The following is a 113,324-nucleotide window of genomic DNA, read 5'->3' as shown; positions in this document are numbered from 1 at the left end:
TTGCGGTAGTCAACGGCAGGCTCTCGTCTTACCTTGACCCCGTGAATAAGCCCATTCATCAGGAACGTGTGCTGGGGAAAAGTCTGATGTAAAACCTGAAAGACAAAATGGAGTCATCGTAACTGACGTACGGTGGCCAGCATCGCTGGAGGCTTCGAGCGATGTGTGCCTTCAGATCCGGCTGCTGGCAAAAACACTGCAGTCGTTTAGGGCCACAGCCGCCCCCGGGCCACGCAATTCAAGTTGTGATATTCTTTTTGGAAAACATATTAGTCGCACAGCACCTTTAATCCTGTGTCTATGGCGAACCGTTCCACAGTTTACAATCGTTTCTGACAGCATTCCTCTTTAGGGCCGTAAAAATCTTAGAAACAAATCTGAGTAGGTGCATGTTAGGGGTCTACTACTAATATTATTATGTCCTGCTCGTTCAACCGAAGACAACAATGAGACAGTATACCCCTCAATAAATTCAGGGTATATACACAATGAAAATTTAATAACGTTTCAAAATTGCAGACAAAACTAATTTTGTCTACAAAAAAAATAATTTTGAAACGGCACCCGAGTTGAAAATTCAGACATTTTAGGGCATGCTGCTGGGAGCCAAGGTTAATTTTAGCAGTGAGGATTAATTTAATTTGAGTCTGACAAATTAGGCTGAGTGTTGGAGGAGACGGCCCGTTAATGAGGGCAGAGGAAGTCGCGGTGATGGAGTCTCATTAGCGCAGACGAAGCTCCGCGGAAATATCTGGTGTAATACGACATCATAAACACAGTGCCCTCGAAGACGAGCTCAATCCCACGCCTACAGGTGGGAGTGCAAGGTCAAAGGGAGCTTCGGGTCAAATTTGAGGCATGCAGCAACAAGTAAGTGAGCAATGCGCCAGAGAGAGAGGCGCTTTGGCTTCCATCAAACGAATGGAATCCACACTCACACAGAGGGGTGGAACGTCATCAGAACGACAAGAGTGTATGTACTCTGCTCACAATCACCTGCTGAAGGATCACACACACACACACACACACACATACACACAGATATATATATACACACACACACAGATATATATATATATATCCAAAATAATATAACACACACACACACACACACACACACACACACACACACACACACACACACACACACACACACACAGATATACAGTCCTGAGTAATTGCAACTCCTGAAGCATGTTAACAGTCAAACAACAGCGAGAATTAAGTCGGCATGTGACAGCCTGGCTCCTCTGGAACATCTGTCGGTCTCACAGCTGTGGAGGTCCTTCAGAAATGCCACGCGGCCCTAACTTCACTCAAAACCACACACAAGGCCCTCTGGCTCTCTCAGCTTCCCCACAACAGGCTCATGTCTGGGGTTCCCCTGCCTTGCTGATAGAGGCTGCAGCCTGCCATTTCACAGGGAGCCAGGGCTCCATGGGGAACCAGCCTTTTAAAGAACACAATCAGACACCTCCAATAAGGCCGTGTGACTGCTGTGTGTGCCTCAGCAGGACGGTGAGAAATGTCACGGGCTGCTGAGGACTCTGTTCCAGCTCAGGCAGCGCGGGGCGGGACGGGGGGGACGGGGGGGGACAGGGGGCGCTCCCGTCTGAGCCGCTACACACGCCCGCCCCGCAGCAGCCCCTCTCTCCAAACGAAGCGGTCACCAAAACCTCCAGCATCACCGCGTTACACATCGTTAACTCGCATAATCGTATTTATATTTGGGGAATTGAATCCGCATTAGGAATTTTCCAACGTTTGTTCAAAAAGGTTACCGCGCTGCACACACTGCACACGGTGAAAACGCAAAGCAACAGCAGGTCGGCAGTTCCACAGGGCTGGCCTAACACCTGGATGAGCTGAGGAATCTCCTGCAGACCAAACGTCTGCCTGGACAATGCTTGACCTGGACCTCTGCCACGTACACTAGGACAGTGGTTCCTAAACTTTTTCATTCAGGCCGCCCTTTTGTAATAGGACATTTTTTTGAAACCCCCCTGACTACTTTGGGTCCACTTGGTTATTTACTTTCTGGTGCACCTCCAGACTCAACCTTCAGAAGTAGAGAGGCAATAAACCAAAGTATACATTCAACTGTCTTAGGCAGGGGTGTATCTGAGTTCATATGTACATTCTATGGTACAAGCTCAGAACTCAACCAGAAGTAGAGATGAAAACAAGACCAGGTCAAAACCTAGTATATGGCTGGACCTAACACACCTCATCTGGCCGACCAATGGTGTAACTTCGTCACTCACTCAGTCACTCAGTCACAGACGTTCGCGTTTGTAGGGCTGGCCCCGCTGTTGCAGTCCAGCCAAAAATATACATTCAGCTGACTTGGGCAGGGGTGTATCTAAGTTCCTAAATATATTCTATGGTACAAGCTCAGAACTCAACCAGAAGAAGTAGGGGGGAGAAATATACATTCATCCATCTTGGGCAGGGATCAGTCTAACAAAATGATAATTATGAATAATTCAATGCAGGGCTTTGACTTTATTAGTCTAACTGTGGAGTCAGAGCCTTTGTGTGGGTGAAAGACCCGCTGCTCCTCATGAAGAGGGGCTTTGGGAGAGGCTGAGGCTCCAGATCCCCCCCCCAGGAGATAAGACACGGCCTAGACACAGCGTCCACGCACGCCGAAAACCCCCGCAGGAGCGCCAGGCAGAAGACAAAGAGCTCTCTCCCACAAGCCCTGTCAGACAGCGAAGGAGGGAGAGACGCTCACATCGAGAGGTGAGGTATATCTGTGCATTTACGAGGCACAGAGCCTTGCTTTGGGTATGATGTAGATGTCCACACAAAATATATGTTGCATATACACACAGGCAACACACAGCTTTAAAGGCTACTAGCCTTTCTCACTGGATCCATTGTCGGGTGCTGCCTCATAAACTGGCCTTATTATTATTATTTCTATTAAAGTGCTTCATGCTTTTACTTCATGAAAATACTCCAGGGCTGCCCAGCCCTGTTCCTGGAGATCTACCGTTCTCTAGGTTTTCAGTCCAACCGTAACAAAGCACACCTAATTCAACAGATAGAGAACTTGTTGAGCTGCTAATTAGTAGAATCAGCTGTGCCAAATTAGGGTTGAAATGAAAACCTACTGTACATTAGACCTCCAAAAACAGGAATGAGCAGGCCTACCATGCACTCATATGAAATCTGTGTTTAATATTATTTCACCTATCCTGCGCACCAGAGCATGTCCAGACGAAGGGGGCTTTGCTATGCAAAAGTTGTGTAAGTCGCTCTGGACAAGAGCGTCTGCTAAATGCCTGTAATGTAATGTAATGGTTCACAAACCGGCGCATGTGTCATCCTGTCCCTCTGTCTGATTAAGATTCATTTACTCATGTACTGGTGCTCCTCTCCTGGACAGGCGCTTCCAGAAGTGCTAAGAGCAGGAGAGCAGGAGGCTGGGGGACAACAGGGGCTCTCCTCTCCGGTACCGCGCGGCGCCGCTTACCGTGAGCATCGGCGTGGTGAGCAACCCCCAGGCGAAGAACTCCAGGAAGATGACCACCACCGCGTGATACACGCTGGGCTCGCCGATCCCCTGGGGCTGCGGGAGGAGAGACGGGCCGTTAGCGCAGAGGGAAACGGGACCGGGCGCTAACTGCAGCCGGCCTGGAGGTAGAGCCATTACACTGAGATGCTAACCCTGAACTTTCCTGCCTGCCGTCGAGCTGGTCTTCGCTACAGAAGGTAGCATTCTCAGCAGTGCTTCCCCCATCCCCTCCACGGTCATTAAAAAACTGTGTTTCTTTCTTCAAGCACTTAACCTGGATCGCCCTCACCTATCATTTACATACACTGCATTAAAAACAATAATGAATTTCAATATAGCCTAATGTTTTTCAAATTAGCAAGAAGCTTTACAGAGCACTGATAATAAAAGGCAGCCTAAACAAAAATCTAAACAAAACTGAATAAAATGAACAGTTCAATTTACAGGAAGCAGTGAAAACAAAATTAAATAAAAGCAGAAAAGTTTGGTTTTAAATGAGGACAATAAGCCATTATGTGGACCATCATCATCATGTGAGCTTCCAAAGTATTCAGGGGCGAGAATTTTCGAAATTCAAGCCACCGAGCAGATAAACTTCAGCCAAGGGTGTTTCTGGAACAGGTTCTGTTTACTCTCTAAAAACTAAAAGTCATTTGCACAGGGTCAACGGTTAAACCGCTTGCCCTCAAAAGCACAATTCACTCTGCTAAAGGGTAAGGCAGAATTTGAAATAAAAGAACGTGAATAAAGGATCTCTGATGATGGAGATGAAACCTTGGCAGCCTGGTGTAGGTCCTGAATGGTGACGGCCTGTCTAACATTGCCCAATTAGACAGGTGAAAGAACAGGGAATAGAATGAGCTTGAAATGTATCATCTCCAACCATGATGAACATTCCAGCTCAAAGAGAATAGTGCACAGTCGTTCTATTGCCCAACAGCAGGAAATTTAACAACAGTGCCCATGCTCAAAAATGCACAACTGCGATTTTAAAAAGTTAACTACAGTCTACATTTAATGTTGATGATAGTATAATATGTCCTGTGAACTAAGCCAATCAGGGTCGATTGACTGCAAATGAAAAGCTAAGAACAGGGCTGTAGTTTGCTGTATAGCTCAATGTGAAATTGTAATCCAGAATGCATAAATCAGGACAACAAAATAATAGCTTATATGTACTTAGCCATGGCAAATTTCAATCAATTTGTGGATTTGTTATCAGTCAGAAAAATAACTCCCAATGCAAAAACAAACTGACTGCAGGCTATTACATTTAATATGGAAAACAGTACTTAGGAACCATTTTACTTTACAAAGTCAAAAGTTGGGACTGTGGGAAACTTACCTGAATCAATCACAGAATTTACAATTTAAGCTATGAGAGGAAAGAACCTGTTAAGCACATGACTGTCATATGGCATAGATGTAAAAATGTTAAAAGAAAGGATGCTTATGTTTGGTTGATTTTTTCTAAGGAGCAGACCTTTTAGAGCCATAACAAGAGGAGCATAACTTAGGAAACCACTCGCATTACAGTAATCGCAGTAGAAGAATATAACCACATAAAATTCTCCTTATTTTTAACGCACTGTGTATCACCTGACTTTATCGTATAACCTGCCAAATAAAACGTTTGACAGTGGAGACAGACCAGTAATCGCATAATCATACACGTATGCTTTCTTTTTGATCTGATTACATTCACGGGAATTTGTAACAAGTTTTCTCTTTTTCTTATAAATCCACACGCCCCACGTCAACCGGAACAAAGATTTTAATGCAGGTAGCTACCCAATCTAAGGTAAACAAGACACCCTCTTGGCCCCTCTCTCAGTCCATCTGGACAACAAAACCAGTTACCATGATAATGTAACCAAGCACATTAGCAAGCTATGTTACTTCAGACTAATTCAAATTATTGCAGACAACCAGTGGGCTGGCAAGCTAGTTGACAGTTCAATTCCACCATTAACCAACTATAATGGTACTTAAATTGCTAGCAGGTAACGTGTGTTTTAAAATGTTTTGAAATGGGAAAAGTAAGCTAGCAGCCAGCTAGTTAGCCAACAAAACTGGGCCATTATTATATCAATTGCCCATAATGCAGGTTCACTTGACAAACACCACTAGCCATATGTTACCGTGTCTTAAATGCATAGTGCAATTCTAATAAACTAGGTATGAATAGAAAAATCGTAACTTGAAAGTTGACTTTAGTTTAGCCAGTTTAAGTGCACTGCTAGACAAATATCCAGCCAGCTACAACCATAGGTAAACTAGTCAGCTATCTACAAGCAATGCTAGCTTGCTGAAAAAACCAATAACGTCAAGACATGTTCTAAACGCCGTCATTCAAGTTATATTTACTACTAGTATCTAAACTTGGTTAGCCCGTTACCATTATGTTTCTGGTTAGCCTAGCTTGCAAGTACTGCCAACATATGGTTTAATGCAATCACCAGGCGCTAAGTTTGCCAGCTAGCTAGCTACTAGAAAAACAGCAAGCTAGGTAATGCTAGCTAACGTTAGAGAGCCTGTAAGCCAATTGTTTCCCAATTCTGGTTAGCTAACGAAGCAGATAGACTAACGCTAGCCAATATTATTCAATTCTATGCGCTAGTTAGCAAGTGAAACATATGGGATACCCAGCACAAGTCAACATAAACTATCCCCACCCTCTTCCACGTACATAGCTATTCAATAGGTTTGTTTAGCTAACGTTAAGCAAGTAACGGTATAGCTAGCTAGCATTCATCTGATGTAGCACTGGCTACTTTCCTTTTATATGCAGTAACCATTGCTCAGCTACCAAGACGGCTTCAATTGCCAATCTTCTAGGACAGAACAACACAGATGTCGCTTATAAGTTAGCTTGCTAGCTAAATAAAATATCGAGCAAACACACTGAGTAACATTAGCTATCATACGTTTTAATAATGTTAACGTTGGCTAGTCCACCAGAGAGAAATAAATATTTAACTCACACTGCCTCCATCTTTTATTATAATTTTCTTCGCCAAAAGAATGCTGCGGTTCAGCCGCTTTTTCTTCTTTTTTTCTCCAGTCATTGTTAACTTGTATCCATTCTTGTTGACAGAAAAGGAACATATATTTCAGGACTCCGAAAATGTAAAATGATTTCAATGATTTCCTATCTCCCCACCTCACTTAGCCCCATCTTCCTGAACAACCCAGAACCATCATCACTTACACAACACATGAACACGATTGGAAGTTGCGAAGGGCAAACATAACTGTATCCTAACGTGATTGGGTGGAAACTACGTTTGTCATCCAAGCCTAGAAATCTTATTTGCAGAAGTCATCTATTCATTTTTGTCCACGGTCTATGAGTGGGTCTGCCATCTTCGTTGGCCCCGCCCACTTTACGCCACCAACAAGTGTTTTTGAACGTGTTTCCGAAGATTGGGGACATTTCATGTACACGTTAGCAGGTTCATAGCGGAGTCCAGTGGTTCAGAATGGCACTGGACATTGAGTGAAAGCTTTCAAATAGAGACCAACGCATACTCTGACGTCGCGCTCCAATAATCCTTGATTATTGTGTGACACAGAAAGGGAGATTACACAAAATGTATAATAATGGCAGGCTATTCAGTCCAAATATTGAGGCGTGGCTAATATAGATGAGTGAGAAATAATAAGTTGCACATATAAAACGCTACAATGTTTACAATAAATAGGCTACCAGGAGAGATGCAATGGAAAGCTGTTACACTGAGTGATTAAAAATACAGCTGTCGATCACACAGTATTGCCTCAGAAGTATTGACTCAAAATGTGTCACTGCAATTATGGTATTTGCACCCATGACGGTGGGCCTAAACAAGCCAAGTCACACTTAGCATAATCGCCTCATCCGTTTCCTCATTTTCCCTCACGTGAGGGAATGAATCACTGTAATTGTCAGAATGGCATAATTACCTTCCATCTTGCAACACCATCTAAAACACATCTGTTCAGGCTTCAAATTTGTTCCCATAATGTAGACCTGTCCTATATATAGCAACCATTGCTTTAGTAAATGACACAGGGTAGCATAGCCCCTTTAATTCAGTTTGGTTACAATGTGTACAGCCATCTAATGTTGTTCTTATGGGCGGTGGTAATACAGGATAACTTCTCTATGATTTAAGGTAATTATGCTTTTACAGGTTATAATTAGGCTCCACTGTATGTTCAGATAAGTATGATGCATGTTGTTTTTAAGAATAATTGTCAGGCTTTGAAAGAATCGGCACAGTTCAATATTTGAAGGGTTAGGGCTTAGGTTTAGGCTTAGGGTTAGGGTGAGACATTCAACGGCTCCCCATCCAGTACAGGACTGCGTGTTGTCGGAGACCAGGCATGCACAGCCTAGCCTGATCGAGCACAACTCTCAGTCTTGGCTGTAATCCCGGATGAAGGTTTGCTAATTTAACGGGAGTATGTTCTGGGGAGTAATGAGGAGTCTTTCGCAGTGGGATTGCGCTGGCTACTTTCCATTGTCCTTGGACAATATACTCAACCAGTCCACCTCCATGCTACCATGTAGGCTACATGATTTAATGTTTTAACGAGAGGGTGATTATGGTGAGCACAATAGGAATCATGACCCGCGAGATGACCCAACGAACGTACGAGCTGCCGAAAGCCCGATCGGCCGAACGAGTAGTCGGGCGATTGCACAAATGAATGGTTAAACTGGCGACCAGACGAACACTTTCAAAAGCCCGGACCGACGAACGAACGAACGGACGATCGAACAGCCGAGCAATCGAATGGAAGTGGGTGAACGGCCGAAAGCACGAACAACCGATCGATCGAGCAGGCGGGCAATTGGACGGGTGAATGGCCGAGCATGCGACCAGACAGACCGACTCAAAAACACGAACTGACGAACGAACGGACAAACGGACGATCAGACGATGAGACACCCGATTGGACACTACACTCAACCAGTCAACCTCTGTTACAATGTATACAATTTTATAACTCCGTTAAATATTATAGTTTGATTAACCATTTAACAGGAGGATGAACATAGGGAGAGTAAACACGGAATGAGCCGCGAGATTGCGCTGGTCATTCTCAATGCCTGACTGGGAATTATACTCACATGTTCAACTTCCATACTACAGTCAAAGGAGTTGGAGGGCGAGTGGGTGAGGATTTTAAAAAATGAACTTTTAAAATAGATTTTGTAAACAGTTTATATTAATTTGCTAGATCATTTATAAGGTTGTTATTTAATAAATACTTCGTTAAATATCATGGTTTAATTAACCATTTAACGGGAGGATGAACATGGGCAGAGTAAACAGCGAGTGATTACCGCGAGATTGCGCTGGTCATTCACAATGCCTGACTGGGCATTATACTCACATGTTAAACTTCCATACTACAGTCTAAGGAGTTGGAGGGCGAGCGGGCAGGGGGTTTGTTCTATATTAACTTTTCAAAACGGTTTATTAAGATTAAATTATTGCTTTGCTATATTATTTATAAGGTTATAGTTTTTTATAGACTCTGTTATATGTTATAGTTTAATTAACCATTTGACGGGAGGATGAACATGGGCCGAGTAAACAGCGAATGATTACCGCGAGATTGCGCTGGTCATTCTCAATGCCTGACTGGGCATTGTACTCACATGTTCAATCTCCATACTACAGTCTAAGCAGTTGGAAGGTGAATGGGTGGGGGCTTCTTCTATAATAACTTTTCAAACAGATTTGTAAACGTTTATTACGATTGAGTTACTTGTTTGCTAGATTATTTATTGTTTATGAAAGACTGCTCAGTAGAGGGGTTGGGGTAGGGTAAGGGTTACTGGTTAGGGTTAGGCCTAGAGTTAGGGTTAGGGCTAGGGTTAGAGGTTAGGGGTTAGGGTTAGGGGTTCGTGTTAGGATTGTAGTTAGGGTTAGGGTTCGCTCTAGGGTTAGGGTTGGGGTTAGGGTTGGAGGTCAGGACTGGGGTTGGGGTTGGGGTTAGGGTTAGGGTTGGGGCTTGGGTTTGGGGTTCGTGTTAGGATTGTAGTTAGGGTTAGGGTTCGCTCTAGGGTTAGGGTTAGGGTTAAAGGTCAGGACTGGGGTTGGGGTTAGGGGTTCGTGTTAGGATTGTAGTTAGGGTTAGGGATAGGGTTAGGGTTATGTTAGGGTTAGGTTTAGGGTTTGGGCTAGGGTTAGGGTTTGGGCTAGCATTAGGGTTAGGGTTGGAGTTAGGGTTAAAGGTCAGGACTGGGGTTGGGGTTAGGGTTAGGGTTAAAGGTCAGAACTGGGGTTAGAGTTGGGGTTGGGGTTAGGGTTAGGGTTGAAGGTTAGGACTGGGGTTAGAGTTGAGGTTGGGGTTAGGGTTAGGGTTACGGCTAGGGCTTGGGTTATAAGGTTAGGGTTTGGGGGTTCGGTTTGGATAGATTAGGGTTAGAGTTGCAGATATGGTTAACAAGGTCATGACCAGGGTTGGAGATCACGAAGAAGATCAATGAGGTAAGATATCTGGGGGTAGGTTCAAAATCCAGACTTAGACTGAGGTTAGTTGGTATCACGGCTGCTTGTAAAGTAGTTATCGTTAGTTTTTTGTGATGAAATCATCCATTTGAAATTCATCACCCAGTTGAGCACCAACCATGAAAATATGATCATATTAGGCACAAAAAATCTGGATCAAACTACAGAAACTCTGACAGTCACATATTTCTTTTCTCATTTATTTTCTTAATTTTTTTAAACAGATGTCTACTGAGTATAATATATGATTTGCTATCTGATGAAGCAGCGTGAGATAGCAGATGCTGTCTCACACAATCTACAGACAAAGTACTGCTGAAGAGTACCTGCTAGTGGTTCCTTCAACACATCTGAGCACAACTAATTCCTCTTCCAGGGACCCAGTGCTATTGTGTGTGTGTGTGTGTGTATATACACTCACCGACCACTTCATTAGGTACACCTGTTCAACTGCAAACTGCACCCGTTAACGCAAATATCTAATCAGCCAATCACGTGTCAGCAACTCAATACATTTAGGCATGTAGACATGGTCAAGACGATCTGCTGAAGTTCAAACAAAGCATCAGAATGGGGAAGAAAGGTGATTTAAGTGACTTTGAACGTGGCATGGTTGTTGGTGCCAGACGGGCTGGTTTGAGTATTTCAGAAACTGCTGATCTACTGGGATTTTCATGCACAACCATCTCTAGGGTTCACAGAGAATGGTCCGAAAAAGAGAAAATATCCAGTGAGCGGCAGTTCTCTGGGTGAAAATGCCTAATTGATGGCAGAGGTCAGGAGAATGGCCAGACTAGTTCGAGCTGATAGAAAGGTAACAGTAACTCAAATAACCACTCGTTACAACCAAGGTATGCAGAGGAGCATCTCTGAATGCACACCACATCAAACTTTGAAGCAGATGGACTACAGCAGCAGACGACCACACCGGGTGCCACTCCTGTCACCTAATGAAGTGGCCGGTGAGTGTGTGTGTATATATTATATATATATATATATATATATATATATATATATGTATATATATATGTATGTATATATAAGAAGCCATCTTGAGGAAGGAAATCTCAACCAGACCAACTCCCACACAGCTCCAAATTCAGTACTGCTGAATGATAGAATCAGAATTTAGCACTGACATGTTGGTTTGTACTTGATGTCCTATAAAGGGTAACGCACAGACACATTTGCGAAATGGGCATTCCCAAAAAAACAACAACAAACAGGCCAAACACAAAAACATGTAGGCCCAAAGTGATGTTCTCAGAGCATCACGTTCACTCTGGCACGGCAGTTGGTAGACAGTGGTCCAAAAATGAATGGACAGTTGCACTGTTTCAGAACCAGAGATGTGATATGTGGGTTGCAATACAGCACGGATGCAGAAAACACTTGGCTTTTATTGATGGCTCCACAGCAGTTCTACAATGTTCTCACGCAACACCTGTTGTCACAAAAAATGCCCTCGCATTCACCAATGACAGAGCATGGTCAAATGCTACATGCACTATAAAACTTCCATGGAACAGCATGCTGGTGGAGCACTTGTGGGATGCATGGAAATAAGCATGCAAGTTATTTTTCAGGTTTGTTGAACTGTATAGCGCAAGCCTCACTATGTGAAATGGCAAAGAATAAGAATTTGTATAGATATTTTGATATTGCCTTTGGCATTTTCACATCAGTTGTGATCATTTGATAGCAAGAAATGGCAGTCACAGAAGACAATGAACTTGAGCGAAAAAATTTCTGTAACTAAAACACAAGTTTCAGGATTGCTGTGAACAGTAGTCAGAAAGCCTGTAGGCTGGGAAGAGCCGGAAGAGTTGAGTTTTCAGCCCACGCCTGAAGACCAACTGACCCTTTTATTTCTCAGCATGGGTTTCAAAAACCTACAATTATGCACACGCTGTAATTTAAGGTCAAATTACGATACTTACACAGCCCTGTTTTTCACTAATATGGACATTTTTCCAGTGAACCCATATATAAACGCCAGGAACATTTGCCAAAAATGAGCAGGTCACTCCTCGACAGCTACATTGGCACTGCCGGAGAGATTAAGTTGTCTGAAAGATAGACATCTGCTTTACTGTACAGAAAACAAGCACACTTTCTCCTTTTTCTTTTGCGTACTCTTCTGGAAAAATCCACGGTCAAGGTGATGTGGTGAAGATCACATCACCGTGGCAACCTATTGAATGTTTTGAGCATAGGGTTACACAGTCAGTGGCCAAGCAGGAGTATAGAGCATGCAGATCTCCAAACATATGTTAAGAATTATATTAAATACAAATTTGCATTTTCAAAAGGAATCTTGTTCCCATTTTCTCTTGCAACTCAATGTCAAATTATATTCGTAGGCCGGTCCCATCACTGCAACACTGCTTCGGGTACTCCAGAAATACGAACTGTGGAGGACCTGGCAAACACTACCACAAACTGACATCACAAATACGCGTGTAGTGAAGCTACAGCTGTAGATGAATCTTCCAAATGCATTCAACTTCAGTTGAGATCCATTACGCTATAGTCAGTTGTATTAATTATTGTTGAATATATAGTCTGTTCAATCAAATATGACTTGTATGACCACATAGTCTTGTTTTGACTGTAATAAAGTAGCAATGCGATACGCCCAACAACTCTTGGATCAAAGCTCGTGTTATGAAATTAATTTTCCAAACAGGCTCCCATTGAGCAGATCTTACTCTTTCTGCCAGAAATAATTTCCTCTGTATATAACTTGAAGCAACAAAGGACATATTTCACAGACATACTTCAAATACTTTCAGAAGCACGACCAAAACTTGCAATACTCGACACGTCTTTCCTTCCCACTGAAGCAAAACGCACACTTACCTGCATAAACGAACCCTCACAAAGCCTTTAATAAGAGCACAGGCTTTTAACACTGGGCTACAGGCCCATAGTCTTTACTGCAACACAGAAAAAGCAGTCCTTGGGATGAAACGGTTACGGTTGTAAAATGTATAACAGAGATGACTTTGTCACTTTCCGATATAATTAACAGTTTCTCCAGAGTAAAAATTTATGAAACATACCAAAGACACTGGCACTGAAACTTTATTCTTGCTCGTCCTCACCAGAACAAAACAAAAAAAAAAAAAAAAAACAATCTGTCAAAGATGAATAGCATACATAAACAGAAAAGGAAAATACATAAATCAGTTAATCTACTTGCTACTTTACTGTCAAACGAGCTCATACTTTACTGTCAAAACACTCATTCTTTTCATACAACTGTATCAAATTCCAGGAGAGAAACTGAGAAGTACACCAGAGAGAGAGAGCATTCTAGACCACATGCAAAACATCTGTATGCCACTTGTAACCATAGATAAAAATGGAAATCAACTAAAATACATATTAAAAAGAATCTCTGCCCGCACGGCACATGAGGCGGTCTTGACGCTAATCCACTTCTGCCTCAACAAGGTGTCCTCTGCAGGTACGGAACCTCATGCCACGCACACGACATCTCACGGGTCCGTTAAGCACAGGCGCTCAGAATGTTCTGGTAACATCGGTATGCCGTGTGCACCATACCAAATGCTTTGGCCAACTAAAACACAGACATTCAACACATTTTTACAACAGTCTCACACACTTTCCACACAGACAGAGGACCCAGAATCAAAGTTTGTATTCCAGCACAAAGACCATTTAAAGTGTGCAGGGTGAAGAGCATCCAACATTTATAATCCTCTGAGCCTGAAGCCCGACGAGCCATTCGGGCCATGGAAAAAATGCAAAGCAGCAAGCGTTTTAAAAACATTCTGAAAACGGTTTCAGTCAGGCGGTCGCGTGCGTTCTCTGTCTTCTTTTCAGTTCTGGATTCTCAATTGTCACGGCTAAAAATTTTGGCCAATTTAAAGCCTCATGACAGCATCGGATTTTTAAATAATTAAATACTATAATGTCAATTTATTGCCATATTTTTCATATGGTGGATTATGGACAGCGGGAATGTGACAGGAGCAAGGGAAAATGTAAGAGGACAGCGACACATCCAGGAAGAAGTTAATGAACAACGAATCGGAGGAGTTCTAGATCGACCGCGTTAAACACATTCCACACGCGGCAGAACACAAACTGACCCTTGTATCGACGCTCTTTAAAGACACACGGCATCTGAAAGACTGGATCAACATGTGCCATTCATTTAAGGCACTATATACAAGCGGTTTTGCCATTTTGATTACTCGTGGAATTCAAGCGAACATACAGTAGTGTGGAATGGAAGCGAATGACATGTCCTGTTATGTTGAGGAATGTTTCAACTTGTGATGACGCAGCAAAAGCTTGGCGATCTCTGGTCCCATCGAACAGTAAAAGATTACCGCTCACAGAAAGGCTGTCTTATTGGCATTTCAGTTGCTTTATATAACCTGGCGGTTGTCGGCTGGAAAGGAACAGAAGGGAAGCTGCTGAGGTGTCTTTGTGGAAGATTCAATGAAAAGCAGGGGGGGTGAATATTAACACACTCCATCTTCAAACAACCAATAACTGTTATTAGGAGGGTGGTGCCATTTAATCACACCACCAATGACATTCACCAAACAACAATTGCACCCAAATGACATTAGTGATAACGTGACAGAGCATGACTGCACCCCCGGGTTTACAGATCACCACCCACCCCACCCCCCCGCGAGACTGAGGGAGCGAGCGGAGCCTCGCACACGTCAGAAGCAGCAAACCCGCGCGGTTTGGCCTTCCCCTGTCCGAGAGAGCCAAGTGGCCAGCGCCCTCGCCATAGCGCCCTTTTCCCTTTGAGGAAGGAAGTCCGTCCGTGTCATTTCTTCTTTCCGAGGCGAACGGGGGAGTGGGGAGCAGCAGCCAGGCAGACAACGCGCCGAAGCAACACGAGAGGAAAAAAAAACATTTAAAAAGGCTAAAATAACTGTAACATTGGAACAAGTCGATTAAGTTGTACCTACAGCATGGAATCCGAACAAACCCCTTCAGCCAAATAAAACGGATAACCAGACAAGGAATGGAATTTAAAAAGAAAAAAGAACAAGAAAACTGTAAGGCACACTTTGAGTAGAACTCTGCTTGGACCCCAGACACAGTGCACGATGCAAAGAAAAGAAAAGGAAAGGTGGAACTCAACTTGCCTTAGGTAACGTTAGACCTAACGTTACCATTCTGAAGAAAAGACAGCAAAAAATGAAAAAAAAAATTGGTCCATGTTAACGTCTTAGTTGCTGCTTAAAATGCAGCTCAATTTTCAATCTGTCTTTTTTTGTAATAAAACTTTACAGTTATAGTATAGAAAAAGTGCTTGGAGAGACAACATGGGTTTTCATTATTATCGTGATCACAACTCTATCACAATTAGACACACAGGGGCAGCGGGGACGATGGCGGTAACAGTATCCGGGGTCCTCTCCTGCGCTCCCGAGCACGCTCAGTCTCCGGCTAGGCCTCGTCATCGATGTACGGGATGTCGGGGTCCGAGAAGCGGCGGGTGACTTTGGCGAGCTGCCAGTCGCTGGACGCGGGGGGGGAGGAGGAGGAGCAGGCGGCGGGGGGAGAGGGGTAGGCCTCCTGGCCGGGGACGATGTACAGGGATTGGATGCTGTCTTTGCGGCGTGCCGGCTGGTCTCGCCTCTTCACCAGGGAGAAGGAGCGGGCGGCACGCAGGGGCAGAGCCTGCGCTGACGGGAGGGGGAGGACCCCGTGGGGCAGCTTGATGGTGCTAGGGATGATGGGGAGGCGGCGCTGCAGCTGTTGCCGGGCGACGGGCTGTGCGGCCGCCGGGGGGTCCGGCTCGGCGGGTTTGGGGAGGCCGGCCGGCCGAGGCTTCCTCTGGGCCGCGGTCATCTTCCCTGCCGTGAGGATAACCTGGTTAGCTACGGTGCACCCGCGACCCCGCCCGACTCGCCCCAACACCTGCACGGGGCCCGGAGGAAGCGCACGCTTGCCGAGGCCCAGGAGAAGATCCGAAACACACCCATCTCATTAAACCAAGATCATGCCACTGCCCAGCCTCCCCTCAAACGTGCAACCTGTGTTAGTAACCTCCCCACAGCCTCTTGACTCCGTAATAGAGCTGGGTGAAATAGTTATTTGAAATACTTTAACCCTTCAACCTAAAATTCCAACACATTACCGACAACTTTCGTGCAGCTGTGCGTGTCAGTTTTTAACGCGTTTGGGTGAAGGTTCTTGGGGATCTGGAGTTTTTTCAGTCTTAGCGGCATCTGAAGCGTTAAAGTATTTTAAACGCGTGTTTGACCCAGGTGGGCTTGTTAACCACGGCAGACGGTCACGCATGCACTTGTGCTTGCAAAACACACAGTATGTGATCTGGGAGCTTCACGACCTGCTACAGAGCAGTTGGCACCGTCACCTTCTTTAAATGCACCACCACCGGCCTCTGCAGACCTGTACCAGAAATGAAAGGGGCAGAGCACATGGACAACATGAACCGGAGCGAAAAATAGGAGGAAAAAGGTGGCGACTGTACCTTAATACTGACCTTCGGCGTCCGAGTTGACCGGCCGGTCCTCCAGCAGGCTCTCGGAGCTCACGGAGGCCTCCGAGTCCAGGTTCTCCTGGTCGGAACCGGGCTGTTCCAGCTCAGGCAGCCGGTAGGCCAAGTCCTCCCTGCCACACGGAGAGAGAAGATCAGCCAATGGCTGCGAAGAACCGTCTCCCCAGCAACAGACATCAGCCAATGGCAGCCAAGTGCAATCACCCCAACAAGGGAAATCAGCCAATGCCAGGCAAGAGCCATCTTCCACACAACAGAAATCAGCCAATGGCAGCCAACAACCGCCTCCCCAACAATGGACATCAGTCAATGGAAGCCAAGAGCAATCTCCCCCACAACAGAGATCAGCAAATGGCAAGCAAAAGCTGCCACCTCCAATATTAAATCCACCAATCACCCCCTAACGCAGGACTGCCCAACCCCGTTCATGGAGATCCACAGTCCTGTAGGTTTTCACTCCAACCCTAACAAAGCACACCTCATTTAACAGCTAGAGATCTCGTTGAGCTGCTAATTAGTAGATTCAGGAGTGCCAAATTAGGGTGGACATGAAAACCTACAGGAAGGTACAGTAGATCTGCAGGAACAGGATTGGGCAGCCCCGCCCTGACCCAAACCCCACAGGCGGCCGCGCGCTCACTTCTCCTGCTTGATGGACTTGATGCGCTCCATGAGGGTCCTCTCCCCCTCGGTGTCCGAGTCCGCCGGCTCGTTCTCGGGGACCACGCTCAGATCAGAGCATCTCGTCTTCTCGTGGATCTTGGGAAGGAAAGCACAGATCGGTCAGTCCCCGGCGTCGACTGCTCCGGGTCACTGAGGTTAGTAGATGAAGGTGAGTAACTGTATGCCCGTGTTAAATCAAACGCCATTCAGGCTCTGCGGCACGTCCACGCTGATACCGTGAAGAGAGTTTAATCTTAATGGCGACTCAAGCCAGGCACTTGACAGATTAAGAGCTGGGGACAATGTCACTGTTATCCAAAATGCACGTCACGTGACCTGTATCAAACAGTGTTAATGAAAAAAAATTCCTTTCAAAGAAGGGAACAATGTAGAGCCCCTCCCACACATCCAACAGTCAAGTCTCACAATTCCAGGATACTTTTGGTGATTTTCAAAGCTTTAAACGCAAGCAAAGAATACAGAGAATCCACATTTTGACTCATTTCTGGTAATGCATTAAAAACAGTTATTTTAAATGTACTAATATATTTCAGGTGAAGGTCAAGTTCATGCGTGTAAAAGCTCTGAAAATGGCCGTTTTTTCCCCACACAAAATGGATCCCAATGTAGGGGCCACATCAACAGGGCAGGAATAGCCAACACCTTCTCTTCTCTGCGATGAATCCCCCTTCTCAAAAACAAACAAAACACAAGACGAAATCTAAATAAACATGCAACACGCTGTGGGTTAGTAAGGGGTGGGGGTGGGGGGGTTAACATCTCCAGGCCATGCATTTGGAAAGGTGAAGATGGCAAACTGCATCACAGCCCATTTTGGGAATGGGAACCAAGGCAACGTGGGTACCTACCACCGCTCCTTTGCAAGGAGAAAACCTGAGTGGTAAAGGCCAGTACTACAGAAAAAAACAAAAGCAGAACCAGGACATGGGGCAGGTTACACTCACCGCAGGACCAGCACCATTCACAAAACCAGGGCAGCAGGGCTGCTCGGACACGCTCAGGCCATCAGTCTATGAACACTGCCTGAACGCTGAACGGCTAAAGCAAAAAACGCAGCACCCCCTAACCCAGATTAAAAACGTTTTTCTTGTCGAACAAAGAAAAACTCCATAGCGGCACCACATTACACGGTTAGTTGGACGTCGTCTGCATGGCTGGGGCTGCTGGCTTCGCTACCTGAATCACACACAGGTCAGACGGACAGGAGTGCCTGATACAGGAGGGGTTAGACTACAGCTGGAGCTTTCGGTTCCCTGATCCCCGATTACCGTGTTCTGCCTCTTCAGCTTCAGCTGATTGACAGCCAGGGCCTGCGCGTACTCCAGCTGCTCGATCTCCTCCATCTTCTCATTGTATCGCCTGGTCTGCTCCACGATCAGCATCTCCACACACCTGAGCCAAAGGCAACGTCAGTGCTGGTTAAACTAACCAAACTCTAACAAACTCAAATGTACTGAACTCAGCTTAAACTCAAATGTGCCAAACTCCAACTTAAACTCAAATTTAACTTAAAACTCTAACTTAAATGAACCAAAATCAAACCCAAATGTACCAAACTGTAACTTAAACTCAAATTAACCAAACTCACTTTAAAAATCAAACAGGATTATGCTAACAGTTAAAAATGTTGTCAGGGACTGAATTTTCTGACTGTCGCATTTCATATTAAAAAAATTGTTTCCTGAACAAAGCTTTCCCAAGCTGTTCAAGAATGCTTATCACTTAATTATCACTCTCTGCCTTGATGAAATTAATAAACTCCTCCATCTTGAGTGTGAGGCCTAATGGCTGACTGTTTTGATGACTCACACACCGTTCACACTTCCTCCACCTGCACCCATTTAAGCACCAGGCAGGTTTTCACACGGGTCTCAAAGAAGCAGCCCGCAGCGGGACACTCACGTGGTGGTCTTGGCCACGTCCTTCATGCTCATGAGGGGGTCGGCAGTGTCGGGGCAGCGGAGGATGCAGGGGGCGAAGACGATGGCCAGGGAGTTGGGGGACATGCGGTTGTGCTCCTCCTCCTTAGCCACTCTGTATGGGACAGGGACAGAGGAGTCAGCACAGACGCACAGCTCTTCGACCAAACCCAACTGACTCTGTATGCGCACTAGCGTAAACACGAAATGGAACAAGAACAATGAGACACAGGAAAAAAGAGGGGGACCCCCCCCGTACCCACCTGACAAGATGGAAGATGAGTCTTTCCAGAGTGGTGAAGTTGCCACTAGGAAGCTGATCCAGCACTTTGTAGATGGCGTGGAGCTGTTCTTGCTTCTCAGGCAGTTCTGGAGAAGAGAAGCGGCCAGTGAGAATGAGCGGCCAGGCATCTGCGCTAAAACAATTTCCTGTTTTTAATCTGCACGCGAGGTCTCGACGCTCAGCGTTTGGGACACGGCTCTGCTGGGACTCACCCACGGCGTGCAGGAAGTCGCTGTAGTGGGTGAAGGTCATGAGGGGGTCGGGCAGCTCCCGCAGCCACTGTTTGACCAGGCCGGTCACCGTGTGGATGGGGTAGTCCTCCAGACACACCACGTGGGGGTCTGCAAGCAACGCAAGTAACCGTTAAGCCGGGCACCCACCGCACGCGTATCGGCCGCGAGCGCACTACGCGCGTATTACGCGCGTAACTGAAGCGTAGTTGAAGTACTGTTATTACAACGGCAGCGGGCGACGTCGTCTCCACCAGATGCGAACGCGTCACGTACCGGCTGCGAAGCTCGCGCGACACAAGCGAACTGAAGCGTAGTTTTTCGCTTCTGTTCTATTTTTTCGGCTTGTCGCGCGTCACGTTGGCCTGTTTATACACAGAAATATGCTCTAAAATGCTAGGTATACATGCTCTGATTTATATTTCATTCTTATATTACTGGGGGTGTGTCCCTAGTTACCTCCCAGATATTTTTTAAGCAGCTAAAAAAAAATACAAGCCTTTTCGTTTTGTAAAAATAAATAAATAACTGGAACCTGGGGGAAAGGCAAACTTAGTTTCGCTGTCTTATTTTGCGGAGGGGGTGGGGTAAATTTGAAAATACACCACAGAAAGACGTAGGCTATTGAGTGACGTAGAAGGGAATGCACCGAGCAGCGGTTTGTTAGCTCGAGTATTGGAAGATAGTTTTTAACCAACCATTGCTCAGCCTATTTGACTTCTCCGATGTCTTCGTTCGCCGTGCTTTCAAAAAGGGCTTGTTAATAAAAATCAGATAACCACAGAGCTTTAAAAAAAATCAGATTATTTAGTGGTCTTGCCGATGAAAATGCACCTATTTTATAAATGAAGTTGTAAGCAAGCCTTTATTGCACTTGTACTTCAAAGCTTCCGGTGTTCATGGCGTTGTGGTGTTCATATCCCTTCAAGATTAAAACTGTTACTGACTTTTTCATGATTAGCTGATTTGACTAAATCTGATCCTATAAATGTTTTGACGTGAATGGCAAGACAACACGGGAATTCCCAATGGTTGATTACGGATTATTTATTATTATTATGATCATTACATATTCTTCATGAAATTGGCACGCTTGTTAACCAAGCAAATAAATTAATACAGTTTGAGATTGATTGTTATGCAGGCTACGTTGCGATTTAAGTTTATGGTACTTCTTGAAAGCGTTTACTTTCTCACGTAGGCTATTTACGAGTTAACGAAATATTACCAAATTAACAAACTGAAAAAGGTCTCTCACCAAAGTATTCACTTAACCCATAATCAACAGTCGTGAACAAACCTGAAATACACGATGTAAAAGCCCACTGCAGACTGCGAGAGCTACTAGGAATATATAGCTTCTACGCAAGCCTTTGCGCGACACAAACGGAACCAGTGGAGACACCCTACGCGTCGCGCCGTGCTGCTTCGCCCTGCTGTTTACGCGACGCATACGCGACGCGTGCGGTGGGTGCCCGGCGTTAGATAACTCCAACAATCCCAGCGAGCTTTATGCAAAAACCGCTTTCCTGATATGACTGCAGATGTTAGCACGAGGAGGTGGAAGAGGGGGAGGAGGTGGAGGAGGATGAGGAGGGTGAGGAGGGTGAGGAGGTGGCACGGGACAGACAGGGACTCACTGCACTCCAGCAGCTGGTGCAGCTCCTTCATGCGATTGGCAGAGCCAGACTTGCGGTAGATGCCCTCCGTGTACAGGCCGTTCATCTCCACGTGCTCCAGCATCATCTCCAAGACGATGGGGATGGGGTTCTTATCGTTGATCAGCAGGCAGACGCGAACCCCAAAGTGCTGGGAGCCGGACTCTTCCTCGTACTACACCGGCCAACGCAAGCACAAACAGGAAGCCTCGTCGGTTACGCGTCGCAAAATGACTACCGCGCACTTTGACGAGTTCCATGACGTTTGGGAACACGTACCTTCTTGGCGCAATAGGTGGAGCAGTCCGTGGTGATTTTAGAGAGGCACTTCCTGTGGCACACCATTTTACAAGCTAGGTGAAAGAAAACCAAAGAGCTGTGCTTACAAAGCATGAACAAATGAACCATACCAAAGTCTGAAGCCATGTTCAAAAATAGTATATTAGCATATCTGATACAAACTTTAACTACACTTCAAGTACCCTGAAGTATAGAACAGTATACTTCAGGTATACTTCAGCATACAATTTTTTCCACATGGCAAGGCTTGGAGCATGCCTGCTCTCCGCCCCCACTGCGAGAGACACCAGGGCATTGTGGGTACTCACAGCTGCACATGCAGGCCTTCTCCATGCCCCAGATGTAGGAGCTGCACTGGTCACAGGACTGCACGATGTTCACCTGGTACGTGTTGAACATGTGGTCCAGAGGGTTCTCCAGCTGAACACAAACAGTTAACCCATTCAGAGGAGCTCCTGCTCACAGAACACGCATTCACTCACACGCTGCAAAGCAGCGTTTGGGCTGAGCATCAGGCTACGCTTGCGCTACTTACGCTCTTATCCTTCTTCCGCCTTTTCTTTCGCGCTTTTGCAGGCTGAAACACAGTGACCCGACAGAAAGTCAGTCACCTGACAAATATCTACACCTTTTGTATGTTTTAGTTCATTTCTAGTGGTGGCGGGTGTATTGTAAAGAATACAAACATTGAATATATATTACATACAAGGGGGGGGGGGGTTAATACTTCTGGCACAGAGCCTGTGGAAGTGGGCAGAGCTGTGAGGGAGGGTACCTTAGCTGGCTCCGCCTCCTCCTTCTTGATCTCCCCGCGAATGAAGCCGTCCAGAACGGACTGGAAGAGATTCACCACCAGCTGCTTCTCAGCATTGGGCTTATCCCCAGCCAGGATGGCCACCTTGTTCTCATAGCCACTCATCAGCCCTTTGTAGCCAATCTGCGGCTTCTGTCAGGGAGAAGAAGGATGGGGGAGGGGTTGTTTTCCTCAGTCAGTACCACCATCATCATCATCATTATCAGCAATCAGTAATTTAACCTTCTTGTGACCACAATGCTTTGGAAAGTGATTGCATGTGGCGCTCTGTGATTGGCTGCAGAACTCACCGAGAGCGAGTACATGCTCTTGATGACCTGCCTGAACTGCATGGTGGCCGTGATGAACATCTGCTCCGTCGCCGACAGCTGCTTTCCCCGTGAGCGCAGATCATTCACCTGCAGAGGGAGAGGGAGAGAGAGAGGGATAGAGGGAGAGAGAGAGAGAGAGAGAGAGAGAGAGAGAGAGAGAGAGAGAGAGAGAGAGAGAAGAAGAAGACAGAAGTATATCAAACAAGACAGCAGGAGACAGAAAACAGCTTTCCAAAAGCAGAGGAGGACTTCTAAAAAAGCCAGCGAGAAAGAGAAAGCAGAGAGAGAGAGAGAGAGAGAGAGGCATAGAGAGAGAGAGAGAGAGAGAGAGAGGCATAGAGAGAGAGAGAGAGAGAGGCCGATCCCCATTCCACTCTGAGTTTACCGCCGCAGCGGGGGAATCGCACAGAGCACAGAAGCGGAGCAGCAGCTCACAGACGAGCGGCTCACAGACGAGCGGCTCACAGACGAGCGGCTCACAGACGAGCGGTCTGACCGCGCGCGAGCGGACGCAGCGGCTCCTCAGAGCGCCAGCCCACCTGATTCCCCAGGAACTCGTCCAGGTGGCGCAGCTCGTTGGCGTTGGTGATCTGGCGGTCCAGCGAGGCGTTCCACTGCTCGGAGACGCGCGTGGCGCGGCTGATCTTGATGGTGCGGTTTCGGTGGACTCGGCTGCCCGAGGGCTCTGTGTGTGGGGGGGGGGTGGGGGGGGGGCAGAAAGGAACAGGGTCACACTCAAGTGGCCAAAACCAGGCTGCATTTTTGAAGCTCACTTCCTTGTCTTGTCGAGAGACGTTACTCACTAGTGCCAGTGCCACCCGGTCCAATGTAAGTCAATGGCAACAATACGGTCACAATACCAAACCGATCATTTTTACATCCTCAAGAAAATGAAGTCAGAATAGGTGTTTTTTTCTTCATCTAATGTCTCCCGATTTGTTAAGTTACTGCGTTATTTGGACAAGACTGCATTACTCTGTGGACGAGCCAGGGGCAGTTTGTGTCACAGCCGAGTCCCTGTACCTCACACGCCTAGCGGACGGTCTCCGGCTCCAGTTTGTACAACATGCACTTCCCAGGCTTCAGAACCCTTTTCACCAAGCCCATGGGCTAACAGTGACTTTGTTCATATTTTTCAACAGTCTATGGTCACAAAACCAGTATCTTATTTTATTTTCATTTATTTAACCAGGAAAACCCCATTGAGATCGAAATCTCTTTTGCTGTTTTGCAACACAGTTCATGGGTTTTATTTCCTTTCACATTCAGCATTTTTCTGATACCATCCAACCAAAATCGAGCAGCTTAATAGGAACAATAACAACAAAGACAGCCAACATATCTAATATGAATCTAATATGAAATCAACCCATCATCAGTACAGACCAATTATGAATAATTATGCAGTTCAATTACAATCATCTAAAACGCAAGTAGTCTTAGTGCTACTAGTATTTAAACCTGTCTCAAGATTTAGCTACACCACAGAAAGAATTCACATCACTGTGTTCAGATGATACTGGGAAAACAAGATCCTCCCCCTGAGGTGACTGTGTCATGCATTGCAGATCACATGCGTACTGGTGTTGCAAAATTAGTATTTGCAGTACTAGCTGTATTTTCCTCTGATGTTTGTAAGTGGACCACAAGCCACTAGAGGGCAGCACTGTCTCAAGCTGGGACAGTCAGGGCTTGGTGTGGGACGGTTACCCTCTGCTCCTCTCTCAGCGAGGCTCTGTGCCAGGGTGAGGTCTCCGTCGTCCGGCGTCTGTGCCTCTTTGTGCGGACGCTTCTTCAGGATCTTCCTCAGGAACCCCGATCTGCAGGACAGGAAACGCAACCAACGTGGATCAGAAAGCCATCAGGCTCGCGCGAGGAAGCCGTGCTTTGAGTGGAGTATCTGTACCGTCTATCACTCAACACAACACAATCTTTGCTCCTCCTATGTTACACTGGAGCTGTATCTATTGCCAAATCTAAACCTCTATATACACATCTATATGCCTTGACTTGCCTTCACATATTCAGTAGTGGAATATGAAAATGTAATATAACACCAATAATAAGGCATGCAGAGATTTAGCAGGGCTTCCTAATCTGTTTGGACTTAAGTAGGTTTGTCAAGGTTGCCTATGATGAATTCTAATTAATTTCAACAATTAATCCACTGGTCAGACTAATGAACTGAAAGGCCCCACACTAGGGGGGCTGGGTGGGGGGGACACTCAATCCTGAGCGAATTTAAAAAAGTGGAATTTTAGGAATCCACCCGACTCCGAAAAAGCCTCTCTGTGCAGCTATATATGGGAAAATAAAAACTTCCAGCATGCACCAAGGAGCAAGGAGCGGGACAGCCCGGTTACAGAGGGGAAGAGGGGTGTCCTGTCAGCCCCAATGGGCAGAATTCTCGGGAGAGGGGGACTGCAGTTCCTGCTGGAGATCAGTTCTCCCCGCAACGAAGCGCCTTGTGGAAGGCAGGCCCAATCACATCTGCCTAAACAACGGCACAAACCGCTGTATGCTAGCCCTCATGCACGTTTGCCATTATGAACCGCCTTACTGTCCCAGAAGGGCAGGAAATCAGATTCTGAATGAACGGAGAGTGGCAACAACGTGGGCTCAGTTTATCTTTTTTTGGGTCAGTAGTCCACAGTCCTCCCCTCGAGTGGGCACTGGGAAATGGGGCGTACCTCTCTGGGGTGGACGGCTGTGGAGGGGCGGAGTCCTGGTGACCCGGGCTGTCGTTGGGCCTCCGCTTCAGGGAGCTGAACTTCGCCCCGTCAGGGCTGATCTCTGTTGGGGACTGAACCTGCAATACCATAACACAGTCACACCCAGATGAGTGCACAATGCACACACTTCCAGAGAGAGTGGGAGAGAGGGGGGGGGGAGAGAACGAGAGAGAGAGGGGGGGGGTGAGAAAGTGATAGAGAGAGAGCAACACAGAAAAACAGACAGAGCAAAAAAGGAAGAGAAAGAGTGTGCGAGAAAGAGGGAGAGAGAGAAAGAAAGGAGGAGAGACAGGAAGAGGGAGAGAGGTAGACAGAGAGGGAGAAAGAGAGCAAGCAAGAGAGCAAAAGAGGAAGAGAGAGGGAAAGAAAGAGAGAGACAGAGAAAGAGAAAAAGGGAGAGAGAGAGGAGACGGAATGAGAGTGAGAAATGAATCAACCAAGCAACAGGATTTTCAAGAAAGCCTACAGAGAAAGGAACCAGCACTTTGTATGACAGAAGGACCCAGAGTTCACACAGTTTGGCATGGCATAGGCCTCTGTACCTCCATAAGGCCCATACTGAATAGCCGACACCCAGGGTTAGTCTCATTACCCCGCCTCTTATCACCGCTAGCCACACCCACCAGAGGTTATCATTCCCTGGCCTATATATCATCACCCCACCTTCAACAACCTCAGGGATTTCATCAACAGGATAACTGCATCTGCTGATCACTGATTGGTTTATCACCGACCCCAGACCAATCCCGATTAATCCCCAGATATAGCAACACTTGCACGACACCCAACCCATCGCCTGAAATTCAACCTTTCTTCCCAGCTGCTTTTGTGTGATGCAAGAAGAAAATACCCTCCTGAAAGAGGAGGATATGATGCAGCTGTGCTGTGTGTGGCACGGACAAGCCCAATTAGAGTAATTTAGCCGGGACGTAAAACAACTCCACGAGAAACAAGCCACATATACAAGGAATCAGTAGCAATAAAGCTAATATTACAGCTAACACTAAATGGTACAAAACGGTAAATGAGAACTAGACCGAGTTTCCCATTGACTTCCACCGCCTAAACGTTGCACGGGCTCTAGTGGATACAGCCTAGATCAGAGCTCGATTGGTCATGTCTGAGGAGTGAGAAGCAGCGGAAGGCTCAGGATGAACACCAGGATGAGAAAGGTCAGAAGTAGGCGGAGCCCAGTCCTCTCGGCCTGTCATTGGCCTTCCCCCTTCTCCGTACGCGCAGTCGGTCGGTTTGCTGAGCGCCCCAAAGCGAGGGGGGGGCGGGGTCGTCGCAGGCTGTACCTGGACCTCGGGACTGAGCTGGGCTTTTGGCTGGGACCTGCTGTAGTAGACGGACCCCGCCATGCACATGGGGCGCAAGGGGATGCCGCAGAAGTCCGTATCCGCGTCCTCCATTTCCGCGCTTTTAAACATCAAGCGGCTACGGGCAAAGGCTAGCCGCTGTTTGTTTTTGTTGCGCTTGCGGAAACGCGCCCTGACCTACCGGAGCCAGAGAAGCACAAGGAAGACATGATGGGCTCCTCTGAGACCTTCCAAACCCCGCCCCGGCCCCCACCCCACCCCGAAACGTCCCACCCCGCCTCCTCTCCATAGACACAGGGGCAACCCAGCCAAGGTGATACTCTAACTAACAGAATGGGAATAGGACACCTGAACTGCTTAAAACTACTGAAGAATGCACAAACAAAAAGACCAATGGAATAAGCTGCCCTTTCACTCCACGGGATGTCCGGGGAGTTGGAGCCAGCTGTTTTTGGTACAGTACCTCTCTGTTTGATGGAGAGGCACCGGAGCTGTCAGATCCAGAAGAGTTCAGCTTGGACACGTTATCCAGGGACATTGAGATTCCGCGAAGCCTGAACCGGAAAACGGCAAAATTAGACTCATGGAAACGCAAAACAAAAACGCTGTTCAAAGAAACAGAAAAAAACGTAGAAAGAGAGTTGAATATAAAAGAGAAAAGGCGAGAGCGAAAAAGGTACAGGTTAACATTGTGAATAGGTGTAGCTGTGAGTGTTAAAAGGTGTAGGTGAGTGTGGGTGAGAGAATGGTGTAGGTGAGACAGTAGTGTAGGGTGTAGGTGAGAGTGGTGTAGGGTGCAGGTAAGAGTGATGTAGGGTGTAGGTGAGACAGTAGTGTAGGGTGTAGGTGAGACAGTGGTGTAGGGTGTAGGTGAGAGTGGTATAGGGTGCAGGTAAGAGTGATGTAGGGTGTAGGTGAGACGGTGTGGGGTGCAGGTGAGAGAGTGATGTTGGGTGTACTTCAGAGTGGTGTAGGTGAGACGGTGTAGGGTGCAGGTGAGAGAGTGATGTTGGGTGTACTTCAGAGTGGTGTAGGTGAGACGGTGTAGGGTGCAGGTAAGAGTGATGTAGGGTGTAGGAGAGACGGTGTAGGGTGCAGGTGAGAGAGTGATGTTGGGTGTACTTCAGAGTGGTGTAGGTGAGACGGTGTAGGGTGCAGGTAAGAGTGATGTAGGGTGTAGGAGAGACGGTGTAGGGTGCAGGTGAGAGAGTGATGTTGGGTGTACTTCAGAGTGGTGTAGGTGAGACGGTGTAGGGTGCAGGTAGAGTGGTGTGGAGAGACGTGTAGGTGCAGGTGAGAGAGTGATGTTGGGTTGTACTTCAGAGTGGTGTAGGTGAGACGGTGTAGGTGCAGGTAAGAGTGATGTAGGGTGTAGGAGAGACGGTGTAGGGTGCAGGTGAGAGAGTGATGTTGGGTGTACTTCAGAGTGGTGTAGGTGAGACGGTGTAGGGTGCAGGTAAGAGTGATGTAGGGTGTAGGAGAGACGGTGTAGGGTGCAGGTAAGAGTGATGTGGTGTACTTCAAGTGGTGTAGGTGAGACGGTGTAGGGTGCAGGTAAGAGTGATGTAGGGTGTAGGAGAGACGGTGTAGGGTGCAGGTAAGAGTGATGTAGGGTGTAGGAGAGACGGTGTAGGGTGCAGGTGAGAGAGTGATGTTGGGTGTACTTCAGAGTGGTATAGGTGAGACTGTGTAAAATGACGTACTGTAAAGTCCTGTCCACGGCATTCCTCGGATCGGGGGTGTCCACATGTTCCGGCTCGGTCCTCTTCTCCTTCCACTTCTCGCCCTTCTCCTTCATGGCCGTCTGCCGGTAGCGGTGCAGAGAGCCCATGGAGGGGGGGCTGGAGGACTCCCTGTGGCCGTTCCTCTCGGGCCTGGTGGTGGTGGCCAGGGGGAGGGAGGAGGGGCGGCTCGGGGCAGGGGAGACGGGCTTGGCCTCCTTCTTCTTCCAGGCTACAAATGTGTACTGGTCCAGCTCCTTGCTGTCCGAGCGCTCCTTCGGCCTGCCCTCCTGACCTTTGACCTTTGCGACAGGGTCCTCCTGATTGGTGGAAGCGACACGCTGGCTCTCACGCTGGCTGTGCTCCAGGCCACGCTGCCTCCTCATCTCCCGCTTCTCCTGGCTCCTGGAGGTGGCGCTCTTGTGGGGCTGCGGGGTTCTGCGCCTCTTCTCCTGCGACTGAAGGGCGGGGACGGCGCCAGGCTCCGCCTTCTTGCTCTCCTTCCCCGGTGTGGGGGTGGCAGCAGGCTCCGCCTCCTCCTCCTCTTCCTCTTCAGGCTCTGGGACAGCAATTGGTGCCGTCTTCCTCCCCGCTGGCTTAAGGACATCAGGAGATTCCACCTCCTCCTCCTCCTCCTCCTCTTCCTCATCCTCCTCCTCCTCCTCCTCTTCCTCAGGCTGGGGAGATGCAGCTTCTGCCTGGCTGGGTTCCTTCCCTGCGGCCTCTCTCTCCTCCTCGGCAGCAAACTTCGAAGAGGCCGGCTCTTCCTCTCCCTCCTCCTCTGTTCTTGCCTCCACAGATTTTGCTTGCGCCTCTTTCTGCCGCGCCTCTTTCTGCCGCGCCTCTTCCTCCTGCCTCGCCTTTCTCTCTGCGGCCTCCTGCTCTGCCTGTCTCGCCCGTCTGGCCGCCTCTTCCTCCTCCTCGGCCCTCTTCCTGGCTTCTTCCTCTTCGACCCTCCTCTTCTCTTCCCGCAGGGACTGGCACCTGAAAGGACAAAAGCAGTTCAGGGCCTCCTGAACGTTTCAGCTCAGGGGTGTCAGAACTCCAGGCCCAGAGGGCCGTAGGATCAGCTCGCTGTCGGTGTGAGCAATCAGAGTGATTCATTTACTGTAAGCCACTGATTGGCTAAAGAGTTCACACCTTGATCTGAAGAACTTAACTGACTACTGACTGAAAGAAAACCACAAATACCAGCAGACACTGCAGCCTTAAAGGGCTTGAGATTGACACCTCTGCTTCAGAACGTATTCTACTACACTCTAGACCAGAGGTGCACAACAAGGGCCGATACGTTTCAGGATTTTGTGCCAGCTTCAAAGCGATGTACAAAAAGTGCATACCAAAGGTTGTTGGAACAACTACAACACACAGGTCCGATAAGGTACAATACTCATTTCGTACAGTTGTTCATAGCCATATCATGAATCGTGCCATCTGTGTCATGAATATAAAAACATATTGGGCTGGTTCTCTATTGCTCAGAGGTAACGCCTTTCGTGCACTGAACAGACTGGGGTGAACGGGATTCCAGCTGGAGGGTTCTGGGAGTACCTTCGCCGTGCCGAATGTCCCCTCGCCAGCGCCTGCACCTTCCGGACGCTGGCCCGCTGCCGGAGGTACTCGGCCCGCTGCTGGGAGCCCCGCCAGGCTGCCTGGATTATGACGGCGGCTCTGTGGCGGCTGGCCGCCCGGAACCTGCGCCAGGCCCTCTGCGGAGCGGGGAGAAGGAAGAACAACGAGGACCGTGACATGGACTGCTATCGCGACGTGCAGCCTGTGCTATAACCCTTCTGCGTCACATAATCAACTACGCGACATGTAGCCTGTGCTATAACCCTTCTGCGTCACATAATCAACTACGCGACATGTAGCCTGTGCTATAACCCTTCTGCGTCACATAATCAACTACGCGACATGTAGCCTGTGCTATAACCCTTCTGCGTCACATAATCAACTACGCGACATGTAGCCTGTGCTATAACCCTTCTGCGTCACATAATCAACTACGCGACGTGCAGCCTGTGCTATAACCCTTCTGCGTCACATAATCAATTATCGCGACATGTAGCCTGTGCTATAACCCTTCTGCATCACATAATCAACTACGCGACATGTAGCCTGTGCTATAACCCTTCTGCATCACATAATCAACTACGCGACATGTAGCCTGTGCTATAACCCTTCTGCGTCACATAATCAACTACGCGACATGTAGCCTGTGCTATAACCCTTCTGCATCACATAATCAACTACGCGACATGTAGCCTGTGCTATAACCCTTCTGCGTCACATAATCAACTATCACGACATGAAGCCTGCACCACTGTCTGTCACATGATCGACAGCAAGACATGAAGTAGGCACTCTCAGTCTTCTCTGTGGCATGAACAAATATTGTGACAAAATTAGCATGACTACCTAACCTTATTATCTATTTTCACCTGATCTCTACTCGACACAATTCCTCAATGTTCTCTATCACATAAACGACCACAATGACATGAACCCGACACCTTCCACTTGCATCCTTCTTGGTCACAAACTATTGCAACATTACCCTTCCTGTCATGACAAAGAGCTTACACTACTGCATGAGAAATGCCCACTTGCATGTGGAAACGCAGAACATGCAGAGCAGTGATTGTGAGCGCGTGCAGAAACGAGCCGTCGGATCGGCGAGGTCACCTGGATGAGGACGGCCGCCTCCCTCATGTGCTGGAACTGCCTCCTCTCCAATTTGGCGCGGAACCAGCGCTGCAGGAAGACGATCTTGTGCATGATTTCTTTGTGCCGCGTGTCCTTGAGCACCTGCCGCTCCGGCTCCTTCAGGAACACCTGGGGGGACACGAGGGAGGGGGCGTGAGCGGGGGTTCCATGGTACGGACGCGGGGACCCGCCCCTAACACCCGCGGTCAGCGGTGACAAAGAGGAAACAAAGGGTGGCGTGGCTAACCTTGGTCTTGCCGATCTGGTAGGTGGTGTTGTCCGGGAGGAGCCTCTGCAGAAGGGCGGAGATGTCTTCCTGAGATGGCTCCGCCCGGTTCGGGAGCAGCACCCGGTACTGCTCGATGAATTCCTTCAAAGACACACACACACACACACAATGCACACAAGCCCACCATCAGCCAATCACGTAACAGTGATGAGCATTGGCCTTCACTTTTGTGACCACCTTTGTGTCTTTAGCAATAAATGAGAATAATATGGATGATATTTCTTACGGAATAAGTAATACTGATGATAATGAAAACTAAAGGAATGCATAATCCCCTATAACTGGTAGATACACATCACAGCCCGTAACCCCACCTACCTGAAAGGTGTACCTGCACAGTCCTTAACCCCGCCTACCTGAAAGGTGTACCTGCACAGCCCTTAACCCCGCCTACCTGAAAGGTGCACCTGCACAGCCCTGAACCCCGCCTACCTGAAAGGTGCACCTGCACAGCCCTTAACCCCGCCTACCTGAAAGGTGCACCTGCACAGTCCTTAACCCCGCCTACCTGAAAGGTGCACCTGCACAGCCCTTAACCCCGCCTACCTGAAAGGTGTACCTGCACAGCCCTGAACCCCGCCTACCTGAAAGGTGTACTTGGCGCCGTAACCGGACCTCCTGATTCGCACCGTCTCCAGCATACCCGTGTACCGCAGCTGCTGAAGCACCAGCGTTTCATCGAAGCTCATCTCCATCTGCAAAGAGCACGCACACGCACACAGACACGCACACAGACACGCACACGTACCCATGCAACACACACACGCACACAGACACACACACGCACACAGACGCACACACACGCACACAGACGCACACACAGACACACACACGCACACAGACACGCACACACAGACACGCACACAGACACGCACACGCACACAGACACGCACACGCAGACACGCACAGACACGCACACAGACACGCACACAGACACGCACACAGACACGCACACAGACACGCACACGCAGACACGCACACAGACACGCACACGCAGACACGCACACACAGACACGCACACAGACACGCACACAGACACGCACACACACGCACACGTGCCCATGCAACACACACTCGTTAGGGGCACTGTGCAGGCTGCTGACTGGCAGTATCCCACGCTGGCAGTAGCACAGAGAGAGTCCCGGCACATTACCTTCTCAGCATTGGAGCGAATGCAGCGGATGAAGAAGGGCTCTGCCTTGCCTAGAGTCTCCATCAGCTTACTGAGGGACGTCTGCACAACGTAAAACAGCGTAAGGGCTTTTACCAATACCCCAGTTTTACATAGCATACATTTCATTTACCCCATTTACATTTATCCTTGTATCTTTGGTTATCCTTTATCTTTGGTTATTATACTTTCGTAACATGATCAAACTTTCAGTATGGAGGTGTGGTTGCGACATGAGAAGTTATCCCAATCTGAATGTTTCGGAGTGGGTTAAAATGAGATGGAAGTCAACCATCCACACAGTAAAACCACCCTCTGTCTTCTCATAGCCGGTGTTTTTTAGCTACACTCAACAGGGCACCACGCTAGCTGAAACCTGACTGGCACACCGGCGTGGAGGACTGCTCACCTGGAACTGGGCACTAATGCTGGGGGGCTTCTTCTTCTTGTGCAGGTGGAGCAGAGACTTGGTGGTGCGGTCGTGTAAGGTGAGGCCCACTATGAACTTGAGGGAGCGGGAATCGATAAGGCTCTGAGGGGCAACACAGACAGCGCTGTCAGCACGTGAACTAGCACACTAGAGCATGTACACTGGCCATCTAGTGTCTACCACAGGTCCCTGCAGGCTGGTATACATTTAATGAGCACTCAAAATGGGCACCGAGAGTACAGTGAGGTGAAGCCAGGGTGGAAAATCCAGGTTCGGAAAGTAAAACTCCTTCCCCAGTATTTTGTTCCGATCATCTGGATTTCCCAATTAGCACAGTTCTATAGCCGGGAGGTAGAACTAAGCAGTGAAACCAGCTGCCTGAGCTCCTGGGTGGAAGAAACACAAGGCAGGACTTTCACTTCCCGACCCGTGGTCTTTACACCTCTTGAGTGAAGGCGTGACAATCAGGGAGGTCAAAATGTCACCACACCAAAGCCAATTATGACATCAGCAGGGAGGTGGCAGATGAGATCTCAAAATCTGCTGACCAGTGAAGAAAAGTCGACCTCCATCTTTTGGGCTGAGCCTGAAGGTGCACCCAGAGGAGAGGGCCATCGGCAGGGGCGCGCTTACCTTGGGAATGAGCTGCTTCTGCCTGGCGTTCTTATTTTTCCTGTGGGAAAGTAAGGGAGAGGGGCAGTGAGAGGGGGGCTGGTGGCTAATGGAACGAAGCTAGCGGAATGTTAGTGCGATGACTCATGCATGGTCAATGTAGAGTGCAGGGAGAGGGGTTACACCTGGCAGAGAGGAACACGATTAGCGAGGGAAAGAAGTTATTGGAGGAGAGGTGGAGGGGGGGAGGGGTGATCCAGCCAGCCAGAACTACGCCACCGCACCGGTGGGGTTCCTCTACGGTCTTCACTTCGGCGTCCTCGCTATGAACACGACTGAGAGTTTAGCTCAACACAACGTGCATCAAACGAAGCAGGGGAGGAAGATGGCAGTGCTGCAACGAGGCCTGCAGGAGAGCCATTCTGCGTCTCGCGGTGAGGGTAGAAACGCTGTGTTTCATTGTTCAGAGAGAATATCCAAATTCTGGATACCGTCACTGTGAAGCAAATTAAGCTTCCAAAATGGGGGGGGGTTTCCAAAAAACAAAACGTTTCTAGCCTCAGGCGCGATGCAAAGGTCGCAGGGAAAGCACGGACACGTTCGCGGGCACGGTCTGCGCATGCAGCAGCTCCTGCGTCTCCAGCAGCGCATCTCCAGGACATGCAGGGCCCGCGGCGAGCTGCAAGCTCCTCGCTCGGCGAGGATCACGCCGGTTTCGGTTTATCGGCACGCCGAGCTGACAAACGGCATTCCGCTGCCACGCAGTGATTTGTTGCAGATCTTCTTCTTCCATATCCCTGCTGGGACACTCACTCCGGCTCTTTCATCGTAGGGGGGTTGGGGGGGGTAGAATTAATCACAGGGTGTGGTTCCCTCCTGTCAGCGCAAGCCAGTGTCCTCGCATTCTCCACAGCGAATTTAGAAGAATCATGCGGAAAACCTTTTGAGGGTGCGAAGGGGCCAGATGATTCCGCAGCAGAATTAACAAGGCCTTCAGTTGCCACTGGCAACTGCCCTCTGTTTATGTGGCTGAGACTCAGACACACAGTTTGATGAAGGGGATATGAACACCAGTGTAAGGTGCCTTGCAGCACTCCACACAGGCTAATGGAAATGCATTGTGGGATTGGGGTGTCGAAGGAGGACCGAGTATGGGGGTAGCACTAGTCTAGGCCGGAGGGGGTGTGGGGTTGGGGGTGTTGCTGACAAACTCACTGAAGGACGTGGCGAGGGAACCGCAGGCGACCCCAGGACTGCAGTAACTTGCGAGGGTCTTCGCCGTCCAACTGCAAGTCCTTTATGGAGCTGATGATTTGGGCATGCATGTCCCTGATTCCACCCAACCACAGGTGCAGGGGATTATGGGTAAGGGGTGGGGAGAACAGAGAGTGAGGGAAGGGGCCATTTGGGCAGGAATGGAGAAAAAGAAGGGACAGGAATACAACAGAGACACAGTTAGGACACCTTCAGAAGGACAAAGCCAGAAAGAAACCACCCTACACCAAGAGAAACCACCAACGACCCAAATGTTTTCCACATGGAGGCGCGAGCCGGACGGCCGGGGGAGGGCAGCCCAAGGGCAGCTGGAGACCCGTTTGCACGGCCTTCCTTCCACATCTGGAACGAAGGCCTTCAAAAAACAAAAAAACAGTTCCTGCTGAAAGGCGGTTTACTCCCGAAAGTGCTGGCGTTAAAGCGCCTTTCAGCAGGAGCTCAGAGGAGACCGCGCTCTCACGTGCGGCTCCGCCCCCCCGGGGCTCGGGCCCACCCCGGCACTCCGCTCGCGGAAAGAGTTCCGCCCGCACATGGTGTTAATCTCCTCACGCCATGCTCTCGTCGGAAGGGGGGTGGGGGGGTGCTGAACATGCGGCTCCGGATTAATGTTGAGTAGTGGACTCCCTTTAACCATGCTGGTGTTAAGCTGGTGACTGGGACTGGTGTTAAGGTGATGGCAGTTCCACTGTGGCCTCGGCCCATGCACTGCTGTACTTACCACATCGCTAACACACATGGAGGGGCAGGTGAGGGGGGTGGGGGGGAGGGGGGGTTGGGCCAATGGGCAACCGTACTCTCCTGGGCATGCTCAGGCACCCTAGGGGTCTTGCTACATTTGCAAAGCTACAGTAAAGCCACCGTTTCTATACTGTGCATGCTTTCACTTCAGAATGAGCCTAATGGGAGGCCGTTCATTATAATCCCTACCTGCTTAAAAGACTTTCTATGCCCTTTAATTTCCCATCCGCAAGGTCTTAATAGATTTTTTATTACATCCCATTAGTCAGTGTGTTTGTCCAGCTTCCCCCTCAGTAATCACGGGATTATTAAGAGAGCAGCAGCCCCCCATACATTACTGAGCTACGCAGGAAGACTAATAAACTTAACTGGAAAGAGATTAAGCGTGTGTGATCGTGTGCTAGAGAGTGTGTGTGTGCGCGTGTGTGTGCGTGCGTGTGTGCATACATGCCAGTATGCGCATGTGCATGACTGAATGTGCGTGTACAAGAAAGAAAGAGGGTAACTATAAATGAGAGTAAGGCCTCCATTAAAAGAATGTGTGACCTACACCAACGTTGCACTGAGATTCATAAAGATATTTATACTCATGTATGCAGGGTTCCTGAGCTCGGTAAAACTTGTTCCCATCCGTTGACACACGGAGCTGTTATCTTGGGCCATGCATGCAGTTGCCACCGGCTCCGTGCAGAATGACGTCATCGCTAGGGCTCCTCTCTGTGTGCTCTAACATACGGCCGAACAAGCAGCACGTAAACAGCCCAACCCGTTCCGCCCTCACCGCACACACCAGCATGCTACGCCGCGGTTCTAAACGACTATCAGCGCCCTTCACTTCATCCGACCGAGATTAATAATAATTCTCATTCGCGCGACTGGAACATTGCGCCATAACTCAAGGGCCTGGGAAGCATGTGAAAGCAGAAGAGGACGAGTCTGTAATCAAGCTGACAAAAGTTAGAAACTCCATGTCTTACTGAACCCTAAATATTATCATCCGTGTACAATATTACCAGAGGTTGTCTTCAAGAACCAGTGTTTGTGGATCGGGCTGGAACCAGAACTATTCACAAAGCCAACAGGGGGAGAGACTCGGTGATTTATGACCTAAAATCTTTGCGCCTTTTGCCAATTTACATATTTAATCCAATAGTTTCCCAGCCATCCAGAAATAAATAATTTACAGTCAAATTACTGTTACAACATTACATTACATTTACATTTTTATTGTAAAATGATTTCGCACAGCATTAATGCTGTGGGAAATCATGGTCACACATCATCTAGAGTGAGTGTCTTTCAATGAATGAATATGTCTATTACCATATCTACTGCAACAGTAAGAGGACAACATTGCTCCTAAAGCCTAAGTGTGGAAATATATCCCTGTCTCTGACCCAGTGACTGCCACGCTGTTTGCATGACTTCTAAAATCACACATTTCCTGTAGCGTTGGCAAGAAACTCAAATGAATGCGATGTGGGTATAACTTGCTCCGGAGGTGATTTACGAACGTATGATCAATCTGGCAAAAAAACACACAGAAAAAGGGAAAGTATAGGGAAGGGGTGAGAGATAATCACAGGACACTAAATCATAATGCTGGAGAGGGCTGCACATGAGGCTGTGACGAAGAGCTCGTCTTGCGCTCCGCTTTCTGCTCTGTGTCAGATGTTCCACCTCAGTTAGGGGATGAATGACGGTGTTGCCTTTAATATTGGATCTAGAATGCGCTCACGCCGGTTCTGACCTGATTCAAACCCAAGCGTAAAACCCTGGGGCCCTTCTGTTCATTTGTTGGGCCTGGCGAGCAACAGAACCACACAACATGACCTGAGCCCGGGCCAGCACTCTTTCAGAATCCTTCATAAGTCGAGCATAAAAGAAGCTTTCCAAAAAACGATCTAAACTGGTCAACATGTTCAAAGTGAAACAATATGAGACGGTATCATAGCTGCAGCTGACAGAGCTCTGCATCCTGCAGGAGGACTGTGAGCTTAATGATGAAAAAATCTCCTTCTCTGGAACATCAGGCATGTGCAGACAAAAAAACAGTCTACAAGATGATACGGATGGGATTTTTTCCGTAAGGTTTCAAGCAGTTTTTATCAATCCGACTCCTACTCAAACTCCTATTTTCTCAATTCCGAACAGTCTTTCATTCTCCGCAAGTCATTTTAGTAATTCATTGGGTAATGTGCACGAGCACAGTGGTAAGGAATGGGCTGTATGAAGTCAGGTTCGATCCGGTAAGGACACTTTTACCTGAGCAGTCTAACCTGCATTGCTAGTATATATCCAGCTGTGTAAATGATATGTAAAGCTATGTAAAAGTTGGTAAGTCGCTGGATAAGAGCGTCTGCAATCCTGAATCAATAATCTGTCTCAAAATACCCCCACACTAAAATCCAGTGGCAATCACTGTAACTGTGTCAGCCATCTTAAAATGAATCAGAGGTGTTTTAACAAGTTTTCAGGTGAGGCAACAGTAGATGAACAGGTTTTTCTTGCACTTCAACTATACGTGCACTTCAGCCGTGCACAATTTAATAACCTCGCATAGTAAGCTGGCGGAATGTTCTCCAGCACATTTATCCCACGTGGATAACTGATCCCCCCCCACCGACCCCCACCCCCACAATTGTGACACACAACACTGTAGCCAAACTAAAAGGGAAAACATATTTGCGGCTGAAGAGCCGAAGGCTAGTTCTGAACCCTAACAGAGAGCAGACTCGTTGCTAATTGCTTTCTTCCAGCGGTTCAGGAGCAACTCCAGTCACTGAAAAGGAAAAAGCTCAGTGACTGGGAGGCCATGGAGTCAAAGACTTGACTGAAGCATCTGATCTGAGCATGCCCAGAGGGTAAGGAGGGCTCCAGTACCCCTGTGCCCCCCCCTCAGTCTCAAAGCCCCTCCTGTTGTACCTCTCAAATTTTTCTCCAGTCCACTTACTTCTTACTCTCATAGCTAGCAAAGATGTCTTCGAATGCCTCTAGAGGGCGCTCCTCAGAATGATCAAAGGAGAAATCGAGCAAAGAGGCGCGGCTGTAGAGGAGAAAACGGCACAAGCTTCATCAGACACCTCCTGCCAATCAGGACAGGTTAGCAGGAACAGACTGCAGGAAGTTCCCAACCTAATCAGCCAGTATCTACCACTGGCTTCTGGCATGGACATCTGGGAGATGTAGGCCAACATTTACAGATCAGTCTGGATCTAAAATCACTTTAAGGGAAAATTACAGCCTTGTGGAAAATAATATCTCTCAGATGACTTAATTCTCCATTTTCACCATAGTGGAAAAACTGGGGCAGCCAACATAGATTAAACTTAATGTTTCTGTACTGACAGTACTGTGGTGGGATGAAGTTTGTTTGGCCTGAAATAGTGTAAATGGTTTTAAAATGGAGTGCTAGGTGGTATTCAACTGAGCGCACACACTCAATGGTGAGCTGGCTGGCTGGCTGGCTATGATCAAAACAAAAACTGCCTGCAGTGTGTCCCAGAGGAAAAGGCTGTCATATGACCACCCCACAGCACCAGTGCGGAGGAGAGGAGATCAGGTTCCACGTCCCCAATTCTCTGCCCTCTTCCTCCTCCCCTACCCTGCACCCCCCCCACCCCTCCCCCCCCCACCCCCCGCCCCTCCTCCTCCCCCGGCCGGCCCTGGTGTTACTGCTCTTACCGGTACATCCTCTCCACGGGGGTGTTGGACCTCTGCAGCTCCCCCAATGGGGTCCGACAACTGGGCCGTACCACACCTGCAGGACAGAGGGCACACTGATGCCACGTTCTGCCCCAAACATCTGTGTGCGCCAGGACCAGAGGCTCCCGGGCACCGTTACCTCAGCTCGTTATAAACAAGGGGCCTGCGTTCAGCCGCCAGTCAAACTCAGCCTTTAATAAACAGTCTGAGATACGCTACCGGTCAGAGGTTTTAGCAACTCTGTTTAATAACTTTAAGTTTACTAACTTTAAGCAGTTTAACTTCAACCTCAAATGACACAAGGTAAGAAGCAAATAGTCAGAATTTAAAAATAATCTTCTACTTCACTGGATAGTGACCTACGTTTTCCAGTTCATAAAAAAGCCATATTTGGCAAAATAAACAGGTGAACAAATTCTTTCCATTTTTCAACAAGTCAAGTAATGTCAAGCTAGTCCGGGACGAACTGGACAGAAAGGTCAAGGAGGAGCAACGCACAAGTGCAGCACATCTGTGGGAACTTCTACAGCACTGCTGGTGTAAACTTTCAGAACCATATGACTAGCTTTGTATAAAAAACAGCATGAATATGCTCAGCAGTTATTCCTGCAAAAGGTGGCTATTTTGATTCATATAAGATTCTTGGAAATTTTTTTGGTAAAATAATAGGTGTCTATTTCTTTTTTACCTCCGATTGATTGAAAATTGTGGGTATACTGAAACTTCTGACCGGTAGTTTACGTATCGTGTCCCTGGGCCAGTGTCACCTCTGTGAGTGCGTAGGCCACAGCAGGCCCGGGGCAGCGTGGGATAGGTCAGAGGCCTGGGAGCGCGGCGTTCCCGCGTACCTGCGGTCTTGGCGGCCCAGCGGCGCCCCGCCTCGTTGAAGGCGGCCATGCCGCGGATGGTGGCCCGGAGGATGCCCCAGCGGAACATGGCGACCGGGTCCATCCCGATCAGCTGGCGCACGTAGGCCCGGTCGCTGCTGCGCAGGAGCGCCACGATGTCCGACCGCATGTGGTCCGTGTTCTTCTCCCGGAAGTCCTGTCGCCGCGGGGGAGCGCAGAGTTAGGAACAGACCGCCACAGCGTCCAGAGCGAGACACCACAACCAGGCTTTAACCTGAACTCCTCCACTGACACGCAGAGCAACAACCAAAACAGGGTGACAACTTGATGGGAATCATGAGCTCATTAGTCTATTCAATTAGATTCACAGCAGTCACTTTTAAGTCATTTAAATATTTCCAAATTGACCTTGAACTGACCATTTCTGTTCTTGATCAGCGGCTGCATGAACTCAAGGATAAACTCCACACATTTTTACCAGGGGTGATTCATTCCTGTTATTTGACATCACAGACTTTAGTCACGGGCCTCCCCTCTCCTACAGGCCATGAGGGTCTTAGCCTCAGCCCAGCTCTGGTCTGGTCTCACCTTGATCTGGTACTTGACCATGCCAGCAAAGTGCCGGATGACGAAGGCCGGCTCCATCACGGGCGTGGGGACGAAGTACTTGTTCCCCTGATGCTGCTGCTTGAACTTGGCCAGCAGGGTTTGGTCAGTGGCATGAGGGAAGCTACGGAGAGAGAGAGAGAGGGAAAGAGGAAGAGAAAGACCGTTAACGAGCACCGCTGGAGAACCTTAAACCTTCACCTCTGGCCGCAGAGCGCGCACGCTCTTATCCACAACAACCTACACAGATCACACTTTATACACAATCCATTCATACAGCTTTACCAGTTTACTAAAGCGGTTCAGGTTAAGTACCTTGCTCAAGGGCACAACAGCTGAATCCAAATCGAACCAGCACCCTTTGAGTTAAAGCGGCTTGGGAACAGGGCTTGTAACTCAGAGATTGCTGGTTCTATTTCGATTCCTAGCTGGGGCACTGCTGTTGTACCCTTGGGTGAGGTGCGTAGCGTACTTAGCCGGGACACTTACTTGCTCTCCTCATCCAGCAGGTAGAAGAGGCCCGTGGGCTTCTTGCTGATCAGGTGGATGCAGCCCACGTTGTCCGTGTAGTCGATGTTGTGCCAGGTGATGCCCTCAGCCTGGTACTCCTCCTGTGGCACAAATACAGGCCTGAGACCCACAGCCTACACTTCCCATCACCACCAACCAGCCCTCGCAAAACATGACACCAACCGTCATCGTGTCACATTACACTGAGGACCGAAGCTAGGTTCAACTCCAATTTCATTCTGTCAGCTCAAGAAACGGACGGAAATTCAAATTCATTCACTAAACCACTCTGCAGGGAACATTACGGATATGATCCCATTCACAGATTTAATTTCAGAGGGCTTCCTGAGTTGACTGAACGGTAATGGGATTGACCTGCGGGTCACTTCCTCTGTGGTCCTCGCCTCAGTGACATCGCCACACGAACAAGCTCACCTGCTCCAGCTTGAAGATGTGCTGGTTGAAGTAATACTGAAGCTGCTCGTTGGCGTAGTTAATGCAGAACTGCTCAAAGCTGTTGGTCTCGAAGTCCTCAAACCCGAATATGTCCAGCACACCGATGGACAAGCACTGGAACGGGAAAAGGCTATCAGATGCGTGCGCATGCACAAACACGCAAACAAATACACACATGGACACGCAGATACAAACACACAAACGCACACACACACTCACACACACACACACGCACACAAACACACGCACGCACACACATGGACACGCAGACACAAACACACACACACACGCACACACACACACACACGCACACACATACACACGTGGACACGTGGACACGCAGACACACACACACACACACAAGTTGGCCAGCTCCCTAACAGACGCTTCTCACGGTCGGTTTGCGTTGGCGCTGGAGAGGAGCGCTCCGCTGCTCCGGGCGCCTCACCGTAACGGACTCCTCCATGTCCTTCTTGTTGAGCAGCGCGTGGTTGATGCGCAGGACGATCCAGTCGAACAGGGCGCTGTACAGCGACTTGGCCATGGAGTCCCTGGCGGTGACGGCCTGGAGAGAGAGCGACGGCGGAGCGCGGTGAGTATAAACCCTCCGCCGAGGCCGAAGAGCAACAGGCGCTAACGTCACCTACCTCGCTCTGGCTGTAGGGCAGGATGAGCTTGTCGTTGACCGTCACCGTTTTCCTTTTTGTGAGCGCCTCCACCAACAGCTCCTCTTTAACCTGAGTGACCAGGGACAACGCACATACTCACTGGAAAGTTAGCATTAGTGGCTGGGTTTCTGCTGGGGGGGTGTGTGTGGGGGGGTTCAGTGGGGTGGCAGTTCTCCTGAGATGAAGCGGTTAATCTCCCTGTGCTATGCGAATAATCTCAATAACTATTTCACAACATGCAAATTCAAGTAACGCACAAAAAGATAAACCCGACTACTAAAATCCCTCCCTCACAATTCAGTCTCTATCCCTCCTACTCACAGCTGCGCTAGGGGGAGGAATTCCGTGGGTACATCACAGATAAGCACAGTTCTACACGGTGCCGGTATGTCGGAATGCAGATTAACCCTTCGCGAGTGGGTTTTTTGGAATGTTCCAGAGCTCCACAGCTTTAGGTTACCAGTAGTGATTGTGACATCAGCATTAGAATGTTCAGTCAAGAACATTCCAACCACGTATTTGTGACCTCACACCTTACAGGGTTAATGTGTGGCCGTGAGGGAGATGGTCACCTTGAGCAGATCGGACAGGGTGGCCAGGACCTCCGGGGGCCCCACGTCCAGCCCCTCGTCCCGCCCCGTCGACTTGCGCCTGTACGTCACGTTGCCCAGGTACAGGATGGCGGACAGTACTGAGAAAATCCTGCAAAAAAAAGAAGAAAAAAAAGAAGCTCAGCAGCAGCGTTACGGAAGGCGGCTCAATCTCGAGCACGCTGTGCAGATAATGGCCTCATTAAAATTTCAAAGGCTCATTTCGCTCGTTCTTTGGCGGTGACACAATGACACAAAGGCTCCCCGCGACTTCAGGCCCTGGCGTCCGCTCAAGCCGTGCGAGTAAACAAGCAGACGCACGTCCGTAACCCCGCTCTTATTTCTGGCACGAACCCCGGGCCGCGAGCAATCCACACACTTGCTGGCCTTTGTTGGCGCATTTTTTTGCGCCTTTGTTGACAAGTCCCACCCTGCTGAAACTGTTTGCCTGGGTTGTAGTTCTCATTCAGAATTTCGTTACTGCATTTTACTTCACTCCGTGAGGTTCAATAGCCAGAGCAAGAGGAAAAACACATTTCGTTTTGCTTATTTACTCACTGCCGATAAGAGCGTCAGCCAGAAGCCTAAAATTTCATGCGACGTAAATGCGCATGAAATGCGGATCGCAGGCGTTCCTGCGATCCACATGAGGCTGCACGTCTGGTTCTGTCATCGATACAGGGGTCTGCTTAGCCCCGAATGAGTTTCCATGACGACGGCGACAGGAAATGACACTGTTTCCACTCACTGTTTCTTAGTGGCGGGGAGGAAGCCCACCATCTCCATGGCCTGCTGCAGCCTCTCAAAGTCGTGGCGCAGATCCTCTTCATCTTCAATCTTAAAGTTTTGCTGTGAGGGAGAGAGAGTGAGCGAGCGAGGGAGGGAGAGAGAGAAGGGGAGGGAGGGAGGGAGGGAAGGAGGGAGGGAGGGAGGGAGGGAGAAGGTGAGAAAGGGCAGGGGGGATGAACAAAGCAGGCCTGATTGGTATGCCATGTACAGATGCTCTGCAGCACACAGTGCATTCAGGAGCCCTGCAGCCCGGGCCAGAACAGGAAGCAGCGGCTGCAGAGTTCCTCACACTGAGGCACACGCAGTTTCAGCCTCAGCCATGACCGGGCCAGGCGTTAGAGGGGCTTTCCCTCCACCCTTAACGGACACGGGAGCGAGCGGGCGCGGTCAGGCACGCGGTCAGGCACTCACCGCGGCGGCCTGGTTGCCCGGGCAGCGTACCTGCTTGAGGTAGAGGTAGTCTTCAGGCTGTAGAAGTTTGAACTCCTTGCGTTCCTCCTCCGATGCCCCCACCAGCAGGTAGTAGAACACGTGGTAGTTCCTGCAGGGAAGGCAATTCCGACATGGATTCTACACCAGGGTTTCACGCGTAGCGTGTCAAACTGCCCCGCCCAATATTCCCTCAGATCCCGGTCACAACCATCCGGGTCCACGGCTGCTTCTGTGCGCCGCTGCTTTCCCCGGCCTCGCTACAAGACACCAGGCCTGCGCGCACTGCTACAAAAACCAGCCGGTCTAATTAGCCGCCGTGTTCGAAAGCGCGAGGGCTGAAATTACACAGTTCCTAAAACGTCAGGAGTAATTAGCAGCGCATATGGCGCGCATTAGAGTCCAGGGCTCTGGATCACAGCCGAAATAAAACCGTTGGGGCTTTCCAGGCGAACTGACAGGGGCCTCCCACCCGCACGGGCCCGGTTCTGAGAACCGCCGACACCGGGGGAACCGCTCGCAGTTCTCATCACGCGGGCTTACGTGGGTCGTGGGTCGAAGGTCGCGACGTTCCCGGGGCTGTCTTACCTTTCGTTCTTCTCTCTGGAGACCAGCCGAGACTTCTCCAGAAGGTACTTTTCCACAACCGCCCTGCGATGGGAGGGGCAACCATTTCAGAGACATTCGGGACAGAGCCACTCCCCCTCGCCCCTTGGCTGCAGTTTACAGAGGTAACTCATGTGAAGAGAGGCCTGGCAGTTAGGTGAGGGGGGGAGGGCTAAAAATCATATGAGGATACAGAAACAGAATGTCCTCAAGGTCTACTGGAGACAGCCACAAAGTACCATGCAAAGCCACAGAGGCAGCAGCTCGCTTTAAATACGAGTTTAAAAACTAAATGAGCTTTTTACTAAACTGCCATGATGCAAGCAAATTAAAATTCTAACCCTATCAATGTTAATATCAGTGAATAGGCCAGCCATTGGAGGAGGATGCATTCATTTAGACTTCCACACTGGCAAGCTGTGTTGTCCTCGGCATACAAACTGGGTCTAGCTAATCTAATAAACAGCAACTAGTAATTTCTTCTATTGCATTATCTTAGCCCAGGTTTAAAATGGCGTGCACACAAGCGAACACACACACAAGCACACACACTCGAACACAGAACGCCATGTCCTTACATTATTATGCAGTTATTCGGTTTGAATGGCATATTTTTTTTTCTACCCCTTACATTCCAAGCCCACTGATTACGACAGCAGCGCTCAACACAGATCTCTGGATAAAGCCGATGCTGGCTCTGTGTTTGATTACCCCGAGACTCACAGCCCAACGGTCAGAACGCAGCGTTCGGCTCAGCAAGGTCTCAGGCTTCTCATAACAGCCTTCACCAGCACACTGTCAAAGGTTATTTTTATAGTCATTTGCTTACAGTGAGGAAAAACTGATGCAGAAGTTCAGCCTCTGCGGGTTGCACACTCATGCACGGGCATCTGCAGTTAGCATAAAAACTCCGCCCGTTTGGCTTTAGCTGAGGTACGGTCTCCAAAATAATCTGCCGTCCAGTCATTAACAACCGGCATATTCATAAATTGTGGCCAACTGATCATGCTGAAGGGTAGATGAGCAAAAACCAGAACAGATGTACATTAAAAAAAAAAAAAAATTTTGGGTAAAGGATCTGGTTCTGCAAACAGGAAAAGGTGCATGCATCACCCACATGATTACAGTGAGATCAACGCAGCTGAAAAAAGTACAAAAGCCACAAAAAGCGGCAAGATGTCCAATATCTGCCTTTAAATGAGTGCGTTGAGTTCATGTACAAATTGAGAACTGCACTTAATGGCTTGTTACTGGAAAAGACACTTTTTTTTGAACATAAGAAAAAACTATTCAATGTGTGGCAGAAGTACACCGTCAGCTGTGACTGATGCTGAGAGAGAGACCCTTCAGCGTGCCAGCTAGGAAACAGCTTGGCTCTCGCTACAACAGGATGTAAAACAATCCTCAGTTCGCATTTATTTCCCCCTTTATAAGTATATTATTCTTTTTCATCCTCTCGTTGCACAAAGGGTGCCTTTCAGACACAATGACAGAACTCAGGAACGGAAGCAGAAATGATCTCAGGGTCCGATGACCTCCAGCAAACCCAAGCAGCCTTCGACCTACGCAGCCCCCACTTCCTGAACCAGAAGAAGCGCTTCCTGCGCGAGGAGGAAGTGACACGTTCTGACTCATGCCGTAACCACAGATATGGCAGCAAGAGGAAGAAACGTCTGATCTCTACCCTAATAACTACTGCACAAAGGCTTCCTGGCATGCATTTCCTGTGAAGCAGAGACGACTTATTTCACACGCTTCTGTAAGGGGATGCGAAATGTAAAATAATTTCTGGACAGGTGAACATTTGAGAGTACTGCAGAGTGCAGAGCGTTCACAGGGCAAAAGTGACTCACCCCCGGACAGCCCCGCCCTCCAGATAATTGACTTGGATGAACTTCCCGAATCGGCTGGAGTTGTTGTTGTGGGCGGTCTTCGCGTTGCCAAATGCCTGTTTTGGAAAAGAAGACAAGTTTTAATCAGGCAAACGGGTCTAAAACGTTTTTCTCTTTTTCCAAACAAACTTCACCAATCTATTATGAAAAACATTCAAGATTATTTGTACAACACTGTCCATACTATGAAATTGCAGTCCAAAGTGCTTAGCAGCAAAAGTCAGAGCAGTACAATATTAAAACCAAAATAGAAAGAAACAGGAAGGAAACTGGGCTATTGTGTGGCGAAGCTCTGGCTCCCCCACTTCAGGGTGCAAAAGCATCTCCTCATTAAGTCAAACAGAGCCACACATAACAGAGCCAACATTATCCCCTCCATGAAAGACCGGACTCAAGCACAGACGGACAAGGAAAGAGATTAGAGCAATCAAACATCAAAGGACCGCCGGACACTCGACAATGAGCGAGCCTTCACGGGTTACTCTGTGCTGAACACGGCTCTGTCTTTACCAAGTCAGCAAAGCCAAAAGAACACAAAGCACGCTAAACGCACGCGAAACCTGACTGGCTCGTGCCTGCAAGCCAGACTTGCCAACTGTGCCGAGATAAGAAGCACGTGCCTCACTGCGCCCTCCTGAATCAATAGCGCCAGAGAGAGCTGATAAACACAACTACGGAACAGCATTACAAATAACTAACTACATGTAAATAAAACAGAACCACCATTGAAAATAAGTGGAAATGTACGTCAATTACTCAAATACAAAAACTTTATTTATAGCAAACTGTCAAGCAAAATTATTTAAAGGCCAAGTGCGGGCTGGTGCATAGGTCATGCCACTCCCTGACACTCATAACATGAGTGTCAGGCATGATGTCATAATGGAGGTGAGCATGTGTGAGAGCGGAGGAAGGGTCAGGGCTGAGGACACAAAGCTGGGCCTGTGGCGGCCGCGCGCGGTACAGGGAAAACACCGGGCCGCGCTGATGAATGAGCACGCCCCCCCCAGGGCGAATGCCACCCGCAGCCGGGGGGCCAGCCACGGGCCTGAATGGGGATCAGTGTTCCCCACAAACAGGGGGTCGACAAAGCCCTTCCGTAGGGGAAGACCGCTTCACGCATCGCAAATAGGGCTGGTATTGTGGGGAGGGGGTGGAGGGTGAAAATGTGAGCAGGGAGGAAATTTCGCAAGGGGTGGAGGGGGGGGTGGCAGATTTCGTAACGGGAAGAGGGTAAGAGGGCAGGCTCTCTGCGGGAGGGGGGTGTGAGTGGAGCGGCAGTGGGGGTCTGCCTAATTTAGACCCCTCCTTGCGACCCGATGACCCGTTTCACAGGGCTTTAGCTGTTTCGAGGCGGCTGCTGCTCCGGTCGTTTCTGAGCAGGATGTGGCAGCAGCACTAAGAGGAGCTGGATGAGAACCCTCATAACCCCGCGTTACCTCTGCTGCACTGGATTAAGGCAGATTTAAATCAGAAGCACGTCGCATGTGTTCCAAATTAACTCCTGAGTGCTCGGATGAGGAAAAGGTATATGTGCGCATGCACACCTGCACACGGGCCCCCGCCCAACACGGATACACACACACACATCCACACACACACACACCCGCACACACACACACACACACACACACACACAGAGGCTGGGAGCGCCTGGCTCTCGTTTCCTCCCCTTCGGTCAGGATTAGCTGGCCTAAACAGAACGGTTGCTGTGAAAGGACTCCAGCTCTGGCCCGCCATTGTTCCAGGCCCCGATTAAAACACACAGCGCGCTCCTGCTGGCAGTCCCTCACACTGCAGCGGAAAGTGCTGGTGACGCCAAGCAGGGCCAAGTCCCCCCCCCACCCTGGGAACCTTCTCCGTGCGCTGAATTCTTAACGTGTTCCTGCGGCGCTCGCATTCGGACATGCCCAGAGCTGTTCCCGCGCCGCGCCGCGGCCGAGGTATGAGGAAGCAGCCAGACACGGCCCGCGCGTAGTCATGACAACGGCTCCATTTACCAGTTTACACTGGCATAAACGTAAACATCTGTTGTGTGTATGTGTGTGTGTGTGTGTGTGTGAGAGAAAGAGATACAAAGAGACCAAAAAGTATGAGTGAGAGAGACAAGGAGGGAAAGAGAGAGAGAAAAGGGAGGAGGAGAGCAAAGGAGTTTCATTTGGCGGGTTGGTGTGTGGAGTGCCTGTCCCGACGTGTTCCTGCTCATCCACTATCTCAGGTGGCCTCCGGTACCAGCTCCCTGTGCCTGCGTTTCCACAACAGCGCTGCACGGCCCAGCCCCACCAATCAGATCCTCACCACACAGCCAATCAGATCACGTCCTCTCCAATTCCGCCCAAGATGTCATCACTCATGAAAACACAGCCTTGAACTGTTTCAAAGGGTCTCCTCTCAGACAAAAATAAAGATATATCATTAATCAAAATCACCAAGTTAAAATCTGAGGGAATTCAAACTAATTACACTGCCACTTATTGCAAACACATGTGCAGTGAACCACTTCCCATTCCCAACAGCCTTACTCTGCCCAAGTACAACATTAGAGCTGGAGATTTATGGTGACTTTTTTCCTGACATCACTTCCCCCGGCGTGGGTACAAACAGCCACGTATGCATGCGTGGCAGTCCAACTACCCATGATACAATGGGAAACGATCCTACAAAAACACTGGAGAAGCAATAGAGCGGGACTCAAACTGGGCTGCGTTCTACACCATGACAAAGGGAATCTAAATCTAACAAAACTCGCCAATAACGCGGGCCAGACCTGCACACTGTGGGACCATCTTCAACACCATGGCTTCTGGAGTGCGGTACAGTATGATCAGAGGGTGAGAATGCGACGGGGTAAAGTCCCACATCTCCTAAAGCTGATCCATAAAGCGCCTGTGGGACGGGGCTGGCACTGCCTGGTAACCTTACCGGGCATCTGTCAGCGAATCTGCCCCCTGCCCGACGCTCCCCCTGAGGGATGACACCCCTCACCCCCGCTCGTGAACCCCGTCAAAAGTTCCACCTGGGCAGAATAGTTAGTCTCCGTGAAGCAGGCGGCAATTATTGTTTTTGTTAAAAGGCTGTGGAACTAGCAGGAGTGCCGTTCGTCTGGGCTGGGAGAGAGCGGGGCTGCCACAAGGCCAAGCACAGCCAATAAGCCGTCCAGAGAGGTGGCTAAATTTAACCAATCATGTGAGTCCACCGCAGCTCTGAGGGAGCGTGCACTGCACTCCTTAAACAACGTCTTCCGTATGGTTTCTGCTTAGAATGTACTGGCAACATGAGTATTTTGGATTTTATTTCACATTAATCAGTGCACAAAATGAGGCTGCTTTCCATGATGGAGGAGATGGCAGCTTTGAACCCGCAAATGAATGCAACTGCTCTTGCATCTTGGCTGACTGTTTGGGTTTGTTTTTACAATGTGAAGCCTACTTTCAAATCTGAAACTGTCCAAGAACAGAAGTGACAACAATAAAAAAACACCAAATCTTTCACAAACATTGCAGCTCTGAAAAAAGCCTCAAGTTCTTTTAAAACTGACCTCTTCTATCCTGAATACAGAAGGACAGTTGAGACAAGTGTGAGCAATGTACCCAGAAAACAATGATTAGATATTTAGATAATGTTTCAAGACAGAGTTTCAAGCTGGGAACAGAAAAAATTGAAATGCAAATCAAAGATAAGAGACAGCTTCTGCTTCAAAAGAACAGAACCTGCAGGTCGGCCAATCCTAATTTAATCAACGTTCAAAGCATTTCTTTTATTATTATTAAAAAGGAAGGTTTCTCAGCAGCATACAGAAGATGTAGGCCATTTCACAATGAAAAGATATTTAAGCTGCACAGTGAAAGTAGCAGAGCCTTGGCTTTGCTTTTGAAGGGTATCTACGGTTCAATCTCATTTGCACTTTCATTTTGTGTCAAATCTTCCCCAAGTGATTTACGAGCTGGGTGACATTCCCATGAACAGAACTATAGCGGTGAATCATATGATTTAACGGGGACAGGCATGACCTGAGGTTTCTGCTTTCAAAAGACTTCAACATTGCTAAGCCTGTATAACACTTCAGTGAAACACAGGCAAGCATGTGGATGATCGTTTTTCCACAGCTTAACAAACTTTCGCTACATCTGGACTGCCGGCAAACCCAGCCTGCTAGCGGTAAATATCCTTTTTCGTTTTCAGGGTCATCCAATGTTTTACGGCTTAAAGAGAAACTCATGATGGAGGAACGAGTTGTGAAAGTTCTGATGCCAGGCAGACAGAAGAGCACCCAACAGGCCACACGGACAAGCAGATGCTAGGCAACGGGCTTTGCAGAAAGATCGTAGATATCGCTTTCCTGAAACAATTTTTTGTCTGCCTTGGGTTTAGCAGGAAGTTCAAAATAGCAATACAAGACAGAACCTTACATTAGTATAGTTTACCCGACAGCTATGCTAATGCTAGAAGCCTCGTGGATTTTGACCCTCTGCGCCTTGTTGAGCACACTGTACTGTGTTTTTCGCTTGGGGCTGCGTAAACTGTTCACCTGCAAACGCGGAAGTTTAAATGAAAACAATCCACGTTGATACTGTGGTGACGACTTGGAGCAGGACAATGCCAACCAGGACACCAGGCCAGGAGACTGCACGTGACGGTGCGGCGCAGGTGCCAGGCCTAGGGCGGTGCTCAGTGAACGCTCCAGAGACTGCACAAGAACCGACTGAAGCCGTCCTGTGGAAACATTTCAACTTTGTGACGGAGAGCAAACGATAGCGTCAGAACCCCCCCCGAGCTGAATGACTTCCATTACTTACGACCAAATAAAACTGGAATGTGGCCCGCATCTCTCGAGACAAACTTGAATTCAGCAAAAGTTACGAAGAAATTCAGAGCTTTGGCGAGAGCATGATTTGAGATCGTTCAGACCAGTTTAAGAAAAGAAAGTGCTGGAGATGAAAATGGGTTTAATTTAAGACTCCGTCTAAATGCACTTGCAGTAAAACAATCCATAAACAACACATTACTGCACCTACAATCACTTTCTCACGACTGTGTTACCAGTCTGGGGCACGTCTGGAGGCACAGACCACTGTGACCCAAAATAACAATGCCGGAGTCAGCAGATGCAGTGGCGTAATGATGCTTCAGACAGTGTGAGCTCTTATCTGATCTTATCAAACGCTCTACGCCACACACGCTGTGCGGTGCTCTGAGGACACGCGCTCAGTTCTGCACCACATGGGTGCACTGAGACACGGGTGTGGCCCCACTGTAACGCAGCCTCTACTGCAGAACGGGCGGACGGATCTGATCTAGCTCCGCGCGTTTCTGCATTTCGGGCCTGACAATTGGCTTAAACAGCTGCGTCAGGAAGAGGGGCCGTAAAACCCGGAAATGACGTCTGTCGATTGCCTCGAGCGTTAATATGGTCACTTCCTGTCGTAGTCTCTGTGTGCTCAGGCGTCAAGCCCGACCAAATATGGTCAAAGCCCCGCTAGAGTGGAAGTGGAGTCCTGGGGCAAACAATGGCCGCCAAAATACCCACGATTCCTCTGGACTTCCTGCCAAACAATGCGGCGTTTGTCAGCGCCCCGTGAGGAGACGGGCCGATGGAGAGGGGAAGTTCATGCAGAAAGCACATCCTGCCGCCAAAAATTCACCTCCTGGATGGGGGGGTGGGGGGCGGGGATATCAGACCGATAGAAAGTAGGAAGTTCCTGTCTGTGAGCCGGACCACTTCGCATTACAGTTGGTATATACCTGCTTATTGCCGGTATATTCCCCCAATAAGCAGATTAGATAACGGACGGGTGGATGAATGGATGGTATATCCCTCCCATCCCCGCAGACTTACCCTCATAGTGACACTGACAGAGTCCATTTCATTGGCTTATGGCAAGAGTGACGTGCGTTTTACCTCACAGACAGAAATTTTCTATTGTGACCCAAAGTCCCTGTCAATAAGGGATGATACAGACACAAATTTCCTGTCATGATTCAAATTGAAATTCCTGTCCGTGAGCCGAACCACAACAGGTCACAGCGGGCGCAAGTCGGTGGAGGTGGCCCCGTCAGCGTCCCTGAACCCTCTCGGTGGCCCGTGGTGGACCTCACTGGTGCATTCATAAGCTTCAGGGCTGCGCCTGTCCAGGGGACGGTTTTTTTTTTAAGCAGCGTATTTCGCAGCAATCGCGGTCACAACAATCAGGCCACATTCGGCGGGAGGTACAAATGAAGAGCACGGCATCCTGCAGAAACTATTCAGAGTGGTTCGACTGGTTCTGTGGAACCTTGCCACCGATTTTACCGCGAAAAAAAGATCAGAGGAACTACACAGGAACAACTAAAGCGACTTTACGCAAATAGCGGTCTCAGCCCAGCCCTTCTTTAGAGTCATTCAAAGAGGAAGCTAAGCATTCTAATAAGAACTGTCTCGGTGTAAGTGCAATTGAATTTGGGTGCTGTCCCCAAAAAGGGCTTTTTTCAGTGGAAGTTCGGCTTCATTCCACAGTGGGGCTCTACTGCCGGGTCAGTACGGAAGGTGACAGGGTCAACCGCTGAGCGGTCTCCTCAAGCTAACCTGAACAGACAGGCCGGTGAGTGACCGGGATCACCTCCCCCGACAATAACCGTCTGCAGCACAGGACCCACCCACCAACCGACACCTCATCAAAGGGTGCAGAGAGAGAGAGAGGGCGATAGAGAGCCTCCTCCAACAGCTCCGGTTACTCTGCAGACACACCAACAAGGCTCTAAACCATGGCTAGAGCAGGGTATGGAGCCACGGGACTGAGCTGCCTGCAAGCTTCAGCGATCCCGAAGGTTAGAGCGCCCAAACTGCGCACCACTCTCTCTCAGGGATGAGGTCAGGACGGGTCCGTGTCGATACATTCCACTTCAGTCAGGCTCAATACCGTGAAAACAGTACAGCCGACCGATCAATCGTTTCCGTGACCTACACGCCACGCTTGAACGTGTCTGAAAATGGATACGGTTGCTCGAGGGTAATTAGCGGGAGACTCGGTGGAATGCGGAAAGTGGAGCAACAGTAGTCATGGAAAGAAAAAAACCCGTGGCACTCTGAGGCGGCCCGCTGATTGAGAACCGGGGGCCCGTTCTTCAGGGTGCATTTAGAAGCCAGGCCATCACTCCGCTCCCCTCGGCCTCCTCCTCTCCAGGGGCTCCAGTTTATGTCCATCCATCACGGCTGCCCCTTCGCCAACAAACATTCTTTCAGGAAAGCTAAAGCCCCTCCCCGCCCATTCCCTCCCTCTCTCTCCCCCCTGCAACAAAAACAGAGCCGGGCCAGCTGAATGAGAGCCCGCCGGGCATGCTGGGTAGAACGGCCCACTGTGCGTACATCGATCTGTCACTCAAGGGGGAGGAGGAGGAGCCAAAGCAGAAGGAGCCACTGCCCACTCTGCATAGAGGGTATGCACATGACGTCACAGACAGTGGAAGTCACTGCGGTTACACCCACTGAGTGGCAGAAAGACTACGGAGTGGCAATGTTAGCGTTCAGCTTGAATACCGCGAAAACACAAAAGACACATCTAAAATGGGAAAGAGCTGTTGTGCGATTGACTGTACAAATAGATTCAACAAGAAATCGGAGCTATCTTTTTACAGACTGCCGAAATTTTTGGGTAAAATCATACCTTAAGTTATGTACTGTTGACTACTCTTCAATTAAATATTTAGCATCTTTCATTTATATTCTGTGTAACTGTAAAGTTTTTGTCAGCATTTATTAAAAAACATCCATGATGATGAGCCTTGTATTCTACAAACAAATGGGGGATGGTTAGATAATTTATATGCTTGCCTAGCTAACACTAAGGTATGATTTTACCCAAAAATCCAACATATCTGACACAAAATAACAACTGCAAATCCACGTTTTGGTGCCTAGATTCGAGTTGAGTCTGCGAATTGCAGCGATGCATTTGTTTCTCTTTTCTTTAGCTTACGACAGTCTGTAAAAAAATAGCTCCGATTTCTTGTTGAATGTTCATGGACCACTAGTTATTTGGTAAGTTGTAAGGATCACTGTCGAGTCCAACTACCTTTAATCTAAGCAAATAATAGTTTGTTTTACTCCTGGTTTTGCAGTTTCCTCTACTAAAGGCAGCCAAGTCGCAGCATGTTTTGCCACTCAGTCCTGACTGAGGGGGCGTATTCCGGTGGGAAAGTGACGTCGGCGCATACCCTCTATACATCAAGTTGTCATTCAAGGAGGAGGGGGAGGAGCCACTGCAGAAAGAGCCCTCTCAGCACTGCGGGGGTGAAGAGAGGGAAACCTGTACGACTTGTTCTTCAGAAAAGGGAAGACCATGGCCATTGGTTGTGGTGGTGGTGGTGGGGGTGCTTGAATGCCAGTTGAGAAATTCTCACAGCAGCGTAGAGCTCACCCAACTCACCCAACTAAGGACTCGCAAGCTGCATGTGAAAACATTTTTGGTTTGTGTGAAATCTACAGCGCAGTCCTGGACAGAACCAGTGAATTCTGATTCTCAGAGCATGGCTACTGCTCAGCACAGCCTTTTAGAACCATAAGTGCAGAACCTTCAACATGGATGCAACTAACCTCACCTTTTTTTACATATCCACGTTTGGGAACACCTCAAAAACAATGAAGCAACAACCAGCAAGGGCATGGATGAAAGCATGATATTCTACTGTACATTCATTAACCCTTTAAAACAGAACCAGATAAAGTACTATGAATTCCTCATTCCTAATTAGGAATTCCCTTGCTTTGTGGTCAATGTAGCTACAGCTCATTGACCACAAAGTAGCACCTAGATATGACCCCGAACCGTCACCGATGCAACGGTCACCTATGTGCGCAGAGAATATCTTACAGAAAATGTCTTCATGCTCCCATGTAGTTTACTGGGTGCTCATATTTGACACTTAACCTCACTCTCATACTATATTTGAATTGAGTTGCAGTAGTGAAATATCACATTTGAAAAACAGCAGAAAGCATATTCACACGTGGTTTACTCTTACATTTCAGCCTTCTATTTTCCCGTAGATTACACCCACAAACCAAAATATCAAACCAAAGAACAAAAGACATTCAAATGGGTTAAATTTATTTCATAATATAATTACACATTTTCATAGAGGCAGTTGCAAGTATTTTTATCGACTCTAAAATTTAATGCGACCGTGGTAATTATAGATCCGCATAACCCAATGGGTCAAAGCGTTACGTGTGAAATTCAATGTAGCAACGAAGGCTTCAAAAATCCCCTGTCATGGACACCACAATGCCACCCACAACGCAACTTCTCTTCAGTTCTAAAAGAGAACTGAAAGCAAAGATTACTTCAAAAGCTTGAACTACTTAAAAAAAGAATTTAAAAAAATTTTAACCAATTTTAGACTGCACTGGATAACAATTTTACCCTATTTGGGAAGAGCCTTATCTGATCCTTTGTGCTTTGCTGGTGTTTTGATGACGCTCTGTGCTTGGCAGTGTCTAGGCTAGCACACACAGCTGTAGAGAGAGAGCATACTGATAAGGTCACAAGCTGTTTCCAAACAGCTGTCTGACTTGTGACGCTCTGTCTGTAATCGAACTGATGCATGTGGCCTGTAAAAGGGCGAACTCCAGCGCAGCACTCTGACCTGCAGCCCGTTCCAGAGAAAGACATCATTCAGCGCTCTACCTGGCTGCCCCCACCCACGCAGACGCAGCTCCTGCCAGACAGGAGCAGCCCCCGTCTCACATTTCTAGGGTTTGTTTCTGCAGATGTTCCTTCAACACCGCGTTCGGTGTAATCCCGTCTACCTCCCCACAAAATCTATTCCCCTCAGTGACAAACGGAGGAGTCTTTTCACTCTCTCTCCATCTGTCTCTCTTTGCCAGCTCTCCATATCTACCTCCGTTTCTCTCTTCACATAACCCCGTCTCCGTCTGGCCTCCACCCCCCCGAGGCCGGCACACTCCACCTTCGTTTCCGTGAGGGGCTCTGAGAGGGGGAAAACTCAGTGGGGGAAGAACGGGATAATGGGGGGGGGTTAAGGCCAGACGGAGACGGAAGTCTGAGGGAGAAGGCGTGGGGGTTAGTGTGTGTGTGGGGGGGGGGTCCAGACACAGTTAAAAACCTTCCCCTGGCCCTGCAGGACACGCGACAGGCTTGGGCTTAGGGGTGAAACGGTTACCGGCTTTAATGATAACCACGGTAAAATTCCCGATGGTTAGCATTACCGTTTCAAATTTTAATTATCATTAAAACCGTGCTTTGAAAAACTCACAGTAAATATTCCTCACGGAGGAATATTTATTTTTATTTTTATTTTTTGGGAGCGGGGGGAATGTGATGTGGGTGAAGGATTGGGGAATTAGATGAATTCTCAACATCCCTGTCATCAAAGCATATGCAGTACATGGCTCACAGAGTTGGGCTGAACAACAGAAATCCCTCCCAACAGCGATGCATGAAACAGTGAGATTGCCCTTACGAGCTCTTCTGCTCAGACAGGACCAGAGCTGCGAAATCTGTAAAAGACTAGATCTCATTGCATAGAATGTGAAGAAATGTCTTCTTGGTTGCTATTTTCAATTCTGAAATGTGCACAAAGTGCAGTTACCTCTCATGACCACATGGTGCCATCTTTAATGTTAATGCACATTTGATATGGTTTTCATAAGGTATTGGCTATGTTATTATTTTAATGTTTATGCAAACAAAAAATGCATAGTGCTGCTAATTTTATTTGTGGTTTTCAATATAAAACTTGGTGAAATGATTTCAGTGTGTGTATCAGCGCTTTTTGAACATTTTCAGCACATTTTAACAATACCGCGATAATACTGATAATCGTGATAATTTTGGTCACCATAATCGTGATATGAAATTTTCATACTGTTACATCTCTCCTTGGGCTGCACGCGATCACAAGGCTGGCCACATACAGCCCCCCCCCCACCCCCACCCCAGGCACCGGATGGAGGCCGAGGTTAGGAGCCTGTCAGCTCGCCGACCACCAACCAGAGCCCCTGTACCGCAGCCCGGGGACAGGTCAGCCGGGACCACCAGCACACTGCAGGAGCCATAAAAACACCACCACAACCACGGCAAAGACACAGCTCCCCTTCCACCTATCCCACATTAGCGCCACTGTACGCTGGATCGCTGGAACAGCTTCCTTTCATGAGAGCTTTCTTCCATACAGGCTTCCAGAGCTGGTGCTCTGCTGCCTGCACTGTTTTCAGTGGCAGTTGGAGATGGACTGTTCGGCGTTGCCGATTCGCTGCTATGTGTGAACATTGACCTGTGCCTTAACGGACTGCCGTGGCTTAGTTCTGCCAGCAGCCCCGGCCCACTGCTTCACAGGAACAGGAGGCTAAAATGCTGGCATTCAATCATGAGACCGTTAGCGTGCGCATTTATTTTTAGCCTCTGGTGGAAGAAAAAAAAAAAAAGGAGCAAGTATTTCAGAGAAGGCTGCTGCCAAGCCAGCTTTAAGATTAAAGCTGGGTCTGATTAAGCCAAGAGCACACTTAAAAGAAACACGCTCCTGCTACCCTGGGAAAATTAGCAATAAATCAGGAACATACAGCAAGGTAGGCTGAAGCAGGATGGGAGGGGGGTTGAGGGGGGGGGGTGGAATTTCAGGGGGAGATCGAATGACAGGGGGATCACTTAAGGGAAGGAAATCCTCAGTTTCCATCTGCACAGGAGCTTCATGAAAACACGTCCATTCTGAAGCCCTCAATGAGCAGTGATTGGTCAGTCAGGTATTGGTCAGTCAGACACCCCTGCAGTGTCTGTCTGTCTGTCTGTCTCCCCTGGAGCATGCATGGGTGCTGCTGCTGCACGTGAGGCCCTTCCGCAGAGCGCGGGGATGGAACCCAGAGCAAGGCCCGCAGAGGAACGTGCGTCTGAGCGTGTGCGTCTGTGTGACCGGGCAGGGCATTGTGGGCCGCCGCTGACTGACGGGGGCGCCGTGGAGCCCTTGGCCCGGGAGCAGCTCTCCTGCCCTCAGACTGCCGAGTCGCTAGGTAGACTGCGTCTCCGACAGGAAGCCATTTGAAGCGTCACAGGAAGCGGCTCACGGGGCCGCGCTGCCCGAGGGCCGCAGCGCGGGGCCTCCAGGACGCGCCCGAGGCCGAGAGGAGCGCAGGTGGGCGGTAACGAGCGGAGCCTGACTGACGGCACACGCCTCGCCCCGCGCCTGCAGCTTCACTTCAGCTCCGCTTCCCAGTGAGCCCAGCGCTCCGGGGGGTGGGGGGGGGGGATTCACAGAGCAGGACTACTCAGTTAGCTGGGTAACTGCACCGAGTAAAACCCGGAACCCTCCCTGATCTGGAACACGGACTGAAGTGAAAAGAGCCGTTCCGGGTTTTACTCAGCGCAGTGATCCAGCTGACTCGGTAATCCTGCCTCGTGAAATACCCCCCAGGACGACAGACCAAATATCCCCCCGACGGACTCTCCGCACTCACTGGCTTCACAAAGTCTCTACGCCCTGACTGACGAAAGACAGAAACAGCAAATTCGCTTCTATTTTCCAAAAAGAAAAAGGAAAGAAGAAGGAGGAGGAGGAGAAAAAAAACAAGCAGCAGCAAACCGCACCAGATGGGAGCCGTGGTAACAGAGTGGATCTCCAGATGTGAGCTGCACTCACTTCACCCGGGCTACGAGAATGAGGAGACTGTCTGGGGGGGGGATTTGGGGAGGGGGGGTGGCACCACGGTGACGGGGGCAGAGCCGCACGTTGTAAAAACGCTCCTTCAGAAGAGGAGCCCCGCGCGGGCTTCCTGCGCCCGCCAGGCGCCGCCGATCGCGCCAGGAAGCGGACGGCCTCTATCAGACTCGCTCGGTCAGGTGACAGAGCTGCTCCTCCCCTCTCCGCGCAACGAGACGCTGCCGTGGGCGGAGCTTCCGCGTCCGCCGCGCTCTGGCCGCACGTCTGCGCGGAGAGGGGAGGAGCAGCTCTGTCACCTGACCGAGCGGCTCTGATAGAGGCCGAAAGCGGGCCCTTGTGCTCGTGCAATCTGATAAGGCTGCAGTTCTCTCCAGCGCACGGCCCTGCCTATTACATTTTCTGCACTTAAGGGGGGAGGAGCCGGAACATTCTGCAGGCCGGTACGACAAAAAAAGCATCTTGCATGCCAACCATAAGGCCCTGCACGCACACGCACACGCACACACACACAAAACTATGACTGTTTAAAATCATTAAATATAAGTTCATAAGGTCTCTCTTTCTTCAGTCCATAGAAACAGGCACACACACAGTGGTTGTGTTAATGCAGGATTCTGTGCTCTTTATGCAGAGAAAAAGAGCCAAAATGCAGGAAAATATACACTGCGTTCTATACACACAGATATTGTCAGGTTTTAATTTAATAATCATTTTTTAAAAGATTAAAACAGGCAATGGCCCAGACTTGAACCACAACAAAACAATTATCAACATGCGTAAATTGAAACAGAAATTGCACACACACGCGCACGCACTCACACACACGCGCACATATACGAGCACTTGGACTCCTTTTTATCCATCTTTCTGAAATGAAAATGCCATTGCTCCATGAGAGTTCAGAGAGTCCATTTGCTTTCGGATTACGAAAGGCCTTCAAAATACTTCCATCACCACCACTGCTGAGCGTGCAAACTCACTGCCAGGGTCGCATAAGCTAAACTCAATCATCAACATCTGATCCTAACATAGCTGTTCACAATTCTCCTCACAAAGTCACAAAGTTCACAAGGTCAATCCCCTCGTACTTCGCAAAGCCGCTCTCACCGACACACAAACTGCCGCTAACGCAGAAGAGTCCAGAGCAGGTGCATGAAAACCCTCGTCATGCATTTTTAACAATCTCCGCCACCACGTGCTACGCAGAGATGCTACGTGTGCATTATCCTTTCCTCTTTTCTCCCCCCTCCCAATCTCAACATTTACGGAACAAGAGCAGCCCATCAAAAGCAGACTACCAGGCCTACTGGGTCGTTCCGAGGCAGGGCTAGCGGAGCCGCCGCGCAGCCAGAATCTTCCCCTAAGCAACGCGCTCCGACACTTGCAGAAAAACAAAGGGAATTCCTTCATGAGCGAGAGCCGAACGTGGGCCAAGTGAATGGGTTACACACAGCCAATTATGAGGAGGGGGCAGACTTAGCACAATGGGGCCAATTCATACAGCGGTATTGTATCACTGAAAGAGAAAGCACCCTCAAACTCCAAAATAAACAGCTTCTCCACATAAGGAACCCTCAAACGTGCATCCTGGGGATACATTACGACCTTTCAACTGGGTCTCTTTATTTTTAGATTTAGGGGAAAATGCACTATGGAAGGATGATTTGTGAGGGCCCCCCAGCCTTTGAACAGTGTCTGCTTCACATTAAAGATCACTTTCGGCTACAAACAGTAAGACTGAGAGGTAATCTTCAGATTGCAGCATCGACATGACAAAGCCATTATTAGTTGTGTTCTTTTGTAAATTAAGGAATGGTTGAACACAAGCACACACATTCCCCGTGAAACACGAGTCCGTTCTGAAATGTGTCAAAAACAGAATGGAATTCTCTTCTCTTTCTCCGTTTAGGTTTTCAGAGCCTATTGCCCTTGCAGTAAAGAACGTCAGCTGGACGCGGGACGTATAAAGGGTTAACGCGGCACAGTAATGACACTTCCTGTCTTTCTTCTCATTTCTTCTTTCTGCAAAATGGCGTTTACGTCAAAGCAGGAACATCAGCCTCGGAAAATGGCCCTTTTTCGTCCTCAGGGCGCGAAAGACAACAAAAACGTACGCTTCCTAAATACCAGAGTTTGGGCCAGAGAGGTGAACCAAAGCAAACCCCTACAAGAAAACAATCCCAAAAAAAGCTATCGTGAAAAGTTCATGCAGAGCGCTCTGGCCTTTGGACTTCACTCGTTTTGGTTCACTGGCGGGTGAAAGCTCATATCATCTCATCAGAAACTCAGTGACTCTAAAGAGCGGAAGTGTAGCTATCTAGTCCTAGAGATCAGCCGGGGGGACCCACTGAAATTTCAGCCTATCAAACAAAACGCATAGCGTGTTTAGAAAAAATGAACAGTTTACATGAATGGCAATTACAGCCGGTGACAAAGAACCAAGTATTTGACTTCAGTGTGTTCATGAAGAACCGAGCCTTAGCTGCAATCGTGTTGACTAAGTAAGAAACAAGCCTTAGTTATAATTGTTTTGACTAAGAACCAAGCCTTAGACTAGTGTGCTGACTAAGAACCAAACCAAAGACTTCAGTGTGCGAGACAGCAGAGGAGGGATCTGCCTACCTCGAGCACCGGCCCCGCCCCCAGGATGGTTCTCTCCACCCCGCTGGCGAAGCCCTTCTGGCTGAGCGCCGTCAGGCAGTGGATGAGGAAGTTGGTGCTCTGCGTCTTGCCGGAGCCGCTCTCCCCGGAGATGACGATGCACTGGTTGACGCGCTCGCGCAGCATGGCGTAGTACGCCACGTCGGCGATGGCGAAGATGTGCGGCTCCAGCTTGCCCAGCTGGTGGTTCTCGTACATCTTGACGTACTTGGGGTTGTAGATGGGCAGGAACTTGAAGGGGTTGATGGCGATGAGGATGCTCCCGGCGTAGGTGTAGATCTTCTGCTTGTGGAAGCGCGAGCGCAGGTTGGTCAGGATGCTGTCCTCGGTCAGGGCGGGGAGGTTGCACAGGTCGTCAAAGTCCTCCTGGCGCGGCGGCAGGAAGCCGCGGGCCTGCAGCCGCCGGTTCTCCCTCTCCCGCCGCAGGGCGGGCAGGTGGACGTAGCGGATGGAGCCGTCATGGTTGCGCTCCTGCAGCAGGAAGTAGAAGCCCTCGCTCTGCGGGTGGCTGTCCTGGGCCCGCCGGGGCCACAGCAGGACCCTCTGCACGGGGAGGTCGCTGGCCTCCAGGACCCACTCCTCCCCGCCGCACTCCTTCACCTCCGCCAGCGCGTAGCGCAGGGAGCAGTCCAGGCCCAGGACGCCCGCCGCGTCCTGGATGACGGCCGCCGCCGTGGCGTCCTTGGAGACGCGCAGGGTGCAGCATGACTCCGTCTCCAGGGAGAGCCGCGGGTAGATCTGGAGAACGTAGGTCCTCCCGTCTTGGCTAGCTGTCCCCTCGCCATCCGTGACACTCATTCTGACACAGGGAGGCACGCTTCAGCATACCGCACTGCCTCTGCACTCACCATCTAAAACCTGCGGGGGCACCAGAGAGCACACATTACAAACACACGAAACAGAAGAAGGCTAACTAGCCAAAATACGTTAGCATGAGCTTTTTAGCAAAAAAAAATTTTTTTTAAGTGTATATTTTTGACTATAAAGATAGAAAGTTGGACTTTTTATCTGTTTAAAAACTGATTTATGAGACTGCTGCCTTTTCCCAAACTTTCTTTTCTTGGCAAGAGATGGAGATTTTGGGAACACACACACATTAGACACAGAACACACTGCCATCGAAAACATGCGGGAGTCTGGAGAGGGATGGCAAAGACATTACATTACATTCATTTAGCAGATGCTCTTTTCCAGGGTGGCTTCATAATGCGAAACATAAGTGTACTTGGCTAAGAACACTCCCAGGCCAGAGAGCATACGTGCGAAAACGCTAATTTAGGGCAACGATAAACCGCCACTCGACGAACGCGTGCGCAGTGTCCCGTGTGCGACCGGTGCTTACGGTCTTCACTGCGTTCCGCGCTCGCGGTGCACGCACGTTAGGCTGCGGCAGACTGCGCCCAGATTTCGACGATTGAGGCTATTTTCACCCCCCCCCCAGTCTACTGGCAGGGGGAACAGGCACAGGCATTTTCCCTCAGCGAGACGGCCTGACGTGTTTGTTTATACGTGCCCTCCGCCTGCGTCAGAGAGACGGGGCGGGAGTTTACTCTGCGAGAGCCGACTTGGGAGGCCTCCCGCGCGGACGCGGACGTCAGTCGCGGAACGCGGAGGCGCGGTTTTAAAGCGGAGGTTCTAAGCGCGGAGGTTCATGCGTTTTCAGAGAGGCACTTCTCCCCACACCCCCCCCCCCCCCCACCCACCCATTCTTGAAAATCAGGTTTTTCCACATTGTCCGTTAATGAGAAGCAGACCCCTGTTTGTTTGGGATCCAAACACAGCTCAGAATGCGACTGACATGGCGGAGTCCATGCTGGAATGGAGCAGGGCCCGCCTGGCTGTGTGCACTCTTCATATCAGAAACCCACCTGAAGCAGGAGCGGCACCGCGCTAACCCAAAGCCAATCAGAGCAAATGTTGCCCTAGGCCAGAGTACTCCCATAGTTTATCCTTAAAGTTTGGTAGGACCGTCAGGAAGTTTGTGAGGATACGCTATTATAAGTATAATTATTATTACAACTAAGACCTAAATATTTAGAGAGCAGTGGGCCTAATGCCCTCTCTCATAAATTAAGCAGGTCATAGATATGTGGGAAAATTCCTTCCTGTTGCATTGCTGCAACTTTTTTTTTTTCTGCAAATGCATCAAGGTGAAATGTTGCACTTGGCTGTACAAGGCATCTCTGCAAGCCCAGAGCAAACGGATATCAGCGGTTTCAGCTCAACAGCATGCCGATTCTAGATAGACAGCCCTCTCTGCCATTTAAATCCCACCCTCTCACAGACCCGAGCGCAAGTACCAGGGGCGGGACGGAAAAGTACCAGACAGCCGAGCCGAAACAGAAACGTCAAACCCTCCGATCTGGGGCTTTCGGAACAGTTCCCCGCCCGCCTGTCCCCCTCATCAATCTCAGCTGCCTACAGCCTGACCTTTCAGTCGGCCCCTACCCCGGTCGGCAGGACCCGAGGCGGCGCAGGTAGCCGTGGTTACGCAGCGCTACAGAGGGGGCGGAGGAACACGTGCACGGTCCCCGCCCCCTTCTTCTCACCCACTGGAGCCACGGCGCCTCTGTAGTTAGCCCACAGCCGCAAGCGCTTGTCATCGGCGCTGCCGCGAGCGCTCACCGCATCCTGACGCCACACTAAGCAGAGACCAGGGCCGGGGAGAGAGAGTGTGTGTGTGCACACAAATGGGTGAGAGTGGGTGGGTGGGTGGGTGTGTGTGTGCACACAAATGGGTGAGAGTGGGTGGGTGGGTGTGTGTGCGCGCACGCAGGTGAGTGTGTGTGTGTGTGTGTGTGTATATGAGTGTGTGTGCATACGCCAGTGAGTTCATGTGTGTGCACGTGTGAGTCTGTGTGTGTGTGTGTGTGTGTGTGTGTGTGTGTGTTGGCTGTCAAAAGTGCTGTCAAAAGTGCCATGAAATTGAGTTCGAATATTAGCTTTTGCAATTAGTTAGCGTTTGAATATATTTGAATTGAATATCATTTGCCTATAATTCACAAAAATAAGCTGCTTATTTTCGGGTGCAATATTCACGTGACGCTCCCTCTAAACTAACCTGCGCGTTGTTTTCCACAAGCGGGCAGTAGAATAGAGGACATCGGTGAACTTTCATACTACTACATCTCATTTATAATATGTATTTGAGATCAACTGTGTGGCGCGCAAGTAGAAAATCACGTTGAATTTCAAATCAAAAATCGAATCAAATTTCAACATGACCCGATTTGACAGTGGAAACGGTTGTGGCTCTACGTCAGCTACTTCACTTGACGTATGCACGAAAGTTCATTTTATAAATGAGCCCCCTGCAGTTTCTATAGCCTAATGCGCAAATGAATAAAGCACTTTCTCGTGGATGTAATTTGCCACAACTCGGCATTTATTAATCATAATAATAGGGAAATGATTGTTTATAGGAAATCCCTGTTTATTTCTTAACACAAAAACTATTCAAACAGCTAATACCTGTAGCCTAAAACAACATTAATTACTTACTCTGTTTAGTTTGTTTAACTTCTTTCATCATCCAATTTTATCAAAATCTTCAGAACAGAAAGGAAACATCTCGTCCGACTCCTTGACGCCATTTATGGCCAAGAAGCCGAAAAATTCGGCTTCTACTACCAGCTAGTGGGACCAACTCCTCCGATGCTTCTGCCATTTTCACCGTTAGTTTTCAATATTTTTGATCTGACAGAGGAAGCAACCTTAGCACAGGAAATTAACTTTGTGTGCATGAACATGATTCGCCGCATGAAATTAAAGCCTGTATATTTATGTTAATTACAAAACGCGGAATCAAAAACGCAGGATCCAAAACTAATATTCAAATCCTAAAATTTAGGTTCAAACTTAAAAAAAAAAAAAAAAGATTTTCAAATAGTTTTCTAACTTAATTTTCTAACGAATATTTTTTGACAGCCCTAGTGTGTGTGTGTGTGTGTGTGTGTTTGGGGGGGTGGTTAGCCATCAGGGTTCTGGTACAGACATGGGCTGAGCACACAGAGAATGTGGCTAAGGGCCACATGTGGACAATGTGGTCAGATTCACTACCGGTGAATCACCCTTCTGGGCCAAATACAGTGTGACAGACTGTGGCCCTGTCGCTATGGAAACATGAGACCGAAAACAGGAGACTGGCGCAGTGGGCGGTCACACTGTATACACCCCACAGTGGGCCCGAGTGCACATGCCTCACACATCCTCTTTCGTACATCTTCCCTACCCACATCTACCATAGAAGAACAGGTGTGGAACCTACAAATAGCTGGGTTCTGTACTTACTGAAGAATAAGAATATTATTATTAAGTGCAACTCTCCAATGTATAACATCCTCAGAAATACACCCTTCCCTGATGTTCAGGATGTGATGTCACACATGATTGGTATATCACTCATAAATCCTAACTTGACTGACATGTCCTTCAAAGCCACCCACTGGACTGTTTTTAAAAGGAGGATTTAAAACACTTAAAAATTATGAATCACTACTGAAACAACCTGTCACACTAAACTACAACTAACATACACCTCAGTGCTCAAGACACCAGTGACTCATTACACAAATACACAGCGCCTTTACTGTCATTGAAAAGCTTAATGTTGTGCCATGTCCTTCGCTCCCATAACAGCAGCGTAGCATCCAAATTAGTAAAGCAGTTTCATCATTATAGTGCAGAGAGACCACGGTAGAACTGTTTGTGCAACCAGTATACATACACTCCGATCAATGTTACACGACCTACCCTTATTACAAAGTACTGCCGGGCTACCTGCTATCAATGAGAGAGCGAGTCCAGGCCTGCCTTTGAAAGGGGTTTCCATTCATCTGTGAGACGTGACAGGGATGCAGCACAAGGCCCAGCTGCAGGAGCAGCGAGCTTAGGTTGCACTTTTCATTAGCATGAGACGTGTGGCTGCTAGATTTCCCACTGTTTTCAATACAAAAAGGCCAGTGATTAAGAGCAGGCTGCAGCCCCCCATCCCCCACACCCCCTCTTTTTCCCTGATCCGAGGTTTAGGCTAATTCCATCTGGTGTGGAGGAGTACAAAGGGTGATTTGAAGCCTTGCGGCCTTCCAAGCTCCAGCTCCAGTGCTGCTGCGCTGCGTGTGAGGATGGAGATGGCAACTTGCAGTGATTAACATGCTAACAACATGCTGACGGCAGCCCTGCCTGAGATTAATGTGCCAACAACATGCTAACAGTAGCCATGTATGAGATTAACGTGCCAACAACACGCTGTCAACGGCCTATTTTGAGATTAATGTGCTAACAACATGCTGACAGCAGCCGTGCCTGAGATTAATGTGCTAACACGCTGACAGCAGCCCTGCCTGAAATTAACGTGCTAACAACATGCAAACGGCAGCCTATTCTGAAATTAATGTGCCAACAACACGCTGACAGCAGCCGTGCCTGAGATTAATGTGCTAACAACACGCTAACGGCAGCCCTGCCTGAAATTAACGTGCTAACAACACGCTAACGGCAGCCTATTCTGAAATGAATGTGCCAACTACACGCTGACAGCAGCCGTGCCTGAGATTAATGTGCTAACACACTAACGGCAGCCTATTCTGAAATTAACGTGCCAACAACACGCTAACAGCAGCCCTGCCTCAGATTAACGTGCTAAAAACACACTAACAGCAGCCGTGCCTGAGATTAACGTATTTATGACATGCTAACGGCAGCCCTGAAATAGACTACCTTACTGTAGGTTTGCTATGCCTTATAACGTTTACTTAACCCAAGATAAATCATCCAGCTACATTTACCTTACCCTAGGTATGCCTTATAACGTTTACTTAACCCTAGACATACAACTACGTTTACCTTACCCCACATAAGCCTTACAATGTTTACTTAACCAAAATATACCTCACAACTATGTTTACCTTGTCCAGTTGGAAGATTTCATCTGTAGTTGTGAACAGAGAAAAGTTTGGTGGGGTATAGTACACAGGATGGCCTTAGGATGATTTCAAAATGGCTTGATATGTCCATATAGGCTTGTCCAAAAAAAGAATTACCAACCCTCAAAGAAGTTTTTAACAAACTATAGAACAAATGAATGGTGCGTTGGCTTCTCACAGATAATAATAGAAAGGAAAGACGGGAGCCCGCACTCTTAATGAATCGATATAGATTATGAATGTCTACGCAACAAAATCATTTTCATTTTTATTCCTATTTGGACAAAGAGACAGACATGTTTCCAGACATTCATAATCTATATCTATTCATTAAGCGTGCGGGCTTCCGTCTTTACTTTCCATATAGGCTTGTCCAACACTTTAAAAATACCTTCGTGAATTTCCCAGTTTCTCTTCTGAGTGTGAATATCCCCGCTGTGACACTGAAGTTCAGATCAGGTGAATTTTCTCCCCCTCATCTGTGGTTTTTGAGTCAGGCACACGTGAGATGCCAGGGGGCTTTCACAATGTTTAAAACAACGTTATACTATAGACTTGCCTCCTTGTGTTATGGGGAAAGAATCATATCGGTCTGGAAAGTTAGAGCTGGAGCTGAGCTCGGTGAATCACTCGCAGAGCAACGCGGCAGCGCCCTGATATTTACTATTCTCAGCCAGGTACAGCCGTCACATGACGTGGGCTCAAAATCACACGGCTACTGAGGCCTTACCATTCGGCCTCGATTATCGAGCTTAGCCGCCTGCGATGCTAGGCCACTATGTCATCTGAAATTGTAGCACTCTTCATCGGTTGCTCAAGAAGAGTGCACTCCACTGTCTGTGAAAGACCTCATTTGACCACGGTGAAAGCCCTTCAGCCAGACACTACACCCTGGTCACTTCATTCACAGATTATTAGATTTTCAAAACAGGCAAAATGCCAAAGCTACGGTTAAAGGCCAAAAAATGGCAAACTGGGAGAAACACGGGCGCACTTGTTCTTTGCTGCAAACCTACGGATGTTAGTAGTTTCCTAACAGAAGTGAACTTTGATGCATCAAACGCTTGGGCCTCCCTTCAGCGCCCACGCGGCTGGACACTACCGGGGAAAGTCCACGCGTGTGACTCACGCGGTTTCAGTGGAAACGCAGCGCCCACGGAGCAAGCGAAACGCAAGCATCCGCCCCGGGCCTGGGAACTCGGGCTTCTGCGCGGGAGCTCGAGCGTTCACTCCAGCAGCTACAGACAGGCACTGCAGAGGGAACCCTGCCCGATGAGCCCCCGCGCACGAGCCGCGCACAGCCAACCGCGGCGGCTCGCCTTATCTCGGGAGCGCAGCCAGGAAGCTGACGGTGTCACACAGCGGTTACTGCGCTGAGACGGGCCTCGTCCTCCCTCCACCGTTCCCGTTCCTCGGCGCGGGGTGAAACCGGAGAAGCGGCATTACGTCTTCGCCGGTACTTTCTGTGGGCCGTCCGCCAAAGACGCACCGGAGGGTGTTCTGAAGCCAAACGGAATCACGAGGAAAGGCGTGGCTACAAACCTGCCGTAGCAGCCGTATGTTCCGAGGTCTTCGAGATTGCTTCTCAGTCAGAAACTCTCTTTAAAGAACACTCTTTAAAAATGTATGCAAAATCACTAAAAAAATTTAACCAAATAAAAATGCAATAATCTATGGACTAGGCCTTGCTCTTGGTTAGACTGGATATTTTCCTCAGAAAGGCAGAAGTAGCCTGTATTCATTAAACGTGTTACGGAGAGCATGCGTAGTGTTTAATGAGCAGATGCTCAAATGCACTCAGATTCTGGCCACCAGAACTCAACAGCTTCTAAATGAATGTTCTCCACTTAACTATATGGGCCAGATCATCTGGAATAACCGGGCTTACGTTTTATAAAGGGGACAGAGTTTAAAACAGTTCTCATATAACAGAGCTGCTGACCAAAACCGCAGGATCCATAAAATGGCAGTGCATGCAAAAAAAAAAAAAAAAAAACTAAACCACACAAAGCAGCATTATCATTATCCTCAATCATGAGCTGGTCTGGTTTAAATCTCTGGGTTTAACTCTTTCCACGGACATCCACTGCAACTTCAAAGCGAACGCAGAACCCCGTTCAAAAAAACAACAAAAAAAAAAACAACTCAAGACGCAATGAAAATAGAAACATGGAATGTTCAGGTCAGTCCCTGACGATCCCCCCCAGAAAGCTCAGGGGACACGGAACATTCCAGAGATAAGGATAATGGACCTGAGGACAGGCTGTTTGGTTGGGGCTAAAGCCTCGGTCTCAACTGCATATTGCAGGCAGATGAGGAGCTAAAGCAAACAAGCTCCTTAAAATAAGTAGCTGGTGATCTGGGACTGAGCTCTCCCCCCCCCACCCCCACAGCCAACCCCCTACCCCTACCCCCCAGCGGAGACAGAAACACAAAAGCCTGGACTGAATTACTTCTAAGCCTCATTTCATGATTTTTTCTTTTTTTTTTTAAAGAATGAAATGTAGTGCCTGTGCTTCCACTGACCTCCTGCCAGTCACTGCGACTGTGCCCCAGATAATTAGCCTACCCCTCCCACCACCATCCTCATCCAATTAACACCCATCTCCATTTTCCCCAAGACAGCTACACCGTTATAAAAAAAGGGATCTTCGGCTAGTCTCCACGGGGGAACCTTTATTAGTTCTCTATGGAACCCTCTCCAGTAGGTGTGACAAGTGTTAAAGGTGTGAAAGCTTCCAGACTGCACCGTTTCGCCCAGCAAACACATGAACTAGATACGGCTCTTCCATGGAGACAATTAGGAGCCTTCGGAACCCTTTCTTCTGAAAGTGCAAGATGTGGGACTTCAGGTGCGCTACGTAAACACGCTCCCACCTGGATAGCGAGTGGATTTGTGAATCTTTTTCTACAGCAGACATATTACGGGCATTAATTATGTTCGCAGGGTAGGCGATGGGTAACATTCCATAACCTGCAATAAATCCACCAATAAAATATACGCAACAGCATGCGGAAAACATTCCTGTGGTTCCGCATTCTCCAGTAATTTCCCCAAAGCTGATTAATAACTGCTTACAGAGTAAGTTACGTGAAACTATTTTCAACTGCTCACTAGTGAGCCAGCCCACAGTGCCCACACGTTTGGAACTGGCTGATTGCACTCAGTCTGTAATGTGGCCTAGCAGTCTCCCATGTGTCATATAGCATGGAACAGAATGCAGAGGGCGGGGTTTGACCACAGTCAATTTATTTTTTAGGTTTACGCAACAGCAAACCTCCCTTCGGTGTGCTGCATGCTCGTCTGAACATTTCATGTTGCGGAGCTATAAATAGTCCTGCACAATGCGCATCTGCGGTTCGATACGGACACTGTAACTGGGGCAGTAAACACGACTCCACCAAAGAAAACCAAATGAGTCTCTTACAGTTTGTTTTGCACGTAACCCTGTGGGCTTGAAACCTTGCAGGCTAGTAAAGAAAAAAAGCCACAAGCAGCGAACCTGAAATGACGAGAGCTTTTACAACAGAAGGAGCAGGAAACGTGGCACACAAACGGACAGGTCCTCATTCCTCTGTCATCACGGAATGTTCCAGTCCCCCTGCGACGGCACGGTGGCCCGGGAAGCGCGATGCAGAGGATTTCGCCCCGCAGGGCGAGAGCGGAATGAGTGCGCGCTGCCTACCACACCGGTTCTGTAGATACACACCAGCAGAGTGACAGGCATGTGTGTGTGTAAGCCCCGCCCACAGCGGAGAGAAGAGGCCAGAGCAGAGGAGCGGTCCGCCGTCGGATCCCAGTCCGGTTCCGCTCCAGGGAGGGCCGGCCCGTCGCTAAGGGTGCTCGTCGCTAAGGGTGCTCTCGACTCCACGGCCGACTCGTCACCACAGCTCCAGAGACCGAAATCAAAGCGCGCAACTCCACCTGACTAACACAGGAAGTGAAGCGTGGGATGACTGGCAGGAAGCGAGTGAGCCAGAGTCAGAAGACCAGAGAAACGCAAAGCTCATCATCTGCGGACACGGAGCAGCGTCGGCCTCTCGATGAGGTCAGCTAACAGGAAGCGCACAGTGCCCCCGGGCTCCCATCGGGGAACGTGTCAGAACGAGCAGAGCCAATCGGTGAGGCGGAACACTCGGACCCGAGCGACTGTCACCCTGTTGCTAACGCAGGGGTGCGCTCGATCTGAGCGCTAAACCTCAACCCGCGGGCTGAAGAAAAAGAGGAAGCAAACCCTGCTGTGGGAGCCGTCTGCGCGGCTCTGTGCCGCAGAGGAGGTCTGGAGCTGCTGCCAGCACGACGTCCCGGAGGCACAAAGCAGCGCCTGCTGTAAATTACCCCCGGGCCCTCCGGCAGAGGGGCGGGCCGAGCCGCCGCCTGAATGGAAAGCGCCCTCCCCGGTGGAGTCTGCGGCTGAAACAGAAACGCTGCCTTTGTCTGAGGGATACCTCCATTCAGGGCCGCGGCTAACTCCTTCAGCAGATGGCAGGACGGCGCGCACAAAAAAAGGGGGGAAGAAAAGAAAAGAAAAGAGAGGAAAAAAAAAAAAAATCACCAGGCCGGAGATACGAGGCAAATCTGCCGGGCTTGTCGAGACCGCTCGCCCAGCAACGGACACAATGAGACGATAAGCGAGGCCCTGCTCTTCTCCAACACGAGAACACAAAGAGAAGGAACCTCCACTGGCCGCCACTTCACTCCCTTCTGCTACCTTCAACAAAATGTCTGGTGTGACAACTAGTGCAGGTGCACACAATCACAGCGGCAATGCACCGAAAGTTGGCAAAATCTGAAGAGGCATAAACTTATGCACGCACGCACGCACGCGTGCGCACACACACACACACACAGGTGTCTAATAGATGGGCAGTACCCCATGTGTTACTAATGTCTGAGAGAGGCACATTTGCATGGACCAATCCACGGCTCCAGAAAGCGAGGGGGCGCTGGCTTCAACCTGGGCGGCGGCTGCAGGGGCGATGCCCGAATCGCGCTTCTACCGATCCCGTTCTGGGGAGAACGCCGCCTCAGTCAGAGCAGGGCTCAGTAAACCCCTCCCTGTGTGTGAGGTCCACAGCGGGGCTGATCCAGCAGACCCGCCACCCCACCCCCCACCCCCACACCCCCACCCCCGTCACACGCCTGGCACGGCTCCTCAACTCCGTCCAGATGCCCGGTTTCACCCTGCAGAGGGGCACATCTCACATGATACGCAAGACAAGGGGCGTGGCCGGTTCTGCGCCGGTGTAGCTCTTCCGAACGAGCCGATGGGCACAGGGCGTGCCTTGCGGCGAGCGGCGGGCGGCGGGACGTCCTGCCAGTTTCAGTTCACGCCCGTTTTTGATCTCACCGATCCTCTGCAGATTGGCTGCAGGGCGCTTACCTGGCGACAGGGAGGTTTCCATGCAAACGGCACGCAAAGGGCCGCCCCCACGCCTGCCACAAGCCCCGCCCATCAAAACTCCTCGCCGCAGCGGAAGAGAAAACGGGCAGCCCATCTCACCGCGAGGCCTAAAACCAGAGCGCGTGGATCCACATTACACAGAGCCTTACACGCGGAGAGTAATGCAGTCCAGAGCAGCGCTCCTCCCGGGCCCTACCGCTGGCATGCAGGGCGATTACAGACCCGCGCTCTGGAAACAGAGCTAACGCAGCGTGAGACTGTAACCCACACAGCCCTGACCGCCGGGCCTCTGCAGCCTCTGCCAATGAGCCCCTGAGAAAAGGGTTTAACGACAACGGAGACAGGGAGGGAGAGCTAGAGAGAGAGAGAGAGCGAGAGAGAGGGGGACAGAGAGAGGGGAAGAGAGAGCAAAAAAGGGAGGGAGAGAAAGAGGGAAAGAGAGGGAGATAAAAGGAGAGATGGAGGAAGAGAGAGACAAGGAGGGAGAGAAGAGAAGAGAGGCGAAGAGTAAAAGAGAGACAGGGAGAGAGGGAGGTAGGGAGGGAGAGGCAGGGAAGGCAACAGAGAGGTAGGGAGGGAAAGAGAGAGGAAGAGAAAGAGAGGGAGGAAGAGAGAGACAGGGAGGGAGAGAGAGAGGAAGAGAGACAGATGCAGGGAGAGAGGGAGGAAGAGAAAGAGAGGGAGGGAGGGAGCGATGCAGGGAGGGAGGGAGAGAGGGAGGAAGAGAAATACAGATGCAGGCAGGGAGGGAGGAAGAGAAAGAGAGGGAGGGAGGGAGAGATGCAGGGAGGGAGGGAGAGAGGGAGGAAGAGAAAGACAGATGCAGGCAGGGAGGGAGAGAGGCAGCAGACCGCAGCTGGGCGGTGTTCGCTGTAGAATCAGGAAGAGCGAAAGGGGAAGCTGAGGCGGGGAGGCAGACAGAGGGGACATTGTGCTGAAGCGCTCATGTGGGTCTCTCTGGAGAACACACCACCAACACATGATCCTGGAGCGGCTCCGGAACAGCCCCCCAGCACAAACCCCCCCCCATCCCACCACGGCCAGACACTGCAGCTTAATGTCAGGTACTAAAACCTCACTCCACCCCTCCAGACAAACCCCTGTCTGAGACAGGAGTGCGGGACAGTGAGTGGATATGAGGTGCTTGTCTCATTTGGGGGGAGGGACGTAGGGGGAAGGGGGGAGGAGGGGATCTCTCTCCCCGCTCGCCCCACAGCCCTCTTCTACAACACTTTGCCGTTAACTTTGGGACGTCTGCTGGGACTCAGGGCACAAAATGCGGAAATCCACAGATTTGGTCAAATGAGAGGCCCACACACTGGGGACGTGACCCGGCACGCTACAGGAGGGCCGCGATCAAAACTGCAGCTCACGCGTACGCTGTGAAACTGTGCTACCCAAAAGCAGCTCGGCAAGGGAGAAAAGCCACGAGAAGTCGAGGGTCCGAGGCAGACGGCTTTGTCCTTTTAGGTTTCCAAGAGTCCAGCGCTCTCGCATTCCTCCCGTATTAGCGCACCGCGTCAGCGTCCATCTCTAATAAACAGAACGAACCGAAAGTAGCACCGTGGTACAGACAACAAATGTGATGCGGGCAGACAGGCAATGGACTGCATTTATATATAGAGGCTCTCTCTTTGTTTCCGTCTCCCTCGCTCTGTCTCGGTCTCCCTCTCAGTCTCTCTCTCTCTCCCTGTCTCTCTCCCAGTCTCTCTCTCTCCCCCCAAGTCTCTCTCTCTCTCTCTCTGCCAGTCTCTCTCTCCCAGTCTCTCTCTCTCTCCCCAAGTCTCTCTCTCTCTCTCTCTCTCCCAGTCTCTCTCTCTCAGTCTCTCTCTCTCTCAGTCTCTCTCTCCACAGCTGGCCCTCTCATTGGGAGTGCTTAGTCACCCCGCCACCACCCAGCAGTCCTGGCGCATTTATAGCCGACTGTTCTCTGAGTCTGAACCTCAGGGCCCCGAGGAGCGGGGGCCCCGTCCCGGGGTGGGGGCCCGTCCCCGGTGGGCCCCGCGGCTGTGTTCAAACACTGAGCTCCTGGGGCCCATTTACAGTGCAGCCCACGGGCCACTGAGGCACAGGGCTCCCTCATGCACACAGTAACTCTCTCTCACACACACACACACACACACATTGAGCCTCTCACACACACAGACTCTCTCTCTCACACACACATTGACTCTCACACACACTCTCTCTCACACGTACACAATGATTCACACACACACACACACACGGTAACTCTCTCACATACACAGACTCGCTCGCTCACACTCTTTCTCTCACATACACACATACAGACTTGCTCACACACTCTCACACAGACCCTCAGGCTGCAGAGTCATTAGAAACAAGGGGCTGCCTGTGTGTCCCTCCTCTTCCTCGGTTCCCGAGCGATGATCGGCCTGTGAGGAATCCTCCACTCGGAGCATAAATAACTCCTCGATTCCCGGGACGGCGGCCAACTGACCTCATTTACGCAAACAGCGCTTCCAGCCTCCCGGGGAAACTCACAGTTTCCCAACGATCTGACGAAGCGTCGCGGCGGGCAGGCTAGCGCGGCTCCCTCCGTCAGCGCACGGGAGTCGCCGGTCGCGTTGCCACGGAAACGACTGGGCCGAGGCCACGTCCCGCGCTCGCCGTGGCGATGACGCCTCACTCCGGCTGCGCCCGAGAGGCCGGGGCGGACGGACCACTTCCTGTGTGTGAGGTCATGGTCTGGGCCATTAGCAGGGGGGCCGTCACCCCCCCACCCCCCAGTCTGCCACGTGCGTGGAAGAGACACACCGGCAGCCAGCTCAAATACAGCAGGCCAGACTGCAAATGAAAGGCTGCATTCTACCAGAACCAAACAGGACAAAGGTGCATACCCAGAGACCAGCAACACATCTCTGTAGGGTTACATTCTCCCAAGTCATAACAATAAAATAGTGTGTAAACTGTACGCGTATAACTGCTAAGGGGTGCCATGTAGTCAAATGGGAATGGCACTCACTATCCAAAAGAATAAGGATTCAAGACTTTAATTTTGTAAGTTGCTATGATACAGGGTGGCCTTGTTAACAGAACATTCCATAAACGGCATCCTGATACTAGCACATGTGGTTACCTAAACTACTGAAAGCAAAGCGAGCCAGTAAACTGTAGTGAGAAGACTGCACAATAAACAGTTGACCTCATTTGAATAAGCCTAACCAAAACATGTCGTTCCAGCTCTCTATCTGATGCTTCGCTTCTTCGTGCTCGGTCGATTCGGACCACCTGAAAAGGCGTCGCCGGTCAGCTCGGATTACTCTGCATGGCCCAGATTTCCCAAACTCTAAAACTCGCTGAAACCCGAACTCGCTGACGTGCTGCGCTGTGCAGGAAACCATTTCTGCTTTTTTGACCCGGCCTCGTATGCAGCACACAGCACACTCTCGGGGCGAGCTGCGAGAGACAGGCAGACGAATTCCTCGGCTGAAGTCGCCGCTACAACGAACGCCGATCACCTCTGTGAGAAGCGAAACCACTTCTGCTCAAAACGACGGTCATTTCCTTTTCTGGCCAGGCAGACAACTCCCTCCGGCAATGACAGGTCACAGGACCTCTGTGATTAGACAGCTAGCGTGCACTTTTTGCGATTAAAATAAGTCAAAAGCATTGCTACGGGCGAAGCCAAACGAAAAACGCCAACAGTAAAACAAATGTAGGCCATCTACAAACTGAAGGTCCGGCTGTTTGCACTTAGCCTATAATTACAGCCATTTTTAAACATGCATTACAGCATTGGCTGCTCTGGAAGAACAACGCGGCCAGAAGGATTGCAGACTCCTGTCCAAGTGCTCTCTGTTCGGTGAAAGAACTTATAACCGTTTCCATACATTTTACCAAACGGACGTCACAGAAAATCCACACCGCATAGCTCGGTTAGCTACTAGCTGCAACATTCAAAGAGATATTCTTTCCTCTGCCCCCAGAGCGACACACCCATGTACATTCCTGTCAAACTACTGCAGCACTCCACAAGATTACAGGCCTCGCGTCTCCATAAAGTCAAGGAATAAAACGGAGAGAAACTGAAGAAATTTGGTCGACATCCTCCAAAATACGCCACCACTAACGCTTTAAGTATGTTTTGAATGCGGCTAATCATTTAAATAAAGACCTGCTTTATGAATGGCAGTCCCTCACACACCATCAACAAATTATTGCTCTGCACTTCAAACTAAAAAAAGAACACGTGGCACTCAGTACACCTGTAAAAACTAACAGTAGGTGTTAAGTTGTAAGCTGCAATGCTTAAATATGGACTTCAGCTTTTACAAAAATCCATGGTGTCATGTTGCCACAACAACCGGTCGACAACTTGTGTGTCATCGCCTATTGTGAGTACCTGCAACGCTTTGTTTTGCTGCTGGGGATGAGAAAGAGGCATTGAGTAACTTGATCGGGAGGGAAAAGCTGGTGACTACCTGCACACAAACAGAAGAGACCTCTCACCCTACCCTGCCCTGCCCACAGATCCACAGCGCACAGTTGTGCAGGTAACAAAGGCCCCCTGAAAGGCAAATACCCGGCTGACAGGCCTCTGCCCGCGCACAATGCCAGGAAAACACCCCAGACCTCCACCAGCTCAGCTCGCGGCGGCGGCTTCCTGCCCGGCTAACCCCTGGGTATTGTCATTTCAGTACATTGAGAGTCATTAGCCGCCGAGCCCCTGCACTGCAGCGAGGGACAGCTTTGTTGTTGACAGGTAGAGCTAGGCCCAGGAGGACCAACAGGCCTACTGGGCCTTTTCTTTGCACTAAGAGAACACAGTCACTTGCTGCTGCTGCCTGCCAGAATTAAAACTAAACCAGCGCATCCGTGTCCGACTGCATCTCCTGCAAAAGTGGGAGATTGCTTAAGGATTTTTTTAAAGCCGGATATTGGGAGTTACAACTAACTTTCAGTTACTTCAAATTATCATTTTATTCTTTTACGTTTTGACCTAATTTCACAAAGGGGCCAGTTCGAGGTTTGAGACCCACAAGGCACAGCTATTGTGCAAATGTTGCCAACCTTTTAAAAGTGACTTTTCCGATCCAAATGCAAAAACATCCTGGAACAACTATAACTCCAACGAGCTCCTAAAGATAAGATAAACCAGCGTTGGCTTGAGGCTGCATTGGAGGGGAATATTATGTGCAAATACAGGCCTGAAAGACAGAATTGATTTTCCGACTAACTGCGTTTGGTTTTGTTTAAATACTCGCTCTTATGAGACGAGTGGCAGGTTTCCTCTTTTATCAAAATGACCATTTCCTAAATCTAAAGCCAGCTGAGAAAGGAACATGTGATCACACTGATTACAGAGGACAATGGGGATAGTTGCAGGGGATGCACCCTGCAACTAAAGGCTTGGGCAGAGACAGTGACCGTTGTGTTTTATTTTCACTTTATGTCCGACTCTGATCTACCAGATCTGTAACACAAAGCTTGTGTCTTGTTGATGGAACATCATCAGCAATATAAAGTGATTTACACTGGTTTAAGCCTTTTTATTAATAAACAAAAGGGCTGTTATTTCTAATGCAGTTATGTGGTGAAGATAAGCGAGAGCAGTGTCTGTTCACTCTGAAGGCTGTTTCATGTTAATGATTTACTTGAATTGTCTGTGAACCATATAAATTTAAGGCAGTGAAGGACGGGCCAGCACAACTAGGCGAGGAACCTACAACCTTCAATGTGTCATCATTTTAAGGACAACATGCTGTCTAATAACCCACGTAGAAAAGGGGAACAATGACAGTTCCTGTATTGCTCAGAGGGACTTTTATTTTGGTACTGTGTGAAGTCAGAAGTCAAATACAACAGAAAACTATCATTCCTGAGCTTTTTTTTCAAAGCACTACACTGTAAAAACCATTTAAGAAAAAAAAGGCCTTTTTATTTCTTTTTTAAAGACAGAACCAAACCTTCCAGTGCTTTTGTACGATGTGGCATTGCATCCTTGCTGAAGCACGTAACCTGAGATAGAACATACACTCATCTGAAATCATTTCCTAGCCTGTGAGAAAGATCACAGGCTTCAGTAAAGACTGGCAAGACTCCTGCAGAGGACCCCCATGTAGCCTGGATTTTCTCCTACCAGCAATGTCCATCGAGATCTGAGGTCAAGGTTTCGAATTACCTGTCCCAGTGCCCTGTCCCCAATAATAAACAAGAACCAGGTGGGCAAGAATCAGGATTTAACCCTTAAACACCATTTCTTTCGCCTTGTGTATATAAATAGCCGCCTTGATGTAGATCTGCAGTTTTTACATTCGTCTTGAAATAGCGGTATCTACACTAGTTATCACTTTATGATAAAAGCAGAATATTAGCGACTATCAGATCACGTTCAGTTATGCTCAATGGCGGTTCCTAGGAAGGTTAGGTTATACCATTACTAACTCCCGAGGAAGGAACTCCCCCTGAACTGCTCTCCACCCACTTCTTCAGATACGGAGCAACGGGAGAACTAAAGGCCATATGGCTTCTTTCTTTTTTACTGAAAAGAAAAGGGCCATCATTGTCTTTCCGCATGTCCATTACTTTCAAGATCCTTTATAGGCGTACGCTGACGACAAATCATAACTAACGGCCTTGTTTTATATCAATCGCAAGTGATTCTCCCATAAACGCTGAACAAAGACGTCGTTTCTATCGACATAAAAAGTTGAGCCCGTGCTGTTGAGATAACCGTGTTATTATCCTGTTCTCTGAGATGGTTATGACAGTCTATGTATTCACTGTCGTCGCAGCACCTCACCCCACTGCAGGAGAACTTCAGCTACCGTCCTCAGCTATTATGCCCCACGGCCCTGAAACTGTGCACAATGCATCTCCGTTGAGACAGTGTGGACTCAAACTATGATTTAAAATCACAACGATCAAAGCAATCGCTAACCAAAAGCATTGTACATTTTCTCCAAATTACACACGAGCAACATTACGCTACCTTCGTGATTAAGTTTTTCCAAAAACATACGACTCAGACATGACTCATGTTTTAGCTACTGTAGGTTTTGGCAAAATCTCTGATTTATGAATCTGTTAAGGGGAACACGCTCTGGATCTAAAACGCTACAGAAAGTTATGAAGATAACTCCCTATCAGATGACAGACTGCCATTTTGATGCTGCACCAACATGTTAGACACAAAAGGATGCATCTTATTTGTCCAGGAGAATTCCTGTTGCTTAGGCAATAATTACGAATAGAATTAACAACTCGGGGGTACGTCGTTACACGTATTCTTTACTCATAACCTTCGTCTGGGACAGTGCCACACAGTCATGCATCACGACTTTCTCATCAGTCCATATATGGCACGGTTCAAACTGCCACAATAAATAACATAATTGAAATCAACCAGTAACATTATCTTCTCCAAAAACTAGTCGATTCACATAGATAATACACGAATAATCGGAGTGCAACATCGCAACGTTTGAGAAGATTACAAGTACCTAACTTCATGGATGTAACTGGCTAGCATTACCTAAGCTATCACTATTTGTATAAGTAGCCTTAGCCAGCTAACGTAAGCTACATGGCCAGATAATAAACGTACAGCTGGATGATTAGCTGTATTAAGAAAACAATAGTATACGTGACACCATTGTTTCTGAAGTCAAATACGACGACTCTCACTCATGTCACATTTTAAAACTCGAACTACAGCTAGCTACAGCCAGTTGCTTTGACAATAATATAGCAGTTACTGGGCTATCTGACAAGCCAATGTTTGGCCAACTAGACCAAGTAGCAAACGTTCGTTGACTTGCCATTACGATACGTTCCCAGAAAATGTTCCGTCTTAAACAGTCAGTATGTTATCTCAAATAATGTTATCTACTGAAAAGTTATAATGCGCAACTTCAAATGGAGTAACTTGGCCAACACAGCGAGTTTGAATCTAGCTCAATGAAAACTTTTGTTCAAGGCAAGGACTTGAACAATCCAGGTACAAAAGCTTAGCCTGCAAGCTACTTGATCGTCCGAACTGTTGCAATAACAAACTTACCTGGTTCTGGTGTTTTTTTAATCGAATAACGTAATCCAATTCGTAGCAAAGTCGTAAACTTTGAAAGAGAAATCTCAAAGTTCCCTTTCTCTCCCTATCGAGGCGGCTAGCTAGCTAGCCAAAGACGTTATCGCAAAGTTTTCCAGACAAAGTCCTTGTCTGAAATCATATTAATCTTATATTTCAATACAAGAAATGTTGTGTCTATCGCGGGTTATATATAAAAAATCAATTAAGCAATTGAAAACCGTATCCCATTTCAAACTTTACGGTTCCGCCGATAGACACGGCTAGTAACCTAGCTCACTACTTCCTTTCTCTGTATGAATCTAACGTTCATGTTACATCGCCCGACTAGGAGCGTTAAAAAAAGTTCACAAAAAGCCGCAAGCTGGTTGCACACAATACACGTACTTTGAGACAATTCATTTTAATTCTTCAGCGTCCCCTATGGTGTGGAGGAGAATATCGCCCTGTGGTGTTTCGAATGGTACAACCGAAGTGAAATTTTTCATCTGCGTATAGTCTACATCCGAAGTTATCTAAACTTTATTAAATAAATTAGGCCTCTTTCATGTGAGTAAAAAAAGACCCTTCCCAAATAATTGCACTTAAATAATCAATCCGTCAATACTTTTTGAAATGAGAATGAAGGCTAATCATCTCATAACAACCATTTCTTGTTCTGGTGGGAAATAAACCTGTGACCTGTATCTGAACATACAAGCTTTACTTGTGCAAATAGCAGAACAAAATCTTTCCCTTAAGCGACATGCTCAAAGATTAACTAAACACATGTAGAATAATTGTAAACTATGAAATACTATAAACTATGAAATACAGTATTCTTCATGTAGCCTACTTCAGTAACATATTAGCCTATCATATTTCAGAGAAACTCAGGAACCAAATGAAGGAATATAGAATTGGGCCGGTGAGATTAACTTCAGTTTTTCTTCTTGAATCCAGCAATGAAACCTTTGAACTGCTGTCTGTACAAATTTTGAATACCTCAGCACACAACTTGACATCACCCTTCATAGTGAATCCAACATAACCTACTCCCTCTGGTTGTAGGCAGTATCTACGCTTCAAGGTTCATAATGGTTTAAATAATATCCTGATTTCAATTTCAGTCTTCACCAGAGCCTCTGCACCCATTGAAATATAGTTTAAATACACATTGCTCCTTACCTTTCAACTCTGAAATCTGACCAAGGCCAAGGAATTGTTTTCACTCTATTGAATTTTGTTTTAGAGATTGGTGGTTCCTTCTCTCCCTCCATTTCTTCTTCTTTCTATTTCTTATGTTCCCTCTACTAAAGCTTTATTTACTGAGCTATTGCCCTTTCTATGCATCTTGTTACTCTCAAGCCTGTTCTAGTCAATGCCATTGCTTCTCTTCCATTTGCCCCAGTTGTAATGCTGTTTGCTTACAAACAGTTGTAACAGTTTTGTTTTTCAACCCAATCTGTGAGTTCATTGGAGTGCCTTAATTTTAATGGTATTTTTTTCAACAGATAACATTAAGCAAAAGTGCAGCCATTAAATCAAATCCAAGCCATCCATTTTTAACCTTCTTATTCTTGGTCAGCGTTGCAAGGAGGTTGGAGCCCATCCCAGCATGCATTAGGGGAGAGGAAAGAGTGCACTCTGGACAGGTGTCTAATCCATCGCAGGGCACACCAAAATTCAATGGTATGAATTTGGCAGTACATACACACTGCACATTTCAGTTCAGTCATTTAAAAAGCATTACAAAGTAATGCTTTCACATGCTGCAGTACTGGGCAAATTTCTGTTCTAGGCTTTGTCCATTAATGAAAAACAATACAATCAATAAGTATATAATTACTCTAACAGTCAATAAATGTGAAATAATGTGCAAGATCAGGATACAAATAATTATTTGAAAAAACAAAACAAAACAAAAAATAGTGTTGATGTCCTGCCAAACATTTTATTATAGCTTTCCAGAATTTAAAAACAGTAGTTTCTTAGACAACCCTTGTGCTCTTGTGAATAATTTTACTGGAAATATTAATTTACCAGTTCCTTAAAGGCCAATTAATAACAGCCAATAGTAAGGCATCTGAAGATATTGCAGGAGTGGAAGAAATCTAAAAATATATTTAAATCCGCTGAAGTGCAGGCTTTCGTTTACAAACAGAATAGACCTAAGTAAGTCCTTGAATAATTCAAAAATCTACAAAATGAGTGAATTCCAAAAAAAGCCAAATACCCCAACTGAAGCAGAAATAAAAGACATCAACAAATCTTTTGTGCAACATTTTTTCCTTTGTCCAAAAAGTGACTGAATATGGTATAAGTTAGCTTAGAGCAACATCTGATGTTGAATAACTGCAATTGCACCCAACATCATGCAATTTGTACGGTGTAATTACACAAAATGACCAAGAGGTGCTGATGAAAATCCTCCAGGGTGCTAACTCGGTGCTTAAAATATAATTTGGGAATATCCTGCATTATAGTTTTAATCATTGCATTAATAAAAACGATTTTAACTACATTTCAACTACTAGGCTACAAGTGCCTAGGTTATTTCAGCTCAATGAGCAAAAATTATTGTGTTGCTCTGTATATCATTTCTGCTAAGCAACATTAAATCTATTTTGCTGCCAATGACAAGATGAAAGTTCACTGCCACCCTAAACAGTTCACGGCAGCTTCATCTAAAACACAAAACAGAGATAGTGGACTTCATAATCATACCCAACCACTAATAAACAGGAAGCCATAGTGCCACGTGAAACCGTCCCTTTAAATTTCAACATAGCGTCATCTCAGTTTTAAAAACAAGCTAGCGTGAGATCAGATAAGAAAAAACAGTAAAGACCTGGTGCTAGTGTCAGTAGAGCCCTGACAAACAACAAAAGGGGAAACAAATTCAAGTTATGTTGTAATGTTACTACTCATAGTTGTGAAACATAAAATACTATTCCCAACACACCCACCAGAAGTGCTGAATAGGCTTGTGTTTTATTTGTACGGCAATCCACAGAGCAGTATTTTTCACTTTGTCAACTTTGAAAGAATATTTTACCAGTGGGATTTATGTACAGCAGGGCAAAAAACCAAAAGCAAAATAAAACAAAACAAAATAGAGAAAAACAAAGAAATACAGAATTATGCCATTATAGATTATGTATTTAAATCTGTATATCATAACATAGTGTGTATATTTATACCTTTTTCTCACATTTTGCAATATACTCTGACACAACTGCTTTTGTATACCACTCTGAATCACACAACAATGACAGCTGCTGAAAAGCGTATTCTGCTTCTTCATGTTTTCCTGTGAGTCCGTGACTATTTTAAACACTGACCTGAGGGGAGGTGCCTCTCCACCTGCCTGGCGATTAAACAGGGCGGGGCATATGCACCGGTTACCTGAGCAACACTGGCCACCTTACCCAGTGATTTTTATCTAAAATTACTGGGAGATTAAAACATAAATGGATTAATTGGACAATTGATATATTGATTGGTACGTGCCTTTTTGTAGTTATGTACTGATTAATTTTGCCCAGTTTTTAAAAACATGTTTGGATGTATTCAAAAATGATTCCCCTGAATATATGTAATTTCATACTGTATCCGCTAGAGGAATGTATGTAGGTTTTGTTCTCATGTTAGCCATTTCCTTGTAGCGGTTTGGGTGTTCATATCATTTGCAGGTTGCTTTATTAGATATTGCATGTGTATATTGTGGGTCTTAATGGTTCATGGTCAGTCCTTGGTAGATTGTTTAGAATTTTTAGAAGTGCATAAATGTGTGGGTCTAACTCCCTGGCTTACCGTTTGTGGTTTTCATCGTTGACAGTGGCAGTAGTTCCACGAATGGGTGTTTTCAACAGTTTAGGTGGTGTTGTTGTTGACGCCCAGGATGTGGTTGTTTTAGCCTTTCTTTCTGACGTGTTGTTTTCGCCTGTTCACGTGTGAGAGCAGCATGCTTGATATCAATCAGAGGGGCCAGTTTTATGTAGTACATTTATGTATTCAAAAATAAAGAGGTGCAAGACATTCTCAGATCATCTTTTCTCCTGTCTTAACTGCTTTTAGCAAAAAGGAGAAGTACATGTACACGTGTTTGTTGAAGTAATACCGAATCCCCAGGAGTAGAAGTTGTAGAAAAACTGTTTGGTGAGAATCAGGGAAGTCCCAGGCTAATTTGCGTCACCAACAATGAAATGTAGGTCACAAAGGTACCTGAGTGACCTATGATGAAAATGCACCTGTGTGTGTGTGTCTGTGTATGTGTGTGTGTGTGTGTGTGTCTGTGTGTCTGTGTACATGTGTACATGTACATGTATTTCATGAGAGGCAGTAGATTACAAAGGGATTGCAAAAACAGCAAAAACTATGCGCTTATGAGCTTTAGCACTGAGCATTTGCACATGAGCCAGTTCGATACCAAGTTGCAAATGTAGAAAAAAGAAAAAACCCCAGGCAGTCAGGTTTGCAGTGCCTAAAAGTGATAGTTTGGCAAAGCTTCATTTCTCTCCTGCAGCGTCAAAGAGGGCTTTTCTTTTGCAAGCTGCTTCTATACTCTTATACTCTTATTTTTTTGGCATTCTGTCAAGCAGGTGCTCTGCTTCAGTTCCCACAAAGCAAAGGCCGTTTGACTGTTGCTGTCAGTCCAGAAGGGGATTTCACTGCAGCATTGCTGATATCTAGCAATCCTACATTGTTTTTGGATGGAGGTAATCTGTTTGAAGACAAAGACCTTAGCTTGCCTGATTAAAAATGTCCTATCTTGACTAACTAAACTAGGAATTAAATACAATTAAATAATTCATTTAAAAATGTAATGTTTTTGACTTAATTATTTAATTTTATTTCAGTCCTGGTTTGCTTAGTGGAGATATGACACTTTTAGGAAACAAAAACATTGGTTGGAGAGAATCAGGGAAGGCCTCAGGTTAATCTGCTTCACCACCCATGAAATATACAATGCAAAATATACAACTGCTTCTGGACTGCTGTTATACCCTCCTCTCTGGTCTCCCTTCCTACCTGTGCCAGCAAACCACTGCAGCCAATCCAGAACACAGGCACACAGCTTGTCTACAGCCCTCCCTGCCATGTTCATATCACATCCCCCTTCCTTTCACTTTACAGGCTACCTGTCTCAGCTTGCATCGCGTTTGAAACCTGCAGGACAGTGAATGCAGCAGCTCTACAATATCTCCAGTCCACCTTCAAACCTTACTCACCAGACATGCAGCTCCATTCTGCAGCCTTGTCTTGGCTTCATTGTAGCCGCCTTAGACAGCTGTCCCAATGCTAGTCCATTTGTAATAGCCCCACAGTGGTGGAATGAACTTCCTACAAAGATCATTCCACTGGCCATTTTCTGACACAGATTGAATACTCACCTCTTCAGATTGTATGTTGGCTCCCCTCTTTTCCCAAAAACTGTTACATTTTTTCTTTTATTAACAAGGTATTTAATAAAAGTGTTTCTAATCATGCCGTATATAAGGAACAATGTACGGTACGCACAGCAATACACATTACACACCCAAGGCATTGAATTAGACACAAAGAATGACAAAATTCACGACCTACCATGGATAATAAGGTTCTAAATCAAAATAAAATAATGAAATTTCTATTACATTCTCTTTATGCTTTCCTAAGTTTCCCCTTTTTCTGCCTACATTTGTTATTGTACTGTTTCAGAAATTTAACATAAGGATCCATTACTGGAATTTAGGGACCCCATATCTTATCAAACATCCTAAGCTTGTCTTTAGCAATGTCAATTCTGAAAGATAAATCTTTAAAAAATACAATAGACTATGCTTGTTTACATTTTCCCACGATAAAACAAGTGACCTTTTCCCTGCAAAAGGCATTTATCCATTAATGACTTTGGTTATCTTACATCACTCCACAATCTCATAAATAATAAGCTTGGTTGCACCTGATACACAGGTCAGGCACATTAGAAGTCAACAGATGCCAGTTGGAAGGTGTTGAATCTGCTTTTAATATGCAGTGATATGCAGTGGAGGGTTGAATGTGTGAGCCCTCAGGCATTCCATGGACCACTCCTCCAGTGAGGTGTCATATTGCATGTCCTCCAGGCCTCAAATCTGTCTTCTGCTAATTCTTCGGACTGTGGCATGAAAACACCATAAAGTAATGATATTTATCAGTGTTGCTGAGTCAGACATTACCTTTGTGATAATTTTATGAGACTTCTAAGTAGCACTCCATTCTTATTTAATTACTTGAGGATTGTTCTTGTTTGGATGTTGACTGTATGAATCCATGATTGAAAAAAGTTAACTTACTTACTTTAATAATGCTGCTCATGAACTCGTTGGTCCAGGAATGTTGTTTGCCAGGTATGGCATGGCTGATCACATACTTCAGGTAGATGAGATTCTCTTACATATTTAGTTGTTCAGGTGCTTCTGGAAAATGAGTGTAATGTATGGGATGGGAATGGGATGGGACAATTTTGTGGACCATTCTTGACTGCGCATTACTCGTGAGTAGATGACTTGAAAGCCAGCCTTATGTAGATATTTAGGAATATTTTGAACATAGATGAAATGGCCCGTCTCTGATCATTATTGGAAGTAGGTCACTCAGAATAAATACTAGAAGCCACCTCCACTTCAAAGAGCTGGTGATGATCATTGATGGCATAGTGGCTCTTTGCTTCTGCAATGATTCTAAAACAAGTGCATCACTTACATGGGCTTAAAAGTACTGAAAACAGAACAATGAAAAACCATTAAGGATCTGAGTGAGCATTGGTTTCAAGATGGTTCAACAGTCCCAGCTATAGAAGAGGCCTTGATGGTCTTCAAACCCATCTGGGAAAAGTCAATTGGGTGAGAAAAAAATCAATGCAACGACTCAAAGAATAATTTGAGAGCAGTCTGGTCACAGGTGGATGAGTGCATGCAGGTCAATGAGAGACTACTGGTAGGCCCTGGGCTACAAGCCTGCAGCTGGGTGTAATGAGGTGAGAAACCTCAGAGTATCGGAACTGCAGGGTGGGGCTGTTTCTTCTTCACAGCATCAGCAGTTCCTGTTTTGCCTTAATCCTTCTGAGAAATATTGAGCAAATCTTGCGAATATCAAGCTTTTGTAAGAAAGTGAACGTGATGCCATCCAAACAGCAAATACCCCCTTGCAAAATCTCAGTAATGCATCATTGCTGCTGTAGTGACTAGCATTGCACAGTGAAAAGCATTGCACCTTAAGATTAAGACATGACTCTTCTTCCTTTTCTTTTTTTCAAAATGTTGCCCAAGGCTTCATGTATGATATTACAAAAGTGACACAGCTTTCTGACTGAATTTGGAAAAATAAAATAACAATTGTTACAATTATGTAATTATAGGTATAATGTTGCAATTAGTTTATGATCATTATTTTATTAACTTGAAGCCAAATTTAATTTAAGCCATTGATTGCCAAAGAGTCAGCACAGCTTATTTCCAAGGCTTAAATTGGCTGCTGAGTTTGAAAGAAATCCCAAAAACCAGCAGAGACTGCAGCCGTCCAGGACCCCCTGCTCTAAATATATGTTTTAAGAAGGGTACACTCATGAGATGTCACAGTGATGTTCTGGGTGCTGGGGAACATCAGAGAGAAAAGTTTTTTGCCTTCAGACTGTCAATGTCGGGCCCCAAATTGGGTGTGGCCAACCTTCAGAGATGCTGAAGAACTTCCTTCCCCATCGAATGTAGATGTGAAAACATCTGCAGTGACTGGCAGTAAGGGGAATGGCAACGAGCAACCAGCAGCAAGTGTAGGAGGGAGCCGTGCTGGGAGCTACAGGTGAGTCAACTACTCTACCTTTACTCACATCAGCACTGGCTAGGAGAGGTGCTTTGCTAGACGTTTGCCAGATGTATTTAGTCCAAAGTGCTTTTGTCTGTAAATAATTAAATGATTGGTTTTTCTGTTTTTCTTTTTCCAATATTTTAATTCTAATGGCATTGTTGCAAATAGTAAAAGCTTGTATTTTATTTGCACTACTGCTACAACTAATAATCCTACTATATATTGTAGTTATTGTAATAATTACATTTCTGAGAAGCCATAGTTCATAGTAGAAGCTGGGATGTAAGACTCCATAAGCTAGTTATAATTTTGAACTTTGATTTGCCAAATATGCAATTTGCATGATCAATTTGGGATAATTTCATGTTCATCCAGTATGGTCATATAATTTTGAAATGTGCCTGTTTTTTTTTTTTTGCTGAACTTTATTCTTTTGCTTCCACTGATACATTTTCATGCTCATAAGTGGGGAAGGTTCTTATTCCAATAATTGCAATTAAATGCGCCCTCCATGTTTTGATGTACATTTAAATCCTTTCTTGGGGTCAGAAGATAAAAACAAGCTTTTACATGAGTCTTTACCATCTAAACTGCAAATTCCCCAGAAATAGTCAGCTCCTCCCTAAGGAGTCTATTTTCAGATGTATGGTAATTATAGCTACATCTACTGCCTTGTGGTTAAAATGATATTTAAAGGGGCACATGAGCAGGCAGTGATGACACATTTGCCACACGTGTGGGGCATTTTGGGAGACTAATAACAATAAATAAAAACCATGAGGAGCCAATAACAAGTCAGTACAAAATTAATAAGCTTGTACTGAGAGCAAATGTGATTACAGGAAGTCACCTATTGTTCTTACTAGATTAGCCTAAAAGCATATACCCGTAAATATTTATTAGGAGTTCTGATATCAGGCACCATAACTTACAGGGAAGTATGCAGATAAATGCACATTAACATCCTGAGGGGATTTAACAAGGGAGACCACAATTTAAGAAAGATAAGTCTGCATGTTTTTAATTAATGTGAAAAGTAGGGGTTAACTTTCATACAGCCCAGGGTATGTGAGATCACTGCTTTTATTACGTCAAGAAGCCGACGGCTTTGGCAGATTTAACTAACTTGAAGGCAGAATAATTTTGGTACTGGAATATCTCCCTTATATATAAATATAACTCATTGCCAAAAGCTCTGGGATAGAGTATCCAGCTAAATCACAGGTACAAAAGCAAATGTGAAGAAGAAGAAATTCTATTAGTGGTAACAATATTTAAACAAATGGACTTGTGCCTGTCTTCCACAACATAATTATTTTTAGTAAAATCTCCACAAAACAAATTCCATTTATGGTGTAAATATCACAATGTCCTTGAAGTTTTTGACATTTTTTTTCACATTTACTTGCTAGTTACATGAGTCGATTTATTGGCATCAAACCTAAATACTTAGGTCTTCAGTGTTTCAGATATAACCTTGACTGCAGGTACAGAGTGACAGACATGCTTCAGACCATTGGTCTCATATTCACATGCATCGCTGTCTGCTGCAGGTGTGTTCATGCTCAAGAGGAGTCTCTCAGCTCAGACCGGGAACAGAGTGATAGCCTGAGTCTAAAGTCTCATCCATCCCAGGAGTGTCACCTTCTCGCCGCTGTGCTCATGGAGGTCTTGCAGTCTCTGAGCTCGCCCAGCCCCTGCCCCCACCTGTACGGCTCCGGGAACGTCAGCGTGGTCCGGGAGCACTACAACTGGACCGGCCGGCTGCAGAACCGGCCGTCGGAGAGAGGCGGCATGGGGGCCACCAAGGCCTGCTTCCTCCTCATCAGCGTCTGCATCATGGCGGAGAACCTGCTGGTGCTGCTGGCCGTGCTCTTCCGCGTCCGCCTGCGGCACCGCTGGGTCTACATCTGCATTGCCAACATCACCCTCAGCGACCTGCTGACGGGCGGCGCCTACGTGCTCAACCTGTGCATGTCCGGCAGCAGGACCTTCCGCCTGAGCCCCGCCCTCTGGCTCTTCCGCGAGGGGGTGCTGTTCGTGGCGCTGGCCGCCTCTATCTTCAGCTTGCTCCTGATCGCCGTGGAGAGGTACGCCACCATGATGAAGCCCCTGCACCAGAAGTCCGCCAGGAAGACCTGCCGCATCTACGGCCTGGTGGCCCTGTGCTGGCTCCTGGCCTTCGCCATCGGCTTCCTCCCCTTGCTGGGCTGGAACTGCGTGTGCCAGCTGGAGAGCTGCTCCACCCTCCTGCCGCTGTACTCCAAGAGCTACATCCTCTTCTCCCTGGTCATTTTCTTCATCATCCTGCTGGCCATCGGGGTGCTCTACGGCGCCATCTACTGGCACGTGAGGGGCAGCACGGAGATGGGCTCCACGCGCAGCCGGACCCGCTCTCTGAGGCTCCTGAAGACGGTCATCTCCATCGTGGGGGCCTTCATGGTGTGCTGGGGGCCCCTCTTCATCCTGCTGCTGGTGGACTTCTTCTGTGAGTCGCGCAGCTGCGGCCCCCTCTACAGTGCGGACTGGGTCATCGCCATGGCGGTGCTCAACTCCGCCCTCAACCCTGTGATCTATGCGCTGGGCAGCGCCGAGCTGCGGCAGGCCATCGCCAGCCTGCTGTTCTGCTGCTGCGTGAAGGCTGGCCTGTGCGACCCGGCCAGCTTCGCGTCCAAGGAGACGAGCAGCACCTCCGGGGGCTCGCACCGGCAGAACAGCCTGCGGAACAGCTTCAACCGCGTGCGGAGCATGAGCACCAGCCCCACGCCCCCCCGCAAGGCCAAGAAACCCCGCCTCAGCTCCACCACATCCTGCCTGTCTGTGTCGATCGATTAGACCACAGAAACCAGGCGTGTCTCCCGGGCCAACCGCGCCCTTGCAGCTCCACCCCGCAAGCTCCTCGTTGTTCCTTCCTCTGCGTGACACCCTCCACCGTTCCGTATTTGTTTTTTTTCTGGGTATTTTTTTTGTTTTTGTCTCTTTTTTCCGAGCTATCCACAAGACTAACAGCTGAGGCAGAATCATGGTGTCACAAGCCCAGGCGCGCACGCACACACACACACACACACGCACATACACACACATGCACACAGAGATACAGGCATACACACACGCACACACACACACACACACATGCACATACACACACATGCACACAGAGATACAGGCATACACACACGCACACACACTGCTGTAATATATTATTGCCTGCAAAAGGGGAAGGAAAAATGAAATAACAAATCTTATGGAATCTAATATCTGGAGGCCATACTGTTATGTCCGAAGGTTCAGTATTCTTATTCTTGTCAGAGTTGAATGTGCAATAAAGTAATGTGAATTAAAATAAATATATTCTGGAAAAGGGATTCTGTTTTAAAAAGTAGTTTCTTTTGATTAATACCTACAGAGCTTATTTCAGCTGTATTAGTTGTGCTTGACAAATATGTTTTAAAAAACTGAATAGATTTATATATTGAGTGACAGAGTTATATGTTGTAAAATGTTGCTTTCCTGTACTTATTAAAGGTTCTTGATACCTTTTTACTATATTTTTAAATACAGTTTTTGTTAGCGCTGATTATCGTTAAGAATACAGTGGTATCTTGAAAAAACTGAATTGAGATGACATATTGTAAAATGTCGCTTTACTATACTTATGTTTCATTGATATTAAAGAAATATTAATTTCATATTTTGGCCATTGTACAGTATGTTCCTATTGTTTAAATAAGTCATAGTTAGTAAATAAATCAAGTGAGCTTTTTAAAAAATATCAAGGCAATATACCATATAAATTCCACTTGATTCTGTTTCTATAAGACTGAAAATAAAATGATTTTGCAGGACTGACAGGCTCTTTCCTGCAATTTCCTGATACACTAATCATCCACAAGGTGGAGCTTTTCTGTCTTCAGAAGGTGTGTGACCGTTGGCTGTGTGCGATCTTTAAAACACACTGCTGCGACCTACGCTATCAGCCTGGGACAAGCTCAGAGAAGTTCGTGCTCTCCTCCGAAGTTCCCCTTATTAACATGGTCGAGCTTCACACTTCACTGGTATGGGAGTTCACAGTTCGGGCTTGCACAGACACGAGTCTCATGAAGACACTTCCTGTGAGATTTAAATGAACTTGCGGGTGCCTCAACAGCCAGTGGGGGCTGCTGGTGCTGCAATGCTGTAACCCCAACAGACTCCAACTCTCTCAATCCTGGGCGGTACTAGAGCCAGTTATGTGTCACCCCGTGGGGCTGATGTCAACTCTGGCACAGCCTGGATTTGATATCAGACCATGGGGCTCATTCATCCACTGGAGCAGCGCCTTTACAGGATGAGCTACCCAGCAGCCCCAAAAACGGCATTCTTAAGAAATGCCATAACTATCTCCAATGACAACATAGTCTACAAAGCTATTTATTTTTCACTGACAGCTCAGTGGATAATGACTCAAACGACAGTATCATATATGAAAGCAACAGGGGTAACTCTAGTGCCTTTAAGATTGCACTTGACGCATGGTCTTGTTTCTCAATGCAATACCAACTCCTTTTTTTTTGCCTGTTCTAGTTCACAGTAATCCTAGATCTTACATTGTTGCTTTAAAGGGAGATCACATTTGTGTGTTTACGGTGCACACCAGAAACTTGAAACGGTGTCTCCACAGGGCATACAGTAAGCATTTGATAAATTCCATCATTAGAAGTACCTGGCTGAAATGAAATACCTGTGGATTGAAAAGAGGAGGAGGAGGAGGAGGGTGAGGGCTGGGGGGGGGGTTCCCCTTCAGCCCTCCCCCCAGTCTGAGACCTCTCCACGCTGACGTAGCCGCTTCTCATTCTGTCGTCCGGTGGGAACAAAGACACCTTTGTGAGGCGCGCTCCTCACCTGTCGCAGCTTTCCTCTCCCCTCTCACCTCTCTCCCTCTCCTCAGGTGACTCTCCCTGTCAGAAGTTATCCCCACATCCATTACACCTGCCTTCCATGCACCCGATCCACTTAAGTCACTTCCTGTAGTGCCAGGGCTGACTGGGGGAGAACTGTACTTTCGCTACACCCAGCCTCCAGATCAGAGGAACGCCTCCCCTAGTCGGCAAGAGTCAAAATCTTATTCTAAAGCATTAGCCATTAGCCTTAGAGGAGCATATAAGAAAGGGAATCACAGGGGGAGGAGGTGTCATACACGAAAGTCAACTGCAACAGTAAACATGCCTTAAGCCCCACAGCCCTAGATTGCCGAGGATTCATCACTCGCCTAACTGAGCCAGTGAGGGTTCACTATTGCCCTGTGTTGAAAATGGGAAAATGATCACATGACCAGGAGTGACACGGCACACAAATTTCCAGCAATAATGTGCTGCAGAGACACGGTAGTGGCCGGCTCTGGGACGCAAATGAGGCATACGGTGTTTTTTCCCGGTCCCTGCAGTTGATTGATAACTCTGAGCTGATGGGGGGTGGGAGGAAGACGGATGGCCTCTGTATGAAATGCTTGCTCTGACAGACTTGCCGAGGATGCCAAAACGGAGCGTCTCTGCCGCAGGACTTAGAAAAGAGACTAAGTTAACGAGACACCCTTCAAAACAGAACGTATCGATCAGTTTGTTTTCCTCCATCAGGCCAAGGTCACGCCGGTAAGCAGAGAGGTTACATGGCTAATCTCCGCAGCTCATTAAATGAGCGCGTCGTCTGAGCTGCAGCGACGACGGCCGAACAAAATCCACCCGCCGCCGCCTTTGAAGCGAGGTCCTCCTTCGGTGTCTCTTACAGTCGTGTTTACGGCAGAACGAGCGATTAGAAGTGTGCTCCCTCTGCCTGGAACTCCTGCTTTTTCCTTTTCTTTTCTTTTTCTTTTTTTTTTTAGCCGTGAGTGGGGATAAGCCTCCCAGACGTAGCGCTGGCTAGGCTCCAGACCCGGTGCATGATGAAAAGCAAGGACAAATTCCAGGGTTTATTAGCTGACAGCCGAGCTATTTGTCCTCTTGCATTTGGCATGCTAGGGGCTGATCCACGCAAGGCGTCTCTCTCGCACAACGAGTGCTTTCTCTGCTCTAATTGAAGTGCAGTGGGTTAATAGCCATTGCGTGCAGACAAGGCTGTGCCCTCTCTAATTACTCTTCGTCGCCCTCAGGTGTTGAAACAGACAGCTAATGATGTATTGCACGAGGCCGGGCTCCAGCTGAAGGAGGGGGCCAGCCCCCTTCCCACCTGGCTCTCAGTACATTACCCTCCACATTACCTGCCCATTACTTACCGAGCGTGCAGTTGCATAACATTAACAAATAACAGACACTTTTAAAGGCGAGTGAGAATCATGTCTCTATGCACGCAATGGACAGCACAGGCTGTGGATGTTGATGTAGTTTGCACTGTACATACGTATAGCCAGTGGCTATTAGCCACGTAAGTCAACATCCAGAGTGTATTCACATAACCTGAGAAATTGAAACGTTGCGGGAAAAATGAGATTGCAAGCAATCGGGGAAGCCATTTCCAGCTAGCTTAACTATGGTCTTGCAACTTACACAGACTCTTACACAAGAGGCTCGTAGACAGCCCAGTCAGTCTTGTTCAGGAGACTCGGGAGGCTTGTAACTTATGAGGAATTTCCGCTTTGTTTCCTTCCTAAAAACTTGAAATTTGGCATCATCACTTTGTTTAGAAAGGACCAAACAAGAAACAAAGAAAATACTCATTAATCACTAGGTCCCCTTAAAGGTGGGGAAAATTATTTTTTTCGAACAGACACAGAAACCTAGAAATCATCTTCCAACCGACACATACAAGAGGCGTGGTCCCAACGAGCAAGCTTTATTTGCATTCAAGACTCTTTTTTCAGACATTAAACAGTTGCACCTGGATGAAAGAATCCAACCTTGGAGGCCTGGACAGAAGATTAAATTGTGTTGCATCTTGCTCCATTTCAGCATTAGGATGATTTGTACTGGGGTGTGCATGCAGACAGACACCGAACTCCAGCTCAAAGCTGGGCCCAGGTCAAAGTGGCTGGGGTGGGTGGGGGGGTTGGGGGGGGGGTGGGGCTATGGGGCTGCTACTGGTGATCTATGATTATGGAAAAATGTCACTGAAGCTGTCATCACCAGTAACCTAGCAACAGCAGCCATGAATCTCTCACAGGAACATCAGTGGGTGCCAACATTTATGTACATAGGGTATTAATTATGTACAGTGTATCTTAATACAGATGACTTGCATGCATGTACATTCTTTTTTATTTTCAACTTATTTATATCATTATATTTAAAAGTAAAATGAGCCATACATTTATTTGCACTTTTTGTGCAAATCTATTGATGCTGCAACAATTATGACAAAGTACAGTATCTCATTTAAAAATCTTAAAGCAGATATGGAGGATCAACCAAAAGCACTGAATGTGCTTTTCATTATAATACAGTTATAGGACAGAAGAACCATTTTTAAATAATATTAAGCTTAATTCAGAGACAGATATTTAAGCAGGACATTAGTTAAAATTTGCAGTGATTCTGATGAATTCTTTCCCCAGATGATTTGCCAGTAATACATGATTTTGGGCAGGCATTTTAGACGATGACCTGGAAGGACCCTAAGGAGCTTGACGGGGTGGCGATTACTCACGCCACAGGTCACTGGAAGAGAAGTTTGCTTTGCTGCTCAGCTGGTGTTTCTCAGCTTAAATCAATTATAAAACCTGCACGCAGCCAGGGCCTGGACCAAGAGGACATTGATTCAATATAAGCCACTGGCAACAAAGGAAAACTGAGTGAAACAAGGCAGCCAAGACATGTCAGCCCTGCAATACATCAGAGGAACAAAGCAGGTACTCGACATCGCCATAGAAACCCTAAAAAAAAGGCTAGATGAAGGTCTGGCGCTAACATATTTATCAATCTGCTTATTGTGACTATTATGGGATGACATTTGCACATAATGGTACACATAATCTTGAATTAAAGCAATTGAGGATTTCATACATGTTAGGGGCTGGGCGGGGGCGGGGGGGCGGGGGGAGGGCATGGAAAGAACAGAAAAGCTGTATAGTGTGACATGGGACTCCACCCTCCCCTTGTACTCTATTTGTTTCACTGGCTCAGTTTGAGGAACCAGTCATCTATTCTCACAGGCAGCCCAAGCGATAGTATCAGTGAGTTTCAGAACAACAAAAATGTTCAGCAACCAGCAATTTCCAAACCATTTGGGCTGCTCTTCTTAGGGAAAAGAGAAACAAAAAATGAGTCAATTCAAAAATCAATTGTTTTCATTTCACAGAGAGTAGAGCCCTAGAGACAGGTTTCCAGTTTGTAATGGATTTTGAGGCAGACGTCTGTTGAACATTCAAATTTGCTGACCAGGTTTTACAATAATCTCTCCAAGGTTAAAAATGATATCACTGAAAAAGTTATACAATTGAAAGAAAGGCCTTCTGCAATCAATAATTCTGATGTACAGAAATGAGAATCGCTTGCGATAAAGTGCACTTATCCCTCTGCATAAACAAGGCAGGCAGCATGTGAAGTATGTCTGAAGCTGACCAATGCAATAATAATATTCATTTGATTTCCGTGGTATTTGTACTTTGCATATTTTGTGCTATGTTGTGCCATGCTTTGCACTGCGCTTTTGCTTTTGGCTTTGGTGTATTGTTTTAAGAGTGAACAGATGTCCAGAATTCACAACAACAAACTAATCATGCCCATAATTTGCTAATTGAGTCATTACTCGTGACTAAAGCACAAGCTAAATAATATTTTCAAGTTCAGCTGAGGCAGTATAAAGAAGGCCCAATATGAAATATTACTGTCATAATTCACTCTCCATTACATTATCTCATGGGGATCATGAAAACGCATAGAAAATATTCATATCTTAGGTGACGTCAATGGGCAGATAGTTCATGCATTTCACATAAGCTGTCACTTTTAGGCTGCGATGCCAAGTTTGTATATATTTGTGTCCTTGGTTCAGGTACTGAGAACAGAAAAGATACAGTGACAGTACAATGATGAAATAAACTTGAGGTTTGACTGCATCAGCATGTAGCCTGTTGAATGTACTGAAATAGGCTTGGCTGGAATGAACATATACAACCAGAAACTATAGCCTGGGATAAAATCAAATGCTGCCCTTCCATATCTGACAAATAAACATGCAAATTCATACGATTTTCCAAAGAAAATAACGCCCCAAAAGAACAACATGAATAGAGATCAGGAGGTCGAGTTTAGAAAATGACATCATAAGGTCTGCTGCGTGCTGATTTGAAGGTGATGAGGTAATGGCACCTATTGGGCTCCACTCCTGTTCCTGCTGAACTGAGCCAGTATTCAATAGACACACTGATACCAGTTCAGTAGGCACGGGAGGTCACAGCCCTGACCGCAACATCGCCCCCCGTGTCCCACAATGCACTGCGCTGAGCCAGGGGCCTGATGGAACTGAGGACATGAACATCTCACACACTGCATATGTCCTGAGACAATTTTCCATCACAGTTGTACCGTAATTACAGGGAGCAGATTAATTCAGCGACTGGAGGGAGAATTTGGGCACTGATACTGGTGGATCATTAATGGGCTGATGTATCAATGGACAGGCAGAATAAAGCGCATAGGGATAAAATGTGGTATAAGATGAAATATAGATGTGTCTGTCTGTAGCGCCTCATCTGTTTGCATGACAGGCTTCATATGTCTCACTCATAGACATTGAGTTGTGGTGGTCGCCTTAACCCTTCCTTGTGTCTGCGATCTTCTCTCTCAGTCTCTCTCTCTCTCTCTCTCTCTCTTTCTCTCTCTCTTTGTAGAAGAAAAATACAGACAAGGCCACACACACACAGACACAGACACAAACACAGACACATATACACAATAGAACAAAAAAAAAAAACGGAGACCCGCTAGTGAAGCATTAGGGGAAAGCCCAGTGTACGTGGCTCCCCTCTCAGTGCTGAGAGTGAGGAGAGACTGAGCCCTGCCTTCGCCACATAAATCAGTCTGACCCTGTTCATTGTCAAAGCTACGCACTCAACCAGGTGAACTGGAACTCTGCGTGCCTCGACTGGCTTGACATTTTGAGAACATTCCACAGCTCACTTTTTTTTTCTCTCAGTTGCTTTATAGGCAACCTGCTACTCTGCACTGCTGACTCCATACCCAGAGTACGTGGTCTTCATTCCTCACCATTATTTTCCTTTTCCGTCGTCTTCCAAGTGGGAGGGGTCTGCATTCCCATACACGCTCTTTACATCCTATTAACTGTTTCACCTCAGGCACTGAACTTAGCCACTGTGAACAATATATTAAAGGGATCAATGCTCGACAATTAGCTAAGCTCTGTGCCTTTTGAAAGCGACTGGGCTATAGGATGCTCTGTGCATGGTGTGGTGGAATGTCTCTGTCGGGGTAACCATGTACACGACAGCTCTTGATGTTTCCTCTGTGACACGTGTGTTGTCCAGTGGATCATGGTGTTTCCCAGTCAAGCATGCATGAAAATTAGATGCGCTCAGTAAATTTCCTTTTTTTTCCTCCCTCAATGCTAAATCACAGACATCTTGCAGGCCTTTTGCATACTGTTCCCTTATGCTGACATTTTAACCACCTCCATTCATTCTGTGAAGCTGAAAGCCCAACAAATGCAGGGTCAGTTTTGCCTCGCTGATCAGTTTCAGATGGTGCGTTCCAGTAAAATATTCCCGCAGGTCATTCAGCATTCCTCTAGATGATAAACGATATTTCCCAAAAACATGATATGGTGCGTAAGCTTCGAGAGTCTTCAACTCATGGAATTTTCACCCTAGGAAGCAACCAGTAGACTCAAGAAGATAAGAATTTAAAAGACTTTTTGAACAGCTGAAGTATGACCCTGGTTTGAGATTTTACAAAATAACAGATTCAGATTTTGTTCGCAAAAAAACCTAAAATAAGCAGGTAACTTAACGACCTCTACGTGACTACGTCAACGTGACTTAGTTGAGCCCTTAGACACTCCCACTAACATACAGAACAGAAGGTAATAATTCTTCACTGGAGGTGCATTTTCTCCACTTCTTAATGGTGAGGCAACTGAACCATTAACTGATGGGGACACTGGTGGGAAGAATACACATGAGGATGGCCATAAAGCTGTGACAGAGTGGAAATCCCTGGCAATGTGATTTTTGTTTCTGTTTTTGCACCAAATCACGGTGCCAGGAACCCTCCCTGCCGCAGCCAGACTGGTAGCTCACTCTCTGCTGCAGATGTTCCCCAGCTGCAGTCCAGCTGTGGCTCAGGCCTGCCCCCTCCCTGCAGGGAAAAGAGAGAGAAATCCTCAGAGCCTCTGCAAGGAAGGGGATACACCCACCCAAACATGAAAAAGGTATAGGCCAGCAAACATCATCTTAATAAAACATCACAACATGGGTCCATACAGCTCTCTGTCTGTCTGCAGTCTCTAAAAGAACTTCATAGGCGCTGGACAAACTTGCATTTGTATTTTAAAAAAAACAAAAAAAAAACAGCAAATGTTGATGTTACTAGTTGGAAAATACAGATGCATCAGGGTAACTTATTTAAAAATTTTGCAGTGGAAAGGGAAAAAAAGTCTGGTTATGCAACGCGATGGCTTCAGCAACGGTGCTGGCTGTGTGAGCTTCATTTTGTTGGCTATTGTGAGGATCCCTGTTGAAACACGGTATGCCTCCATGTGCTTTGGGGCAAATCTATTCTCTGAATGCAGTTTAAGGGCTAACATACTGGATGGCTCTCAGACAAAATATTTGATAATGAGCAATGGATTATGTCTCTTAAAGAAAGGAAGACATACATTTCTGTGACAGGTATAACATTCAATTTAAGACTCATACCATTTTACACCCTATTTTTAATATATATTTAATATATTTAATGTTGCCTTGATAAGTAAGCTTAGGCTTTCCAGAATGCAACATAAGACGACTTTCACTAATTTCACCTGAGAAGAATTCTGAAACCATCAACCATGGTAAAAACACAAAGTAAAGCTGTTTTCAACAGTATAGTAATAGTAGTAGTAGTTGTTGTTGATTATGTTCTTGCTGCTGTTGTTTGCATTTCTCTGTGGGTCATTTCTAGGGTCACCCGCATAGTGGTTCCAGAATGGCAAAATTGTTTACAATTGCGTGGGCTCTGAGTTGAAATGCAGCTGAACGAACAGTGAAAGATATCATTATGAGCAAACTTTAAAAGCACACTAGTCCCATAAGTACAATTTGGAATCATTAAACACAATAATAAAATAACAGTGCTTGCTATCCACTAAAATAGACTTTTTGTAAGAAATGAGCAACAACAGATATGCATCCTTTATGCCATAGCTGGGATAATGTCTCTCCCACCTCCCTCTTTCTCTGATGTGTGAATTTTTCTTTCTCAAAAAACCCACAGCCCAAATCTTTGCTCAACAAAGTGTGCTTCTATTTCATTGGATGAAAGGACACAGTCCAAGGAATCTCCCAGTCCAGGGGATATTAGCATATGCTTATTTGTATTAGCCTGTTATTATGCATATTAACAGTTATTGTCTGAATTTGTAATTGCTATTTTTTGAACATGAACATCAATAATATTATTATTTGCAGGTATTGGAGATGTAATAAGCATGATCGTTTATAACACTTCTAACATATTCATGAGTTTCACCCATATATTTTCATAGCATGTGAAGAAACTGAATGCCCTTGTGTCTTTTCTGCAGGAAATTACTCAAATCCTTTAGGATATGTAATAATATTCCTTTAACAGGACCCTACAGTGTACAAGATTTCCAGTAGGGGAAAATATTCATGTTCAGCTCTAGCTCTTATTTGACATGTATATTCTTCCAATACCCCCCCCCCCCCAGCTGAAGAGTAAATAAACATGTATGCTTTTAATTCAGGAGGGAGGGCTGGCAGAACTTTTGGTGGGGGGCGGAAAGACATGAGAAAGAGGGTGAAGGGGAGCCAGATGTCCACTGGAGAGACAGAGAGAGAGAGAGAGAGAGAGAGAGAGAGTGGAAGAGAGCAAGAGATAGACAGACAGACTGACAGAGAGAGAGAGGGAGTGGAAGAGAGCAAGAGATAGACAGACAGACTGACAGAGAGAGAGAGAGAGAGAGAAAGAGAAAGAGGTAGTGCAGGGTGAACCCTTCGAATTTCTGTTTTAATCTGTCATGTGTGCTGAAGAAAATGCTCCTCTGTTGAAGATATATATATATATATATATATATATATATATATATATATATATATATATAGTATGTGTGTGTGTGTGTGTGTGTATGTGTGTGTGTGTGTGTGTGAAATGACTCTGGAACATGGCACATTTTTGCAATGATAATGATACAGAACTGTGGAGCTGAGAACCTATCCAGTTTGGCACAGGAAGTGATGAAATTTTTCTGTGAATGGATCAGGAAAAATATTACCATTTATCAAGATAAGACAAAAGGTGTGTTAAAATTCTGTAATTTCCTTTTACGAGTAACAAATAAATATCTTGAAATTAGACCCCCATTTATTTAAATTACAAATAATTCAGATTCCGCTATCATAGAAAAATTCCAATTTGCTCAATGTGCGATTTAAATAGTTTTGTTTTTTTGTGGTTATTTTATCTAATTTAGGAAAGATGTATTTAAAAAAATCTCTCAACGATAGCTATCATTGGCAAAAAATTGACAGTTAATTAATGGAGATAATCTTTTATAAAATAGAAGTGAATTTAACTGGTCTTGGCTTTGAACATATGAACATATGAATGAGCAAGAGACAATTGAACAAGTATGTTCAGTTTGAACAGATTTCCACCCAATTTTTCTATTTTGTTTATGCACAAATGATGCTATGATTACTATTGATATGTTCTCAACACATTCATCTATTTAAACCAAATAAAAAAAAACCCAAAACATTTTACTTTAGTGGTAAGGAATTCTAAAAGCAATATCTCTCAGTGTTGCTACAAAATGTCACTTTTTACATAGTTATAATTATGCTTATCTACTAGCATACCTTATATTTGAGCATTAGTGTTGTTCATGCTATACGTCAACATTTTTATTAGTATGTCATACATGCTTTTTCATCCTTTTATGAATTATTGATCTATGGTCTGAGGTAAAATATGTATTTTCACCACTAGAATTTAGATGTTAGCTACCATGGTACCCCAAACGAAAACATATGCCCACATTTTTCCCATAAAATCTGTTTTTGTTCTTAATGGAATGAGTATGAACCAAGCACAGAGACCAGAAAATCAATACGCTTTGAAGAACACTTTTGTAGAGCACTAATAAAAATAGTTCTGTTCGCTTTGAAGGTTCTGAATGTACCTGTTCTGAAGAGGTAGTGGTGTTTGATTTAAGCAGGGGCCAAGCACAAAAAACAGAGAATGGGCACTAAAACAGGTTGACAGGGTACTGTGATGGTTAGGTAACTGGGCTTGTAATCAGCCAGTGTTTGATTACCAGCAGGGAAACTGCCATTGTACCCTTGAGCAAAACACTTCAGCACTTCAGTAAATATTGAATATAAATGGATTGCATGTAAAAACAAATGAACGGCCCAGGTCACCCTGGATAAGTCTCTGTTGAAGGCCTAATTGTAATGTGATGCATTGCAATATATTGTAAAGAAACTGAGGACTATTGTAAAGAGTCTGAGGACAAATACAAAGGATTAATACAGAAAGAATGAGTACTCTTTTGAGGCCTCGTAGACAAACGGAGAAAGAGTGCGGATACAGATTTTAGTCAATAAAAACATCCGGTTCAAGTTCTCTAATGTCAGTTATGTTCAGGTTCTCTAATGTCAGTTATGTTCAAGTTCTCTAATGTCAGTTATGTTCAGGTTCTCTAATGTCAGTTATGTTCAAGTTCTCTAATGTCAATTATGTTCAAGTTCTCTAATGTCAGTTATGTTCAGGTTCTCTAATGTCAGATATGTTCAGGTTCTCTAATGTCAGTTATGTTCAGGTTCTCTAATGTCAGTTATGTTCAGGTTTTCTCGTGTGAGTTGTGTTACTGAGGGCCACATTAAGGGCTTGAACTCAATCTGTGCACATTCAGCTGTGAGGCCAGTTCTGAGCTGAAGTCCAGTTGATACCGGGAGTCTGACATTATGCGCTGGCTGAACTTCTGCAGGATCGCTCAGTCATCATTGTTTTTTAGCACTGCCATTACAAAACGTTATCGCGGCCTTTTCTGGCAGACCAATCCTTTCAGACGCAAAAGCTTTCCTATCTCCCCTGGCGGCAGAGAGCTCTTCCCCCGGATGGCGGGGACGAGTCCCAGGAGGCGGGATCGGTTTTCAGAGTAAACTGCGAGGTGGAGGAATTAGACGCAATGACGTCAGGCTCTCACCAGAGAGCGGTTCTCACACAGCGGCCACTGTTTGGAGCTGCACAAACAGGGGGAGACAGCATTTTAATCAAAGCTAAATATTTCAGAGGAACGTTATCCAGCTCCTCCTTTTGCACCCAGGGTACTGAACTGGCAAGCGGCTGTGGTCTTTGAGCACAGGTGTCACTTACTTACAGCTTGCTACAAAACCGCCGGACTCCCACCTCTTCACTCACAGCAGTTCACTGCGTAGATCCAACAAGGCCCTGACACATCAATTGCGCTGATCTTCTCATACAACGAACGACTACGTGTAAATAACAGTGGTCTCTGTACGGTATAGGAATGTATAAGGCTGTCTCAGAGTTCTGGAGACAGAATCATAATTGGAATAGTCACTTTGCCTGAAAAGTCCCAACACTGCACGTAGGCAGTAACGTAAGCTTCACCCATATATCCACAATGGCGCCTCCAACGTGCAGAGCCGAAAACCAAGGGCCCACCTCAAACGGGACAGGTCTGCTAGCTGTAGCGAGAGAGGAAGTATGGCCGCTACCCACCGGATGCGGTCCGGCCTACAGGAGCAGTTGGCAGAACCGCGCAGCGGACCCTGGAGAGAAGGCAGCCCGCGGCTCACGTGTTTGTTCTGGCCCCAGTGCATGCAGGTATTATGGAGCCGCGCAGCATTAGAAAGTCACTAGCGCCGCTAATAATGACCAGGCATTAATTAGCACAGCATTAATAAGCCACCGAACGGGAAACACCTACGTTCCCCCAGTGACTCTAATTTAAAATGTACAAGAGTGTAAAAGAAAAAACACCCACATCCCCCAAGTTCATTTAAAATGGACAGGAGTGTAAAAGATCCCTTCCTGACCATTCCCCCCCTCTCCTCCATTCCCCTTGTTACTGCTGTTTTTTTTTCAGAATCAGTGACTCAAAAGTGACAAGGTGCCAATTCAGCTCTGGAAATCAAAAAGAACATACAGTATTAACCTTTGTACATGGAACAAAGTGAAACAAAATAAATTTACCTGTGCCTCAAAAGATGTCAACAAGAATTAGGCCTCCTTTTTTTAGGGAAAACAATTTGCGTTGCTTGGTTCACATCAGTAATTTAAAATTTGACATATACTTTGTGGCACAGAGAATTAGCAAATATAATGAAAAACCGGTCTTGGTGACTCAGGATTGGTGACTTGATCTCGACGGACTTTTTTTTCTCTGCTTTTCTCACGAAGGGGAAAGGGGACTGCAGCTGCACTACGGAATTCTTTATCTGACCACTTAGCTTTGCGAACATGATCCATTACAATAAACAGGGGAACAGCAACATTAGCGCTGTCAGGCCCGATCTGATTCCAGACTCCGGTAGCTTGGATAATTGCTGTAGCTTCTGATCTGGCCAAAAAGAGAGCGAGAGTGAGAGCGTGAGGCCGAAAGTGGTCACACGGACACGGTGGTGGCCATCGACCAGTTAGGGAAAAACAAACGACCTGCAAATGACGGTGTCAAAAACGGCAGCGAGCGATTAGCGAATCACAACCGAGGCTCATTTCTGATGCACGGTCAGCGAAGGCAGAGTGGTAGAAAACATTTTGCGGCGGGCGGGGAGGCAAAGATATTGACCCGTGGGGTTCACGACCCCGGCGATCGTGAGGCGATTGCACATTCTCGGCATTAAATCTTCCACACATTTCAAGTGCTCCTCCATGACAGATGTCTCCTGTTAGCGCAGTGTAGGAGCAGCACATCACAGGGGCTTCACAGCCTGATTATTCAGCGATTCGTGAAATTACAGCGCTGAACACGTCCCAGATGTCGCAGGAATGCCAAGTCCGGTGTTCAACCAGCGTACTGGTCCATGGTGTGCGCTTCGTGCACTTTCACGGCGCGGTTAAAAACGTTTCATGTAGCCCGGTTATTCACCAAAAAGAGTTTGTATCTCTTGACATTCCACCCGATGAAGAAAGGGTTTATAAGCTCCTGCAGTAAACCTAATTTAATTGTGTAGGATAAACAGTGGTAGGGGGGAAGGGAGGGCTGTGTGGAGCCGAAGCCAGACTGCGAGTCTGGAAATAACTAAAAGGCTATTTTATGGGCCTTTCTTGCCTTCCTCGTTCTCATGCATGTGTGTGATTACATTCACAGTACCGGACTAACAAACAAAGCTGTTTATTGCTTGGGCAGTAGGAAAAAGCTCAGGCACAGAGGATCCATCAAAGGAACCCCCGCTTATGTGTGTTGCTTACACGCGTTTGGTCATTTCCACCGGTAACACACCCATTTCTGCTACACTGCGGCAGCTGGCTGACGCTTAACCAGTAAAACCACTGAGAAAATTCCAAATGCTGTCTATACTGTGATACCCAGGCCCTCTCTGGGTGAAACTGAGGACAACACACATGCGCATACACACACACGTGCATGCACACACAATCAGATACACTCAGACACACACACACACTCACAGACACACAAGCGCATGTACACATACACATACACACTCAGACACACACACACACACACACGCATGCACACACACACATACACACACGCACAGCTGCCTCCGACATTGGCTGTTTCCTCAGCATCGTACACAATGAAACCTCGAATGATATAAGCTGGGGCCGGTGTTTCAGCGGCAACGCCCAAAGCCTCACCACAGCACAGAGTACTAGAGTCTATCCAACGATCACCCCCCAACTTTCAACAAGACCCCGGCATCGCCATAACTACCCTTATCACCCACAATAATACAGACCATTCTTAGTTTTGCCCCCCGGACCCTCAAAAACTGGGGGTTTCCCCACACCCCTTAGCTGAATTCAAATGAAGTATTTTAAAGACAGAAGCATGGATGCCCCTGTTTCCTCCACCCTCTGGGACAATGATTCATGGCCATCAGCAGTGTAGGCTAACCAAAAGATTCCCACAAAATTTAGTTATCTAAAAACCTAGACGTGAAGTTAAGATTGACACAAGGCACTTCAAGGGAAAGATCATGGCGTTCTAGCGCGCGGTACAAAGAAACAATGGGTCAACTGATACACAAGCACCTGTATGTGTCTCACAGCAGGTGTTCAAGCAATGCCTCTGTCTTTCAATTTTACACACAATTTAACAGCTTAATGATTTAACCCTTTCAGTGGCAGCACTTGGTAAAAACAAACAAACAAACAAACTAATAAAGAAAAACCACTCCTCTTTGTCTCCTTCCACCTCACAATGTACCTCAGTAGGTACATTAAAAAAAAACATTTTCTGATGGATCGCAACATTACATTATAATTTCATTAGAAGCTGCCAGTGATATCCAATAGCTGTGCGAATCTGGTTTCCTCAGACACATTACGCATTCTCTAAGCTTGTTTATTCTGATGCACAGCTGTGTTCTGGATGAATGTGAGAAGCTCTCACAAGCAGTTAAAAATCTCATCAGCAAAAGCCGCAGAGCACCCAGGAAATCCCGCGAATAGCCGAGAAACTGCACTTTGAAGTTTACTGCCTGAGCTGAACAGAAAATCTGCCTGCGCAGAGTTACAGCGGAGAGATGGAGAAATCCAAAAAAGAAAAAGAAAAGAAAAAACGGGAAGAAAGTGCCCAAACGTACCCTGTCTGCTGATGAAGAGTGGCTGAGCGCTGCACAGTTCAGATGAGGATACTGGGAGGGAGGCGCAGGGGGTCCACTCTGGGGGTGATCGAAAAGGAGGCGCGAGGTGTGTGGCACTTCCCATCCGTCACTGCCGCTCCTCTCCGCGAGCGCGCGGAGAGGCGCCGGAGTCTGCCCGCGCTCATCTCCTCTCCTTTCCTCTCCTCCTCCTCTCCTCGCCCCTGCTCCCTCCCTCCCTCCCTCCCCTGCGCAGCGAGCTGGGAGGGGAGTGGTCAGGTGTGGTAGTCGCAACCGGGGCGCCAGTCGGTTCTGAACCAGTTTCAGCTCTCGCCCCCGATGAGTCACCCTCGGAAATGCTCCACAGCCCCGTCCGCAAACTGCAGACCACAGAGAACAAAAAAGAAGAGAGGGAGTCTGGGAAAGAGTGACAAGAGGGAAAGAGGGAGGGAAAGAGTGTGAGTGAGTGGGAGAGAGAGAGAGAGAGAGAGTGAGAGAAAGAGAGAGAGACTTTTAGCCAGCCCTCCTAAGGGATATGAAGCTATGGAATCAGTCTTGCCCTCTCTTTACTTCCCTCTTTCTCGCGCTCTTTTTTCTACCCCTGGGCCCCGTTGAGACTCCTTTATTGTGGCAATTGCATTAGCCTTTAGCCAGAGAGGAATGGTTCTTAGTGTCTAATGCATGCTCAATCCCCCCCTCCTCCCTTTCTCTCCCTCTCTCTTTCTCTTTTTTCTATCAATCTCACACACACACACACACACACACACACCTCACTCACTTTTCTGCTTTTCTTCTTTTCTGAGTTATTCCTTAAAGGGGCAATGTCTCCTTTTTGTTCCACGCCCAAGGTTAAGCCACTCCAGATACCATTTTTGGTATGCAGGTTCAGAGCATTGCATCTGTCTGCATCTTCCCTCGGTTTTTTCTGTGCTATCACATGCACCCAATGCAGATTAAAACCATAGGCATCTGCAGGGGCCTTTTGAAATCTGTATTAGTTTTAAATTTGCCTAACTCCCCAGCATTCATTTAATCAAACATGGTCCCAGGCCAATGTATTTTCAAACATTAATAAAGACACCTTATGACACTTCCATATGTCATCAAAGAAGACTTAGAGCTAAAATGCCTAAGAACACTGTTAGGAAAAAATGTTTGGCAAAGGACAAGATTGAAGGTTTTTAATAAATATTTAAACGTTAAAACCCAAATAGGAGTCGCCTCAGTTAAGAAAATCAATAGGAAAGTCAACTTTCAGATCCAGTCTGAGTACTTGTGAAGCTAATTAGAAAACACTGCCCTAAGCAAGTGATTCTTCGAATGATAATTGCCAGCGTTCTAAAATAAATGTCACTAAACTGTGCCACAGTCATCGGTTTATCCTGTCAGCATCCGACTATTAAACAGCAGCTGGTCCTGGAAATGACGTAATACGTCAGAAGGGCAAAAGAGCAGGCTGTGCGCTGAAAATCTTTTTTATATATATATAAAGGCTGTGTGCTGCCACTGAGAACAGGCCGGATTTTCCAGCATAAAGCACACCTACGTCACCTATATATGCCTCCCGTCTAATCGTGCAGTCCATTGCAGTCATGTCACCGGCAACAAAACCATAAGGAGAAGCTCCCCTGAACTTCTATTCTGGGGACATGAAAGGCATTAGTGACTAATAGTGTGAGTCCAAATAAAATGTGAGGGTGAGCATCTGGAGTCAGCCTCACACCGCTCTTGGGCCCTGGTGTTAAAAGCTGTCGGCTCGCCACTGGAAGGTACTCTAAGGATGAGCTGTTTAACGAGACAGCATAAAAGTGTCACATGATTCAAACTTGTGAGCTGGGAGAGCTGCAATTACTCCACAGGAACCCCTCTGTCGTACAGCTTTGACCCAGAGGGACACAAAAACACGTTGCTCTCATCTTATTACCGCAACAACTTTAGCAATTCATAACATGTTCATGGAACGATGGAGGAAGAAGAAAAAAAGTGTAATATATGTGGAGTCAATGCAAATCGTAGAAATTTGCTCTGTATCAACAGTTTGAAAAATGGATTTTAATATTATTTTTATTGAATCTTTGGAAAGAAGCTCTTTTGTTGCACTTCAGAAGAGCGTCCATCAGCTGGATGAAAAAGAAAGGTATTTGCATAGTTGGATGTGGACACAGATCAGAATGTTGTTTAATATAAAGCAGGTTTTTGAGACAGGTCCAAGATCATATTTCCATTCAAATCTGGATAAATACATTGTGTCAACATGGTTCATACAAGCTATGGTCAGTTGAACAAACAGTACGGTATTAAGATGTTACCCATCAGATTAAATTCATACTTGTCTCATTCATTGGAGCGGGACGGGCATGAAAACAGTGCAAGCGTAACAACGTCGTAATTGAAGTGCAGATGGAAAAAACTGAAGGTTAAGAATGGCAGCGGTACACAGAAGCTATATTGTTTTTTTTCCATAAATCATTTTGTTGTTCCCCTTTCAGCACACAAGACAGCTTTGAGAAGAGAGCACTCCTGCACTCATGAATGAATGTGAGGCCCTGGGTATTTTAAAAAAATGTGTTATTTATTTATCCACGGCTGCAGCATTAATAATTTCCAGCCCTGGGCGCTAGCTTAGCCGTGAGGAGCGCCCTTTCTTTGTCAGGGTGGCCTGCGGGCACAGCGGCAAGGCTGGCATGCATGTCGCTGTGCTGGGCAGGGAACCCACGCACAAGGGCGCCGCTCCACGCGGGCGATGGGCAGTCACGCGGCATGTGGCAGACACCCAGCCCCGCTGCCCACGCCCCACAAGAATCCCGCTTTTCATGCTGAAAGGAGGGAGGCCCTTAATCTCGGATAATATGTCAGGATATCTGTCTTCTGCATTAACGCACGTGTTTGGGGGTGTGTGCTTGTGTCATATGGATTATGTACTGTATTGCCAGCTTTGACAAACATTCCGACTTCAGTTTATTATTATTTTTTCTGGAGAAACAGAAATATCAGCTCAAAATGAAACTGATTGTGGAGGTACTCAGGGGAGCGAAACTACTAAATAACATGAGGATGGTTCTTGGAATGACCCTCATGATAAATCAGCAGTTCCCAGATGTTAGAAGCGATTATTCACAGGCAAGTACGGAGCAGTCAAGCTTCGCGAAAACAAAGAATACTTCTTTTTCTCGCACAAAGACGTGTGTGCTTCCTAAATCTGCAAGAATTTAACCTCAAGCCATTAAAGCAGAGGAGTATAGAACACTTGGGGAGTGGGGGAGGCAACTCCAGTGTACAGCCAAAATAATTATCATTTTCCCTTCATTTGTTCTTGGAGTCCTGCTGTTTTTACTACAAGGTCCTACACACCCTCGGCACGTGGGAGGACCGAGGAGAGACTTTGAAGAAAGCCATATTCTGCGTGTGGCCTAATCCTGCTGGTCAAATTTGAGCTGAAGTGTCGGAAGCACTGGATAAAACTCACACTTTCCTCCATTGCCCCGCTGAATGAAAATAGAAGCACCGACTCAAGTTAATGGTTAAAATGAGGAACCAGATCATGTGGAGGTCAGGAGGAGAAAGTCATAATAATCGTCCTACAGAACCCCTGGTGTCTGTCACTGTGGTGTATTTGTAGAGGTGAGTCATCAACAGAGTGTTATGTATATGTAGGCCGTATTCATACAGTGCAGTCCATAAGTATGGCTGCAGCGACACGTTTGCTGTTTTGGCTCTGTACTCCAGCACAGTGGATTTGAAATGAAACAATGAATGTCAAGTGCAGACAGTTGGCTTCAATTTCAGGATATTTACATCTCTATTGGATGATCTGTGTGGGAAGTACAGCCCTTTTTTCATGCATAGATAAACATGCAGCCTATACGTGTTTCATGTTTTTGAGAAAGTGTGTTTATAGGAGTGTTAAAATGTATGCTTGGAGCTGTTTGAAGAACATAAAAACTGATTATCTGAAAAAATATACTTGTATGATGTATTGCTGCTATGCCGCATCATCAGATTCTTATTGGTTCATCGTTCACATTTTCAATGATATGAGCAAACCATTTATATCCTTTCAAAGTACAGTGCTGCTATACAGTGTGTATTATTTAGTCCTTCTGAAGGAGTCACAGATCATACCATCATCTACAGTCCATGTTTCTTTCCTATTATACAGTTTTGTGTATGTATGACAAACACAAAAAGATATCTTGGAAAGTGTCCAATTAAAAACAGCTGAAATCTTCAGACCCTAGGAGACGTTCCCTGGTTTGCCCTCTCAGCCTTCTGAAATATTGTTGCGATACAAGCTTGCTAAGTATGTGGGACATTAAAAACACAAGAGAAAAGAGTCACTATAGAAAAGATAGATACTAATAATTTTAGACATTTAGCAGATGCTCATATCCAGAGTGACTTAAACAGCTTTTATTTTAACGTGGTATGCACTTACACAGCTGGATATATTCTGAAGCAATTCATGCTAAGTATCTCGCTCAAGGGTACAACGGCAGCGCTCCACCTGAGAACTGAATGTACAGCTTTGGAGTTGCAAGCCCGGCTCCCCAACCATCACGCTACATTGCAAACCTTTCTGTGAGAACCGCTTAATAAAATGACACCGTTGGACAGCTCTAGCTATGTGTTAAATAAATGTTTGTGTGCAGTGTACTAGATAACATACCAAACACTCCAGCTCATCCCTGAGAATGTTCAGAAAAACATATTAGCCTAAACTAAAATCAGTGGCTATGAGCCAATAAACAAGGCGATTTAGGCGATTCTAAGAAGATTGCATCGACCGATCAGCATACTGTAGCTGGCGGTAGATATTAGCAGGCACTGAAACTGATGTGTGTTTGGAACCTTTAATTGATCTATCATGACATTTTATCCTGATATCAATAATGCTAAGAATGCCAATCTGCTAATAAAAGCAGTTTGGAAAAATGAGTTTCGGGCATTTGTGAGTGTGACTGTAGCCGTGGCGTGGATCACATCGACCTGTGTACAGACTTTGCTCATCATCTTCACCAAAGCGATGTAA

At 47.2% G+C, this 113,324-nt stretch overlaps 3 protein-coding genes and 1 long non-coding RNA gene across 17 annotated transcripts in view; 1 reads left to right on the top strand and 3 right to left on the bottom strand.

Moving 5' to 3' along the window:
* LOC135252983 (hippocampus abundant transcript 1 protein-like) overlaps positions 1-6,750 on the bottom strand; it is an 18,578-nt gene extending 11,828 nt beyond the window's left edge. The window contains exons 1-3 of the mRNA XM_064331690.1: positions 6,508-6,750; positions 3,482-3,577; positions 33-95 (exon numbers count right to left, since the gene is read on the bottom strand). Coding sequence (XP_064187760.1) covers positions 33-95; positions 3,482-3,577; positions 6,508-6,591 — 243 coding nt within the window. The 5' untranslated portion in view covers positions 6,592-6,750. The remainder of the gene's footprint in view (positions 1-32; positions 96-3,481; positions 3,578-6,507) is intronic.
* A 6,353-nt stretch (positions 6,751-13,103) lies between these two features.
* On the bottom strand, positions 13,104-81,880 carry si:zfos-588f8.1. Of its 14 annotated transcripts, none has more exons than XM_064331701.1 (44): positions 81,511-81,879; positions 62,120-63,016; positions 46,811-46,905; positions 44,940-45,002; positions 44,364-44,463; positions 43,882-43,982; positions 43,116-43,245; positions 42,523-42,612; positions 42,324-42,440; positions 41,855-41,989; positions 41,399-41,520; positions 40,892-41,033; positions 40,304-40,499; positions 39,435-39,510; positions 38,704-38,796; positions 34,953-35,066; positions 33,759-33,798; positions 33,105-33,227; positions 32,678-32,758; positions 32,109-32,219; positions 31,483-31,605; positions 31,215-31,364; positions 30,081-30,238; positions 28,512-29,513; positions 27,272-27,362; positions 26,788-26,985; positions 25,448-25,566; positions 24,468-24,577; positions 23,297-23,442; positions 22,737-22,844; positions 22,408-22,578; positions 22,168-22,209; positions 21,941-22,052; positions 21,612-21,685; positions 21,315-21,507; positions 19,657-19,785; positions 19,425-19,530; positions 19,145-19,276; positions 18,511-18,634; positions 18,091-18,135; positions 17,199-17,317; positions 16,544-16,671; positions 16,415-16,449; positions 15,748-15,890 (listed from the first exon to the last, which is right to left on the bottom strand). In XM_064331701.1, the coding sequence occupies exons 2-44, from the start codon at positions 62,954-62,956 to the stop codon at positions 15,882-15,884; spliced, it is 6,390 nt and encodes a 2,129-aa protein (XP_064187771.1). In that variant the 5' UTR covers positions 62,957-63,016; positions 81,511-81,879; the 3' UTR covers positions 15,748-15,881. The 14 variants fall into 14 exon arrangements, with proteins under 14 accessions (XP_064187762.1, XP_064187763.1, XP_064187766.1 ...); XM_064331699.1 differs by having other exon boundaries at positions 15,755-15,890; positions 16,388-16,449; XM_064331700.1 differs by having other exon boundaries at positions 15,876-15,890; positions 16,385-16,449.
* A 7,303-nt stretch (positions 81,881-89,183) lies between these two features.
* Positions 89,184-93,191, top strand: s1pr4 (sphingosine-1-phosphate receptor 4). The gene is made up of 2 exons (XM_064331689.1): positions 89,184-89,340; positions 90,900-93,191. The coding sequence occupies exon 2, from the start codon at positions 91,009-91,011 to the stop codon at positions 92,179-92,181; it is 1,173 nt and encodes a 390-aa protein (XP_064187759.1). The 5' UTR covers positions 89,184-89,340; positions 90,900-91,008; the 3' UTR covers positions 92,182-93,191.
* A 2,939-nt stretch (positions 93,192-96,130) lies between these two features.
* LOC135252982 (uncharacterized) lies at positions 96,131-108,483 on the bottom strand. Its single transcript, XR_010329502.1, has 2 exons — positions 108,299-108,483; positions 96,131-100,628 (listed from the first exon to the last, which is right to left on the bottom strand). It is a non-coding gene; the product is annotated as an uncharacterized LOC135252982 (long non-coding RNA).
* Positions 108,484-113,324: the final 4,841 nt, after the last annotated feature.

The sequence above is a fragment of the Anguilla rostrata genome, chromosome 4, assembly GCF_018555375.3.
Source record: "Anguilla rostrata isolate EN2019 chromosome 4, ASM1855537v3, whole genome shotgun sequence".
In the NCBI taxonomy this organism is placed as follows: domain Eukaryota; kingdom Metazoa; phylum Chordata; class Actinopteri; order Anguilliformes; family Anguillidae; genus Anguilla; species Anguilla rostrata.
The sequence above is the reverse complement of the archived record's forward strand: the minus strand, read 5'-3'. Positions and strand labels throughout refer to the sequence as shown.

Bases quoted from the DNA above. Each gene is read 5' to 3' on its own strand.
- si:zfos-588f8.1 (XM_064331692.1), bottom strand. From the start codon at position 62,956: ATGAGTGTCACGGATGGCGAGGGGACAGCTAGCCAAGACGGGAGGACC. The intron at 42,441-42,522 runs GTAGGTGACGTT...CTCTCTCTCCAG, and splicing joins TGCCCTACAGCCAGAGCGAG to GCCGTCACCGCCAGGGACTC. The intron at 32,220-32,677 runs GTAATGTGCCGG...TGCTCTTTGCAG, and splicing joins TTCGCTCCAATGCTGAGAAG to ATGGAGATGAGCTTCGATGA.
- s1pr4 (XM_064331689.1), top strand. From the start codon at position 91,009: ATGGAGGTCTTGCAGTCTCTGAGCTCGCCCAGCCCCTGCCCCCACCTG.